The sequence below is a fragment of the Trachinotus anak genome, unplaced genomic scaffold (genome assembly GCF_046630095.1).
Source record: "Trachinotus anak isolate AG129_WGS33_773 ecotype Australia unplaced genomic scaffold, CSIRO_AGI_Tana_v1 ptg000007l, whole genome shotgun sequence".
Lineage (NCBI taxonomy): Eukaryota > Metazoa > Chordata > Actinopteri > Carangiformes > Carangidae > Trachinotus > Trachinotus anak.
Window position 1 is genome coordinate 734,673 of NW_027273858.1, and position 102,804 is coordinate 837,476.

The following is a 102,804-nucleotide window of genomic DNA, read 5'->3' on the forward strand; positions in this document are numbered from 1 at the left end:
CGATGTGTGTATGATGTTTGATTCAAAGCTTACAGGTTTGGGATTTATCTGGTGTGATGCACTGCAAATAAAAAAAACAACCTACATATACAATAACCAACAGGGACAGTTATTATCCCAGTGGATTTAATCTGCAGCTGTCCAAAGAAATAAATGTAGAAACCTCATCTGGGTTCATATGGATCCATTTGTGAATGCACAACACACATTTTTAAAACCTAACTCCATCTTTAATTCATTGCTTCCTCCTGGGTTCATGCATTGTCCTCTTGCAGAGTGCTCCACTGTTCAGGTCAAGATTTGACATGAACACGTCTCAACATCCCGCTCTATCTTTAAAAAATGATTTTGCATCTTTAAATACACTTTCAGGCTTCAATTATGCAGAGAAATATATGGCTGCTCATAAATATCAGTCTCGAGCTGTTGTGTGAATCATCCAACGTGGAAGAACAGACACATTATGCAACATATCTGTTTAGTCTTATGTTGGTTTTCCAAACTTTAAAATAGATAATAAATGATCTTTTCTGTTATTTGATGAATGTATAAATCAAAGTAAACTGACTATTCTGCAACAGAATTGTCAGACGTGCTCTCCTCCCAACCTGCCTTTGGTTCTGAGCTTGGAAAATAGAAATAAAATAAAAAAAATAAAAACTGGCAAAGAACTGATTCACTGAGTCCAAACATTTCATCAGCGACCTGTTCAACCCTGTCAGATATATAATGGCCATTTTGTGCTGTGAAGCAGTACAGAGCAAATTATATCAAGCAGTTAAAACTGAATTAGATAAAGTCTGAGCGAACTTGTGCAGCTCTTTGTTCTCATCACCCTGAGCCCGGCTGTGCCGATTTAAAAAGCAGTAAACTGTTATGTTAAAAGACAGAGGACGACCTCTGCTTCAGTCCACCCATCACCGCCTTTGTGTTCATGATGTCAGGTTCTCACTGTGTGACTACTACACTGGCAGCTACATGGGGTTTGGTGCTGGATGTGGTCTCTTGGACTGATGCCTCAAACTGCAATGAGAACAAATATGTCCACACCAGTGGAAATGACCCCCTTCCTCGTTTGTTTATAGGATTCAGATGATCAGGTGATGGACGTCAGGTGTGGCAGCTGAGGTGAATGTCTCCCTGATTGAACTGGTGCTGAGAACCTCATAATGTCTGTAGGTTTGTGAGGCTTCCTCAGGTATCAAGGTTTCAGGTTTGGCTTCATTATAAAAGTTACATCTTAATTTATTATGTTTTCATCCGTGTCTGTTTCTTTCTCAGCAGGATCAGAAAAAAGCTCTGAGCCGATTTGCACAGAACTCGGTGGAGGGATGGAGCTCGGATCAGGGAAGAAACCATTAGATTTTGAGGCAGATCCGGATCATTTACCTTGGATTTGAATTTTTCTCTCTGAAGTCTGGTGTACACTGTTTGACACTGACCCTGGAGGAGGTCTGTGCTCTCTGAGCACCCTTCTAGTTAATCGAGCATAACACCAGCCAGCTCCAATGAGTCCTCACTCCACCACCAGCTTTATTTATTTGAGAAATATATGAATAAAACTCCTCCTGTGTTCCACTTCCTCATAATGAACAACAATATCCAAAACACTTCGAGTGGCAGATATGACACTTCAAAGGTAATGTTATCACCGTAGACTAATGCCAATTTAGTCATTTAGAAAAATACAATTAACTGCAGTGAGGAAAGAAAATTAATGTGAAACTGAATGTTTGTAAGAAAATATATTAATGTGGATGAGAGACTCTAAATGCATTTAATAGATGAAAACAGAAAACGGGCTTTTTAAGCACAAAGAGATGGACTCAGTCTCATCTTCAGAGAGTCTGTGATTAATGGATGTCCTCTAGAATTGTTATTATGGCATCGCAGATTAGCCAAACATCCTCTGGGTGTGTTCATTCTTCATCAGACTGGCTCAGTATTATCTCAATTTAGGAGTTACAGGCAGCCGAGCATCTAATATTGTCAGTGAAACTGCATTAACCTCATAAATATTCCCTGCAGGCCGGTGGCAGTTTGGGACCATTTAAACCACAGTTATTTCAGAGGGGCCACTTAAATTAACCCTCAATAAAAACGTCTCATTTTAAAAGCATCATGGGGTGAGGAAAAAAAAAAAATCGTGATGAAGCCGAGAAAACAGGACAGAGTCCCAACAAACATCAACGACATGCAGGAGCTGCAGTCCCAGTTCAGAACATGCAGATGTTCATGCAGATGTTCATGCAGATGTTCATGCAGATGTGCAGCAGGTGAAAAAAGTTATCACCTCTGTAAGTTTTCCTCTTGTGCCACCTACAGGCAATGAATTATACATCTGAGCTCTCTTTTTAAATAAAATCAGCTTTTTTAAATAAATGTATATGTTTAACTTGCAAAATGTACCAGCAAGATTTTATTTTCATGTAAATGTATTATTTGCTGAATATTGGTGAGAATGTTCTGCTGTAATACTTTAACACAATATGTAGGAAGAGTTAGGGTTCGGGCTGTCTCTGGATCAGCAGCATAATGAACATGCTCCCCTTCCGGAGAATAACAAAGTCTTATATGGAATATTTCTTAGAATGAACTGAACAAAAAACAAAAAAATCCACGAGTTGAAGGAGCTATTTGGAAGTGTTGTTATTGCAACATGACTAATGTTAGCATTAGCATTAACAGCTGTTACCTTCCCAGTCTGCTGCAGCTGTTTCCAGCAGTGGACAGAAACATGAACTCTTGTGTGTGTCACTTCTTTTCTTCTTCTGAAATTAGCATGCTAACTAGCTAGCTCCAGCCCACTCATTCAATTTCAATCCTGTTATCAAATCTTTCAGGATATCTTAGAGTTGACATGTGCATCTGCTTTATTTTTATAAACCAGACCACACCTGCAAAAAACTGAAAAACAGAAAATCAATAACTGAACTTTTTTTTGTGTGAAGGCATCACAGCATCAGAAAGTTTAGGTAGAAGCAACAAATGAAGCAAAAACTGAAAACTGGTTGTGGCCTTTGCTAAAGTTGAGTTTTCTCTGCTGCGGAAAAAGGTTAAAAACACCTTTAAGTGGCAACAAGATGCTGATGTCATTAATTAACGTGAGGATCAGGTGTCAGCGGGAACCTGTGCGTATGATTTTTCCCGCCGCTGCTGTGCTGCCATCACACCGCAGGAAATGTGAGATGGAAGAAACGGGGGAGGGAGCCCGGGCTGACAGCCATGCTCTGCTCTCTGGCACAGTGTAGGAGGTTAACTATCACTGTGTCTCTCTCTCTCTCTCTCTCTCTCTCTCTCGGGGTAAAGTTGTATAGAAAACCAAGTCTCCAGGGACGACAGCTAAAACTGTGAAAGCAGCGACTGTTCCTCTGATTCTGAGCCTCACTCGACGTCTGCAGCCAAACAAACAAAAAAAAGTTAGTCATGAGCTAAATCTGACTCTGCAGGAGTTTGGCTCCAGCGATCCAACCTGTGGCCCCTACGCCGCTGACCCCTGACGACTGTGCTGTCAGTGTGCACACAGAGGCGGTCCACATCCTGTCAGCGCGGCTTTTTAACAGCACTGGCCGCCTGATGTGGGGTGGGGGGGGGCGGCAGAATCTTGACTGTGGCTCCGCTGCCAGCTGAAAAGTCTTTTAACATCAATAAATCTCACATTCATATTCTGGCTGCATTTGCCTGCATGATTGTGATGGATGCACAGAGCCAGAGGTCTGAGCTGCTGTTTATGATCTTTCGGTGGCTTTAATCAGATCTTTAATCTTTAATCAGAGAGCAGGCGGCTGCTCATCGTCCAGACCACACAGTGTTTCTGAGCCGCCGCCGGTCGGAGCCGGACGCATCAGGTTTTCTGTAATATATCAGTAACGCCTTGAGAGAACTTCTTTAAACTCATTTGGACTAAAGGGAAGTTATTAGATTTTTTGGGGGTCAAAGGCCAAAGGTCAAGGTTGTGGTGACCTAACAAAACATGGGTTTGACCGTGGGAACGCAGCATCTCATCATACCCGATGGGATTTTCTTCAAATCTGGCATAAATGTCCACTGGCACGTAGAGATGAACTGATTGGATTTTGGTGCTCAGAGGTCAAAGGTCGAGGTCAGGCCTGCAGCTTGGCTGATTGGTGGAGACAAACAACTGTGAGGTGGTGATTCTGGTTTTAATTCTTTCACTTTCTTCAAGAAACTTGTGAACCTGGTTTTCTCCTGAGCCACCTCCACCTAGTACTTCAGCTCACTCTCCACCATTCAGTCACTCTCCACCAGGCCCCTCCCCTCATCAGCCTGCCTGGCCCCGCCCATCGCCGCCCTCCTTCACCTCTCCACCCTGCCCTTATTATTCATTAAATCCACCTTGTGTCAGCTTTTCATCACACTTCACATTCATCACGTTTTCATTAGATGCACAGCTTCTCTTTTTTGCTGAACCTTGACGCCTGCACTGACTGAACAGAAGAGGCTGAATGATGTCCACAAACTTTTTAAAGTCTTTTAAAGTCCTTTTAGTCTTTCTGTTGGCCTCTGTCTGCCAGTTTTAACACCTTTATTTAACCAAAACATGTCTGTGCATTAACAGGATGCTTCTATGCTCTGTTTTAGCAAAAAGGTCACAGCCGAAGTGCCTCCTGTTCCTCTGTGGTTCGCTCAAGTGCCATTCTGTTGCGTCCTTGGGGTAAATTGAACCTTAAAATCTTCAGTCCTGCAGAGCTCTTAAATTCCCCTCATGCCTGACCCAGCCTGACTTATTCAGTCCTGAGACCGCCCGGGGCCAAAAAGTTTTTCACACTGAATCTAGGCCAAAGACAATATCTCATTATGAGCTCCCTCTCTCTCACAGAGCGACCTACACCCAGACGCCGGTGCTCTGTTCACAATGTTGCTGCTTTAACTTCACACCATCAGTCATTAAGTAAACTGTGATATGACAACAATCAGAGACAGGGTGAGGAGCTCTGACATCAGCAGGAGCTCAGAGTAGAGCCGTTTGTGTTGACAGGAGTCAGCTGAGGAGGTTCAGACCTCTGCTTCTGATGCTTCCTGGACGCCTTCCTCCGGAGGTCCTCCAGGCGCGTAGGAGGCCTCGGTAGACCCAGAGATGATGGGAGGACCTCAGGGTCCTGCAGCAGGACAGGAAAGTCTGGACAACTTTGCTTGTTCTGCTGCCAACGTGACCTGACCTCAGATAAGCAGAAGGAAATAGATGGATGTATTGAAATCTGTTATTATAGATTCATTATTGACAGTAATATGTTGGGGTAAAATGTAATATTGAGACTATATTTTAGCTCTGATCCAGCTATAACCCGTCCTCATTTATTGGCTCTAATTAAATGTAAATGTAGCTCCTGCTTATGAGCTTCATTCATTTTCATAATGAAAACAACTTCTCAAACCAAATGAAGCTCACGTTTGGTGTCACTTTCCCGTTAAAATCCAACTTTAATAATATCATTTATTGCTGCGCACTGTCTCATGATCCAGGTTTTGTTGTGGGAACATGAAACTCATGTAATTGTCTTCGCTTCAGAGACGTGAGGTGAGGATGATCTCGACTTCTGATCTGAATTGTTTTCCTCTCTGCGCTGCAGCATGTGTCATTACAACACGTCCTCTTGTCGTTCTCCCTAATGAGGTGTTATTAGATGCACGGATGCATCTCCCTCTGTAAATAATACCTGCTGACATCCACCCAGCTGCTGTCATCTGGAGCGTCAGAGAGTGTGTGTGTGTGTGTGTGTGTGTGTGAAGGGGGGCGGATGGCCCATCACATATCAAAGCTGTGTCTGTGTTATGGTTTCAGCTCGGAGAGGCTGGGTGGGCCTTTTGACAGGAATTAGCTTGACATCTCCAGCACCTGAATGCTTCAGGAAGCAGCAGACGGAGAAGTTATCTCCCCTCTGCAGACAGATGCATATTAATGTCCATCAGAACCGCCACACGGTGGAGAACAGACCCATCCACCAGCAGCTCCTAAACTGCTGAACCTTCACAGATGTAAATGTATGATAATTACATTTGTTGTCTCAGCTTCATGTAACAGAGAAATGACTCAGACATTCGGCTTCTAAACCTCGAAGGATGTTGCTTTTTGTAGGAGCTAAAAGGTTTTTACTGACTGAACTCATGGTCATTAATTCAACTCTGCTTTGTACCATTTCACAGAGACTCATAAACAGCTGTTGGAGCCAGAGATAAAAAAAAAATAAAATGTGTATAATAGAACAAAAAGTTAATAACACATTATAAATGTATGATTGTAATTCAGCTAAAAGGAAAAATAAAACCACTCCAGGATTTTATTTTCACTCAACAGAAATTAATCTAACAGCAGATCACTCAAACAGAAGATGTCAGTACTGTGAAGGTCACTGTGTCGCCAGAGGAGAAACCAAACCTCTGTCGCCCAAAACATGAAGCCGACTCCTCCGATCAGTGTTCAGTAAACAGCCCGCTCTGCATGAAGCTGCTCCAGTGTCCTCAGTCTGTGGCTAAACGTCCTGTAGCGCCGGACGCAGGTGGATTTTATTTCTCCTTTTGAATCCACTTCCTCCTTTGTGAGTTTGGCCACTTTCTGTGAAACGCTTTGCTGCAATTTCCATCTTGTTTTACTGCTCTGAACTTTCAGACAAAGACGCGTGCCTTTAAAAGATAAAATGTTTTTCTTGGAACAAAAAGGCTGAAATAATTTGCAGCTGTTTCTGTCTCACTACCAAAACCGGAACCAGGAAAAGGATACAAAGGAAAAAAAATAAAAGCTTAAATTTTCTGAGAAAAGGAGAAATGTCCAGTGTAAATAGATACATTTTGATTTCCTGCAGTTCATTCAATAGGTGGCAAGAGAAAAGAAATTGAATCAGCTGACATGGATATTTGCCTCACTCAATAAAAACAAATAAGGTTTATTATCCATATCGGAAAATGAATTGAAATCATCCCAAACAAAGCTGCTTTAACTTTCCTACCAACTCCATGAAAAATGCAGCAGCTCACGTATTAATTAAAAGATCTCAACAGAACAGAAAAAAACTGATTGATATAAATTCATTATTTTAAGATTTACAACATAAGATATTTACAGTTCATTTCTACTGATAATTTCCACACATTATAAATTCAACACTTTGTTTTTGTGCATCTATGTACAGTCTTTACAAAAATACAACCACACAAACAAAAACAAACAGAACATGTGCGTGTCCTTCTCTGTGCTCCTTCCCGTCTTGTTGCTCAGGCTCAGTTTTTAGCGTAAAGCTCTGAGACTCGACGTGGCGTTGCTGTCTCCGTCTCCGTCTCCGTCCCCTCAGCTCCAACACCTCCAGGTCAGCGGCAGGTCAAACCTCCAGCCTAGATAAAATATTCCTTTTGGCTCTCGCTCGGTCCGTTGTGCGAGCTGCTCTGGCTGCTGAACGGCAGCTCCGGGCTGTCTTCCGGCTGCACCGTTTTTATTTCCTGGCTCTGACACAAGCCTTTCCTCCTGTACAGGAGCCGGGCCGTGATGACTAATGCAGACACAGTCACGAAGATCACCACCGCGATCACACCTGGGAAGCAGAGAAATGGCAAAGGTTACAGCGATGAGAAGCTTTCCTCACTCACACTTCAGATCTGTGTTAGAGAAATCTGCTGTTAAAAGCTAAAACAACTGGTAGAACACACAGTGACTCAGATGTCTCACCTGTGTCTCACCTCTGTGTCTCTGGACACAGTTTATTGTTTTTTTTCACTGACCAACAGATAAAAGACTCTTTCTTCACAGAGAGAAACAAATCTACAAAATTAAGTAAAAACACAAAACACAGTGTTTTCTCCTCCAAGTCAATATTCAGTAGAAGCAGCCATGACAGTAATTACAGCTCTGAGTATCAGCTTCACACATCTGGACACCTTTAAAGCTCTCCCCACTTTCTTCTTTGCAAAACTAATCAAAGTCTGTAATTGTGTTGCTGGTAAATAAAGACTCTGATATTGACTGAAGCAGGTTTCTCTGTTTATTGCTGCATTCACCTGAACTTCAGGTTAAAAGAAAGTTTCAGCTTGAAATTCACACCTTCATGGAGCAAACTGTTCTTCTTCTGATCTTTACTGTACTTTATATTATAGAAATCTTAATATCACAATATGAAGGTAAAATATATCACAACAGGCTATAAATGAATCTTTGAGGTGCTACAGAGACGCCCCCCCCCTACAAATCATTTTCTCCACATGTAAGGGAAATTACAGCATCATCATTTTTTTTTCAGTGCAAGTGATCATCAGTGATCATGTCACAATCACAAATTTTGCATATCTAACAGAACTAACTCTAACCACAGACTGTAAATAAAGATGGGCGGAGCCTCTGTGACATCACCCACAGGTTTGTGAAGCTCAGAGTGAGCTGCTCCACTGTCGCCCTCTTGGCAGTGCCTGACTCTGCCCCCTAACTCCCAGTTAATCCAAAAATGGTCAAAGAGGTGGAGCGTGTGGAGCCAGGACCGGTCCCTCAAAGAGACCACGCCCACAATTCTCCATACCTTTAGTCCTTAATTAAATGTAAACAGGTGAGTTCTGTAAAATTTACCTGCAGGAGGAAATTATCTCTGGAGACCAGAACAGTTTTTGTTCCAGGCTCTAAACATGTTTCTTTCTCAGGACTTCACGCAGCAGTTTTAAGCCTCAGATGCTGACGCTTGACTGTAACACAACAGAAGTCGTGTTTATTTTGAAAAGGCCTCGTGCACCATGTGGTGTTACACCTTCCATCACAGGGAGTGATGCGAGCTCAGGTGTGTGTCAGGTCACAGTGTGTGAATGTATCAGCGAACCTGTAAACTATCACATCAGGAAATGCACAGGTATCTTCTGATGCAGGAGCAGGTTACAAAGCTCTGTGACTTTACGAGCCTTGTTATTTTCTTTAGATTAGAACTGAAGAACCAAACTGATGAGGTAAAACTCCTGCTTAAAAAACAACTTGTAAGAGGCCAAACAGGCATGAGAAAACCTTCGATTGCTTTTGCTCCATCATTAGCGGTGCGGTCTGCTCATTTTCTCCAGGCTCCCAGGGCAGTTTCAGCTATTAGCAGGTCTGTGCACCAACGTGAGCCAATAAAAAGGCACAGACACTCATTGTACATGGAGTATAAAGTCATTTGTATTCTAATTAGTTGTGTTTTACTCTGTGTTCTCAGGCTTTTATTCATACAGCGGGGGTGTAAAAGAAAACCAAAGAGGCCAAGTATTCAAGTATGGTCACCTCTTGTACATCACATCGTCACTACCTGCTTTACAGACAGTTTCTGTCTCCTGATTGATGATAACGGCAGAGCGACAATGACACATGCTGCAGTTACAGTACCTCCAATCAGAGCTGAGTCACTCCTGATGGCGTTGACCAGAGGCTGACCCGTTCCCGCTGATCCAGACTGGCCTGCAGCACCAAGAGACAGAGGAAGGTGAGAGGACACGTGTAGAAGAAAGATCACGGGGGAATAAAAAGAGTGATGAGAAACAAACAGAAGAAATGAAGTCAAACAGAGGAGAATAAAAGAGAAAGAAGAGGAGCAGGAAGGTCATCAGAGACATGAAAAATAGAAATGGAGGCGTGCAGAGAGACGCTGAGCGCAGAGAATGTGGCAGGAAACAGGACTCATCATATACAGTCAGAGCAGATAAGGCATATTGGAAACCACAGGACTCTTCACTGTTATCTGTATGACTGACCACAGGGAAAAGAGAAAGCAGAGGAAACTTCTTCCTGGTCTGAGTCAATTGCTTCATCCAGTGGCCTTTAACCCAGAGTCGTTACATTATTAGGAACCCAGAGGTCCCATCACCGAAGGCGGGACAGCACCAGATACGATCACCTCAATAACATTTATTTATTTTAGCCTCCAGAGAAAATGGGCTCTAATGGTAGCCTACACCTGCAGAATGGGCCTGTAGTGTCTGTGTGGTCTCCCTGTGTGAAGAAACATCATGAAGCCTGGAATTTAGGTTTGTTTTTTCACTGGCCACCATCAGAAAATCCACATTTCTGATGGAATTAGAAGCTGAGTGGAACCGGGTTTAAATCATGATTCATACAGGAGGTTAAAGGTCGTCTGCTTCAGCCCATGAACTACACATCTGTACATTTTACATTCCTGTCAACCATGATTATCTGTGTTTGTCCTTCAGTCCTCCAATGTGATAATTAATGTGCAGAGACTCAAAACCACAGCCACAGTTGGTAATCCATCACAGTGGACTCACATGTTATTTTTTGTCTGTGACATGTTCAGATTTGAAAACATGAAGAGGAAAACTGCTGCATTCAAGAAACCAGTTTAGCTGCTGGAATAAACCAGTAAAACCACTGTTGTGTTTCAAGTGTCTGACGGTCCAGAGCTGAGCCTGACATGTGCTGAACTGTTTTTGTGTGTGTGCAAATATTAACTCTGACGATAGTGGAGCTCCTGAGCGGAGTAAACAGAGGCTTTAAACCTGTGGCTGAACGTTTCCCACAGCAGCAGCTGACTGATGTTTCAGAGACTTTAGTAACAATGCTACTGACAGGACATTGCACATTATAGACTGTGAATGTTGTGTTTTCCATCTTTTCAGCAAGAAAATATAACATGTAAGAAGATCCATCGTACTGTGAACTTCCACTCAGTTGGTGGAAGCTAATACACTAGGCTAGTGACATCTACAGCAATATAAGCTAACTGTTGCTAAACTGTCAAAGTGCAACAGCAACAGGTGCACCCTGAACTTTACCCCAGTTCACCTGTGGGCAGCCTGCAGTCAGGTTTGTGATCCGGCCAATGGAGACGCAGCGTAAACAGCAGTTTATTAAATCACATCTGGTTCTGGTGATGACAACTGTCTCATCCAGAGTCTGAGATGTTGACAGTATCAGTAAAGAAAACATCAGCTTGTCCCTCTGACCTGATTGGTGATGTGTGGTTTCTGCTGCGTAGTGATTGGTTGAAGTGGAGCCACAAACAGATTGGACCAGTGTGCCGGTGACGACGACAGGGCTGGTGTCTGGGTGGAGCAGAGCTGCCTTCAGGGGGCTGATGGAGTTAAAGAGGACAGCGGACAGGCAGCCTGTGAAACCCAGAGAGGCGAGCCGAGCCAGGTCTGGATCCAGCTCACCAGAGTCTGGAGAGAGAGCGACAGAGCATCGTTTACTGGTAGACCTTAAAAAGTTTTCACATGGATATAAAAAATATGCCTCACATGAGACAATTTGTACAATTTGATTTTAGGGGACAGGTGTGACTTTTTATAGTGGGTTTGCAGAGGCAGTGCTACACCTGTGTCAGGAAGTCCCACAGCCTCTCATCTCATTACCAACCTATTTCTTACTCTGTCTCTGAGGCACATTCAAGAACATAACTAGGTCATGACAAAGTAAATTACGGCGCTGCCTCGTCTCTGTTACACGTCTGATCTGTTAAACAGTCACACACTCAGACGACGGCAGCAGATGTGTTTGGGTTCTTCTGACAGGTTGATCTGCACATGGACTCCCTGCTGTAGGTGAAGTTCATTCAGTTTTTATTCTCCTAACAATCTGAAGTATGTTTCTGTCCAGGACAGAAGTTAAACCTCTTTTCTGCACCGTTTCAGGCCGACACTGATAAATTCCTTTAGTTACCAGTAATTTGAAGACAGATTTTTGTTATTATTTAAACTGAGTTGGAGATTTGGGAACAGGACTGAGGGGACACTAGCTGGTTCTCGTTTACTTTATTTCAAGATAAACTTTAAAAAATCTAAGTGCTCAGTGGTGGAGCTGATTTAAATTGAGTGTTTTTTCTTTCACTGTCAGTTGTTTTGATTTTAATTACGATGTTTTCATGGAATTAAGAGCAGTAAAACCTTTGTAGGTTTGCAGGTAAACTGCGACACCAAGTCTGACCAAACTTTATTGTTCAATACTGAAAAACACCCACGTGGAAGCACAAAATCATTGTGAGCTGACGAGATAATGCTGCAGTGCTGACGAAGCGACCATGAGCTCCCAGATACAAGTTCCCTGTGTGGAAAGTTTGTCAAGTTGTTGTTGTGGAACAATCACAGGAGCAAACAACAAAGAGAAAACCTTCTTGCTGAGTTGGCAGAGTTACCAGCAGGGGAATTACTGGCACATTAGACTGTGTGGTAAATACAACAGTACCTGCCGCTTATAATCAGCAACGTTGAACTCCTGTGTTAAGTAGAAGCTTTGTATTTTAAAAGCCTGGTGGAAGTGAAGGACAGTAACACTTGTGTCATTGAACTGAAAACAGGTCAGAGAGCATCATGACCTACCACCTGTTAACTGCGATGATTTGAATAATGTTTGATTTTTGCACTGGGAGTGTTTTTTTTCTGTTCTTTACCTGCTGCATCCTGCACAACAGCATTTCCAAGGATCCAGCCGTCACGATCCAAGTTTCCAATACCTGATCATCTGATGAGGTAGAAAATCTCTGATATGAGTCAGAGAGCTATGCAGGAAGCTGTGTCACTTACTGTGCACTCTGCCGAGGACCAGCGACCTGATGCCGTTGAATTCTGCATCAGATGTCAGGTTGAAGTCCTCTCTGGTGTTCTGGTCAATCTGAGGGAAAACCACTGGTGGGTGAATACTGCAAAACATACAACTGACTACACAACTGACACTGTTAGCAATGTTGCAAAGAACCTTACATGTTGCAAGAGATAGAAATGTAAATGGATGCACCACACTGAGATGAGAGATGTTCTGGCTCGTTTTTCTTCCAGGACCCAAAATGAGAATTAGTTGGATGTTACAGTGTCCAGCGCTCGGATATTTGTTTTTTCAGAAGTCATGAATGAATCAGTTTCATCTGTGATTTTGCTCTTTACAGGGAGTTAGAGGAGCAGCTGTGCATCAGCGTGGGAAGAACAACTTGTGCTTAAACAAAGATTATGTCTGAATCAGGTGCCCCAAGGTTACACTTTAATGTGCGGGGAACCCAACTGAGCCAGCAGAGGAAGTGCTATCATGAGCATATGAGAAAAACTGTGCTGAGAGGTTTGACTGCAGCTCAGACTTTATTATAATCTGTGATTCCTGCAGCTCGTCCCTGTCGTCTCCCTGTTGCTTCTCCTGCTGGTCGCTGAAGTTGACTGATGAAGTGGCTCCTGAGAACACAAGGCTGACTCCTGCTTTAATTCTGACTGAGCAGAGTGGTGCGGTCTCAGGTGTGTGTTTGTGTGTTACCTGCACAGAGACAGCATCTGCCAGTCTGTTGATGGTAACAGTGTGTAGCTGTCCATTGGCGAGGTTCCTCACTTTGCTCCTCAGGATTTCTGCATCTTTGCTGCTGTCCAGTCTGTATCGCACCTCTAGTTTATCTGAACACACAAAAATCAGCAAAACATCACACTATCATTCAAACACAGAAAAAACAGGACTTAAAATGAACAAATAAAGCCTTTAAAATGAAATCTTCCCATGCAGAATTTCTCAAAAGCAACCTCTTAAAGGGTTGTTGGCACACAGCAGCATATTAAAGTACGGCTACCGCTAACAGCCTGGCTCATGTCCAAAGCTAAACAACTGTAACAACCCCAATTTAAAGTGAAACCCTGATCTCAGTGCCACGATCAAGGCAAACACCCAGTCGCATTAACAATAAGTTGGCAACAACAACAACAACAACAACAACAGCAGCAGCAGCAGCAGCAGCAAATGTTAATGCTAAACAACACGACAGGCTGATACTGTGCCAGATGCTTTTTTCCCCCAGTATTTCAGAGAATGAGCTGCGTTCTGACCTGGAGAACAATAAAAACTAAAATGACGGAGGTGAAGACAGAATAATCTTCCACTTCTTCTACTTTCTACACATTTTATGTATTAAATTATATTATACAGAGGGAGTTTTTACAGATCCTTATGACGGTGAATTATTTTCACCACATAAATAATCAACTATCAAGATTCTAGGTAAGAGAAAAAAATGTTTTTCTACTCCACATAGATCATAAACTTTTAAATATAAAAACAACTGTAAACATTATCACTACTTTTATCTAGTTTCTTTTCAGGCATGTCAGCCTGGTCTGATATGGTGGACTCACTGACATCACATCACAACAGGCTGAATCCAGTTGCACTTATACGGAATTTTTCTAGTCTTATGGACCAGTCAAAGTGCTTCACATTCACCCATCCACACTGTGCTATTTTCTACCATACAAACACATTCACAAACCAATTTGGGGCAATTTGGGCTTCAGTATCAAGGACACTTTGAACTGTGTTTTGTTTGTGCAATGGCAGGTTCGCTTCCTTTGCGCTGTAAATCAAGCCTCAGGTTTTCCATGGAGGTTCGTGCTGGGTGGCAGAAAGAAATGCAGAGTGAAAGTGAGGCTCAAAGGAAACTGACCAAGTGCAGATTGTTTCATTCCTCTATAGCCTTTACACTGTACAATCAACATTTACTTCATAGTGACAAGTTAAAACAAAAAAAAAATGTCTATTGTTGCTCTATCAAATGAACAAAACATCATTAGTCTTTTGGAATCTTCATTGAAATAATCTTTTTAAATACTGACTGACTGATTTTTACGTCTACAATAAACATTTCGGTTTTCCCCCCTGCTAAAAAAAAAAAGCCAATTACATGCAGTAAAAACAGAACCACTGAAATTCTGTCCAGATGTTTGCTATGCTAAATCTGTCCTTGTACCCATCATCTTCATTAACAGAAATCTATTTTAGTCAATATTAATATGTATCAAGAGAGGTCTAGATGTTCCAGAGCAACAGCAGTTGAATAATAAACCAAATAGAATTCAATATTTAAAAAATTGGGGCCAATTTAGTGCCAATAATAGAGCACAGAATCAAGTTAAATGACTTTCATGGCGTTGCGTGAAAGAGAGGAACATAAATTCAAACATCAGGCTTTCCCTGGAAGCATATTTTCTTTTGTACTGTGCATATTAAAGCACTGACAATGACGACTAATTCACATGAGCAAATCTTGAATAATAGGTGAGAATGCATGTAATCCTGGAGAGTGTAATCTGAACAGGAGAGAAGAGATTCTCTGTATTCAGGAGGCACAGACAGAGTGAGAGGAAAAGAAAGTTCTCAGATGCATTATTCATATTTTTTCAGCCCTGCTTATTATTTTCTAACACTTAACGTTTACCTTTTGTACCACTCTTATTAGAGGGAACAGACACAGGAAAGTGAGAGGCAGTCTAACAGTGACCACAATTAACGTTACAGGAGGTGACTCCAGAGCCGACGGACTCAGACCACTCCACTGATCCTCAGCGAGTCTGAAGGTGGTGAAAAGTTTTTCGAAGGCTGAATTTTTCACCTTTCAACACTTGTTAACATCAGTTCAACACATGATCCCTGATTTTCCAAATGAAACCTTTCAGTTTCCAGAACAAGAATTACATCCAGTGGGTCTGGAATGGAAAGTGATGCTCTTTCAGTTAAGATAGAGTATAATGTTCAAGTCCAAGCTCCACTCGTGTCTGTTTATAAGATCAGATGATTCACTTTACATTGTGGTCAAATAAAGACAACTCAAAGATTTTGAATTTGCTTTTTTATTGTTGCAGTTTTAGGAAAATAGAATTGTGAGTTTAAATTAATGGCACTTGTTCATATGATCATATCACAATTATTTTGGCAGATATTTTGCGATGAGTCTTTTTGCCTTTTATTTTTCTTGAAAAAATTTAAAATGGTGATGTAATTTTTTTTGTTGGGGCTTATATCAAACAAACATGTTCCCCTACGTGCAGAGAACATGATTTGTAGACCGGAGCATCTCTGTAGCACCACAATGCTTCAGTTATGGTCTGTTGTGACACATTTTACCTTTATCAAAAAAACTGCAGCTCCTGTGATTTGGATATTGTGTTTGTCCATATTATAATTTCAATAATATTTCGATCAATTGTTCAGCCAATTTCTATTAGTGATAATAATGATATATCTTTTTTATAAGCTCAGATGCCCATTGGCCAAAGTTTATGTCGGCCAAACTAAAAGAGCTTTGAAGTTACATTACCGCAGCAGTAACAATGACATAACGAGGACTATACTCTTGTCTTATATTTGACAGCACAACCATGGATCAGTAGCGACTTCACATTTTACCACTACTCAACATGTCAAAGTCTCTGCTGGAGGAGATACTGTAACTATGATTTTTTCTGATTATTTCATATTGTCACACTATAAAAATGTTAAAAATACATCACACACCCATGAGGACAAAAAAATTGGTTAATCTTCTATGTGATATTAGTTATTAACCTTTTTTTTAACATTAGTATGTTTTGTTACATTTTGAGTTGATGTAATTTTATTGTCTGACAGTTAAGAAGCTTCACATTAACCTTTTCCACAAAGTCTCATAACTAAGCAACACAAACTCAGATTAAAAACTAATTTAGAAGTTTTCAAAAAGCAAAACCTGCTTCTTTCATGTAAATCAAAGGATTTCAATAGTGATGCTACACTGGGACATTCAGGGTCATCCAGTGAAGCAGATGAGGGACGAGTTACAGAAGCTGTTTACAACAAGTTTACAAAAGCCTGATGAACCTCATCATGATGCTACAAAGGCTAAACCCAGATGCTTCAATACAACAGATCATGTTCTTCCTCACCACTCTACTCACCTCTGGTACCAGGTACAAGCAATGGAGGATATTGAAGGAAGCCAAACATAAGAACATCTGCACCCCCTCCACTGACTACAGTGTGGTTGTGCAGGTTTCCATACTAAAAGTATAGCATAATAATGAACGGATATATAACAGGCTACAGTGTGCAGAAGTCTGCAGTGTTTTCATGTTACCTTTGGTATCACCTGGCTTTGTACCCCCTGGTGGAGGTGATACCAAAAAGACACCAGGAACCAGCTCCTATCTACAACTGTCTGTCCAATAGTGTAAAAGAGCTGATAGTGATCTGAGAGAAATAAGAATTCCTTGTTAAAAAAGCCAGACAGGTCCGAGGATGTGAGTGCTCACCGTGCTTGTTGAGCAGCAGAGCCAGATACTCTCTGTGGTGGGAGCTGATGTAGAGGAGCAGAGCAGGACTCTGGCCGGTCCTGAAGCTCAGGGAGATGTTCTCTGCTCTCAGGCTCATGTCAGAGTAGAGGGGGGAGGGCAGGGCGCTGCTGCTCCTGTTGGGCTCGTTCACCACCTGCTCCTTGAAGGTGTAGCTGATGGAGGTTCCTGACTTTAAGTTGGCTGAAACCTCTGCAGGGAGGAGATGATGTCAAAATGTTTTTTTTAATTTTTTATTATTACTCTTTTATCCTGACACTTATCATTTCACTTTTTTAAAATCTAATATTTTTAATGTATATTATCCTAGTTTTTTATTGCTGAGTTGACTGGATTCTTGTCTGGTACATTTCATTATTCCGCCTTATACTAACCTGCATATGACAAATAAACTTAACTTGAACTTATGAGAGTATGATTTGCATTTGAATTTACATAGAGTACAGTACAGTAAACCTTCACACTGCATCTAACTAACAGCTAATCTCACAGTGCAACTGCAGCAGCGATTCTTACAGCACCGACGACACCTAATTAGTGAAGTGGTGAATTGGCAGCCACAGAAAAAAACTGCTGACAGGTGAAAAGAAAAACACAGTCGAGACCAGAGTTGTGTGGATGCAGATATGTGGAGCTCCAACAGACAACGCTGCTGCGGCTGTTAATTATTGAATACATATGAGGCTGCATCACTGTGCTGCCATCATGACTCAGTCCTGTGAAGGTGAGGAAACAAGAAGTCTAGGTGTGTGGTCTTTAAGAAAACAAATGTATGCAATGCATTAGAAACAGTCAGATATAAAACCCAACCAGGGCTGGTTTACAGGAAACTTTTTAAGACTCTAAGCAGTTGGGAAAATAACAGCGTCTCCTAAATCAGTCTCTGCACAGATGCTTTAGACCAGCAAAGATCTCAAATCTGATCATGTTTTAAATGCAGTGTTTCTCAAACTGTCTGAGAGCGACCACAAAGCCGAGCAGTGAGTAGTGTATATGTGTAGGTTTTTTAATATTAACTCATGTAAATTCAGACATTATTATTCGAAGTGTCTGTTTCACAGTGTTGTTGGACTTAAAGCAAAGTAACGGACTGTTTTGTGACACTGCCTACTCACATAGCTGCACCAGTTTCTGTTCAATGATTTACATCAAAAATGATCAGTGAGACATTTGAAAGGAAATGTGGATGAAGCTCACAGTTCTCCTGCCCTGGGATTCTAGTAAATTTCAGTAGTTATCAGCCTATTAACTATAAAATATGGACAACAGACAAAATCATCAACCAGTGGTTTAAGATCAGGTCAGTTAAAAGAAAATCAAATGAAAGTATCAGACAGATTATCATATAGTTTAAAAACCCCAAAATATTATTGAAGATATGATTATTGCAGTACATTAACCTTAATGTTCTCCTGCAGTATAGGAAAACAGACTCTTATTTTGTAACTACAGTATGAATTAGGAAGATTTTGACAAACGCTTTAAGTGTCCTGAAAATTATCAGCGAACCACAGACTTTAAAAGTGGCCTCGAGACATAAGTTTCCCACAAGATGAAGATGATTAGCAGCTGTGCAGAATAAGGATCGGGTGTGTCGAGTTCAGTGGCACAGTGTGCACCTTTATTTGTGACCTCCTTTTGGTGTGTATGGTCTCTCTCCGTATCTCAATGTGTGTGTGTGTGTGTGTGTGTGTGTGTTTTTATTTATACACCAATCAGGCGCTGCCCCGTTACAGCAGCTTTGGAGCATCAGTCACTGCTGCTGAATGACTCTGTCACTGTTATTGCTCAGTTCTGTCTCGTGTTTGAATGAGAGCTATTTATGAAACACTTGGTACAGCTCCATAACGCCAGTGTGCTTCATCTACTCAATAAGCTCCTGCAGTATTTAAACCCTGGCTCCTCACTCCACTCCCCACCTGATTCATCTGGTGCAACACTACAACTAAACTCCATGTTTCCTTGTGTTGCTTTTGACTCCAGCCTAACTCTGCCAGAACGCTGCATCACTCAGCTCCTCGCTGTGTCTACAAACCCCAGAGATCCAGCACCCAGCCTGCTCTGTGTTCGCCCTCCAGTCCCCCCAGTCCTCTAATCTGCTGCCCCCCCTGCTCCCCAGTGATCCCAGCCGCAGCCTTAAGTCTCAAATCTACAATAAACAGCCTTTGTTTCATCACTCAACTGTCTCTGTCTGAGTCCTACCTTCCAACAAAAGCTTTATTGAAAACGTAACAAACTGTGGAAATCTTAATAAAATCAAGGCCGAGACAGCTTGAATATTTACGTCTTATGGAATCGAGCAAACATTAAACATCAAATCTTGGGTTTGAATATTTAACTCAGGTTTATCTTAAGTAAAATTTCAGTGAGGAGAAGGAACAATCTGATAAATATCATATTCTGTCAGACAGAGAAACAAGATGATTTCTACCAACCTTCAAGTTACTGAAGGGAACATAAGACTGGGAAAAAATTGATATTAAAGGGTCTATTTGAAAGTTTTCTCTGTCACCAAATGTGGTGTCTTGCTGAGAGCAAGTGGTGGTGACTAGTGCTTTCCTATCATTTCACTGTTTTGAAATTCAATGGTGAGTTAGAAACCATCAAGATTAGAGGATTTAGGGACTCAATAAAAAAAACAAGAAAAACAGTGTGTATGTATTTCACTGAAGCTATAGCTCCATTTTAAAACTGTTATATCAGTTTGTTCAAAAGCTAACAAACAGATCTGAAAAGAGCTCTCCAATGAAAACTCATATGGGTTTGACTAAACAACGAGATACTGATGATACTGAATAATACTCTCTTCAGTCATCTTGTTTCTCATTTAGTCCTTATTTGCATAAAGCTAATTCTGCAGTGTGCCTCCATGATGGCTCCGGGCGCTGGTGGGCGACTGGTGACGGAGCCTGTGTACCTCTGTCGCAGAAGGCTCCAGTGTAAGCAGACAGGCCGCAGTTGCAGGAAAAGCTTGTGGATCTCTCCACACAGCGTCCCTGGTTCTGGCAGAGGGAGCCGTAGCTGCTGCAGTGGCCTGGACATCCCGCCTGAACCCCGGGGGTGATCTTGGCTCTCTCCTCCAGGTCCAGGGTGATGCCATTCAGCTGCAGGGAGCGAATACAACCCCGAAAGCCCTTCTGCCTGGAGGCGGTGCCCCCTGAAGACACACAGAGGAAAAACCTCAGCATTTGGTCTGTTCTTCTTTTTCTCAAAGGCTACACATATGATCTCTAGTTTCGTCTAGTCTGATCTAAAGTTACTGGATTACCTGGTTAATGATGTAGCACATAAAACTGTGAACAAAAATGCGCATCACAATTTTCCAAAACCTGAGGTGACATCTTAAAATTGCTTGACCAATAGTTAAAAACTAAAATATTCACAGATATCAATATAGAACAAATACAAGCAGTAAATCCTCACATCTAAGAAGCTATGAAACTATCATCAGAATGGTTTCAGATTTATTTTCTCTCTGTAAACTGACTGATTAACGGACTAATCATCATCAATCAACAGCTGTGCCGTCTCTTTGATTCACCCTTTTTCCTTGATTTTGACTCCAGAGCATCTCACACATACAAAGAAGTTCAGTTTTTGAAAACTCAAGTTCCAGTTACTGACATTTTGTGCAGCACAGTTTGCCTGTTTACCACCTGTATGCCACTTTATGTTCCTCCCAGAATTTCATTGTTAATTAAGTGGAAAAGAGTTTTGATCTTTGGATGATATAACTATAATCAAACCCTTGCTAATGTTCTTTTAAGTGTGGGTTATAGCATGTGATTATAGGACCAGAGCAGTTACATATTCTTTAATGTATCTCTCCCACAGCTTCCATTCAGCTGAAAACCACATGACAACTTTCATTATGTTGTGTGTCTGTCACAGTGAACACCAGTCAGAATTTATTCTAGAGTTGAATTGCACAGACTGTTCTGAGGCTCTGCACTGCTTTACCTCACAACAGTGACATAACACTATCAAAAATAAATGCAGACATGATCCTCTGTAATCACTGGAGTCTTTTCATACTGAACAGAAATGAATGAAAAGCAAATTATATCATGTCTATGGTCAAACGGGAGAGTGACACTGACTGACATCTGATTTTATTATTCACAGCTGAACAACCTTTGAACCTCCAGAAACTAGGATTTGTCACAACGCTCACACTGAATCTTTTTCAGTGATGAGGTGATGAAACGCAGTGAAACACAAACTGGCAGGTGAGAAATTCAAGGAGCTGACTTTCTACTATCTGTCTGCCAGCCGAGCACCATGCTGATTGTTGATATCTAGAAAGTTGGCGAGCTGTCAGTCTCTCTGACAGGCTGCTTGTCCTGCCCGGCTGCCTGACTGTGACAGGAAAATATATTTTTTCTTCCCTTCTCCAGCAGAATTTAAGCTCAAGAAGTTATTGTTTTCCGACTTCTCGCAGTACAACCTCCAACTGTCCTCAGAGTTCAGGCTCTGCAACATTATAATTGTCTCAGCATGCCAAACTGGCAACCTCAAGACTGTTATGATGAGATAAACAGCTTTCCAGGACTGCAGAGTTGATGAGGTTCATATCTAGTCCCAGAGTTTCATCAGGAGCTGTCAGGAGAGAACTACCTTAAGTAATGGACTGGATTCAAACACTGTCCCAAGGTTACTGCAAGGAAACTGACCAGTACAAATCAACATCTTGAGGAAATTTCTCACAATTTGTGGAGATTTTATCTCAGTCTATTAAGTGTATATGGAATTAGTTCCAAAAACTGGGCCTGAGTAACAAAATCTAGGCTGATTGAAGCAGCTTAGATCTGTCAGTTTCAATAACCAGACTCAGCACTGCAATAAGCTGCCTGTACACTATGGACTGGGATGGGAAGCGGTGCTGTAGAGGGGAGTTTAGATTCTGTGACTCAGCTCACTTCAGGAGGAGTCCCTGGGGTCAGTGAAGATGGTACCGTACCAGCACAGAGTCGTTCTGTATTGTGGTGCGGGTGTGGGAAAGAGAGAGGGATACGAAGTGAGTAAAAAAGATGATGAGAGGAGGGAAAAGACAGAGAGTTTTGTAACTTTGTTCTGGAAGTTAGTGGAAATGTGTCCAGAATATTTCGGAAGGAAAATAATAACTGGAAGGACAAAGACCTTGTCTGAGTTTTGTTTTGGTTTGTCTATGTTGAAAAAAGGCAGCTTTGAATTTCAATTGTGTACAGAGGTCCTGTCTCATACACACACACACACACACACACACACACACATACAGACTGTAAATAAAGATGGATCTAGGCTCTGTGACATCATCACTTTAGTCCTTAATAAAATGTAAACAGGTGAGTTGTATAAATTCAGCCGTACAGTCGTCATGAAGGAGGAAATTATCTCTAGAGACCAGAACAGTTTCTGTACCAGGCTGTAAACATGTTTCTTTCTGCTGTAAAGACATGTGAACATGGGAGTCTGTGGGACTGACTCACTGCTGGAGCCAGACTCTAGTGGTCGTTAGAGGAACTGTTGATGCTTCATGTGTCAGACCTGGAGGTTGGTGCTGGAGACACACTCACCTATGAATAACTGGCTGTTGAGCTGCAGGTGGATGTGCCCGTCAGCAGGAGCCTCCCTGGCGGCGGCGGGGAGCTCGTCGAGGCGAAGTGATGCCTCTTTAACGTTACGCTCGGCTCTGATGCGATGCCACCTGTTGTCGTTCAGCGGGAAGTCGGCCTTCACGCCAACCTCCAACGGGCCGTTACCCACGTCGAAGGAGAACAGGACTTCAGTGGAGGCTGCATCAGCGAGGGAAAAAGGAAATCAAGACTTACTGCAAATACTCAACAACAGCCCTCTGTTACCTCCGTTCACCTCGTCCTCCCTGCAGCCTGCTCTTGACTTGTCCCACCTGGAGACAGGCCAGGTGTTGGCCAATGCTCACACATACAAATACACACACACACAAAGGTGTGCTTGGGCACGTCTGCAGAATGTACATCCCCTGCTGGATTTCATACAGTGTATGATTCAACTGTACATGTTGTTCTCATCATCCCACAGTTCACAAACTGGTTTAATCTGAATTTGTAAAGCACAACCTAAAGCAGAAAAAGAGGAGACCAACATGTAGTCAAGTAAAGTTGCTAATGATGTCCTATCTGCATGACAGAAAATTTAGCCAACAAAGCACGCTGCCCTGTTGAGCTCCTGCTGAACCTGTGAGACTTTCTCATTAATATCCAGACTATAAAGGGCCCTTTATGTTCGCAAACTCTCTCTGGTCGCCTGTTTTTCTCTTGTTAGCCTTTGACCAAGGACCACTCTAAAGCTTATTCCCTGTGAGAGTTTCACCATCTGTGGAGGGAAGAAGATGAAGTGATTTTTAGCGAGGGAGCAGCTGACACATGAGCTTTACTGGAACTTTGAAAAGAAAAACTATATTCAGACTAAAGTAATGTGATGCAAACAAATGACACCGACCAGCTCACAAGGACGTCACACTAAAAGCAGTTGTCATAGCAACCAGATACAATGATTGCTGGACATCTAAATTGTAGTAGATGAATCTCTACTTAAGATGAGAAGACAAAGCTACACTCAGTGTGTTTACGTGGTTAAATAACATCATTACTGTTGGTTTCCTGCAGAACTCTGACCTTGTAATTATGATAGCTATATTTCTGCGATGAATTACACTACATTTACATTTAATCATTTTGTACTTTTATCCAAAGCGACTTACAAGTGAGGGACAACACTAAAGCTTCAGTGCAGCTGGAGACCTTGGTGTAAGTAGCATCTACTAAATCTATTCAATACGGTGAAGTGCAAGGAGATCAGATAACCAAGTGCATAGTTAAGTGCTGGTTAGGCTGTTTTTCAATGAAGAGTAATTATAATTTGACATTTTTTCCCTAAAGATACAAGATCCATACACACACATCTATAAATAAATGCAGGAAACATTTTTTATTCTTTTATATACACAAAAGCAAATCTTATTAGACTAATGAACTGGTTTGTGTTTGTGGACTGAAAATGCTTCTGTGACCACGAAATCGAGACAAATTTTCATACATTTAAAAAAAAGCTTGTTTTTCTTTCTGGCTCATTGCTGTCATGTAAGAATTATTTCTCTCCATATGGAGAACTTCACTTCTCTGTCATGCATATGTTAAACCGGGGTTATGACCAGGTTCTTACACTTGTGCATTCAGAGAGAAGACTTGAGACGGGACAAGTATTGCTGTGGCAGCGGTGTGACAGGAGTAACAGTGTGACTGTCCTCATTTTGGACTGTCAGTCTAAAATCTGCAGCTTCAGACTATATATTACTAACAAAAAAAAAAAAGCTGCCACTGGTTCCAGGGAAGAGATCCAACCTCCAGCTGCAGCGTTAAACCTGATTTTTTTGTATAACCTAGTTTCTAGTGTTGATATATTGTACAGTCTGTCATAAAGAGTTACATGTACTTTTCCATCAAGCTACGATGGTGGATTAATTTTAATAAGTCACAAAAAAGTAATACAACACTTTATCAAGAGCCGAGAGACAGCTACAACAGCACACCCTATGTGAACTACGATGAAGTGTTCCAGCACAATGATATGTCAACAACAGTACAATACAATGATACAGTGAACTATAAACTCTGGTGGTTATAAACAAAATGTGCTGCAGCGGCTGAAACAATGACACTGCAGTGATTTCCCAGAGGAGGAAGAATAAATGGTAGGGGTGCAGGAGAAGCATATATAGGGTTTGTTAGGGTTTAGAGGACCTGAGGAGGAGCTCCAGGCAGGTCCATCACCCCCAGCTGAGCTCAGTCCAGATGAACCTTTAGCTACCAGGATGATCCCTCCTGCTCAGGTTGAACCCAAATTTAAGTGCAGACCGGATTAGACGCAGGACCTGAAAGGCTTAACTTACAGCTGAGTTCGATCCGAATGAAGTCTGTGATGCCCAGGTTTTCCAGGAAGACTCCAGAGGATGAAGTGGTTTTAAAGAGGAAGGAAATGTCCGCGCTCAGCTCTCCGTGGAATGTGGGAAAATGGAGGTACGACGTCTCCTTGTCAAAAAACGCAGCGTTCCAGACATTTTCTGCAAAAAAAAACAAACAAAAAAAAAACCTGTTAGTCATGGTTTTGAAATGGAAAGAAAGAAGACGAGATAGGTTTGCAGTTCAGCTGATGTTTGCCCAGTATTGTACTGAGACATGACACACAACAACCATTCATTTAAAAACACATGTTCAAGGTGGCATTAATGGCTCTGGACTGGACTTACTGTCTCCATGGCAACGGAGGGGTCCTACCCTGTAGGCGCTCTCTGAGCCAGGCCTCTGAACATCAGCCAGCACTAGAGCTCTAACAGGGAGGTCCTCCTTATGGGTCAACAGGCCAGTGTCATTAGCCCTGAATGGTGGGGAGAGGATGGAGGTGGAGGGTCATTATTGGAGGCATTAGAGGAGGAAAAACAGGATGAAGAGGGGAGATGGGGAGCAAAGAGAAAAACAAGTTAAAGTGACAGTGAAACAAAGGGAAGATGCAAAAAACATTATGAATTTACACAAGATCAGTGATATTTTAAATGTCTACAAAGAATCCTGAGCAGGGTAAACATGATCACTGCCTTCTGTTGTCCTGGAAATGAACAGTACCATTCAGCGTGGTCAGCATCACAGTTGCAGTGGTGTTTGGGGTCCACACAGTTCCCCTGAAGTCCGCAGGCGCACTGCCGGCTGCCTGGTGGAGCCCCGCCCCAATAGGTTTGCACCTGTCCCTTACCTGGACCTCCCACCCACCAGCTGAGTGGGGAGCCATCTGAAAGACACACAGACACTCGTAAGGAACTGATGTTCATTCATTGTTGGCTTTTTTCCAACTTTAACCATAAATGCAAAGCGTCAGTTTCCAACAGGTGGATTGTCTCCTGTTTGTCCATCCGTCCCACTGTCGTGGACACGATGTCTCAGTAACACCTTCATCGAATTTCATCAAATCTGGCACAAACATTTACTTAGACTCCAGGATGAACTGATTAGATTTTGGTGGTCAAAGGTCAAAGGTCAAGGCCGTGGTGACCTCACAAAGTCCCTTGACAAAGTCTGATGATTCTAGTTTCTACTTTTGTTTTTTATTTAAAACTGTTGAATTTTGGATTAACTGTGCTTCTATGTGTTGTCACAGAATATCAACACCTCACCAGGTGAGTGGAGAAGACGGGACTTCCTGCAGCGGTAGGTCAGTTCCTGTTCGCAGTGCTCTGATTGGCTGATGATGGCCGCCAGCTGCTCCTCTTCAGATGTGTATTCAAAGTGAGCCGAGTGCTGGTTCTTCCCCAGCAATGGTCGAACTCTGGTGAGATCTGTGTTATTGTGCTGAATCAACATCCACGTCTTGTCCTCTGGTGGAGACAGAGACAGAAAAAAAGACAAAGTGTGTATTTTTAATTTTTAATTTCCATTTGTGTGTGTGTGTCAGAAACTGAGCTTTGGAGCCTCACTCACTGACAGGCAGAGACAGAGGCAGGATGAGAGACAGACGTGTTTTGATGTGTGTGTCAGCTACCTGTCATGTTGCAGTATATTAGCTGTGGTCTGATGGGTCCGCTGCCATCCACATCAATGTAATAATAGCCCGACGTGTTCCCTTTGTGTTTGTATGCCTCACAGGACTGCTCGTATATCGCTGAGGAGAGAGGGACAAACATCATCATCATGAATATCGCAGCCATTTATGTTCACGTTATCTTCACTTTTTTCCTGGAGACGTTTTTATGAGCTGTTTACAGTCGTATACATCCAACCCAACAGGTTAGAGTATTTCTCTCTTTTTTTTTATTAAAGGAGAGATTATAAGACAATAGACACACCCAGCACCTGCACTGCTATTATTTTGTTTTGTTTTTCAGACTGTGATCTCTTTAAGCACTTTGCAGGTCGACCTTTAGTGCAAAGTGATGCTATTTGTTTAAAACTGCATTGGAACTTCAGTATTTTGAATGATTTTCACCACAATATGATCCAGTTATTATACAACATAAAACAGGACACTATACAAAACCCTGAGAGGAAACCTGTAGTGTCGTTCTTTTTTAAAGCAGAGGTATTCTACTGTCAAACATATTTAAATTTTTACTCTCATCTAACTTGTGGCAAGAAATAGAATAATTCTGTTTTCCAAAAATGTTGACTACTAATGTTCCTCTGACGGAGGTCTTTGAGTGTCTCCAGGAGTTTCACTATGAGTCACTGAGGCAGAAGCTCTGGCTCAGTAAAACATCCAAGCTGCTCTGAAGTGCTGAGATTTGCAGTCAGGACCCACATGGCTCCTAAATATTTCTATGACTGATTCTTATCTGTGAATTGTAATTGGAAAATAAGTTAAATGGTTTGGAACACATCACTCTAGACCACAAAAGTGTCTAATAATCCAATTCATCTCCTTCATTGCTCATTGCTTATTGTGGGCACCACTGAGCGACTTATTGATCTTCTTGCTCTGTTTTTGATTAAATTTTGATTAATTTCAGCTTTGACATGCCTGAATATTGTAGTAAATGGTACAAACATCGTCTGTGATTTATAGTTTGGGCAGAGGATTGTAAAAGGAGCATTTCACTGAATCTTTATACAAAATATTTACACTACACTAGAGCACATGGATGTATGAATGGTGAAGAGGCAAAAACCTCAGGCCCTGTTCAGACCTGGTATCAACATGCGTCTTCAGTGATCCAATCACAAGTGGTCAGCTCTGAGCTCATCTGTTCACACCTGCTTTAAAATGTGTCTCAGTGACTTGTGATTGGATCTCACTTACCTGCTTCATATGCAAATTAACAGGTATGTGTTGTTGTTTTTAGCCAATCAGATAGACGGGTCCGTTGTCGATGTGGTTCCGTGTATGTGTGTGTATGTATGTGTGGCCCAGGACACATTTGCATTTACGCTGCTAAAAGCATGAAGCCATATGTGGCCCAGACGTCCTCTGAAGGTCTGAGTGATCCGATCTCACCTGCGTTCTCACCTGAAGCTGTCCTCTTGTGGTCAGATCACCCAGGACAGATGTTAATACCAGGTCTGAACACATTCATCTGAAGAAACTCCATCTTGGCTGAAACTGTACGACTAAAAAAGACCTCTGTGTTCTTTGTTCTCTTTAGCTCTTTTCATCTTCCTCCCTCGCTCCTCCTCCTTCTCCTCTAAGTCCCTCTCTTTGTGCTGATTGGTTTCCCCTGCTCTGACTCCTCAGCACCCACACAATGATGATTGCAGCAAAGGTGTTTGATCTCAGCCTGACCTTCTGCTTCAACAGCGTCTGCAGGGACCTGACATTAAGAGCAGCAGGTTGTCTCATTACAGGAAACAGGTGAACACAACTGCAAACATAAATACACACACATGCGCGCACACACAGACTCCATGTTGTATTTTTGACCTCTGAAGAACAACAATAGCCACAGCGCCGAGCCCTTACAGCTATGACAGGTTGCACCGCTGTAGCTGGTGCTGGAGCAGTTGCAGTGAAAGGTGCTCCATGACTGACTGCAGCTGCCTCCATGTTCACAGTGATTTGGAGAACACCTGAGATATGGAGACAGGAAGGAGAGCCCACGTTTAGACTTCATCCCAATAACCGTTCCCCTTGATGGGTTAGGGTTATGTGCTTTATTTAAATAACTCCACAACAGATATTATTATGCGGGTACTACGTTTGTGACATGTTTTCTTATTTGAAAGAGACGGCAGGACGGAGCAGATACAATCATCAAGAGGAGGGTGAATGAGAAACAGCAGGAGGGTTATTCAGAGATCAGGACACTGCAAAAATCATCACAGATGTTTGTGAAGGCAGCACAAATTCTACAACAGAGAATTACAGGAAAGATTAAATTTGTCCGAAGAATTAGATGAAACGAGCACAAAGCAGACACACCCTCATCGTGTGGATCCTCTGGGTTCACCTGCTGCTCACAGGTGTTCAGGGTAGCCTGAGATTTAAATGTAAGGAGGTGAAACCTTTGTGTTAAGGTCAGGGTAAGGTTTTCCTGATGAACACACAGATCTCTGAAGATAAAAGTAAATGAACAGTAAATGCTTTACCATTCACTATTCCTGTTTACGGCTCTACTACCTCTATTATCAGCTTAATGAAAATACATGAACGCTATGGCAACAACTTGGCACAAAGGCATAAGACAAATCAGACTCTGGCTGGATAGATGGTTTTTTTTCAGTGCTGGTTTTTGTTGATGATAATAAAACAGTAAATGTTGGGGAATCATAAAAACATCTGGACAATTTCTTAACTAACTTAACTCTTCACTAAACACCTCACATGTCTAATTGTGTAGCACAACTGGCTCATTAATGTTGGATTGACTGGAAAAATCTCAACAGGAGGAGTAAATCAGAAATCCTGTTCCTTTCCTCCTCCTTCTACGACAGCTGTCATGATGCGTTGGAGCACAGCACGGAATCCTCATGGGTGCATGTATTTAACTAGATGTGTGTAAAACAAAGTGAAATGCTCAGAAACATTTCCCTAAACTAATAACTGTTGAAGTGAGGTGACTCCACACATGTTCCTGTCATCTGACACATCTTTCTGATGGCACTGACTGGAGCAAAGTCTGTTTTTTTCTTCCCTGTGCAGTTTCCTGTTGATCAGTGGTGTGTTTGTGGAAAATAATTCTGTTGTTATTATTTCATCCTCCAGCCTCATATGACTTTTAGCGTGGATTGTGGTATCAAAAATACTATAAACACAGTGAAACTGCAGCAGCTGACTCGGATTTTTTTTTTTTCTTCTGAATGTCAGCTTTGTGTCAGGATGGAGCTGGTGGTTCCAAGCAAAACAAGAAAGAGAGGAGGAGGAGGAGGAGGGGAGGAGGAAAAAAGAGAGAGTGAGAGAGAAGAGACAAAATGATGGAGCTACTTCAGGGGAGAGGAATCCAGGAAGGGGAATTGAGGTTGAGGTTGAGAGAGGGATTGAAGCAGAGGAAGGAGGGAGGCAACTAAAAAGCGGATGAAGGTTGGGAGGAATGGAGCTCAGTGGCGACTGGGTAAACATATTAGGAAGGGAAAATGAGGTCAGCGACTGCAGGGAGACTGAAGAGAAGGGGAGAGGGAGCACAGTGTGTATGTTTAATCTTTTAGTTGGTGGGAAATTCACTGCTGGAAAAGGCCTTACTCAGCAGGCTTGTCAGAAGGTAAAGTCTGCTTTTTAGCACCAATTTATTTGCCTTCTTTTTCTCTAAAAGTAAGTTAGGATGGAGGCAGGTGCAGCACTTTGTATTTACTCCACTGCTTTGCTCTTCTAAATATATGCCTTATAAATTCTGGCAGTCCTCTGTTGCCTTGTTTACATTTTTTTCTGAGCCACAGAATCCACCGATAAATTCGGTACATGTGATCAGTCAAGCAGCACGGATTTCAGGAAAGTATACTGTAGGTTGGAGGTAAAAGGTTGGAGAGGTGTAAATCAATTTTTCAACCTGACATTTTATTGAAACAAAAGCTGCTTGGTGGATAATGTGTGTGCCATTTACCAATGGGCTCTAATGATTTGGAAAAAGGTCTAATGTCATGTTCTGAGAGCAATGTGTTGTTGCTCGCACACACAACAACATTAAACTGACACAGTGGAGCTTGACTTGACATTTTCTGCATTAGAGAAAGAGAAAAGAGACATATTAGAGGCCATGGTTTCTCCACTGCTTTATGACATGGAAATGTCTAGAATATTGATTGGTTGCAATGGATTTTGCTGTGTACATCACACATACATACATATACACACACAAAGGTATGAGACATCTCTGTATGTATATATAAATATATTGTATAATGAATGTATATATACACCATGCAAAGCTAATTTAAGAACAGCTAAGCCAAAAGAGGCTGTTTGTAAGTTTTCTGTGCAGCTGAACATGGTTTTGATTGTCACCTGACAACAGCTTCAGCCTTTGTTGTGTTTACAAGACAAGAGGTTATAATACAGCAGCTACACCTCAGGGCGGGTTGGAGGCTGCAGTGAGTCGCTATCAGAAATTGAGGAGACGGGCCGGGGCTAGCTGGTTAGCATGCTTTCAGTTTCAGTAGAGGACACAACAACAGCCGTAAATGACAACGCTGGCTATGTAGCAATAACAAAATTTACATATAAGACAACAAGGGTAATTTACTCTGTAATGTGTAGCAAACACTTGTCCACTGACTTTCAGTTTGGCTGAACTGATTGGAGGTCGTCTCTCTGGAAAAGAGAAATGTGTCCAGAACAAAAAAGACAATAACAAAAATAATAAGAGGGAGATAGCACACAAGGCAAATAAGAAATCTTCTTCAAACGTACCAATTTCCTCTGTCCACGGACAATAACTTTGAAACATAACATCCCAGAGTTTTTACAAACCCACACACTGAGACACAGCGCCAGTCAGGGCCGTGCAGATAAAACGCTGGGAACAGAATGGCAACTTGGCAGAGAGAAAAAAATGATTTCTCACTGTGCTCATTTCACTCTGGTCCCTGCTGAACAGTAACTCTAAATGTTGTGTGTGCGTCGCGTATTCTCTTCATAACAGTCCACACAGGATCACTGCTTCTCACAGATAAAAAAACAGAGAGAGTGAAACCACGTCGCAGCCCAGTGAGAAGCAGCTCCACCTCATATGATGCTAAATGACAAATAATAGATTTTTCTAGCGAGGAAACATTTTGGGAAACATTGAGACTGTTGCCATAATTCTCTCTGTATCTAATCCAAGTCTTTCTAATAATCCACATGTAACCCCATTTCACAGGAAACCAGTCACGGAGCCTTCAGAGGGAGATTAACAGGATTTACAAAAGAAGAGTGACAACAAAATCAAACAATTTAACATGATCACACTCTCTTCTGTTAATCCCTTCTAACACACAATCTTCTGGATTAATAAAGGTAAAAACAGATTCAACGTTTGCTTATGTTGGTCTGACCTGTCGATGATGCCACACATGTCGATCTGCAGGTGACTGTAGTTTCCCATCAGCCTCTCCTGCACCTTGATCAAATCCACCTCTTGGTCGTCCACGGTCAGCAGACGCATGCAGCCCTGGAAGGCTTTGAAAGGGTTCATACACTCCTGGCTGCTCGCTTCAGAGGGGCAACCTGCACACCAGAGGAAACAGTAAATGCTCAGTAAATGAAGCCAACCTGAAACACTGATTTCACATCACAGATGACCGCACTGAGAAGATCAGAACTTTGATCCATGCACGTGTTCATCTGTCCGTCCCTCTCTTACCACCAAAGAAAAGTTGACCTGTGGTAATAAGAAATGAGGGACTGGCGTGAGCGGTGGCTCCTTCATCTCCGTCCACTGCGATGGTCAGACGTCCTCGTCTGGAGATCAGAGCTACAGAGTGCCACTGACCGTCATTCAGAACTGAACCTGAGGACACACACACACACACACACACACACACACACACACACACACACACACACACACACATCTTTACCTTGATTTCAATTTAATCCTGTACTTCAGTATCTTCTACATTCTTTATCTAAACCTGCAGTGAATCTGGGTCACAGACTGGAATCGATATGAGCAGATGACGCACTGGCTTTTGTTGGATGTTAGAGGTGAGGATGAGGTTTTAAGTACTACAAACATGATAGCTTATTGATCTCCAGAGAGAAAATTCTCTGTGACTGCTGTTACTCTGCGTGGAGGCCAAAGGTCAGGAGCTCGCAGGCTCTTCTCACAAAGATGTATATATGGCAGCAGAAGGGTTTGAATCCAGATCTACTGGCTGGAGAGTTTCACCAACATTTTTTCTCTGGCTTTTAGAAATTATGGGGCTAACATGCAATTTTATTTCACAGTTTTTTATTTCAGCAAAAACAAAGACCAACTGCATCATTGAAGTTATTCCTGTTAACGCTTGTTTAAATTCCTTAAAGCACAAGTCAGTACAGCGTCGTTGTGAAAGCTCATCTGGACCTCGATCTGATTTAACTGCACACAGGAAGGAGACACTTGGTGAGGGTAGTTTCAAGTCTAGGTTGGAGCTTAGTGGTCAGACTGACCTGCGGTGAGCTCCAGCGGCGCCCTGCCAGGCTTGTGGATCTGTAGATGGAGCATTGCTTTGCTCAGGTAAAGCCAGACCGCACCCCCTTGGTTTGGGAGATCGAAGGTCAGCAGCAACCCCGCCTTGTTCCACGTCCGAAACTGAAGCCCCACTGACATGCCCATTGATGACGGTTCAGTCACCCTTGGCAACCAGAGGAAGCTCTGGGGCCTGGTGAACGTCATGGCAACAAAAATGGGTTCAGCACAGGAAAAGGTCACATTGCCCTGAGATAGAAGGAGGAGAGAAGAGGGGAAAAGATATGGAGAGACAGAAATTATTATAGCCAAAGAGGGAAAACACGATAACGTATGAATATAAATTAATTTCCAAGGCTGTGTGGCGGTGCCCTCATGCACAGAGATCTCATCAGCAAGTCTCCTTAAAGAGCATGGGAGCATTACCATAATGATAATAGCCAGGCTTAGAATAAGCACCAGCAGCTCAAACTGAAGGCACCAATGTCACCCAACAGCTATCTGAGGTCATAGAGGAAGTACAGGGAGGTGGAAAGAGTGACAGATGGAGAAAGTGAGGAGGAGAGAGCGGGAAATAAGACGGTGATGAATAGACTGGGAGCAGTCGGCCTGCATGAGTGGTAACTGCAGTAAGTCCACTGCCTGGGCTGCAGCAGTGATACGTTACATCCCAGGTTGCCTACTGGGAATACTGGGTTTCTATTTTCAGTGGAGTATGCAACACGCAGACACATGATCATATCTAAAAGCTCTTTGTGGGGTAGTTGAAGTGATAAACAGTAATGCAGACTGAAGCGGAGCGTCCCGCAGGGATTCAGCACAGTCCACGAGCGCACTGACAGAGATACATGCCCTCTCAGTATGAGCATTTACAGTCAAAGGGATTTTAGGGAGGAGATATTTTCCTTCAAGGCATTTCACCCTTTATGATATTGCAACAGCAAAGGACAATATTTATTCAGTGTGTCCTCCTGATACACAGAAATAATGGACAAGTAGCAAGAACAGCACGACAGAAGGTGGACACAAGGTGGACCTGTCCTGACTGAGTCCATCTTGTGTCCAGACCCCTCAGACTGTATCACTGTGTGTTTAAATCAGAGACCATTTCCCCCTAGTTTAGCTCATGGTTAGATCAGCTGCACTAAACACTGTCTACTGTCTATAATTATCTGTTAATACAGAAAACACAAGTATTGTTGCTATGGTTACCTGCAATCAATAGAGTACAGTACCTTCAGCAGTCATTTAGACTGTTGACCCAGTGTCTGTGAGGATTGAGAATGAGTGTTTTTCATGGTCAGTGTTGGAAAGCAACAGATGATATCTACTCAAGCACAGTTCTGTGGTATTTGTACTTGAGTATTTGCATTTTATGCTACTTCATATTTCTACTCCAAATATATATTATTTATATATAATAATATACTTCACTGCGTTTATTATTCGATGACTCTGGTAACTGGTAAGTAACTTTGTAGACTGAGATTATTAATACAAAATTAATCAACAAGTAAATTCTGATGTATTTCTAAAGTTGAAGTGACCCAGCGGTTTATGAAGTAATTAAAATTAGACACATTTTCACCTGCGGCAACACTGAAATTATGGTTAAACATTAATACATCAGTACCAATAATGTATATAATCCATGAGAATTATTCTAAAATGGGATATTTTGCATAATTTGTACCTTTACATTTGATACTTACTGGTACTATAATTTGATATTTTGATTCTAATGCATCTGTACTTTTATTTTAATACTAATATTAACCTTAGTATTAGTATACTAATACTACTTTAGAAATACTTTAGTATTTCTACACTCTGTTACTTTGAATTCTGTAAAAGATGTGAGTCATTCCACCACAGCCACAGCGGTTGCTGAATGTTCATTCACATATGTGTTGAAATATCATCTACTGTTGTTGCTAATGGACTCAAGTTGGGCCAACATTTATATGAAGCTCACTTCTGACCACATTGTGACTTGTTCCCTTAATAAGCCCTAAAACAGAGGAGAAGCACCAGTGGATCCATGGTGAGGCAGCGTGACCACAGTGCACATGTGGTAATACACACACACACACACACACACACACACCTGCTTCTCAGTAGCACATTGTGGGTCACTTTACCTTCACAGACACCCGCTGGTCTCTCTGTTTGGCGAGGTCTACCAGGTTTACACCGTTGTATACAAGGTTTTCCAAACAGCCGTAGAAATTTCTGTTTGACCCGACTGACCTCAGAGAGCTGGGGCCCGGCTCTGCTCCCACACTCATCTGCACCAGGAAAACACAAAGACCCACACAGATAAAAAAGAAAAGAAAACAGAATGCAACAAGTTTTTCTGTCACCTAAACACACACACACACACACACACACACATACACACACACACACACCTGGTCATGGTCCCAGTGGGTGAATCTTGGTGGAGTCTGCACCCACAGCGTGCTTTTGTCCACAGTGAGGTTGAGGTGATTGCTGTGATGCTCCACGGCGACCTGGTGCCAGTGTTGGTCGTCTAACAGGCTGCCCAGAGACACCAGACGCCGGCTGTCAGGAGGAGAGCTCCTGCCTGGAGGAAGACGAAGAGATGAAGATGTGGTGATGGTCGATACAGGACAGGATAAGGAGAGTCTGAAAGTTGATATTTTTGAATTTGCTTTTTGAATTCAATAAGATTAAATCAGTTAAGGTGAAGAATTCTGCTCTTGTATCTTTGTATTGAAGGAAACAAAGCGGTGTCACAGTTTTCTGGTGGGGATAACATCTCAGAACCAGAACCAAATCTAAACTGACAAGTGAGAAAGAACCAGAGACGGGAGATGATAACACATAATTAACACTAAAGGGAGTAGAGACAGAGGTAGACAGGCAGAGGAAATGACAGAAGAAATACCGCTGGTGTCTGCACTCCCCAAAGTGTTGGCAGAGCACAGAGGTTTTGCTGAAACAAAGATGTGAAAACTGAGCTAAATGTAGTCGGTCATTAAATATGAATTAGATATTGTTTGAGAAGAGACAACGTTGTCTTCGTGGGAAAAGAGAGAATGAGCGAAAGAGAAAGGTAGACAGACAGAGCCCGAGTCAAATGTGTCCAGTCATCAATCATCATTGATCCATCTGACAGATACTTGGCAGAGCAGAGGAGAGGGAAGGAGACGGAGTGAAGTGTACTCGATCATCATCGATGAGCAGACTGATGTTTGCAGAGAAGTGTGAAGTGTATTTAGTCGTCACTGATGCACAGATTCAACAGCAGTGAATACGTTCTGAAAGACACATAATGCCGTCCACACAGCACTGCACTGTTTGTCACCACGACAAAACATCTTCATGATCATGTTCTGTCTGCTCAGTCTCAAGACGTCAGCAAAAACGTTCCCTGACAGTGTTGGTCACTAGTTTTCCCACATCAGCTCGTAGCAGCTGAAACATTATGAAACTTTCCTCTGACTAAATTTAGATTATTGTCAAGATAGAACGTTTTCACCTCATTAATATTTAAGCCACAAAAGCATAATCTTTTTTAAAGAGAAGCCTTTCACCAAACTACACAGATAAACCAGACAGTAAGTGATGGGCAGCCTAAGGTGAAGTTTCTCCCTGAGGTGAAGTTAAATTATGTGGAGTTTGACTTTGTTGAACTTTGACACACTGTTGGTCGCCTGCAAAGTGTGACAGAGAACTTTGCTTTGCCTTCCAGTTCTTTCCTACTCATCCTACTTTGCGAGACATACATGTGTGAATTTTGCTGCGTCAGTTCCTGGTGCACTAGAAAGAGTCTAACAGTCAAATTAACAGAAAAATGCCTGATGTTTGTAATATTTTCTCTAAACACTCAGCAATGTACAGTCCTGATACACAGTCCTGTTTGAGGCAGCACTGTGTCAAGAAGAAGAAGAAGAAGAAGAAGAAGAAGAAGGAGAAGAAGAAGGAGAAGAAGAAGAAGAAGAAGAAGAAGAAGAAGAAGAAGAAGAAGAAGAGATAATAAGTAACAGGTTGCAATGTGTTGCTGAAACCAACTTTTCAAATGTTTTATTTATTGTTGGACCTCCAGGATATGTACAAAGTGCTTCTGGTGAGAAATTGAAGGTAAACATAACTTTTGTTCATAACAGTGGACCTATACATATTTAGGAAGGACAAGATTGTCAAAACAAGGTGGAAATAATGTATAGATCCTACAGATATACTTTATAGAGGTGTATGTTTTTGTTTAAAATTTCAGTTACCTTGACCCTCCTAGAGGATCCATTATCCATAGTTAATAGGGTTAGTTCATGTCTTCAGTGTTTCTCTGAGATCATCTTAATTTTCTGTCAGTTTCCTCAGGACTTATTCAGCTTTCTTCAAGGAACTTTCTGAACTTCTCCTGCTTTATGACCTGAGGAGCTGCTAAAAGTTCCTCATATCCTTTTCACTTTTTACAGTGTGGGCTGGTGTGTTAGATCATTCCAGACAGCTCCCCGAGGCAATATCACCTAATCATCTTCTGTCTGCCTCTGAATTACAGCTCTTCCCTGCGACTCTAAATCTAATTTTGTCGGAAGACATCGACAGGTCTTATCAGACGACAAACTGCAGTAATTGCGTCAGCATTTTCATTTTATTCTGTTCAGCTTAAATGAGTGAGACGGTGCACACAATCGGTCAACACACGTGTAACATGTAACTTCAAAACCTGCTCACAAGTGTTTCAGGACACTTGTCAAATCTTGTATGTTTGAAGACTTTTAAAAAGTCTGGCGAAAAATAAAGAAGAAAAGTTATTAGATTTAGTTTTTCCTTTTAGACAGAAAGTTAAATTCAAACTTTCTATCATCGTATACAAGTTGTCTAACTGTCAAAAAACCGCTTCTGTGCTGCTGCTAGAAAACAGCTTTCCTGTAATTTTCTTTCCTGTTCATTGACTGTGAATGTCCACAAAGTCCATCAACACAATCAGCAATTTCTAAAACTTCAGCACCAATCAGCACTCTCCAAACATATCCATCACAATAACTCCAGAGGGAAATTAAAATAAAGTTTGATGCGACGTATGTTTGAAGGAGTCACTTAGATTTGTTTGAGATGTAAAACGAGTGGCTCAATGCGAGACCGTTGGAGCCTCACAGGTTACACAGCTAATCAGGTAGTCAATGTGAGTCCAACGTCACCTCTGTGCTCGTGCAGTGAGTCAGCTGTGGGCTGTGAAATTAAGCACGACGTGAGCGTGTTGCTTCTCGGATGAAGGCTAAGCTGTTGATTTACAACCCTGTCAGACTGAACATAACTGAGAGACCTTCCTATAAATCACAGTGGATAGAGGAGAATAACAGGGCAGGTCAATACTGCAGCATTGAACACAGCACATGGCCCAACGTTCACTGTGACAACTGAGCTGACAGACTGTATCCAGAATGAGTCATTGTCTGTGACTCCACTGACAGACGTCTGTTTCCTCAGCTACAGTTGATTTTTCACCTGGAACATTTGATTATTTATATTTGAGTGCTAAAAGGATCTCAGTTCTTTTAATAATGTGCAAGGTTCTTGGTTTTCTACTGAGAAATACCCATCCATCCATTAACTGCACTGCTAATCCTTTGAGGGTCGCCTGGGGTCTGGAGCCAATCCCAGACAACCAATCATGCTGAAACCAGAGTAATCCAGACAGGCACAGGGAGAACAGGGAAACTCCACACAGAGAGGCCGACAGGTTCGGACCCAGAGCCCCCCTGCTGTGAGGCAACAGTGCTAACCACTGCCAACCTTGAGAAATACCTAAAAACCAAAATAAAATAAAACAGAGCGAGACCAGACCAGTACTTCTGACACAGTCAGTTACTACATGATGGAGGCTCCAGCAGGAACTGAGCCTCCAGCCCATGCAGTTTTAATACGACCACAAATCAATCTTCTCCATTTCAACAGCTTCTACATGAAACTCTGAGCTTCACAGGCAGGGCCTATCAGCTCCTCTGGGATCAACCTGAGCCCTTTCCTTCAGGTCATGAGTTAACCTCATGGATAAAGTCAAGTGATCTATGTTTCACATTTTCTCTGCTGCTGTAAACCTGCTCAGAAATGAAAGAGATGACCTCACTGTCCCAAGAGTTCACTTACCTGGTCCGTTTTCTGTGTTTCTTCATTTTGATCCGTCTTGTATGTGTGTATATGTACATGTGTATAAACTGTATTCTGCCTTCTGCAAAGAAATTTCCCATTATTTTTTAATCTTGAAACTGAGCTTAAGCAGAGTGTAACATATGCATGAATGTCAACGAGGCAATGCTACTTCAGCAAACTGCAGTGCAAGGACTTCACCTGCGTGTCATTATACATAATTTATATCTGGACTGCTTTTTTAAAAATCTTATATGAAAAATCCCCTGAGTCTTATCCTGCCTGCCTTTCTGACACCTTCTTCGACTTCACCTTGCATAAGCTCAACCAGCTTATGCTGGTTAATCTTCATAGTGCGCAAGCTCACCTGCCTGAAACAAAGGTGGAGGGGGAGGAAGGCCAATGCCAGGTCTGGGCTGAGATGTTCTGGACACACTGTAGGCAGTTGTTGACTCTTCCACAGGGTCCCAACCAGGAGCCACATTCCATGAAGCCTCACTGGAGGGGCGTGCAGTCAGCCTGGATCTCACAGGACTAGGATTAGTGAAGGCGGCACGAGATTAGTGAATATTGATCCCTGGTATATTTATTTTAGAAAGAAACTGATCTTAATTATGAAGCAGTAAGCTACAAAACTATAACCTGACATTTTGATGAACGCACAGTAAGGAGGAAACTGGATGCTTTTGGAGGCAGTGCATGCATTTTAATAAGTCAGTGTATTCATTCAAACGGTCTGGAAAGCTCCTGGCAAACAGAGGGGAACTAAGTGTCTTCTGTTAAGTGCTGCTGAAGCTGCTTAGTGTACACAAGGGAACAAAACCCTCATAATGGGTTGTTATGGTGGGGGGCCAGACTCGTACACACTAATGAGAATCTAATGCAAGTAAAGGTCCAATCCATTAATTACCTTTGCTTTAAAAGTTAAACTTTTCAAGGTTTAAAGGGGCATAATGGCTGAAATGAGAGAAACTAGTGTTTCATCTTTAGAGCCACAGAGCACTGGAGCAGCAAAACTACTCATTGGATACTACATCAATTCTCACCTTAGAAACAGAAAAACTAAAGTTTGGTTATTCATAAATCAAAAAGAAGCTCAGAGATTGATTCATGCCTTCATTTCAACTGGACTCGATTACTGTAAGGCACATTTCACTGGCCTCCAGAGAGACTTCATCTCATTCAAAACTCTGCAGCTCCACTATTAACCAGAACTAAGAAAAGAGACCACATTAGTCCAGTTTTAGCTGCATGAGCTTCCTGCTACATTTAGATCTTAAAGTCCTGCTCCTTATATAGAAAGGCCTTAATGGGTCAGGACCCTGCTACAAAGTGCTAACTCCTTTGTTAATTTTATACCTCCAAGAACACTGAGATGATCTGCTGCTGGTTTACTGAAGCAGCCTGAGAGAAACAGGAGAAGCAGCCTCTGTCAGTCACAGAGCTATGGAGCACATTCGCTGTAGAAATCAGAGAAGCAGCTCGCTGAGTATTTTTTAATGAAAGCTTAAAACTTATCTCTTCCCGAATCCTCACGCACTGCTTAGCGTTTCTTTTAAATTCTGTTATATATAGTGATGCCTTACTGATTTTATTTCTATGTAATCTATTTTTAATTTCCACTATTTCATTTATTGTATTGTTCTGTTATTATTTTATTATTTTTCTATCTCATTTTACACCAATGCTTTTCATTCTACAATGTTTTTATGTTCCTTTAATGTGTTGTCATGTGATGCACTTCACGCATGTAATTTCTTTATTGTAAAGCACTTTGTGCTGCATTTTTTATTATTATATAGATTATTATTATTAATATTATCATTATTATTACACTGTGGTTGACAGAGCTACGTGTATGTGTAAGAAGGGAGAGGCATCGAAAAATACATGTATCAATTATGTGTGCATGTTGAAGATAAAGTTATATTATCATTTCTTCCCTTTATTTGTAAAATGTATTAATATTAAAACTTGATCATAGTTGACTGTTTCATTGGTTGGTTGTGGTGATAAAACAAACTGCTCTCAAAGAGCTTGATGCAGAAATAGTCCTGCTCCTAACAGTGATCAGTTACAAGTGGTTTGGCATCTTGGACAAATGTAGGACAGACTGATGTTTTTTTTATATGTGCTCTATATGACGGATGAAGCTGAGTAGCTGAACTTGGCACTTCCATACCTCAAATCCATCAGTGTGCAGGGACAAGTTACAGGCTGTGAGAAAATAGATCTGGGAGAAGTTCAGCTTCAGGGTTTTCTGGCAGAACGCCACAAACACTTTTTGGCTGAAGACTGAGGTTCATGTCCCACTTGACTTTTTGACTTTGTTACATTAGTATTTTCAGTTTTTTTATTTTTCTGTATTTTTATTTTCAGTTTTTAGTCACAGTTTGGTTCAGCTTAGGCACCAAACCTCCTTGGTTATGTTTCCTTTCTGTCAGAAAGACCTGAAGACAAACGTCTCCCATGTGCTGAGAAAACACGCAGCAACAAAATCTGATCCAGGCTAGCCTGGCATCCCCAGAACGATTCACATTTACATATGAGTCTGGGACTGGGATAAACCTAGAACCAATCAGAGCAAAGAAACATGTGATGTAGGCCAGAGCAGGGCCGTTTGGGAAACAAACTTTTACCAAATCCAGTCAATATTACAGCAAATAAGTCTTTCTTATCAACAGACGCTCTAAGTGAAGTTGTTTGTTCTTTTAGAGAAAACATAGCATCAGTTTGTTTCATACTGTCATGGTAGCGGCTCCAACACACCTCTCCACCTCGGCATCAGACTGCAAGGGTGGAGTCTAAAAAACAGCTGTCTAACCCTAACTCAGACACATTCTACTTCTCATAGCATCAGTGAGCTCACAACACGCGCCGTGCACAGGAGTTCTGTGGGTTTTTATTCAAGAAAAAATGTGTCAGATTGTTTTATAAAACTTAAACACGCTGTTTAGTCACTCAGACATATGATGCTCTTATCATTTTCAGGCCAGAGACATGTTGACATGAGTCTTTTGACACATGTATATGAGTTTAAGTGTACGGATCAAAAGTCACACATTGAATAGCTGCTTGAACAAAATTTTAAGAGATGTAACAGTTTTTATGTTTATGTCTTTCTGTTCAATGAAAAAAGAAATCTACAGAATAAAAATGTGACCTGCAGGCGCATCACTTCTTTTACTAGAATAAACTCCTGAACTAAACTGTTTTTACAATTTTCTTGCTGGTAATGAAAATAGTGTTGGAGTCCATATTTAAAAAATGAGCTGCCAGAAGGAGGACGTCAAATAAACTGCATCTCCACTGAGAGAGGTAAGCATAGGAGATAACAGATCTGAACTTCTTAGAATAAAAATGGAGAACATGTCATGTGTGTCAGTGAAGCCTTGAGCCAATTAGAGCAAAGCTCTGTTGTCACAGAGGTGGTTCCCAGACGCTGAGGTTTTAAGGCTGTGTGACATGATGATGTTCTGCAGCGCTGGCAAAATTTCTAACCAGCATTCACTGTTTTAAGTCCAGCACACATTACTGCAATAAATCAAATGTCTCAGACGGGACAGATTAGCTGCATTATGAATTCACATGAGCTGAGCAGAGGGCTGTTTCTGCAGAGTCTGATTTCTGTGAGGATGATGCTGCACAATCAACCTTGTTGTCACTCGTCCAAGATGTTGGCATGACTTTCATAACTATCAGTGACAAATTAAAAGTTCAAGCTTTTATCCTTCTACCCTCATGTGTCAGTTTTCAAAGTAAAAACAGAGAAAACTTTAGAAATGGCAAATTTTTCCGTCCATCTGTTTCTTTGAAATATATCCAGACACACACACACACACACACACGCACACACACGCATGCACACACACACACATACTTGTACTTCTATCTTTGTGAGGACACTCATTGACATAATACATTCCCTAGCCCCTTACCCTAACCTTAACCACAACTGAGAGCCTAACCCTAACCCTGACCCTAACCTTAACCTAAACCTAATTCTAACCATAACTCTAAAACCAAGTCTTAACCCTCAACATGTGATTTGAAGGTGTCTCAAAAAGTGAGGACCGGCCAAAATGTCCTCACTTTCCCAAAAATGTCCTCACTCTGTTAGTAAAATACTTTTTTTGGTCCTTACTATGTAGCAAGTCCAAGCACACACACACACACACACACACACACACACACACACACACACACACACACACACACACACACACACACACACACACACACACACAGTACACAAACACTTACCAACGTGTGTTTAACTGCTGGTTTACCTTTTATTGTTTTTCATCAAATTTAAATTCCTAAGGGTCCAACTTTGGCACAAACAAGTTTCTTTAAAAAATGTTCACAAGAACTGAAATAACCCATAGTGGTGGGTGAGCTTGCTAACTTACTGAAACTGTGACATTTTGTTTTCTCTCAGCAGCTGCGTACTGTTGGTGCAGAGAGCTGCATCATGCAGAGACATCTCTGTCAATCATCAACCGTATGTGTTTTATTCATGCTGCAAATTCTTTTATTTCCTCACAGGCGGGCAGTGACATTTACAAAACAGGAAAATAGCTGGTTGAAACGTTGAACATACAATTTGCACAAAGGACAGGCAGATTCATGTGCATGTACCACACACCATGTATTAGTAATTCCTGCTCACAGAAGCACAGTTGTATGCTTTGATGTCTCATGACATGATCTTTCACAATGTGTTCAAGGCAGATACACAGAGCTGAGGGACCATAATGATATAGTTTTTATATTTCCAATTAGAAGAAGGGAGGAAGGTACCATGGGGAGAGGAAGAGAACGAACAAAATAAAGAAAGAAACTCAATCGAGAACCCAGTGGGAGGTAAATAACTCACTTTGTTGATATGAGATTTAAGAAGATCCAGAGAACGAATATTATTCAAAAATAATATTAATAAAGAAAATAAATAAATATAGGGAGAAGGGGAAAGAAAAGGGGAGGAAGGGGGAGAAAGAGGGGAAGATTTAAAAATGTAAAAAAGGGAAGAAAAGTGAGGAATAAAGGGCAGAGAGAGAGAACAAAGGTGAGGAAGGGGAAGAGGAAGGAATAAGTACAACTATATGTCTTAAAATGAGGTAAATCTATTTCAGTTAGTTTTTCTTTTTTCTTTTTTTGTTTGGGGGGGGGTATAGTTGCTATCATAAAGTTTTTATTTCCTTTTGTTCTTTTCTGAGAAATAACTACTGTGAGGGAATGCAATTTAACAAATCAAGAGTATAAAATAGATGAATAAATTAATACATGAATACATAACAAACATAAGAAGAAAGGCCAGAAGAGAACTGTAATGACACATTCACAGGCTGGTGATGAATTAAAAACACAGAGCCATAAAAGCAGAAAGGCAGAAGAAGAATGTGAGAGCAGAGGCCAGAGAGGCAGCGAGAAATGTGGCAAATGCAGCAAATGAGGAAGGGAGAGGACGGCCAAAAAAACAAGAGGAAGGAGGAGAAGAGAGGCCAAACAAAATGAAGTCAGCCAACAGAATATGTACACAGTCGTAGGCTCCAGTAACAAGCTCAGCACAGCAGAGACTGGGGAGTCCCCTACAACCAAGATCCAGATTTCTACTGTGTGGAGCAGGAACTGGGCATCAAGAAGGCTGCTGTCCTGCTGCACACTCCAGACCACAAAGAGAACGTACTGTTAAGTGAAGTGAGAGGAATAAACAGAACCTAATAGAAGGACTAGGCGAGTGGAAGCAGCAGAAACCACAGAGCACAAACTCAGCAGTTTAGATGCAATGAAGAGAAGTAAAACAAGATGAAGCATTACCGCAAAGTAATATTTCTCTAATTCTTATCTGAATGTTAAGTATTTCACCACTGCATTAATCAGCAGCAGGAGAAATATGCAACATCCAGAAGAAGATGAGCTCAGCCAGAAACAGTGATTCAGAATTCACTTCCATAAAGCTGGGAAACTACAGAGCAGTCAGCAGACACCCTGACTTTTAGCCACTAGTATCCATCAACCACCAAAAGCACTGGATCATAAAGTTCCCATAATGCCACTGAATAGTGCCTTTCATTCAGTCCTCCTACATGCCAATGTCCCCATCACGGTTCTTCTGTCAGACTTTAGAAAACTCCCTCCAGAGGTAGAGACACAGCATTCAACTATGTTCAGAGGAGTCACCTGAACTTAATGTGTAAAAGCAGTGGACTGCCCCTTTAATTCACAGCAAATGCAGCACATACAGTAAGTAGATGGCATCAGCATAAGAACATAAACTGGTGGTCAGCAAACACCATGCTACTTAACCATCTACCACTGAATTGCTGGGAGAGCAGTAAAACAGCCACCTCATAGTTTACTGAGACATACTGCAGAGCACACAACCACAGACCATTCAGAGCAGAGAAATGCATGTTACCACAGAAAGTAAGTGCTTGGTCATATTATCCCACAAACACTAAACCATTAAAGAGTCTGTCTGCAGAGATGAGTGTTAATGCTTCTATTCCAACAATGACTAAGTTGTCTGCATCACCAGGAAGTTTTCTCTGATGCAGAACAACCCTGACCACATGTGGAAATAAATGAAGTTCACTTAGCTTGTTTGATTAAAAAGTCTGACCTATTCAATAATGTAATGCAGCACCAGCATGACTTTGAGCCATCATGACATTGAGTGTTTTCCAGCTTTTTACCTTTGCCGAGGACAAGGAGGAGCTTTCCTTTCTCGAGCTCCAGGGTGAGGCTGTGCTCGCTCTGCCCCTCTGCATGAAGCAGCGTCCCAGAGTTCCTCAGGGCTTTAAATTTCAGAGAGATGCTTTCCCTGGTCACCTGCCTCGGCCGGGGACTCAGCCTGTAGACAAGGCTGCTGTGGCCATCGAAGCTCACCACGTCAGAGTCTGAACAAAACAACAAAACCACAAGTTACTCAAACTGTGAACTGACATTATACATAGTAAACAGACTTTAAATCTCCTGATTGTAGATCTTTAAATTGAATGAATATTCCAGATTGCTGTTAGTTTGGTTTATAGCACAGAGGAAAGAAAAGAGTTATTGTATCAAAGAAGAAGAGTTTACTTTTGGTGCAAACAAAGTTGATCTGGTGACAGGAGATATCAAAGACTGACAAAGATCACTTTAAATCTTGTGTACACACATTTGAGCAGGGAATACTGATGGAACAGAAACCATAAGAACACAAGTTTAAAATCTGTCAAGTTTTAGTTTTAAATAATAAACACAATTCAGTTTGCTCCAGTGCTGAGCTCATTGATTTCTAGATACAACTTTTGGACAGAACTTTAACCAACAGATACATTCAGCTGAGTAAAAGCCAAATGTGGATGATGCAGAAGTTCTGAACAGATCGCAGGAGGTCAAGTGGGTTCACCGAAGTTAAGACTCTTCCATGTCCTTGAAGATCTGCAGAGTTATTTTCTCTCAATATCAAAACCTGCCTCCTAATCCGCCTCCCACCAGAGGAGCTGTCAGCATATTGTTCAGAGAGGACTGAGATCCAACGCTCTGATTTCATCATAAATTATTTCTCTGCACCTTCCACTTATAATAAACAAACGAGGACGCCGCTCTAAAAAAAAAGTTAATAAACTGAATAAATCAGGAGTAAGACATGAATCCTTTCATACATACTGTGATTTAAGAGTTTGATTGATTTATGAAAAACCTTTTCTGTGTTTTCACTTATCACCACTAATAATGTTGACCAGAGAACTCAGATTCAGAACATTTAGAACAGAACTAGGATTACCCTCACAAACCATGGATTTTTTCCATTCCTTTATTTGTCCACATCATCATCATCAACTTTGTTATTATGATTATAAAAAATGATCAAACATCTGTGTAGTTTGCAGTTTGGATTTTTATCAAATTTCTGTCCAGAGCCAAGAACCAAATGCAGAAAGTAAAGTGTATGCATTTTATTTATGTCCAATCACTCAGTCTATAGAGCAGCTGGTCTTTAAGCTGGTGTCTGAATATGAGAAGCAGATTACAGACCGTGGAGCATCTTTCATGCCCCTCAAAAAAAAAAAATTTAAAAAAAGGATACACGAGCGTCGCCCATCTTTGTGGTGAGTGTTGCTGTGCTGACACTACAAATCTGCCGCTTACAGTGTCGCTATTGAAGCATCAAATTAGAAATGTCAGATGAGATGCATCAATTATTTCATTCTGAGTGTTTGGACCTCTCGTGTTGACAGTGATGCTGGAAACAGCACAAACCCAAAACTTTAATTATTCAAAACTCATATTCAAAACTCACTCAGACGTTTTTTCCGTCTCTCTTTTTTTTCGTCACCTTTTGGCCGAAACAAGGAAGTGTTGCCAACATCCTCAGAGACAAATAAAATCAACCATTAAATCAAACTGAATCAACACACAAACACACACATTTGTGCCAAGCACTCAGGGGCAATTGATTCTTGCACGAAGGTTATAAAAAATCTATTTTCATAATAATGTTTCATGTATGGGCTTGTTAGTATTTACAAATGTCATAACTTCTGTTTTTCTTTTCAAATGTGAGATATTTTCATTTTGGTTTAATTGAATTGTTTCACCTGTGCAGTGTGTAGTGCCTCGAGTTAAAAAGTAAACACAAAAAAACAAAAAACACTTCCATGTTGATGAATAGAGGATGCAAAAAGTAAATAAATAATAATTGTTTTTTTTAAACAATGATAATATGTTCTCACTGTTACACCCCCTCTCTCCACTCAACCAGGTAATCCAGTAATGTTGCATAACACCCTCCTGTTGTTTGTGTCAGCCATGGTGACAGATAAAAATGCCAAAAGATATGGAAGGATGAGAGAAGACAAATTGATTCATTAAAATAAAGTTATGTAACCTATGGAAATGCCCTGATGTCTCATCAGCAGTGCTTGACTAATTATGTAATCCTGGGAGCATCTAAACTGTTTAACATAAACATAAAACAGTGGAAATTGCTGTGGGACATAGAACAAAACAAAAATATTACTGGAAAAAAAAAAGAGATGAGATGTGCTAATTTAATCTGCCCCAAATAAAACTTTAAAATTACAGAAAACTCAAAACTTCTTTAGATGTTGAATTTAAAAATAAAATCTAAAACTTCTTAAGGTCAAGAAGGTCATCCATAATGGGCTATGGAAAAAAAAAATTAAATCGCTAATTGCTAATGCTAATTGATAAAATGTTAACTAGCCAAAAAAATCTGCATTTTTATAGGCATCCAGTTTGAAGATAAAAAGAAAAGCAAGAACTGACTGTAAGGACATCCATAGGTCTCCAGTCTGAGTCCGATCCGACCATTGGGATTCCAGTCCAGGGGAATGAGGCGGACGTAGCGAGCGATCACTGGATGCTGGAGCTTGTGCTGCACCACACTGTCTGCGTTACTGTTGCCTGGAAAGGCCTGGGAAAAACACACCAGCAGCAGAGAGTTAGCTTGTTCTCTGACTTTCCATCCACGCATCTGTCCATCACCTGCTTGTGAAGTAGCACCACAAAATTAACAGTGAATTCTCTCCCTCTGGATCTTCATTGTAGTCAAGCTTACGACTAAATAAGTGAACAAGTTCTTTCATCTATTCACTGAAGTTGAACTGCAATCCCCAAGGCTTCTGTGGGAAGTGATGCGTTTGGTTTTCCTCTTAATGAAGGGAATATTGTGGAGATAGGGCAACGCTCCCAGTGAATGCTTTCTCAATCAGGTAGAAAATTAGATTTGTGAAGCACTGGGTGTAGTTTTATATGCGCTAAACCTTTTGGTAAACACTTGGTCCATGGAGAACAACATTTATTAACCTCACACACTATGTGTGGTTGGACTTGATCTTAAGCCTTTTGATCAACCTATACTTTCTCTACTTTTAGTCTCTTTTGCTTTCAGGTAGTTCTGCTTCTTTTCACAGTGACATAGAAGTAAACTAGTGTTAGATAAGTCAACAACATTTTGTTTGATTGTGCTTCAATGTCAATCTTGATCTTTCTCGTGACTCATTCTTCCTCCTAAATTCCTAAACTCTTCTCATGTTTCTGTCTCTTTCTTTGCTCTTTAAAACTTTATTCTGTGTGTCAGCTCATTATTACTACAAATTAAAAACAACTGAGATGCAAATAAACTCAACTTACAATTTAAGTGCAGAAATTCAGGATTGTTAGGAATTAAAGGATGGCTTAGTGACTGAGATGCTCCTTTCGGATGTTTATCTACCTACTAGCTCCAGCCTGCTCCACTGTAGCCAACCCTGACCTCTGACCTCTCTACGGAGGTGGGTAAGATAAGTTTCTCTTGAGGATCAACCCTTCGATCTGACACTGGGATCATAAATGAGCATAAAAGATGCATGTAACATGTGAGATTAGTTTTCCTTAGAAGAGGGAACTATTGTTGCATGAGTATAACTCAAGCACATGTGTATTTTTGCATCCCTGACTTATCTGAGCAAAATATAATCATCTGAACTGTACAATTCTGTGTTGCACATAACCTCCACAGATGACCGCTTCCTGCTGTGGAGCCTGAAGAGAGCAGTGCCTCATACAGTTCAGGCTCTGGTGTTTGAAATGCGTCCTGAGTCAAGGTTTAGTCAGAGACTAAAGCAGAACGTCTGAATAATATGACAGAACTCTTTCTTATAGAGCACCAAAGATACAAGAAATATCAGGTTTGTCTTACCTTATCATCTAATTATCGCTCTAAAGGCCTGGACACACCAGGATTTAAAAAACTAAATCTTCAGTTCACTCCAATTGAATCTCCACAATTAGATCAGCTTGAGGAGACAAATGTTCCTCAAAGGTTTAACTTCCATGAACTTTGACAAGTAACCAACAGCAAACTGTCTTGAGTGCTGATCTCTGAGGGAACGGAGAGGCAAAAAGTCCAAAACAGAGGAAGCTGCTGCAGCTTATTAGCACCAATCACTTTCATGAACCTCCTCTGTCAGAGTATGAACTGCTCTACGGAAGAAGAATGGTTAGCAGACAGTTGGGAGACAGGAAAAAACTGTACCAACATGTCTTATACTAAAGAGGGAAAACCAAAATGTGGTGTGACCTTCGCTTAAAGCAATTATCAAATTTAAAGTTTGGACACATCATGTTGTTAATTATTAAGAGTGTAAGAGTCAGAAACTGTTGAGTAATGGCTAAAAGTGATTTGTGAGGTCACACTGACCTTGACCTTTAACCATTGACCACCAAATTCCAATTAGTTCATCCTTGAGTCCAAGTGAACGTTTGTGTCAAATTTGAAGAAGTTGCGTCAAGACGTTACTGAGATATTGTGTCCACAAGAATGGGACAGAGGGACAACCTGGAAACAATATGGCTCCAGCTCTGGCCATCACCGGGGAAGAGGCATAAAAAAAGGGACCAGTAAAGGTATCAGTTATGTATTGCTTCAAACTTCACACCTACACTTTCAACAGCCAGTCCCCTTCTGTTCTCATAGAGCCCACATCTGCATTTCAGGACGATGCTCATTAACAGAATCTATGGCTTCACCTGTACTAGAGGGAAATCTGTGATGTCCCTTTACCTCCATTAACACTAATGATGGTTAGAAGAGTATATATACTTCCAACAACATCTGCCCTTTCACATCCTTTGTAGCAGAAATGAAGAGAGAAAGAGGAGAGTAGATGGGAGAGGGTGAGAAAATTAGCCAATGAGAGAGCATTACTCAGCCTCACTGCCTCTGGCCCCTAAGCTTACAGGAAAGAGAGGTCCTGGAGGAGTTGTGACCGATGAAGCAGCTCAGCAGTCAACTCTGTTCCCCCGAAAGCCATAATAAACTAGGCTGAGTAATATGTGGAGCTTCAGAGGGACTTTTGAGACATGCTGCGGATTTATCCCGATTTATGCTGAGTGTGAAATCAACAAGCTTTTAAGCTGTGAAAAGCCCTTTTCCCTTCTTTCTCTGAAGAAGTCTTAGCCTGACAGTACTTTTACCCTCACTGTGAGACTCTTACATCTCATCAACGTTAAACTGAAGCTGTTTGTCACAGCCTCACTGTAATAGGGAGAATTTTATGTCTATGTCAGGAGCTGTGAGGTAATGGCTCGCTGCCTCTACCTACTATCTATGTGAAATGTGGTTAACACAATGGGTGAGAGGTCCCCATTGGAATAAAATAACATACAAGCAGAACTGTATAGGTGAGAGTGATGCTAATTCCTTTGGATTTGGTACATTTGAATACATCGGAGGGTTTTCCTTGACACACAGCTTGAATTTTGGGCCGAGCCTTCTGCTCAATGTCAGAGGTTGTCTGGAAATTTACCGCAAGATGATTTTTCAGTTAATTCTACTTCTGCACCCACAATGTCACACACGCTGTCATGGCTCACTGGGATGCAGAGACCTCCGCAGGCTAAAGTTATTGTTGTGCTTTTCCTATTAGGACAAGTCAAAATATCCACTGGGGAAAAGGTCTATTGTCTGTGCAGCAGCAGAATCACTGTCCAGCTAAAGCTGATGAATCAGTTACACTGATGTTTACTACACCATCCACACAGCTGTCAGTACGACTTTACACAGTGCACTCACCCCTATGTTGTCCTCCTGCCGATACTGTTTCCAGTTGTGTCCCGTGTCACTGAACATCAGCAGGTAGGCCGTCAGCCAATCAGAGCTGCCATAGCGACCCTGCGTGGCGACAGCAGTGATTTGTGTCCGCCCACCCAGGTCGACCTCCAGCCACTGATACCTGTCTGAACTCAGAGGAGACCAACCACCAGCGCCTGGGCAGGGAGAGAGAAACACCTCTGAGTGATCCCAAGGATGAAGTGCAGACTTTTATTTATCTACATGAAAATCATGTTTGTACACAGATAATAAAATTAATTGTAGGACACTTTTCTCAAGAAAGTTAAGTTTGAGTGCAGGAAAATCAAAGGGGAACAAAAATTAATTAAAACATATGATCTGCTGAATCCTTTAAAATACTATCACTGCATTAACAAGAACGAAAAACTTTTCAGACAAATGCAAATCCATACAGAGTTTTCAGCTGTTTCTTAAAAGAAGGCAAATCTTACTATCTTATGTCTTTCGTCAGACACAAACTTTTCCATAGTTTCAAAGCCCTGAGCACAAAGGCTTTATCAACGTCTTTCTTTGATGTTTAATTTGGAACAGTCAAAAGAGTTTAATCTGTAGCTTTAGGACTGTTCTGCACATCATATAAGCTGCAGCTGAGGCATTTATGACGGACACCGTGAGCCTTATACAATATTAAAAGTTGCCAGCTCATAGCAGACCTTCATATAATCTGAGTACCAGAGCACAGACCCATAAAATGAAGATGTGTTAAATAATTAAAGCACCAAAAGGTGTGTGTATATTTGTGTACATGTCTAACTGCTATACCAAAGTGACATTTTGCTGTAGAACACCATCCTATACACATGCATCACCTCTTCTACTTTTATTATGATCTTTAATGGATTCTCTAAACCCTAAACCTCTTCTTTGATGATCAGCATGTACGGCTCTTATTTTACCTTCCTTCCTGTAATTAATTCCTTCCAACAGTTTCCCACAACTCAGGAGCCTCACCTCAACAGTAGCGTATAATTATTTCTACAAGTGGATCCTTGTTTTGTTTGTGTCGTGCATGAGAACGCACATGCATGTGCACAGGCACGTACGCAGCGTGACTCACATCCTACACTCGACTTCACATTCTTTTGCTGACTGACACTTAATGACGCCAACAAACATAGCAAAGCAGAGGACAGGACACTGACAAAGTCAATATGGATGTGAACAATTGAGGATTTTTTAAATTAAAGGTATTTCATGAAGAAGGAACTCCACCAAATATGTTTGTTACACCTCGAGAACACAAGGAAGGTACGAATTACACTCACTGTAAAGGTAACTTTAGATTTTTTACAAGAAAACTCCACAGGGCATCTTTATTAATCTCCAATCTGCTCTGCAGAATATTCTGAACAGCTTATCCCACTGACAAATGGTTTGGTCTGTCCTGGACCTTAATTCTATTTCAATGCCAAAACCCCAAACATCTTACCCATGAAGCATTTCTTTGCCCTCACCTGCAGCACCACTGGGGGCTTCACATTAGGGCTGCCCACAATAACCTTAACCCTGACACACAAAAAGCCTTGTGAAAGTATGGAAATAGTCATCATAAAGAGCAATATTCATTAGTATTATTTAAATGTATTAGTGTTATTTAAAACATCAAAGTATTATTATTATTATGATACAAATAAGTCATAACAGCTGATAATTCAAACACAGTTGAGATGTGTTTTCAATTTTAGACGCCTGCTCAGTGTTGTATGAGTTTCAAGACATATCTAATGAATAATTACAACCTGTAATCAGGCTCATCCCCTTGTCACTGCAATTCCTTGTTTGGTGACAGCCATAAATAAAATTATACTGATGTCTGTAACAAAGCTCCTTTTAGAAAGAACTCTTGAATCTGGGCTCTCTGCCAGATCAGCCACTTGGTATCAGCAGAGTTAGAGGTTGAGCAAGAGCCTTTGGGATAAAATAAAGAAAAATCACTTGGTGCTTGCATAAGCCTCTGTATCTCCTCATAGGAGCATGAAGTTTCAACATTTCAACCAATAAACACAAGAATCACACCCAATTTCATGTGGAAAAAAGTGAGCCTTTTTTTTTAGTTACTTCACACAGTGATTTCTGGAGCCAGCATCTCGTAGTCATTAGAGGTGTTGTGACTTCTCCCAAGGCAGATATTAGATTATGCAACTTAGATGACTTACAGCAGCAGAGTCAGAACTTCAGAGTTGTACCCAAGAGTCTGTCTGACCAGAATGAAACGTGATGAAACGCCTTCTGCATGTTTTGAACAGAGAGGAGCTGGTAGTTTAGGCGGCTGTTACAGGAGAGGCAAAACTACGGTAAGCCATAAGCATCTAACCAAAGAGCTGGTCAAGCTTCATCACAAGCAACACAAAAGTCCATTCTGCTGTCAGTAATGCTGTTATTCTGACAGACAGTCTGGAAGGAAGATAAACGACAGACTGTCAGCATCACAATATGAACTGTTCAGGGTAAAAAAATTTTAAAAAGCTGACAAATGAAGCTGGAATTTCTCCATATAACATATATAAAACTGAAACGGAAAGATTTTCATTAAGTACTTACAGTATATAATTTTGTAAAAAGGGCATATTGTTAACAGTCCATGGCTTGTGTACGGAGGCTGAGAGAACTCAATACACCACAACTAAAGAAAAACACATACATATAGACAAAACACAAGCAAATTAAGAAAACATTCTCACAGATATGACAACACAGGCCCAGCAAATACAGAAACACACTGCAAGTAGCACAAAGTGTTTCCAAGGGACACAAACAAAGTAATGAACCCTGCGGTGGTCACTTAACAACACTACCGACGAGGAGGAGACTTCAATGAGTTCAAATGTCACAAAGCATTGAGCAACAAGCACGTCCCAGTCAGGTTCATCACTTTTTTGTGTCCCCTGGAAACACACTGATTGTTAACTGTGCTATTTGCAGCATGTTTCCGTAACTGTGTGTGTTGTGAGTGTTTGCCGAGCACATGTTGTCAAACTGATGAAGATGTTTTGTTAATTTACTTGTCTTTTCTTAAATTGCAGTGCACTGACCTCTCTCAGCCACCGTACGTGTGATAAGCACTTATAGGGCAGAGCGCTGTTCATTTAAAGAAGCACCAGGCTTGATTTTCAGTGCGCTCCATGTTTTGGTTCGCTGAATTCACTATATGTCCTCCTGAAAAACCTACAATTTGCACAGAATTACTGGCTTAAATCTCTTTTACATTCTGTGGGCCATTTATTAAATAACCGCCGGCAGTGCTGAAGCAGAGGCAGCAATTTTGATAAAAGGGATTTACATTTTTTAAAGGCACTATGATCACAGTTTATATGTGATTACAGCATTTGTCAAATTAGTCTGACTGCAAAAGGTTTTTATGGAAAAATGCAGCAACGCTGGTGGAGTCTAGGTCGATGCTTTCACTCTGATCCATATCACATTTTAAAATCCTACACATAAGTGTTTTAATCTCTAATTAAAAATAAATAACTTGAGTTATGCCATAAAACGCTCATAAATTGTTTATATATAGCTTTGACAAAAGAAAAACATGCATCTTGTATTTTATAAGCTTTTAATGAGAAATCAATGATTAATCAAGAATGACCCCGACAACCAGTTGGGTAAATTTGCATTCCTATCAATGCTCCCGTAGGTTAATACACAGGCTAATAGTGCAACTAGACTGCAGAGTGCTGGGAGGAAGCTCGGTGTTTCCCTTAAAGGGAGCTGTGTGTTGTGCTGTGCCAGTCTCTGCTCATTTTGCTTGTAAATTGACTCTGAATGAAGCGGCTCCTCAGAGAATCACTGTAGAGGAGGATGAGGAGCATTAGCGGCAGCTGGAGGAGGCGTAAATGAGCAGGGGTTTGATTTCTACAAAGAACAGCTGGGATTCAGGGAGCAAAGCGCTTCTTTTATTTTTACATCAATTAAGCAATTTGTCGTATTGTGGAGCTCTTTGTGAAGTGTGCGTTGCTGTTGTCAAAACTGAATTAGATTTATTGATCACTCCAATTCTAAAGCTCTAAAGCAGAGAATCAATAAGGCATTGTAACCTGCGAGGTGCTATCGTTAGCAAGAAATCATTGCCAAGGCTCAAGATTAGCTCAGGACATAATGAGCTAAAGCCTGACCAATATGAATATATTATATAAATGAGAATTTGTTTCAGGGAACAAGCTCTAACGTTTCCTCTCAAAGCAGGTTGTTGCACTGGCTCTTTATCCTCCCCTGTGCATGTTTAACTTTGCGTGTGGGTCAGCTGCATGTGTGTGCACAGTGGCATGCATGTATGAATCCACACTATGAAATAGCTTTCTATCTACCAAGTGAATAATAAAATGATGCTGGCAGAAGACCAAGTGTGTTACCATCATCTTTTCTTTGTCTGTGTGCCGGAGGAAATATGTACAAAATCAAAGGCACATCTTCAGTTTCCATCTTATTTCATTACTTCCTCTCTTTGCTTCTCTGTTTTTCAGCTGTATCAAAAAAAAGAAAAAAATAACTTATGTTCTGCCATTCAGATGCATCTGATCTTTCTTTAGAAGCATGTGATACTCCTTTATGTGGATCAAACTCAGATCGGTAAACAGACAGAGCGGGATGACTGAAGCGAGGGAACACAGCGGGTGTGTTTGCTCACAGCTTTTGCCATCAAACACACCAAGGAAACAGCAACCTGCTGGCTGTGCTTCCTGCAGTCTCCCAGGTGGTGAAAATCATTCAGATCCTCTGTCGTGTCAAAGACAAAGACATCACAGCGCTTCCATCCGATTCGTGCTTCTGGTATTAGTGGAAACTAGCCAACTCTTCATGCCAGAGCACATGAAAAAAAAGGTGTCTTTTCTCACACCTCCCTGTATCAGCACATAAGTTTTATGTTTTTTTTTAACTACTCATCAACTTACTTGTCAGTTTTTGTGACAAAAGTCAACCTTCTGCTAATATATTCACCTAAAAACAGCACAAAAAGGAGGCAGTAGGCAGTGTACTGTCTGCACAACCAGTAAAAACACTGAAGATAAAAGAAAAGAAAGAGCGAGAAGAAAAGAAGACAAGGATGTGGCAATAATTTATTGATGTTAAACTGCTAAATTTTATATGTGAATACTGGGGAGTATTGCTGAGGCAGACATGGAATAGTTGAAAGATCCCACTGTGGCCTAGCTGACATGTAAGAATGAAGAGTTGTCTGTTTCTTACGAACAGTAACATCCAGTTCTTCGATGATCAGTCAAACTAATTCTTAATATACCTTAAACTTGAAAACCTTTACGTCAGATTATTCTGTTTGAACATATGCAGTATGAGGTGTCTGCATCCTGGGGTTCAGAGGAGGAACAACCTGGGTGAAGGACAGCTATCACTGAGGTGTGTGTGGGAAATTCATGAGCATTACTCACAGCTGCACTGGTGAAGTATCTGCAGTGGGAAGCCATGGTTGTGTGAACACGTGCATCTATATTCCATTAACGTGGAGAGAGTACAGCTGGAGAAAGTCATATTTAAGTTAGGTGAGTGAAAACTGCCTGAGATCTTTTTGTTTGGGCAGAATGACATGACCCTGATATTCACTTATATTATTGCCTGCAAATGGCAACGCTGTTAGCAAACAAGAGCCCTTCTACACACCCAGCCTGTTTTCAGGCTATACTGGCTGTGTGAGCTGCAAAAAGCTGCAGAGTTTTTCATTTATATGGGAAGCATTGCCTGACTTGTGCATGATAATGGTCTTTACAGCAGCAAAAAATGCAACGCTATGTAAATAAGCTACTGCCTCAGCTAAAAATGTATGATATTACATTTTTTTCTTGAATTTTGACAAGTAAAACCATAAACAGTGTGTAAAACGTGGCCCAGTATTAAAAGGATTTGCCATTGTCAGCTAAGACGAACTAATTAACCTTTCCTGGTCAAACAGTTTGGGGCGAGTCCCCTGCTATACTAAATGTGTTGCTTTGTGTTGTACAGCACCCCACCACACAGATTTATGGACCAAGAACAGCCTAGAGCCCACAGCCATGACAAGGGTTTGTGGTAGTTTACTCACCTTCTCTCCGGTTCAGCTTAGCAAAGCCTGGCCCGTGGCTGTTAGACAGCTGCGAGGAGCTCCTGAAGGATGATGGCAGCAGATTCGACACCAGGGGATTGTGACACACCTCTGTGAACCACAGAAGAGGAAGAACAGCTGACTTAAAATCGTGACATAATTTGCAAAAAACAAGATGCTGCTGAAAACTGTGTTCCTTCCCTGGATCTGTTGTCTCACAATAAGAATAAGCTCTTCAGTTTTAGTGCTGAAAATGTGAATGTCCGGAAATAACGGAGCCTGATCCTCAGTTATCAGGCCTTACTTTAACTTGTGTAAACAGCTTTTTTGTCTATAATGAGAGACTGCTGGACAATTAATGCATTGTGTCCGAACTGCCTGAGTAGACACATTAATGAACTGGCCACTGAGAGGATCGGTGACATCAGAGGAGGCTTTTCAAAGCTCATACACTATGAGGGTTAAACTCTTCATAACATCAATGCAGCAAAAACCATAATATGTATTTACCACTTTTTAAAAACTGATGGACACAACTGCATATAAGTAAACATAAACTTCACTCCATCTGACAGTAGATCATTAACTTTGTGTTGGTGAACAATACAAGTGCAAATCATACGTGTAGTCTTCACAAAACTGGGCACATTTATGAGCTTCCATGTTTGATTTGATTGTGATAAACCAGGCTGCAAATTTAAACGCCCCGGTGGAGTCTTCAGCTGAAACCCCCTTTGATAATAGATGTTTCACTCAGAGCTGAGACATCTCTTGGTGTGATTTTATTAATGAAGGAGCTTCATTCTGTCTTTACTTTGTTTGGTTGAGATTTAGTCAGACTTGGCCTCACTGCTTTGATATTCGATTTCTGCACATCGAGGGAACTTACACAGAGAGTTTGACTTTGGTCTCTTTCATGGGACTTTGATTTTATCTGGTTTTTGTTCATTGTTGTGTTCTGATTGCACAATGTTATATGTTAGCGCTACAATAACAGCCATGGACTATTCTCATGGATTAAAACATAATTCATTGAGTCCCCTAAAGACCCTGAATACTAGCAACGTATAAATGATTAAAAAGTGAACATTTGTTATATTTACTTATAGCTTAACCAAGAAATATTTTCTGGTTTTTGAAAGTGACATGGACAGCCCTAATTAATAACTTGATAAGCCAATAGCAAAATGTAACTAAACCTATTGTACTGACAAAAAATGTGCATATTAAGCTTATGAAACTGGAACATGCAAAACTGACACAGCTTGGTACACTGCTGTAATTCAGAGTCTGTAGTGTTAAAATGTTAATATCTTGTTCTGAAAGCTCAAAGTCAACATCTGTGCACTTCATCTCCAAATAAAAACACATACTGATGGCAGCTGGTACAAGGGAACAATCATGGATACTTAAGAAAATATTTGATCATAAAGAGTTGATGCATGAAAGGTTTTCCCCAGCTGTCTGTGTGTGGGGGTGATTTATATTGATTGATTTACAATCTCTGTGCCAATGATAATTATTGTTTCGCAATAAATCTATCATTTGTTCTCATGAGCCAAGGCACCATCTAATACATTATTATCAACCTATAAACATCCAGGTTTCTAATTCTTCTCCAGTCCTTGAGGCTGAAGAACTGCATATCACAATTTTAATATTTTTTTTGTGGGCTTGGGACCAAAAGGTCGCTAGGCCAGGACCAGCAGGAAGAAATGTGGGTAGGGGGGAGTTTATGAGCAGCACTTTCCAATCTCCCAACATTCATGGCTGTCCACTGCCCCTGTGTATGTGTGTGCACATTTTAACTAATTAACTGAACACCATATGAGCTGTGGCGGTAGAGAATGAATGCCAGAACCTAAAGCCCTAATGAACTGAACTTCAAGGGATGAGACTCCATCTCTTCTCAGCAGAAACAAGACAAATTCTCATAGTGAGGTATCATCAAACACACAACATGAGCAATTAAAAGTTTGTGAGATCTTGAAAACAGTACAACATATAATAATATAATTACTGCAAAATGAGTTTGTCCATATTTCAAGATTTTCGAGATATTTTTGTTCAAACTATTTTCTCGACTGTCCGCAGCGAGCAGGCACCAACCCCGGGAAACCAGGACACAACCTGCAGTTACAGTACGGTTCACAGCTCTAAACTGTTGTAACCCAGCTGGCCCAAAACAGGATAAAAGACAAATTAATAAGGTTACAAACTGTTTTACAACTGACTGAAATTTTAATTTTAAGCTGTTGCTTTGGTTTCTGTTAGTGGACGTTAGGGTTAAGCTCGCTTAGTCAAATGTTCTGCCTCATCCAGTCCCACAACTTACTGCATTCAACCTGTTGTTCAGTGCGATTTACGAGCAAGGAGGAGGATCCATGGTCCAGAGAGCTGAGTTTAACAATGTTGAGCTCCACAAAAGGTGAGAAACAGTAGAAGCTAAATGAAATCAGTTATCAGTTATCACAGGTAACGCTTCCCCTGCAGCAGCCAGGAGACCACCGGAAGTAGTAGCACCTGCCTCCTTAGCTAGCTTCTTAGCTCATCTTAGCTAGTTTTGTTGTGTTAGCAACGAAGTCACCTCCATGTAAATCTCATTCTAACAGTGATGGTTCGAGAAAAAGTTCATTTCTTGACACTTCATGTTAACAGAGCGACATCTCCTGGCCAGAATTTAAAATAGGCAAATACAAACGTTTGTATATTATCAGTATAAGAGAAACCACAGTTGTATGTTTATTCGAAGCATACTTTAATGGTGATTACTGTAAAAGCAACCGACATATATCCTTGAAAAAATACAGTTAAATAGACTTAAAGCATCTATAATAATGTTCACTTCATGCTTCATACTTTTACTTCATTAGGAGAAATAAGATCAAAGTGTTGTTAGACTGGAGAAGTGTTTGTCAGCCAGTGTCAGTCAGTGTTAGACACCAAACACTATTTAGTTCATCATTTCTCTCTGAGGTCTCTCAGCTAATGTCGCGGTTGCTCCATATTTCACACCAACACCAGAAGCAGTGACGTGGGACAGACATACTTATGAAATGAAACACATGCTGAGTCAGTGGTTTTACAAAAATATATCTTTATCACTGTGCGCAGCAGAAATTATCTTTGGAGTGGGTGACAAAGACAGAGGAGACAATATGAAAGTCGTCCTCTAATATGCTTCAATAATAAGCTAATGTTAGCCGCTGAGATACACAAAGTTAGCAACTATCTAACTAAGCACAGGAAATTACATGTGTGTTCTCCTAACTGTATATAATCATGGAAACACAAACACTTACTCAACACATAGTCAACTGCTCTTGGTTTCTATTGTTGGTTCCATTTAGCTTTTCCTCCGAGGTATTTTTAAGCACTCTTAACATTTTTGCATTCACAGTTTTACTCTCAACATGCTGCAGGAGCATTTCAGTGCCACGCACAGGACTGAGTGTTATGGTTGCTAATGGAGTGTTAGGCCAACAGCCCTTGGCCTGAACAGAGATATTGTGAATCATTAGTCTTCACCACCTTGTCAATTCTCACATTCAAAGCTCTGCAGGTTTGAGAGCACTCAGTACTCTTAGTACCCTGCACATACATGTCATGTGTTTAAACATTATTCATCCAGCAGAGTGAGCTCCATCAGGAGATTCTCGTTCGTCTTCTCATCCCCCATCCCTCCCTCTATAGCATCCATTTTATCATATCGCTGAAATAGCAGAGTGCCCACTGAATTTATAATTAAATCAAGCTGATGAGCATCGTCCTCCACTTCAATAAACAACAATCAGAAGATTTAGAGGTTCACAGCTCTTTAAGTGTCCTGCACAGTCATAGTTCAGTGCTGCACAATGTGCATCTCTCCCAGTGATGTTACCATTAAACCCTGTTTCACTGAGCACAATGATCACACCGAGGCCTGTCCGTCCCCTCAATCATGAATCATCAGAAACAGAAAATTGCAGTGATCTTTTGCTAAACTGGAAAAACTTTAGTCCACATTTTAAACAAGAAGTACCAGGACTGCTCATTCTAGATTTGTTTGTGACCAACTCTATATATCTATCTATATACATAGTAATGACTTATGTCCTTTTCCATGCTGCTGATGCAGTCATTAAAGTTTGATATATATAAGGATAAAAGGAGAAGGAGGATAAGAGTGAGGGAGCAGCATCAATAGTGCATGCACTGTACATTTATATTACATTTTTGGTATCAGCATGTCATCCAGAGTGACACTGAACAGAAGAAGAAAACTTTCAGATGCTGCTTGCAGAAGTGATGCCAATAATAATAGAACAATCTTAGGATCTGTAATTAAAGCTGTCATGGGTGGAAAAACATTACGGTAACTGGAAAAAATAAGCTGTGAATGTCGCCTCCCACTCCTCGAGACCTTTGTGATCCCAGGAGAGTATATATGTCTTGTGCTGCGGTGTTATGTTTCTTCACACTTGTTTTAAAGCAGATGACTATCAGACCGGTGGCTCGCTCAGCCTCAGATGTCAGTGATATATTTAAGTGATGAAGAGAAAATAAGAGAAAAGAGAGAATTGTTTTCTGCACCACTTTGAGTTCTGACATTAATGGGCCTCTAATTTGATCTGGTGTGATTTATCAAACTTTAGTTTGTCACACTGGTTTGGTTGTTCTGAACAGCCGGCCTTCCTCCCAGCATGCCTCTCTGGCCTGTGAAAGGGCCCTGTTTGTCTAACAGCTCCTGAGCTGTGAGGATTACCACATGGATGCTGAAAAACAATGTTTCCATCACATCGTCTGTCAGTCGTAAATGTGCCTTGCACGCTGATATTTTTTATGTCTTGGCACTGGCGCTGGCTGTAGCCGGAGGCGTTTTGTTATCGTGTTGTCTGTCTGTCTGTCCCAATCTCATGAACACAATATCTCAGTAACACCAGGGGGAGTAAATTCAAAATTGGTGCAAACATTCACTTGGACTCAAGGATGAAGGTATATGATTTTGGTGATCAAAGATCAAAAGTCAAGGTCCCTGTGACCCCACAAAGGGATGACATTTTATATCTAAAGGGTCAAAGATTGACTTCATTGTGACATCATAATGTTCTGCAGAAATACTTGTGGGCATTGTTATGCGCTGTAACTCAGAAACAAAAGGGAAGATTGTGATTATATTTCCTGCAACTTGATTGAGGAGCATGTTAAAATTTTTAGAAATTAATTATACAATTTGGTATTTTTCTAGAAATTGTAGGACATGGTCAAAAACATAGATTCTGGGGACAAAATCAATCAAGTGTTGATTCAAAAGTACATATATTAACACAGGACTGTGTTGGTAAAGTCCCTGGTTACAAACAGGCAAAACACTCAGGAACCTAAGAGAAACAAAAAAAACACTGAAGCTCAGGTTCCTGATTGTGTACAGAGTAAAAATCCACAGGACTTCTGCTCTGAGGAGAAACTCTCTGTGGTCTCCTCCCCTGGTGGGAGGGCCTGACCCTCTGTATGGTGGAGAATTTTAACACTGTGGACGTGTCTGCTCTCCATGCAGGAAATTGTAAGCAACAAGGAAAGCAGAAGTCCTTCCTGTTGGTACTGCTTTTGTGTTGACTGAAACACAACCACCTTTCTATCTTACAGATTCACGTAGAGGTACCTCTCCTCACCATATGCTTCCACCTCTGCTCTTTTGACTAACATTTAAACATCCATCCATTCACTGTGGATTCAAGTCAGCCCCAGAAAGACCTTTTCAAGCTGTTTTCTGACATCAACACATATATTGTGCAGATTATTCTAACATTTTGATCACCAGATCAGAGGTTCTCTCTTGCAAATCCCTTCTACTCAGAATTTGCCAGGTTTAACTTTCATCCCATCTACACAGGCAGAAAACTGAAACCCCCATGGCTGCAGTGCTGGAAAGGTTAATCTGGCCCATAAAGAGAGAAAGTCACAGACTTTAATCACTGACCTGGCAGGAAAAATACAACAGATATTGTGCCCTTGAATGAGGCATTTCAAAACTTTTTCAGAGAACTGATGTTGGAATAAAAGGAAGAAAATGTCTGAAAATCATCAGCGCAATAAAAGTTTGTTGGTCATTGTTCAATATTCATGATCTAAAAGACATTAAAACCATTAAAACACTGAGTCTAATGCATTATTTGTTAGAATGTCTTAAAAACAGCTGGCAGCTACTTTTTTAATGAAATGAACACGAATATGATTTTAAGTCACAGCAGGTGATTTATTCTCCTTTTATATGCATTTTAAGAAAGTCTTCAGACTTTTCCATTAAATCCAACCACAGCATAAAACAGTGTCCAGCCCCTTGGCAAAAAAAAAAAATCATATTTCAAATCTGAGATAGTGAGTTCAAGAAGAGGAGGGAAATTATTTCAAATACACTGCAACGCTGCACCAGCAGTTATTAATGAGACAATAAAAATACAGTGATGACTGCATGTCTTTGTCCGGGCTGTTACCATCCTGAGGCCAGCTGGTCTTTGTACAATCCAGGTTTCGTACAACACCCATCACATGGTCTCATTTAGCTTTCACCAGCACTGCAGCAGCCTAAATTATACATAAACATCAAAGACGAACAGTGTGTGTGTGTGTGTGTGTGTGTGTGTGTGTGTGTGTGTGTGTGTGTGCGTGTGCGTGTGCATGTGCATGTGTGTGTGTGTGTGGTGCAGGTCAGTGACACGTGACCACTTCACTGCCAACACCACTGCTGCAGTCACACTTCATTATGGCTTTGTGTTCCAGCCTCCGCCCCGAGGAGACGTTAAAACACAGTCACCTGTTGGAAAGTTCTGCACTGATCGTACAGACACGTTTGAGGAGCGCCGGTCTGACACGGGAGACTGGACCTGGGCTTCCTGTTTGAAGGACAGACTCCTAAACTCCAACAGCTTCTTCACAGTCCAGTGTCCTCTGCACCAACATGTTCTTAAAAATTAAAACCTGCTTCACTGATTTCCAACCTTAGATAAAATACTGTACAGATGGTGAGTGAAATGAAATTATGCAAATCACCACTGGATGTTTTTTGGGGAATCCACATGTAAAAAAATATACTAATGACCACTTAGTTTATGATGAAATTTATTAGAGATTTTTACACTACTCCAAGAACTGCCTAATATTTTAATTACTGTATAAGCTTTGTTTTAAGAGTCTGGCTGTACTTTGTGTCACAGTTTCTTTGAGCTCAGCATAACATATTTTTAACTATGCAAAGCTCTGCTTGTGCATATTTTACAACATTTCCTTCTTTAACAAGAAATTAACATGGATGTAATAACAGAGACTGGACACGTTTCTAGAAATAGCTACGAAGCATTTGTTCAGACGCTTCACTGATTAAAGTTGTTGAAAAATCTTCTTCATCACATTTAACTTGATCCACATTAGTTTCTAGGAGGGCTGAACGATATGCAAAATAAATATATTGTGATTATTTTGCCAGATATTTGGATTATATTTTGATTGATTGTGCAGCCCCAGTTTCTACTGGGGTCATCATCATAGTTTTTATAATCTTTCTCACTTGCATGATGTGAAGAATTAATCTGTTCTCAGTGACAGATTATAACTGGACTTTTCAATGAACCAGTGTTATCAATATATTCACAATGTGGGGCGTCACAAGGGAAGAGTTTCTGTGACCTTCAGATTTGGGGGTTCAGGGTTCCCACGGGTCCTCTATGTCCTTTAAAGTCTGTGAATTTAAAAATAGACATAAATGGACCTGGCTCATTTAAAGTGTTTAAATTTAAATTATATTCTGTGCAAAGATAGAAAAGTTGTTTTGGTTTTTTTTAATTTAATGTTAGTAAATCGGCTACGTGCTACTGTCTGCATGTGTGCAGGATAACACATTTGCTGCAATAGCTCCTTGAATTTGAGGGAATTGTTCCTGGAAAGTCCTTGAAAAGTCTGGTCAGTGACTCTCTGCCAGCTGCAGGGCTGCTGGTCTGTAACTGACCCTGATCCAAAGTACCATCAAAATCAGGTGAAATGGGAAAGTTTCAGAGATGCTTTGGCAGTGGAGGAAGTGCAGGTGTGTTCTGCACTATCTCTTCCACCTCGTTAACTGAGCCGTTAAATTGCTCGTCAGATACCTTATTTCTGTTGCATCTTAAAGTTTTGGCATCGACTCGGCTTTGTCCTGCAGCGTTCAATGTCAGCAACCGTCTTTCATACCAGTGACATTTCTTATGCACTCACATTTACCAAGCCATTGCATCTGATGTAATTATCCCCTGTGGCAGCTCGGAGAGAGAGAGGGAGCAGCTGGCGATTTACAGCATAAAGAAATGTGAGGCAGCTCCAGTATGTAGATGTTTTGTTAAATTATGCCCAGGACTCCTCCAGCAGCCTCAGAAGTAGATTCTCGCAAATGCAAAATATCACATTAGTTGTCAGCTGAATTCTGAATGTGCCATCTTGGCTCTGCCATTTTGGAAATGTATGTTAGGAACAAGTTTCAACTGTCAGCGGCGTCCATCAGAGCTGCGTTAAGTTCAAGTGTTACTCCCAAGTCGGTGGGAACGAATTACAAGTCACTCACTGAGCCACAATCAGGAGCTGGAAGAGTATAAACAGCTTCATGCAGAGAAGGAGAATGTTCATTCATCAGATGTAGAAATAGTTGTAGCATAAATATACAACTGATTTCACAGAGGTCAGAAACTCTCCTCCTCTTCATCATCATTTATTTCTTCCTCTTCAGCTTCATCATTGTCGTTCTTCTTCTTGCTCTTTTTCCTGGTTCTTATCATCATCTTCCTGTTGTTCTTTATGGTTTCATCAAATTCATCATCTTATTATAATTATATATTCTTCTCTTTTTCTTATCATCATCATCACCATCAACCTGTTTTTCATCTTTTTCTTCATCATCTATCTTTTTATTCGTAATCATCATCATCATCATCATCTTTTTCATCTTTATCATTATCATATTCAACCTGTTCTTCATCTCTTGTCATCCAGATGATATCATCATCATCATCATCATCATCATCATCAGTGGTTGTTGGTCATCATGATCATCATGTTCACATTCAACATCTACTTTATCCATTTATTCTTAATTATCATCATCATCATCGTTTCCTAATCATTATTTTTTTGTCATCTACTCCAACTGCTTCTACATCGTTCTCATCATCATCATCATCATCATCATCATAACCTTCTTTATCATCATCATAAACTTTATCATCTTCCTCCTCTACTTCTTCTTCCTCTTCTTCTTCTTCTTCTTCTTCTTCATTTACAGTAATAACAAACTTCCCTGTGACTTCATTTCAGTGTCAGTTTGATGCCAGTAGCTTCACCTGCCTCCTTCATGAGGTGGACCTGCAGGGATTCTCATGCTTCACTCAGGAAAACCAGTCATGCTTCTCTCCACATCTGGACCTCCAATGAGTGACAGAGTGTCCTGACCTTAGCAGAGTCTGACAGATTCCTGAACCGACTACAAGTCGTCTAAGGTGATGACAGGGCCGTGTGATAAATGAGTGTGTGTTTAGTGAGCCAGAGCTGTAGTGGGACCGGCCTTGAGCACATATCAATGCATCACAAACTCAGATGGATGGACTGCAGGCCCCTGTCAGTTTTATCACTTAACTACTTGTCCCTGGGTTAATAAATCTAGATTCCTGACTGATGGCTCTGAGTTTACCCTGATGGCCGCCGCTGCCATAACGTAGCCTTGACTTCATCAGATTCCATTTATGGCTCCTCTTCTCTGAACACACATTTTCATAAATGACACTAAAGGAGAAATATGAGAAGGACTTTCCCCTCAGCTTCCTCTCACTTTCCTCATCTCGCTGTCACAAACTCCAGTGTCTCATGAATCATAAATGACAGAGGGATTTTGCAGGGAAATGCATGATGCATTTAGACTAATTACATTATATACACATGTTTATCTTTCTCTCAAGACATCATCAAGATCATTGAAAAATAGCATTTTCTGATTTTGTGGCTGAAATTAATAGCATTGTTATTTTTTTCTTCACCTACATCACCAGTTATTTTATTTTATTTTTTTTACAATTTAACATCAAATTTGTTTCCATCATATTTAGAAAATAAATGTGATGTCAAATAATGTGTTAGCTTAAACAATTGTGTTTTTGTAACAATAATAATACAATACACAAAAAAGATAAAACGCTTCCTATAACCACAGACTGTTTATACACATGGACGTAGACTGAAGATGCTGAAGAGCTTTAAACCTTCATTCTATCTACTGACCATCAGAGGGCGACTCCACTGGTTGTAAACATAGTCTGATTGTATTGAAGTCTATGGGAAAAAGTTTCTGATGAGTTTGTCTCAGTCTCTAGTTTCAAGTCTTCTTCAACACAACATGACGTTCATTATTTTTAATTATGGTCCATTTAGAGGAAAATACCATAAAGCAGGGGATGCATTAGGGCGGGGCCACTGTGTGATTGACAGACTGTACTTGTCAATCAGGATAGAGGACAGTGTAGGTCAGATCCACCCCTCACTCCCCCTCAGCTCCACCTTCTCCTCCAAATATGGTCTCTTCTGGTTTAAAAAAAAACCAAGATGGCGACGGCCAAATTGCAAACTCGAGGCTTCAGAACAGCAGCTCACAAACCAGTGGGTGACGTCACAGTGGGTTGCCGCTTGCTTAAAAACCAGTAATGTAAGATACTTCAATTATTTAGGGCTTTGCTGAATAACCAAACATACCGGAGTCTGCAGCACAGCCTTCATCATCAGCCAACAACGCTCACTCCCAACCAGCGGGCTGAAAGAAGACAACACTTCCTCTGCCTCCTCTCTGATGCAGCGCCTCATGACGTGTCAGCTTCAACTTGAGAACCTCTCTCCTCGAAGATCGGTGACTGTGAGTGGTGAGTCATTCGTTATCTGAACTCAACATGTGCACACGAGCACATTATCCACATTAATAGGCATTATGTGCACAGACACACACACACACACACACACACACACACACACACACACTCTGCCGCCATGCTGAATTCCCTCGCCCTCCTCACATCATGCTCACATGTGGCTATTTGCTTCTTATCTGAAGATGCACACACACACACACACACACATACACACACACTCAGGGACATATGCACAGGTTAGGAGAGCAGCAGTACCAGTCACAGTCTGCGATTAGAGCTCCACTGACTCCAAATCAGCTGAGAGAAGAGATAACAATCCTGTGGGGGTCTTATGTAACCACAGAGAGAGAAAATTTACCATCGTTTGCCTCCTTTGTGTCTCCAGCTGTGTGTTTTTTATCTGACAGACACAGCATCCTGGAAGCCCTCTCTGTATGTTAGCTGTGACGAGTGCTCCTGCCTGTTACCTCTGCCAGGAAGGTTATATTTTCACCTGTGTCTATGTGTTTGTCTGCAGGATCATGCAAAAAGTACTGAACCAATTTCCACCAGACTTGGTGGAGGGATGGGGCACGTGTCATGGAAGAGCCCAGTAAATCTGGATCTGGATCATTTACTAGGAATTGGAATTTTTTTCTCCGGTGTATGTTGTTTGACATTTGCATTGGCTGAGGTCTGTGCTCTGCTAGTTTCTTATGCATTTACACAGGGATGCTTATGCATTGTGCATTGTGTAATTGGATAAGATATGACAAGTGCTTGTGTGTTCAGTTAGACTTGGGTTCACAATTGTGAGGGCTAATTACTTGTTGAAAATTGCCTATGAAGAGCAAACGCAAACAGAGTGCATCTGTTAAGAAGGAAAGCTGCGAGAACTAAACTTAAATCTTAAAGAAAAAGAGGACAATCCTGCGAAAAAATGATTAATTTAAAGCCCCTATCATTTTGAATGTCTGACTTTGCTGCCCCCTGATGGTAGGATCATACAGTCAGTGTGGCAAAAACTAAAAACACAGGCTGTCACAATTTAGTGCACTGTAACAGCCTAGTAGTGTCCCCTGCATGAACACTACTTTCTGCTAACAATCCCACAGTGCAACGCATTTTAGAGATAAGTGAATTATGGCAAAATGATGATTATTGAGATTTCCCTGGGATGACCTCATGCAACTCCCAGCATAGCCCCGCCCACCTGCAGCCTGAGATAAGGTCTACTCAGCCAGAATAACTGAAAACATCTGCATGGGTGTGGAGGACATTTAGAGCAGGTAAATTCATAATTAAACAATAACTCAAACATATTTTTGGGGGAAAATCTGATCTGTAATAAGAAGTGGGCACAATTTCTGACTATTTTACAGGATAACAACAATCAGAGAGGACTTGAGGACTTGTGGTTTTGCCCTCATTAAAACTGAACATGAACCTGACTGCCAAATCACTGTAGGCAAATCACTGCACTCTTACGATAAGCAGTGCTGCGTTTACCTCAGTGTTCTAATGAGACATCAACCACATCAGCCATAACAGCACCATCTCCTCCCTCCACCTGCTGCTGGTTCTCTCTCTCACTCCTGCTCAGCTCTCTCTGCTCTGCTGCTCCACAGCCATAACTTCATTAAAACGCACGCTGCATATCATTTCCTGTCTGAGCTTGGTGATCTCAAACAAATCCCACCACTGAACTGCAACTGAGCTCGCCGTCTCACGCAGAATCACCTGAAGGCAGGCGCAGGTGCTGATTGAGCCGCTGCTGTAGTTCGTCAGGAGAAAATGACACAAACACTGTGAACACAAACTGAGGGAACCAAGCAGCACAATTAAGCTAAACATTATAATCAACTGCCTATAAACTGATGTATTAAATGACTCAGAGCGTCATTTTTAGATTGATGATGAAGAAATGAAGTTCAGTAATGTATTGGTAAGCAACATATACAGTGTGTGTAGGAACACATTTCAGTAAATAATGTCCTGTTGAGTTGCAGTAACTGGAGTAACTGTTTCTACGTTTCCATCTATATCTAATTAGCTTCTTAGCTTGCTGACTCTACCCCTCTCCACGTCTGTATCTACTGCAGGGAAATCAACACTTTTTAAAGCTATGTATATGCAAAGTTCTTCTTGTCTGCAGAGTTTTGATCATCTCTAATGACTTGAAAACGGCTTTGCCAGGTGCTGAAAGACGAAATCCAAACCTTTGGAAATCTCCCACTCCCCACCCCCTCCCCACACCTGCAGTATTAATATTGCATGACTTTGCGTTATGATATATTGCCTCCTCTTCAGATGTTTCTGTTGAATATCTGCTCTAATTATCCACTGCAGGCATCTCTAATGTGATTCCTCTGTTCTTAATAAATCAGCCCTTATAGTGAAGAATTGTATATTTACAGATTTTTATTGTAATTTGTTTTAGTTATAACAAAGGTTTTTCATAATTTTACATTTATTTATCATTATTTATTGTTATGATGTGTTTTTTACAACTTCCATCTAATCTTGGTGTGTGAGTCCCTGTAAAAAGATTTGATGTCTGTTTGTGAGGAGCTCTGCAGTTTCAGGCTGCCTGGCACCAACAGTGACGCCACAGTCAGATGTTTGATGTGAACATTAACCAAAGCTCCTGACCTGATTTTATGCATTGCACTGCTGCCACATGATTGGCTGATTGGATAATTGCATGCAGGTACACAGGTGCAGCGAGTACAGATCCTCAGGTGGAGATTTGATCACTGTCATATGGATCTTCAGGAGGTACTTGGCTGAATATTCCCTGAAAGGATTTACATGTTCTCCAAAAACATGGCTGCCACCCACCAAGCAGCATGACTGACTGTTTCTATGTGTAATTTGATGCAAATCACATAATAATTTTCCTAAGCGTCTTCTTTCACGTCACTACAGCCTGAGAGCTTCTCTGGTTGACGCTGTTATTCAGCTCCAAAGGAAGAAACGTTCCTTCCTTTGCCTCCTTGAGGATTCTTCGTGGAGAAACAATGCTGTTGATGGCGGACGTGTCAGCTATGGTTGGGCTCAATCATCCTGTCACAGACTGCTTCACTCTCTCCAACCACTCCACCCACTGCTTCCCCTAAAATAAGCAGGCTGCTGCTGCTCCGGTGCTGAGCAGGGTCACTGCAGCCGGCTGCAGAAACAGAAACACCTGCCCTCGCCTGACTTTTTTTTACCTCCTTTGTTCACTCTGACAAATAGCTGGAGTCAGACCTTGCCTGTAGCACTGACTCAACACAAACACAAAGTCAAATAAAATCTGGAGAGAGGTCTGGGCATCTGAGATCATTAAGTGGATGATGTACTGCAAGTTTGCTCTCTTAAGAGGAGAAAAAGGGTTTTAAGCAATACTTATTGATTTGAGAGAGACAGCAGGATTTTCTTTTCTTGTGGTTATGGTTTCTGATTGACACTCTTCTGAGTCCAAACCATTTTCTTCAGGGCAAAGAAATCTCTTTATCTCCCTTATTTTACTCGTTCAAAGCTCATAATGTCAGTTCATCTCACTCCAGCAGCTATTGTCTGTCAAGGGGAATATAAACCTGATGAGGTAATATCCACCATCTATCTGACCCACTCTGTTCACTCTGAATCCCTCAGTGGCATTTTATTTTCTCAAAAAATCCTTTGTGCCCACAGATGCTGATTTAAAATTCAATTTAACACAGCATCAGTCTCAAGCTAGATAAACATTTATCCTCTGACAACCACTTTATTAGGCTGTGTTCGCAGTATTTCCACTGCTCTGACAGTGTTTGGCACATGCAAACAGCTCCTGTGTGAAGTGATCCCTCTGTTGACATTTCCATCAACACAGTGTACGAGGCAGGAAACCAGTGGGCTTATTATGAGACCAAAGCTTTGCTCTTTATTTTTTCCTTTTTTTTAAAATTTGCAGTTTAAATGATAACATAGCAGTTAGACATATTCCACACTGTGCTGAATCAACACCAATCAGCTGTAAAGTTTATTATGCAGAAAAACTGGGAAAGAGTAAAAAATGAAAATGAAATTAAAAAGAAAACAAAACAAGAAAACAAAAGATTTTGAGGAATCAGGGCAAATCAAGTTGACTAAGAAAAAGATGAAACTGGTGTTTGCCTGTTTGTCTCAAATAAAAAATGAAATATAAATTATGACAGTATGAAACTACACAAAACGTCTCCTGTAAGAGTGATTTCTCTGCTTCACAGTCACATACTTTCTGCAGCTTGTGCAGCTGCACTGGAGCAGGTGGAGTTCGGAACGGAGTCTGTGCAGATAATGGTAAGTTACTGCTGTACATGTTTCCTGCTCTTCAAAAAGGCTCATTTGCATTAGTTAATTCACAACATGCTCAGCTAATCAGTAAATTAATTATTACAACTGACAGACAAATAACCTGCATGAGCTCAGGAACTTTTTTATTAACCATTTTAAAGGAATGTAAAGTGAACAGCAGCAGCTCCACAGATCTCCGCTGTCACTGAATAAAAATCTCACAGCACTCACCTCCTCTTGTTGCCCCATATGAGCTGGAAAGTATCAGGGCAACATGTGTAATAATTCCCAGGACTTTTTTACTCCAGAGATCCATGATGAAGTAGAAGGATGCTGCAGAAAAGCCCACCAAGTGAAGGAGGGAGACAGTGTGCCTCTCCTCTGCTCTTTGCTCCTCCCCACCTCCTCCTCCACACTCTCACACTCCCCAGGTCCCTGATGAATTTTGCTCTTCTGGGTCCGCAGCGCTCAGCAGCATCCGCCTGGTCCACAGCGATGACAGCACAGGCAGGAGGCTGCTTTCTGTTTGGCTGCACTCTGCAGAGTGAAGGGGATAGAGGAGGGGGAGAGAGAGAGAGACGGGGGGGGAGAGAGAGAGAGGGAGGGAGGGAGAGAGAGAGAGAGACACAGGGAGGGCGGCTTTCACTTCTGTCTCTGCTCAAGTAAAAGGTACTTTAGTCATTAAAAGGACTCGATCCCTCAGCTGAAAACCCACTGCAGGCGACTCTGCTGCCCTGTAAATGTTTGAGAAAGAGTCGTCTCAGGTCCCATCAGGCTCCGGCTGCTGCTCACAGTCTGTTTGTCATCATGTAATCCAACAGTTCATGTCCAGTGGTCACGGAAAAGATCCCCAGCACCACAGCTCAGTCACAGCAAATCTACTGAAAAGTAGCCCACAGAGAGAGAGGGGAATTAATGACTGCTTAAAATGACTCTTCAAAATCTAATTCTCTCTAAATCTCTGTCCTGCTGCTGTAGCTCATCTTACATATTAATTTACTTTAAAATTAATAAGATTTCCATCCCATTCCATTAAAGAAATCTAAGGAAACTGGCTCCGTTTCATTTCCTTTTTTATTCATGAAAGATTCAAATCTCTTTTTCAAGAATAAAAGCTGGAATAAAACATTGTAGCTGCAACGAATACTGTACAGCAGAGACAAGATAAACTGTCACAGTCCAAAAACAATCTGCAGCTTCCATGAACATCCAAGAATTTCAATTTTCAAAGACCATCCAGATAAATTGGAAACAAACCACCATTTTAACTTCTTCTGTATCAACTGGAAAGTTCAACATATTTAAAAAGTTTTTCACAGATGTCGTATCAGGAGTCACAGCCGTACTGTTTAAGTTTGAAAATATAAAATAACACTGATGAGGAAGGAGATTTATTATAAGGAAATGTTTAGAAGCCCTAAGTGTAATATAACATTAATGAATATGTGCTGTTTTTGTTGTGAAGCTGCAGTTGAAACAGGCTTCAGCCCTTCAGATAAACTGGGGTGTTGCCCAAATGGTGGATGAGAGCGTCCAGAGTCCAGTATGATCCGTCCTCCAGCCACAGGAAGTTAAAATGTAGGAGTGAAGCCTTGTTCACAGCAGCAGGGGAGCTCTGTCTCCAGAGGGAGCTGGATCAATCGTCCATTTTAAAGTCAAGCAGCTTTATTGGCACAAAAAAGAGAAATCCACAGCCTTAAGTATCACAAACTGACACCAACATGTTGCAGTTAACCTCTGTTGACATCTTTTTCAGTAGTTACGGTCAGATCAATAAATATTCCATTGTGAAGACAGATGGGATGTTGATATTGGATAGGTGTTACAACGCCTCTTCATTGATCTCCTCTGTGATTCCTGCAGCTCCGCCCTCCTCTGGATGTCCCCTCACACTCATTTATGACCCATCCTTCACCATTTAAGTGTCCATCTGTGTAATTATCATTTTCATTGTTGATTAATGTCAGAAAACTGTGAAAAAAAACTTGTTGTAATTTCCCTCAGTCCTCAAATGTCTTGTTTAGTCCAAAACCCAAAGATAATCAGTTTAATGTCACCTTTTATAAAGAAAAGTGTCTCTGCAAATGTTTGGTTCTGCTTAAAAAATGTAACAATCATAAAAATAATAATAATAATAATTTGAAAAAAACTAATTTGATAATCAGAAATAGTTGCTGATAAACTTTCTGTTAATGAAATACACATTATAATAACACTCCAGTATTGACATAAACTTATATAAAGTATATTCAGAAATTTGCTAAAGAAGAAGCGAGAAACTGTGGTTTCAACCAAGTTCAACATCATTTATGGACATTTAAGTGAAAATGTCAGTTATTTGTCACAGATATGGGGGTGGTCATATGAGGGGGTGTACATCAAAGCCTCAACCAGATTTAAAGAGATACAAATGATCAGTGTTTTAATAAAACATCAAAGACAAGTGAAACATGTAAAGACATTTAAAACACAAATTAAAATTAGAAAAGAAATCAAACTGCGGGAAATAACACAAAGAGAAAAGATGTGATGGGAATGTATGTGTGTGTGTGTGTGTGTGTGTGTGTCATCTGTCATTTGAAAACCACCAGACAATGTGAAGGTGAGAGAAGTAATTTCTGTGTCTAATTTGAATGCTGGGTAAATGTCTCAGTTCTGTTGAGTGAAGACGGAGAATGAGCCTCAGTCTTTATCAGTTTTATCTCAGCTAATATTCCTGCTTCGTGTGTCGGTGCTGGTTTTATCTGCCATGATGACTTACCGTACAGCTACGTGGAGATGTTGGGAGGCTTTTCAGAAGCAGAGCTGCTGACAGCATGTTAATGAGGGGGGAGCGGAGATAATCCAGCCTGCGTCGTTCTGGCGCTGGACTTTTTGTTTTAAAACACTTTAGAAAGTGAGAGGGAGAGAAGCAGGGAGGAAAATGTGTGTGTGTGTGTGTGTGTGTGTGTGTGTGTGTGTGTGTGTGTGTGTGTGTGTGTGTGTGTGTGTGTGTTTTGTGCATCTGTTTGTCTGGAAGATGGAGACAAGATAAAGAAAAAATAAGTTTTGATTGTTAAGATTTCAAAAAGGTTTCTTCTCACTAACCTTGGTGGAAGTGATTGTCAGTGCGGCTGCAGATTAAAGCTCGAGCTGCCAGTGAATATTTGCAGGGACAACATTTACTCAGCATTTGTAAATAATTCTGTGTCATCAACCGCTTCACTGTCTAAATACTGATGTGTAACTGAAACCATCCAGCTGACTCATTTCATTTCAGCGCTGCTCTCTATACCATCATGACTAACAGTGCATCTTTGTCCAAGAAGGTTGACAAACAGTTGTTTCTTTGCTACATGATGTTTTTTGCTGTTGGCCCGGCCTCATGGACGACGGTGTCGGTCTGTTGTCGGCAGGTTGACCACGACTGCTGCCTGGATTAGCATGAAATTTGGTGCCAACATTCATGGTCCCCAGAGAATGAATCCCCTGATTTTAATCAGGTACTTTTATGACTAAACACCTGCTAACGACATCAGCCTCAGCTGGGCTTTTTTTTTTTTTAAGTATTGTTGGGTGACGTATCGAATACACTCGATGTATCGCGGCTTGTTCTATGTGGGACGTAGTAAATGACTATAAGTCTTGTTTAAAAATTCATTTGTTGGAGTTATCATGCAAATCACCTGACAGACCTCCTCCTCCTCCTCCTCCTCCTCCTCCTCCTGCTCCTCCTCTTCCTTCTTCTTCTTCTTGTTTTATGGCGGTTGGCATCCAGCTTATTGATGCTTTACACCAATACAAATCAGCATTCACAACACTTTATCCTTCCTCACAGACCTGTTAATAACTACAACATATATCTAACTTGTCTGTGCCTCTTTCTACCAGTCCCCCTCAATATTTGTGATAAGTTGCAAATTTAAAAACTTTCTTGCAGTTTTTCTGAACTAGAAGAATTCTTCCAACTCTCTGACCAGCTGACTGCACATTACACCCTTTACTTCCTGAGATCCACAGAGTTTACTGAAGTCATTCACTCTCTGACTGGAGCATAAAACTGTGGAGCAGGGCAAATATCCCTGGTACTAGGTGTATATTGAGTTGTATTGTTATCCTGTTCTGTTCTATAAATGTCTATATGATATATATATATATATATATATATATATATATATATATGACAAGCTCAAATTTTCATTGTTGCCACAGTTTTGGGAAAGTCACAGTAATTTCAGTCTTGATGTGTTACGGCCACATAAAAGTCAGACGTCTGAGACTCAGTCCTCAGGTAATAAACATTTAGGGTCAAATATTATTAATAATTTCACTTTTATTGTAAACACCTGGCTTCGGTTTATTTCATTCACTTTGACAACTGAACAGCTGATGAACTAATTTTGGCTGAAACTTGACTTTGCTTTGACACTGTGTTGTTTTTTTTTACTTTGTCACTTTGCAGCTGTATTTGAGCCCGTCTGCAGCCTCCTGCCAGGCCTCGTTTTGTATAACTCATTTTTATTTTGCATACCAAATGAGGCCGGCCAGTGACTGATGCACTCCCACTCTACTTTATATTCACAACACCTGCTGCAGGCTGTGTAGGGCTTTAGCTTTGGCCAGAAAACTGTTGGGCAAAAACAGAAAAGACTTAGTTTGTTTAAGAGATGAGTGGGGATGTTTTCAACCTGTTGAAAAGGGGGAAAAGTAAATATGGAGAATTTGTTCTTTTTCCAGCGTAAATGTGGAAGCATTTTGATGAGTGCTTGAATAAAAGCCTGGTTCATTTCTTATTGTGGGAAAACTTGATCCTGTTGTTGATCATCTGTTCACAGGTTGGGCTACAGAGACATGAACAATATGTCACTGTCACTCCTTCCATCCCTGGAGAGCAGATCTTACTGTTTTCATTAAAATTATAAGAACTTATCCTTCTCAGACCAGCACCGTAACGTCTGTTAAACCTGTGACTGTGGATGATCTAAAAGGGTCGACATATGTCATCCAACCATCTCCCACCAAGGCTGAATGTGGGCTGGTCTTTACTTAGCTATGAAGACGAAAATCAAAGTTAATATTTGTTATGTTCATTGACATTCATGAACATTTGCCTCACTAATCCAAAAAACAACAACAACAACAACAAGGAGCGAGTGAGCACAAATGGTTATAGGTAAACCGTGGGGTTATTTCTGTCATGTCATATAATTCTACGTAAATCTGTGATTTAGCAGTGATGTGTGTGGGGCTATAGTCAGACACAGTCTGTGCAGCAGTTTCATATTTATTTATTTAAAATTTCACTCCCATTTTTCATTGGAGGAAATAAAAGACTTTTTCTAATCCACGAAAGGCTTCTCTCTGAGCACTTCTTCTTTCACAGGACCCTCCATCCACCTGACAGGTGTGGCGTATCAACAGGCTGATTACACAGCATGATTACTGCACAGGTGTGCCTTGAGTTGGTCACAATAAAAGGCCACTTTAAAATGAGCTGTTTTATTTTGAAAAAAGACTCTTATTGGGCACTGAACTATGGATTTAACATGACTCAGGCTACAGATGCACATTTTTTGGGAGGAGGGGTGGATCAGTTCTACACTCATCCCTTGCACAGAGTTGCTTCTGGCCTTCATCAGGCATTGAGCCGAATCACAGCTCAATAATCTTGCTGTGTAATCAGCATCTTGATATGCCTCACCTGTCAGGTGGAGGGACTATCTTGGTAAAGGAGAAGTGCTCACTAACGTGGAGTTAAACAAAATTCAAGAGGAATAATCCTTTTGTGTGTACAGAAAAAAAATCTTTGTGCTTATATTTTTGTTCAATATATTTAAAGCTCCATCCAGTCTAAAGGTAGATGTCCATGTGTTTGTGATTCTAAAGCAGGTCTAGGTTCTATATTAATACTGTGAAAGTATCAAAGCCTCAGTCCACAGAGAAATGCACACAGCCTGTATTCAGAAACTGAGCCTTAAAACCAGCCGTCAGGACTTCTGGAACTTTGTGATGTCACAACAAAGCAGTCACTGCCCTCAGCCACGCCCCAAAGCCCCGCCCACCTGGACCCACCATCCAACCTTGCAGGATTTGGTTTCTCTGAGTGTTTACCTGAAATCTGCTATATTTTTATTTTATCACTCAGAAAACAGTCAGCCAATCAGAAGAGAGGCTCAGATCCTCTCTTCTGATTGGCGGACTGACCTGTTGTTACTAGAGCTCCAGAGAGAAGCCTGAGAGAGGAGATGTAAAACTACACTGAGATGGTTTTTGGTTCTTAAACCACAGATATATCTTCTGATGGAGATCAACACTTCAGATAAAACACTTGAGAAGTTTAAAATATGGAGCTTTTGAAGCCGTTTTCTTACCTGATGTCAAAAATATGATTTCTCAGCAAGACTGAAATAATGAAAACCTACAGCATCACTAAATAACCAAGAGACTCTAATGTTTATATGTTGAGAAACATTCAATGTCATTAGAAGAACACTTTTTTATTCTGGGCAATTTAATTAGCTGCTTGTGAAAAAGAAAAATTGTAATTCTTTTAATTCTTATTTTCATTAGTGTTTTTTCATTAGTGTGGTGATTCACATACTTTCAAACATTTCATTTAATTTCTTTTTTCAAAAAGCTAAAAAATAAAGAGGAAATGAGATGCGAGTGTTCACTCCTTGGTCACGTTGAATATGAATGAAAGATTATCCTGCCACATGCAGACTGGCTTGTTTACCTGAGCTCTCTGCACAGCACTGGCTTGCTTTGTTTACTGGGTCGCCTGAAGCATCACCCTCCAGGAAACTGCATCCTCATGCAGAAAGCAAGACTCTCTTTTCTTTTTTTCAATTAAATGCACAACACACACCCTAAAGAATATGACAAACAACAGAGCTCCTCTACATAAAGACTTGTGGTTCATGTGCAGCTTTGCCTTGTTCTGCTCATTTCACAGGAGCGGCTTCGTTTCCATTATCGACGCCAGTTTTGGTTTTTTTCTATTATTGATCCTGAGAAATGTTTGTTTTCTTTGTTCTACAGCCGACCTCCACACAATTACCTTCAATACAATCTGCACATGAATAATGTTAAAAAACATCAATGAGAGGGGGTGATTGTGACTCTCGCTCCCCACATTTTAAAAATCCATCAGTGGAAACACTGTACATGATTCCTGTAGGTGCAACAGTGAATTTCAGTGCATTGCAGGAGAAGTGTTGGAGTTCAGTGTTTGTTTGTGGGAGGGGGGGGCATTTGAGCCCTTTACGTTACCAGAATAGACAGCTGTAGTGTTGTGTCGGCTGAAGTTGATCAAAACAAAGTGAAACCAGAGGCAGTGGATGGATTTCATGCCGACAACAGTTCCCTGGAGATTTGAGCTGTGGCTGTGTTGGGTTCAAGTCTTCTCTGGCTGCTTCCAGTGGAGCTTTTATCTCTGCATCTCTGTGACTTTCAAACATGAATTAGCCTTGTGAAGAAATCTCACTGATTTCTTGACTCAGATCAGCTGATGAGACTCAGGCCTCAGAGTTCCCAAACCGTGGAACTCTCTTTAACAACATCTATAACTTCTGAAAATATGATTATATAACAAAGTCTTTCTGAGTTTTTTATGTTCATCATGGTGTTTTTTCATATTTATAGTCGTAGTTGTAGTGTAGACGGACCTCTGCTCACTTCTGTTGTGGCTCAATGTGTATTTGTGTTGAGGCTTTTTGTTGTGGGGACACAAAACGGTCTCTCAGTTACACAAATCTGTTTTCATGAACGAGTTGCTCAACGAATCACCGTCACAATCTTCTGTGTGGTTTAGTTTTACTGTTTCGAACCTGAGCTCCTGGCGTGCTGGTCACCATTAACTGGGGTGAACAGTTGTTTGTGAAAGTATGTGACACGGATGCAGGAAAACCATTAACTGGACCGTACGAGCTGCGACTCTTTGACTGAGTGACTGCATGACCATCTAAATACCTCTCACACTGACTCACTGCTCTCACGTTTCCCTCCAGACAGATAACAGCTGATTTCTTCTTGGTGGCTTTGACCTAAGTGGGCAGCGGGTTGAATGAATGTGTGTCCTTTGGTGTTCTGGGAGCACTTAGGCTGAGCTTGCCTTTTTCCCTCGTGGTGCTGCGGGGTATTGACGGGGTTGTGGAGCGTGATATTAGGTGCAGGTCTTCGCGCCAGGACGCCTCAGAGCCTTAACGATCTCAAAGCATCGCTGACCCGCCGGCAGTGACTGACAGGAGTCGCTCAGCTGGAAGAAAACGTTGCTTTGAGCTCTCACTTTCACTGGTTGGACAACGGGAGAAGAGTCCGAGGGTGAAGCTGCTGTAAGGACACAGATTACTGAGCAACATGGGACACACAGCACACACACAACCATACACACCGAACTCCCCGTCCCTCACTGTTAGATAATGAAATGAGAACCCAAAGAGGTTTTAGTGGAGTGAAAGGTGGCTGTGGCTCCGGAGGTGGCATGAGTTCGATCCCCAGCTCCTCCAGTCCTCATGTCAACGTGTCCTGAGGTGGTGTCTGAGAGTGTGTGTTAGAAAAAGTGCTGTATGAATATATGTGTGTGTGTGTGTGTGTGTGTGTGTGAATGTGGAGTGTAAAGCACTTTAAGGTTATGCAGCTACATTTGGGTCTTACAGATAAATCTGCTGTGGACATTTGCAGCCAGGAAAAACATAAAATCCACTCAGACCTCAACTCGAGACGCATAAAACATAAGAAAATACATAAAACATGTTTTATAAAAATAAAACACGATAAAAACCAACCACATAATCTCACAGAAATATGCAGACAGTGATATCTTTGTAATATTCTCATCTCAAAAGCAGCATCTAAGATTACAAATTGAAAGGTGTATGTTTATGCATTAGACTCTGGGAGTGGACATGTTGAAGAAACTGATAATTTAATTTATTAGTTTTTCATTCAAACCAGAACAAAATGTTACAACATGTAAAACCGCTGTTCCTTTTACTTTTCATATCTTTTTTTTTTTTTTTTTTTTTTTTTTTAGCTGATTTGTTTTTGCAGAAATTAAAACCCAGAGAAAAATGTGCACAAAATGTCTCAAAGTCTATTTGATATACATGAGATTGATTTGCTGTTTCACAGGCACAGTGATGGATTTCTTTTGCATTTTAAAACAGTTCTGAGGTCTGAAACCCAGGACACTGTCAGCAGCTCAGATGCTTCAGTATTTACCATGTGATATTTCTATTCCAGCTACATCTTAACCGCTCAGTCGTCTTTCCTCTGCTGTGAGTGTCACTGCACATTCTACAAAATACACCTCAGATAGATGTGATTTTTTTTTTCTGCAAACATGTTGCCCAGTGAAACTGGTTTAAAGATTAATGGCGCTCTGTCTGACCAGTATCTCTGTTAACAGGATTACACTGGGTCAGTAAATCAGTCACAGTGGTGACCTCTGACCTCAGCAGTGGTTTTTTTCTGTGTGTAATTATTCTGTGAATTCGACCCCACAGATTTCCTTCGTCTTCCTCCCTTGTTGTCGGGTACAGCAGTACCATAAATACCCCACATCTCCGGCCGTTATTCCATTTCTCTGTGAGTGCTGCTCTGAATTTATGGAGGCAGTAAACATCTCTCTGCGGCTGCTCTGCAGATTTCTCCACACAGCATGTATCTCAGGACGCCGTGATCACGAACAGGGGAATTTATAACAGAGGCAGCGATAACCTCTGCTCTCCAGCCCTCTCACCATCCATATCCAGGCTAACGATTTTCCCTCCGTCTGCCTCGCTCCGTTGTTGTTACCTTTTCTGTCTCTGTTTCTTGGTTGTTTCCCCGACGTCCTTCACCTGTTTCCTCTCAGCCAATCTCCTGCTAACAAGAAAAACATTCATCTGAATAAATGTCCTTTTTTCATCAGAGTTACAATAGAGCAGGTTTTTCTTTTTTTTTGTAACCTTCATTCACACGTTGTGATGGTCAGCTGTCATTTAAGTTCAGTACTAGTTATGGTGAGAGGAAAACCATCATAAAAAACATTTACTGGACATATGAAAATAAATGAATATTTCTACACTTGATTTATTTTTCACTCAGGTTTCAAATGTCATTTTTGAGAGAGTTAAAATTTCAGACCCAATAGAAACACACACAAAAGTTGTAGGGCTGCAGCTAATTAATCAATGAATCTAAAATCACATCCATTATAACCTCAGATCCTATGGTGATCAGCTTGTTTTGTCCAACCAATCAACTGAAACCAAACAGCTTCATCTTAAAGGATAAAAAAAACCCTGAAAAGCAGAAAATCCTCATATTTGAGCTAATGTGACATTTTTCTCTGATTAATGTCTAAACTATTTCTATTCATTGATTCGTTTTCTGTCAGTCAACTTGTTGATTGATTAGCTGTTTCAGCCCTGATATCTAGAAAATCTTGTTAGCCTAACAGTGATGTGGTTGGTCGGTTGGTTGGTTGGTTGGTTGTTTGGTCACCAATCAGTGGAACCAAACATGTCAACAAAAACACAAATACCTCAGGAAAAAGCTCCGTAGTGATCATCATCAGTCTGTTCTGCTCAAACCTCCTGGAGGAGACAACAGGTCTTTATTCTTCTCACTCTCTCATCAGGTTCCTATATAAAATATAAATGTCATGTGAGATTGTCAAATTGATGCTCAGCTGCATTTTTTCAATGTAGCACAATCAAACACCTCAAACTGCCTCCTGTCAGTCAACAACATTTCAAGCTCTCACTTGTTAAATTGACTCCGTGCTGCTCTGAATCATCCTCTGTAACGAGATCTCTCTCAATCACCGAAGATTTCCTCGTTTATTCACTGGGCTGTTTGATTTGCCTGCTGGTGGTAAACAGGCCGAGTGTGGAGGTGACAAATTAATGGGGAGCCTAACAACTGTACAGGATGGTAATGGAGCTCTTTGTGCATCAGTGGCTCCGGGTTCACAGGGTTAATGAGGTATTACGGTGAAGGCAAGTAAGCTGCTACAGATGGCTGAGAGCAATGAAGAAGAAGAAGAAGAAGAAGAAGAAGAAGAAGAAGAAGAAGAAGAAGAAGAAGAAGAAGAAGAAGAAGAAGAAGAAGAAGAGGAGAGAAGTGAAAAGAAGAAGAAACAGAAAGGAATTATCTGTCTTTGTTATGGCACATTAAAAGTTGTCCAAAGTGATGTAAACCTGTCAACAGACAGGATTATTCCTCTCTTTCCTCTTTCTCCTTCCCTCTGTCTCGATGCTGTATAAAAACTCACATAATTAGTTTAATGGATCAGTTAAAACGTCGCTCACTGCAAACAGTGGTTTTCACTGTAATTCAGACATTATTAGTCCTGTGTCTGTGTGATACAGCAAAGTGAATACATTGGTATTTGAATGACACCAAATAATTTCATTGTCCCGTTTTCTTATTATATATGAACTATTATATCTGCACATTACTGGGTTTAAAAGGGAGGCCAGGTGAAGGGGGGCGGGGTATAGGAATGGAAACGTCTTTTTTTATGTCTTTGCTATTGTTATATCTCTTGTAACTGGTAGATACTGGATATGAATTTATGGGGGGGGTTAGAAATAGGAACAGGGTCATGGGTGCTGCTAAATTATTTTATTGTATTGTATATTTCCCTGTTGTAATGTGCTTCTCTTATACTGTTGTCTGTCTTTCATGTGTTCCCACCCTCCCTCTTGTGTCTTGATAATAAGCTAAAATCTGATGCAATAGAACTTTTCTCAACTGAGTTTAATGTCTATTATACATGGTCCCTGACAAATAAAAAACAAAAAACAAATTAAACTTGGCTTTATGACTCTCTACAAACTTGGGAGACATATAGCTTCACAGGGTTCATATTATTCATAGTTATTATGAATTTCATCAGGAACCACACTGGTGAAAACGTTAGAGTCAGTCACCACTGAGTGTATCGGCAGAGCTGTTAGCAGCATTGATGTTTCTGCTCAGCTGCTCATTGTTAATGTTGATCCTCTGTTTCTGTACCCGAAGGCAGGAAGATGATGATGTGCTTCTGCTGGTCAGGTTATAAAAATACACACTGAAGAAAGATGGATGATATCTTTTTCTCTCACATGCACAGTATCACATGTTAAATGGTGAATAATATCTGTTAAGAAGATATGACAGTAAAGAATAAAACTGTATAAATGCAATAAAAAGCTGCACTAAGATTCTTTTGGTCTGGTTGTGGAACAATCACTTTACAGTTGTTATGGTGAAATTGAGTTTCTGCTCACCCAAAGATTATGTCTCCACTCTCTCTCCAGCTTTGGCTCTATGTCCATCAACTCCTGAGGAAATATCTGAAACAGCTAAATGCTCCGTGTTCACAGGCTACTCACAAACCTCTGAGCAGGTGGAGTCAAGTCTGATTTTTTTTAGATTATCTTCTCATAATAAAATTCCTCCATATGATGCTTATTATGACTCATATTGTTAAGTGACTTGTCGCAGTCTACGGGACAACATCATTTATTTTAGTTCCCCAAAACAATTAGTTTCTGTTTAAGTGACAAAGTCCTCCACTGTTCACAGTATCTGTTACAGGAGCAAAGGAGGAAGTCAGGAGACGTAACAGTGGAGCAACACAGAGAGGAGGGTTGGACAGACATCACTGTTTGTTTCCTGTTTCCAACCAACTGTCAGACTTGTTTCTTTTATCTGTGACCACGATCGATAAATAACCTTAACTGTGCCTAATACTGCGGCCATGACACCAAAGGTCCTCAAACCTTAATGAAGTACTTTTAAACCCGAAACAAGATCTTTCCCTAAAACCTTTACCATTATTTTAAACTGTTATCTCTAGACTATAGACGCCCTGTGGGTCATTTCAGAGGGTAACAAACGACTTATCTGGTTTAGGTTGGAGGACTTGTTGCTGAAACATCTGCTGCAGCTGGAAATGACACAGGTGAGAGTGAATGAAGCTGAACACCAACAGCTGTAAAACCAAAACTAAAACACTCAGTAATAAATTGAGCCATTTGTTTTTGTTTGGAGGGATTTGAATGAATGGATTTTGTAAAGCAGTAACACAATATGATCATACAAACACAGCATGATTCCACTGAGCGTTGATATTAGATTATTGTTAAACCCGATCTGGAGCAGATTTATCTTGAACGTGCACAAGATAAACAATGATAACACTCAGGGACAAAGTCATATGTTTAGAAATTCACATGCCAGCTACACAGAGCTTTGTCCACACATCTGTTGTGTGAACAGATCCAAACGCTGCCACATTTAATTCAAGAGATTTGATCCACGAGGTTCAGACCCTCAGCTGCCTCCACTGCTCCCTGCTTTAATTAGATCACTGACTCTGCAGTGTTTTTTGATTTATACACATATAAGGCAGCGTTGCACTTGACTTTTCCTTTCTGGTGTGTTTCTGCTCACTGGTGAACTGACAGTCGTCATGTGGGGCAATTTTTCATCTGTGCTGAAATGAATTTTAGTCGTCTGACTCTGTCTCTCTCTGTTTGGGGGAAGAAGACGATCAATCAGATAACTGAACTTTTCCTTTTGTCTCCAGGGGCAAGACGTGCAGAAATAAGTGACAGTAAAAACTTTATTTTTGCTGGCAATGACACATTTTTTCAAAGGGCTGTTGGTTGTGACTTCTCCCCTGAGGTGCTGTTTGTTTTTTGTTAATCAGACTCGGTGTTAGGATCCTGCTCTGGGTCTTAGAAAGTCCTGGCAAAGGCCATGTTCAGTCCAGAAACTTTACAAATCAGCTTTGAATCCTGATGTTGTTGTAAAATATTTAAGATAAATTATGTAATTTATGATCTGTCACCATCACATTATGGGATAAACAGCAACCTGACGCAGACTTTGCCCTCTTGCTTTTGCACCTGGAGGAATGTAATGAATGGTTTTAATTGTGTGTGTGTGTGTGTGTGTACCTTTCTAACAGTGGACCTGCAGATTCACCTGTAGGGGACATTTTGGAGCCAGGTGGGGACCTGCAGGGTGACTGTTAAAGTTCACCCTGAGCAGCGTCCCCTGGAGCAGACGCATCTATTAATGCATTTATCACTGACTTATTATAACCCACAGTTCTTCGGTCGGTCCAAAATGCAGCTGACAGGAATGATAAAATCTGAACACATGACACGCACTCTGGTACCAGCATTGTCTCCTCTGGTTGGCTGCACTTTTGCTCTTTTCCAGGAAGTCAGAGGGTGGAGCTGAGACCTTGAGGTTCAGAGGTTCAGTGCACCTGAGCAGGCTGTGCTCACAGATCTATAAATCAGTCCTGCAGGTCCTGCTGTGGTTCGTGCTTCACATCCGTTCGCTCACACACTCCACAGCACTCGCACAGACATTAAACATTCCCAACCCGCTCACAGATAGAACCTATTTGTAGTGCATATATTTCATTCAAACATTATTTTTGCATTGCATTATTTAAGAGCTGTGCAGTACTGCACCAGGTTGTCCTCACTTCACTGCTCCCTGTTTCATTCAGGTCAGAACAGAAGCAGCAAACTCCTCTATTCTCTCACCTTGGAAAGAATATGTCTTTACAGAACTGTGTGTGTGTGTGTGTGTGTGTATATATTTGACTGCTTGGCCACACACTCACAGTCACCTGAACCAGCTCTGAACACACACACACAACCAAATAACGTTTAATACACAGTGCTGCGCTGAAAGATTTATAGCCTATAGTAACAAGGTACCGACGCCACTGGCCTGAACAGCTTTAATGAAAAAAAGAAATGAAAAAATAGGGGCATTCTAAAACTTTTGAGTGGTAGTACTAGTACTATATATATATATATATATATATATATATATGAACATATATTTTATATATACTGTAGATATATATTTTTAACAACTAGCTTAAGGTGTCAGAGGAGTCCTTGGAAGTTTTGAGGACGTGGATCCAGTCCCTGTAACGTTCTCTGAATTCTGAAGTCGAACACCTGAAGTCTTTCTAAGAAATAAGTGTCTGACCGGAGGCCTCAGGGCGTCAGAAAACTGTTCTCAAGTTTGAGGTTTCAGGTCCAGTCCATGGTGAATTTTCAAGTCAAGACCAGTGTGTAAGTTTGTGTTGGTGCAAGCTGTGTGTGTGTGTGTGTGTGTGTGTGTGTGTGTGTGTGTGTGTGTGTGTGTGTCTGTGTCTGTGCAAGAGATAATTGTTTGTTTGAGCTTGTATGCATGAGTTTGCATGCCCTGTATTCATGTATACATGTGTGTGTGTGTGTGTGTGTGTGTGTGTATGTGTGTGCGTATATGTGTGTGTGTGTGTGTGTGTGTGTCATGCACTTTAGTTTGTTTCCTGTAGCAGGATTTTTTTCCATCTCTTAACAGTTTTGCCAAAAACCAACTGTACTTGAAACACTTAGGAAGAGACAAACACAAATGACTGAAAATTGGCTCCAAACTGCGCCAACGTTAAAGTATTAAATCATCAACAAACTAAAATTGGGTCCTTCATGTCCATTTAATGATAATCAAGAAGTGGTGGCAAAGCCCGGGCAGATGAAAGCGCTGCATTCAGTCGGGGCCGTGCAGCGAGCAGCCTGTCTAATGTGTTCCTGTCCCTTTGTAAATTTGTCAATTGTTGCATTTCAGTTTGTTGCTTGCGAGCACTGATAAGGGAAATGAAAAAGAGAGGCTTGGAGCTCCTCCAAGTTTTAAAAAATGATTTTTCCCTCTTGTCGTCCTTCGTTCTGGAAGGTCTCACACACTCTAACAATTCAGGGCTTCATCGGAGGCTCTTTAACGGACCATAGTGGCGTTTTGGATGTTTAAGCCCATTAACTACAAATCATGAATATTTGGCAAGACTGCCGAGGATGTTCTAAAGCACATCACAACCTCTGATTAATTACCCAGGAAGCCAGTGTTTTTCTGCCTCGGAGCCGGCGACAGCCAGGCTGGAGGTGTGTTGTTTTTGGGTCTGTGCATCTGTACATCATCTGTTCCTTCACTTGGACTCAAGGAAGAGGCTGTAACAGTCGGACCAGGACTGACTGGTATGAACAGTGACACCGGGCTGGTGGGTCTGTGGATTAAAGCTAAACTTCTGCCCCTGCTATTTTAGTGCTTCAGCAGAAATCCAGATTCATCAGACCAGGTTCCATTTTCCAGTCTTCAACTGTGTCGACTGCAGCCTCAGATTCCTGTTGTTGTCTGACAGGAGAGGAGCCTGATCCACTCTGACCTCTCACATCATTTTGTTTTTGGCACCTTCCCGAATAAACTCCAGAGACATTTGTGTGTGAAAATCCAGGCAGAACAGCAGTTAGAGAAACACTCAAACCCGTCTGACACCAACAATCATGTCACGGTCAAAGATCACGTTTCCTGATGTAACTGAAGCTGCTGACCTGTGTCTGCGTGACTGGATAACTGCAGGAATCAGTTGGTGTAGGTGTGTTTGCCTGCATCACAAGCAAGCTTCAAGCATGACGTTGAAAATGACCAGCAGTGCTGTAAAAACAGAACAAGGCTGGACACAGGAGGGCAGACCACACGAGTTATAACTAAAAAATACGTTTATTGTACACAAGTAAAAAGGAAATTAATCTAAAGAGATCCAAACACAACAGAACCAGCAGGGTGGAGGTCATCCGAGAGAGACTGGCAGCTTAAAGAGCTCAGTCCTCCTGATGACTGAACTCCACCCATCAGGCCTCAAGAGGGTCGTCACAATCCTCAATTATGCAAATATTTTTCTAACCAGATCAAATACTCTTGGACGTAACCTTTAAGAACTTTACCCGACGTCCTCCTCAGCCTCAGACATTTCTGGGATTGCCTCTGGTTTTCAATCAGAAAAAAAAGCCTCTAAATGTTCTTCAAAGCCTTTTTACTTTCAGAGCGCAGCTGCTTCACGCTGCCATTTGGTATTCTGTTTGTGACTGTGGAAACAGAAACTGTGTCATTTTAGCTGCTCTGCACAATCAAAGCCAATCCACGAGCTTTGATTACATTTTAAAAACAGAAATTACTCTTCTTGTCAGGCTGGCAGAGAAACGGATTCAGCTCCTTCGGTTCACTCAAAGGAATCTGTGATTGTGAAGTTTACCTGTCATCACGCGCACACACACACACACACACACACACACACACACACACACACACACCCAGCCAATCAGGATCCAGAGCAGCCGTCTGCACTGCTCCGTTAGTGGACTATGAAATGGAAGTTAACAGATTCATATCATCAAATATGGCCAGCAAAGGCCAAGTGTGACAGGACTGCACGGTAAAAACTGCATCTTCTATCCTCTGTCATGAATAAAAATGAGGTGTTGTCAGGACATAGAAACTGAAATCATCAGCATTTAGAGTAAAAAATTAAAATTTATTCATATCTTATTTCAGTGAGAGTGAAGGAGGCCTGATAACGTAGAGTCCACTGCATTGTCGAGGAACTTGTTTCTCAATGCAGAGTTCGCCACAGGCTCAGCTCACCTGTACCTGACTGAACTGTGACAAAATCACCTGAACTCAAATCTCCACACACAGACATGTAGTAAAATACACACTTCATATCCCATGTGTAATATATATTAAAAATCTAATGACATTTAATATGAACCACACTGCCCCTATTCATTTTTGATTATATATATTTGTTTTTACTGTGACTCCACAGAGGCAGCTGTTGTTAAACTGTTCAGGAAATCGTGACTTTTCAGTTTTGTCCTCTCGAATCAACCAGCAGCAACAAATGTTATATTTAAACTCAGAGACCAGAAGGAAAATGTCATCAGAAATGGGCAGCGAACTGCTGATGCCCATCTGACCCGGCTGGGCGGTCCTCACATCTCCGAAAACACCCGACCAAACTCCCAAACAGGCGTCATTTGGATAAACTGACAATATTCAGATTCTGAAGTGAAGCAAGAGCACCAGTACAGAGAAGAAGGCAGACTGAGAAACAGATATTCTTCACTTAGACTTCCCCAGGAATCCTCCTTTTTTCTAATATTCTAATATTAAAAGTTACATGAATGGAGGCTGTGTCTATTTATACGTGTGTCTCTTATCTGATGAAGGTAAGTCTGTATTTCAGACCTTTGGTGTAAAACATCTGAGTTATACATGTGATTTTTAAGCATCATGTCTCTGAGCCATACACTAATGAAAAGGCTTGAGATGATAAATGATTTAAAAAACCCATCCTCACTAATTAATAAACAGAAAAATCCAAATGGGTAGAGAATATAGATCTGAGTTACTTTAACTTAGGGGTAAAATAACAGAAGTAAAAACTGTGATAAATGTCACTCAAACTTAAATAAGTTAACAAAAATTCAAACTTGGATAAACCCAAAACCTAAACTTTCTGCATTTTAACGTTAAACAGCCGAACTGAAATTATTACTGAGTTTACTCAGCAGTAACTTCACCCGACATGCTCCCATATGTGCTCCGTATCTGCACTAATTTGCTCATTTCTGTTGTATATATTTTAACCTGTGATGAGAAAAGATTAAAGCAATTTAACGGGGGCAGCCTCGTGAACCAGCTGCAGCAGAGACACACTGAGGAACTGTTTTACATTAAGACAATAAATAACATGGCAGTTTTATAAATGCACGGCCTATAGTCATTTCTGTGTACATACAAATGGTTATATCATATGTTCACTAGAGGCAGGAGCTGTTCAAAAACTTCATCATTTTCCTGTATTAAAACTACAGAGTCTGTGTTTGCTGCCTGTTGTCTTCAGCACATCTGCTGCTTTTACAGATGTGCGTCACTTCAGCTTCAGGCTTGATGCTGTTTCGAGGCAGATGACTCATCACAGTGAGTGACAGGAGGGATGAAGGCTGCTGAGGTCAAGTGAAACAGGAGGTTCAATGCAAAGAGCTGCATAAAACTGCTTGAATCATAATAATGTAATTTATCCCAATTTCTCTCTGCACGTCTACATTTCTCCAGGGAGTTTAAAGGACGAGGTCAGAGCATCACCAGAGCTGCAAGAGCTGCAGGTATTTTGCTCAAAGACACTTCAGCAGTGTGTATGTGTGTGTGGCCCTGACTATCCTGTGCTGGATTCCAGCTGAAGCTGGTTGACTTTAAGGTTTGATTTCTTGCTGCTGAATTAATAACTGGATTTTCCCCAGTGCATATTGCAGAACTTTCATCATCCTTTAGATCTATATTCAAAGCTGTTTCACATGAATCGAGTATAGAATAAAGATAAAATGTGATAAAGCCTCTGTTTCAGACGACTCCTGCCTTTTAACACATCTGCGTCATCTGTTTGACTGTGTATTAATTTCATCATAGTAGTTTCTGAGTGGTGGAAATTACAAGTTAAAGTGTAACTGAACGGTTTTCACTAATAACAGACCTGTCATTTTATATTTTAATATTCAGGTTTTCACTAAGTGTGAAAATGAACAGTCACTTATTATTGAGTATAAGGCTCTCAGAGTGACACTGATTTTAACTAGCACATCTGCCTCATATTGTTCCCATCAGTACATTTTGACGACAGCACAGCAGCCACAAGTAACAACAGAAGGTTTTTTTTACTTTTGCAGAGATTCATTTGCTTGTGGGTCGTCATGTTGTAATAATCACTTGTTGATGGCCGGTTCTCAGCCTGTGGGTACTTGAAGGATTGAAGTACTGTGATGAAAAAAATGTAATTACAAGAAGAAAAAAAAAATTGTTTTTAAATTATCTTCAGAAACATTATTATTTTTTCTTGGGACTTTTAAGTTGTCACTGGCCACAACATATTCTTGTTTGCAGGAAAATGACAGGAAGAATTAAAAGGACGGAGACAGATGGTGAATGAACAAGGGCCTGGCCTTTAACTTGTGATTGATGGGCAGCTCCTTGAATCATTTCTGAAATACTGACTGTGGAGCTTCCTACATGTTTCCCTGCTTCCAGTTATGTCCTGAATGTTTAGTCATTATCATTAAAATAGCAAAGTACTCCGAGAAGGCATTACTTGACCTTCACACTGTTCTGGGCTCAGATGTTGGCTGCTGACATTTTTGAGATTTTTAAGTGGAACAGAAGTTGGAAAAGGTTGGAGCCGCTGCTCTGTGGGTTAAAATCTGTTAGTTCATCCTGCTCTTTTAAATCTCTGCGTTCACAATTCTGACATCACCACACCTCACCAATGATCTCTGTTCCTGGGTCCAGTCACTTCCTGGATGCTGTTCTTTAGATCTTTGCAGTTCTGAGCCTGGACTTAATGTAGGTGCTTCACATCAGTTGCCAAAGCTTTTCTCTGTTGTTAACTTCTACATATGTTGTTACTAAATTCCATTTGCTCTCCCGTCTTTGAAATGAGCTTCACTGTCACACAGAGTGGTTTTTACAGCCAGACAAGTGTCATTTGTTGGTTTTCTTTATCTGCGTGTTGTAGTACTCATCTTTATAAAGGCATGTGCAGAAATAAATAAGTCTTTTCCACACCCTGTTCTCACCTGTCATCCTCTCCCCTCTTATCTAAATCAGCTCGCAGATAAACTGTCAGGAGTTTAACTCACTGGTACATGATCCCAGAGACATGCAATAACTTGGTTACTGTTAAAAAATAACAATTTCATCAGTATGACAATCATAATTATCAGTATCAGAATGATTAATTTCCCTGTTATCATATCAGCGTGTGGGCTGTGAGCAGCTGATGGTGATGATTTGATGTCTGCATCTCTGAGCCCTGCAGATCTGCAGCCGTTTAATCAATGATTGGGGAAGAGTTGAGGTGATAAGAGCAGCGCAGGCTGCAGATGTTTGGGTGACGAGTGGAAGAGGAACCAAGCAGGATTTCTTTCCACCTGCTTCTCCTTATGGTCCACATCTTGCTGCGTTTTTACCTCCTTGTCTTTGTCCTGCTTCCTCTGTTTTCCATCTGTCTCCATGTTTCACTCAGTGTACCTCCTACACACACACACACACACATACACACACACACACACACACACACACACACACACACACCTCAAGCAGCAGGAGCAGCGTTAAGAGCTTGGCAGACACTTCACCGTAGAGGATGTGTGGAGAAGAGAGGATTGTTTTGTCTCATTAAAAAGCAGCAGTGGTTCCACTTGTATCAGGACAGTGTCAACAGAGAGCCACAGATGTGATCTGTGAGTCAGCCGGGACGAAGACGCAGCTCCGCACCGTCACAGTAACAGATGTGGGGCTGAATCAGCTGTAGTGGAGCTTATCAGTGTTAGAGAGGCTTCCACTGTTGGAGGTAATAAGTGAGTGTTTCTGGCTGCTGGCTGAATTAATAGCTCACTCTGTTGGTACGTTTACATTGATCTGCTCAGTCTCTACACACATAACTCTGAAGCCTGGATTACAAACACAACACCTGCACACACTTTATCACCATTAAATACCTACACAGATGTTTACACACATATACTGAAGCTAAATGCACATAAATGACTGTAGAGTTGGAGCTGAGATGGATGATGAAACGTTTTTTATTCATGAAGTCGTCTGTTTTCATGTCTCCGTGCTGAGTATTGTCCTTCTGTGAGGAAGTCCTTCCCATTCTCATACACACGATATCTCAGTAACACCGTTGAGGAACTTCTTCAAATTTGGTACGAACATTCATATGGACTCAAGGATGTACTAATTCAGTTTTGATGGTAAAAGGTCAAAGGTCAAGGTCGTGGTGACCTCATGAAGCATAGTTTTGGCCTTGTGAAGAAACTTGGTACAAATCTCCACTTGGACTCAAGGATACACTGATGGTCTGAAGGTCTGAGGTCAAAGGTCAAGATCACAATGACCTCACAAAACATGGTTTTGGCCTGATGAATGTAATATCTCCATAATGCCTTGAGGGAATTTCTTCAAATTCAGTACAAACATTCTCTTGGACTTAAGGATGAACTTTTTAGCCATTAGTAAAGACTTCACACAGCAGAGGTGGTGATTCTAGCTATTTTTCTACAAACCTTTCATAACATTAGAAAATGTGAACACACTCGGTGGTTGAACCGGGATCACAGAGTGTGTGTTTGCTTGGCATATGTCCGCTTCTGATGGATGTCTCTATCCACTGTCCTCTACAGTACTGCAGCGCTGGTCTGTCAGTGAAATATCTCGATCACTATTTTTTCACTATTTATGTTACTCCCATTTTCCCCAACAACAAGCTGGGCTGAAACAAAGACATACAAGAGTGACGCCATAATGACTGGGGACCCATCCAATATGTGCCAGTGCATGCTGGGAGGAAGGCTCCAAGTGGATGAGTAAGTTACACAGCTATATTACCAAATATACTGCGTGCTTCATGACATTACGAAGCAAATTTTAAATGAAGTGAAACACCAGGACAATTATTCACAACAAACACTGCTACAGGAAGCAGTTCACGCAGGATGAAAACAGCCAGGTGCTGCTGGGTGGAGGAGAGGGGGAGACAAACCACAGCGCTGCCAGCTGCAGAGTCACATCAAGAGGAAAAGATGAACCTTACTCTTCAGGTCAGGATCATAAGTTCTTAAAATTCCTGAATTTGCGTGATGTAAATTTGCATCTTTGAAGTAACTGGAGAGCTGATCTTTCTGGTGCTGGGCTGGTTTCTCATTATATTCAATATTTCATATTCTATTCAATTATATGCACAGGAAACGTTTCGCTGAATGTTTCCAGGCTTGTGTGTGTTAGTTACTGTGCCATGTTTCCATTTTAGACTGTACACATGACACATCAGATACTCTCTTACACACAATAAAGTACATACAAACCTAAACCCATAAACGTCCTAATCCCACAGGTGTCAGCCTGGTTGCTGGACACTTTGGCTTGGATCTCTCTCTGCTTTGCCCTCATCTGCCTCTGTGTGTTTGTCTGGCAGTGTGTGAAGAGCAGCCATCTGTTTGGGAGGAGAGCTCGTCCTTTGGCTGGCTCTGTTAGAAATAAATCATCCCCTGTTTTTGTTCTTTTTGTCACCTTTTTTTCTAAATTCTCACTGAAATGTCATGAAAATTCCCCCCATTGTAAATGTAAATAAATAAAAAACATTCAGAGGAATTCTTACAGGTTATGTTATGATTTATGATCAAGGTATGAAACTTTTACGCCACAATATTGCTGTTCCTCTGTTTAAGCAAACAGCTCCAGCTACATGTTTAACATACAGAAGTGAGTGGTAACATGGAGCCAGAAAGCAAATAAGTTAATTTCCTGAAATTTTAATTATTACTTTAAAACACTATAATGATGTCATGGCTTGGTTAGGTGCAGGAAAAGGTGGTGATTCTGGTTAAAATAAGTTCTTCCTCAACATTAGATGATGTCTGTTGTCATGGTTACAATAATAAGAATGAATGGATGGATAATAGAAACAACATAAACTGCTACTGTCACATGGGAATCGAACACCGCTCTCCTGGGTCATATTCATCCATCCACCCCAACCTCCTCCTGACGTGGACTTTGTCGCTCTATAAACTACGTCACCGCACTTTTCCCTTTGCTCCTGTCATCGTTACTACCACCACTAGATGTCGCCTAGCAACAAAACCTAACAACAGGTCATAGTAACCTGCTGACAGACGACCTGTGGGCTGGTTTGCTATGGGACAGTCTCATCAGGAAACAGGAAGCTCCTCTACACTTTGTCCTGCTCCATTCACTGAAAATCAGTTGCATTGTTTTGCAGCACAGAGAAGCAAGAGAACTGCTGCTGCAAGAAGAAAACTTTAGCAAATATGCTAAATCATGTATATTTGTGCTTAAAACCAGCACATTTAGTAACTTTAAGTAACTTAGTAATTTGATGTCCAGCTTCCAAAATCCATTTGATCAAAGTATCACATCGTCTCAGCTCAGACGCTTCCTGCAGGAGAGTCACCATCTTCCAGGCTGAGCAGGGAATTAAGACGCCTGTGTGCACAATAAATCTCCAGTCTTACCTCATTATAAAGATGCTCTGACAATAGCAGTTTAAGGTCGTGAACGCACAATTGATGGTCTCATTATTAATGAAGGCAAATGTGTGTATTAAGCTGGAGAGGAAAAGGCCGCCCTGGTTGGAGCAGCGCTGAGTTTGTTTACAGACGTCCGGATGTGACAGCGCTTCGTACCGCATGAGCACATCTCATCCTCCGCTGCTGTCATCTAGTCACTGTACACAAAAACTTGCATTAAGTTGCTGTGAAAGCACATCAACTTAAAAACAAATTACCAACACAATATGCTGACATTTCATCTTCTGTCCAGATGGCGACAGCCTGTCACATGTCTCTGATCAAAGTAAACTGACCGCAAAGTTTGTGGAGAGATTTTAATGTCTCAGAACTAAAAAAGAACATCGAGTAAAAGCAAGAGCATCTCAGTGAGTAGAGAGTAGAGATTCTTACACACATTTGCTGCAGTTTGTCATGTTACAGTTTATGGTTATGAAAATGTTGGTTTTTCATTTTCAAATATTTTGTTTCTCTGACACGAAGTGGATCCAAGGTTTTATAAGACGTAGAGTCAATGAGCAGAATCCAACTCGAAAACTAAACGATGCTGTACCTGACTCTCATGGGAAGACACAGCATGTACAATCAATATTATCTAGTTCACGCTGCAACATAGCAACATAACCTTCAAATAATTCATGTCCGTCTGAATTTCATTAAATCCTGAATAAAAACCGTGTTGGATTTTCTGTATGTGGACGCTGCTGCTGTGTAAGGGGCTGAGGTTTTAAGGACTTTGCTGCTGCACCCTGAGAACTCCACAAATGTTTAAAATGCAGTGTACACTATTCAGGGTTTAACCGCTGCTGTGGCTTCATTACCTGCCATTAATTTCCTTAATTACAGATTTAACAGGCCCTCTATTATTGCAGCATGTATTTTGCAGAAGTGCCAGGTTTTATCTAATTCTAATAATCTCACCCTCAGTCTGAACAGTTACTCTATAAAAGGTTATTATGATTTGGGTCATTGAAAACCTTTCACAGGGCCCTTAGCGGTAATTATGAATTCTTTATTCTGAGCAGCTTAAAGTCACAAAGGCATGAAGCAGCTCTGTCCTCTGCACTAAGCCTGAGCAGCCTGAATGGAAGCTCTTCAGCCCAGACGATGTTTCTGTTTAAATCCCACTGATCAAGGTGCAGTTTATTAAAAAGGATTTAAAGCTCTGAGGAGCAGAGGAGGCGTCCCCGAGGTCCTCTGAGGTTAGACGGTGATTCTTTGTGGTGAAGTGTTGAACAACTGTCTTTCAGTGAGGCTTCATCAAATAGGGATGGTGGTTTAATCAAAAAACAAAACCTGGTGGGCAACTGGTTGAGATGCATATCATCTAGTCCCAGTTTGTGTCATAACCCTCATGTGGATTCGTGTAGATTGAAAATCCAGGCTCTGACTTTGTCCCTCAACACAAGACAACATGAAGCTACAGGTGGATGTCAGGGTGGAGCTTTGGAACTCCTCCAGATTAAACATTAGAGGTACAACTGTGTGTGATTTGGCCGCAGCCTCTGTGTCCAACCCTCCCGTCGTACTTTTGTGTCGGAGCTGTAGGATGTTTGGTTCCTGCAGCAAGATCGGCTGCAGCTGCCGGAGGCGTCTCCCACTTCCTCGCTGACTGAATCCTGGAACCTGATTGGAGCGTCACCAATCAACCAGATGTCATTTGGGAATATGAGTATAAAAACTTTTCCAGCGAGCCATTTGGTGCAGCTGACACCTGCACTCGCCACCGTACCTCTTGTAGTTGTTGTTGAGCTTCTGTTAAAGTTTGAATTAGCTCATGAAACCTTGTGTGTAAGTGTTGAGATACTTGTTGGACAATCTGAGGACAGGTTTAGGCTTAAAGTAGAGCTGACAACACACATAGAAACAAATACAAGTAAATAACTTTGTTTAACCAACTGCATCTGGTTTTATGTTGCTTCCCTTTTTGGGAAATAAGATGAGACCAGATACAGATGTTTTCTGCTTTAACCTCTTCAACCCAGATTAGATTTCCTCTCAAGAAGCTTTAAAGTTAAATAAAGTGTCTCTGCTGTAAAACACCACCACATACATTCTGACTCAGTTTCCTCCAGCTTTTCAATAAAGCTGTATGATGAGAAATTCTCTGAGATGTTGTAAATGTCTTGTTCAGTCTGAGATTATCTCTTAAACCTGTTTTTAAAGCTCCACTGAAATTTAAAACAGAGTGGCTGCACAGCATGAGCTTGTGCGACGCTCTGACCAGCAGGTTGAGTGGAGTTAAACAGGTTAACTAAGGTGCTGCAGCAACAAGTGCTCTGGGAGGTGTTAGGAAGAAGAGGAAATACTTTCAGGCTCAAAGGTTAATGAAGAATCTCTGTTATTGCATGAAGTTAGAAAGGTGATACATTAGCTCCTCCGCTCCTATTAACAAGCTTAATTATCTGCACTGTGGCAAATGTGAATTTATTGGTGGGAGTTTTTCTTCTACCTAAGTCTTTGCGACTCACATGGCATGAAAGCAAAGACGTGCTCAGATCCCTGAGTTTACTGGTAAAATCTGAAATAATAATCATGCAGTTAACCCACATGCAAATGTAATATATGCAAATATATTGACTTTCCATATAATATATGTGCATATAGAACAGAAACATAGGCTACCTGTAAGAATTCTATATGAAGCCTATTAGAAATTGAAATAATTTCATATATCAACATATATGTCTAGTCCATACAAATATATACGTTAATGTATGTGTGCTAATGTTGAACAGAAGATAAAGATGTTAAGAAGAAAAACATTGATTTCTGAGAATCTCTGTTGTTTTACTAAACCTCCAGATGTAAATCAAATATATACTGTAAACAAATATGGTCACAACATCTTATAACATATAGAAATTCATCACAGAAATATAAACTATAGATATTTCATATGTTATAAAACTATATCTTCATATATCCACAGGATGTGTATATATGATTTAATAAATCATCATGTGTTACATTTCTGTATGAGGGGAACTTCACCCATTAAATGTCAGGAAGAACTACAATCTGCATTGATCAGTGTTTAACAGCAGGACAGATAAGGAAGATATTACAGACGATGCATGAAAGTGCTTCTAAAATATGTCACGAGCGAGTGAGGAGCAGGTTTTTACACTTGTCCTGCTTTACTGTGCTCATCTCATATTTGCATTTAGTATCAGCGACTTATTCCCTGTGATCATCTGAACTAAAGCCAGGCGGGAGAGAGAGAGAGAGAGAGAGAGAGAGAGAGGGCAGATCTGTCTTTTTGTTGATTCTCTCTGTCTGGCTGCTTAAACAGGCTCCAGCAGAGACTTTCTTTCCTCCAGCGTGTTATCAGCAGCAGACAGCAACCAAAGACACACTGTGTAATGAGTCTAATAATCTGAGAATTTACACTGTTTGCATCACAGGTTTTATGTCACTGCGACTATCTCACTCCCCCAAACTCCCTTTCTTCCTGTTTCTTTTTCCGTTTACTAAAGGAGCAGATTAGTTCCAGTTGATTTTCATAATTTTGTGTCCCCACACATCAAAAAGTTGTTTTGTTGTTGTGTGTCCTGCTGTTAGAGGACACCGTTCCTCTCGTGATGACAGCAGACTCCAAAATGCATCCGTAAATATATCCCACATTTTTTGCTTTACTAATCTTTTCAAATCAAATTCCCGGATTCTTTGCAGGGGGGGTGTGGGGGGGGGGATGGGTGAAATGAGATTTACCTAAAATATACACAGTATTCAAACTGTCACAGTCTGCCAGGTGCTCTCTGCTTGGCAGCAGCAGTGGCAGAGCAGAACCAGCTACCCCAAACTAATCCGATCTAAAATAGCTTCACTTTAGCAGCGCTGCCGATCCTCAAAGCCGTTAACATGCCGTACATGGAGCAAATTGATTTTTCCAACCTGATTAAAGTCACCTCGGCTGTGATTGGTGCTGTCGATGGACTGATTCCTCAGACTGATTCTGGTGGCCATGATTGCCAGGGTCTGTTGTGTTGGCAGAGACTTCATTTAAACACAGATTAGTAAAGGGGAGCATGGAGAATACACATCTGTGCTCCCAGTGCAAAGAAAACACACTGATTCCAGTTTACAGGGGACTCGTCTCTGCAGACAACCTCCCTCCATCGTGTTCTTAGCTTTCTATAAACCAACTGATCAATAATTTCCAAAATCTCATGGGAAAAACCACTTTGGGAATCAAACTACATGTGCTTTTCACACGCTCTGTAAACTTGGTCACATTCAGTGCAAACGACTTGCACTAGAAATGAGCGCACACACACACACACACACACACGTACAGACACACTTAGAGGAGAGTGGGAGAGAAGGTGGTGATCATGCAGATGATTATGCAGAAAACACGTCTGCTCTCCTGATGAAATCGACAACGGCTGAGAGAAACTGACATTTGAACAAGTTTGTGTGAGGGTGTAAAATCACAACACACACACACACACACACACACATGTCGTGGGATCAACAGTTTCAACTTTCCAATAAATCACAGCTTTAATTTCTTAGTAAACGAAACTATGTTTTGAGGAAAAATCATCACGAGGAAATCCTGAACGTGAAATCTCAGTGACACAAAGGTCAAAGGCAGACCAAACACTTTTTAGCCTGGATAAACATGTTATCTGAAACGAGGCATCCAACCACGAGACGGTAATTCCAGTTTTTTGTAGATTTGTCTGCAATAACTGCTTTTCTAATAGATTGTGTTTTCAGCTTTGTTTCCTTTCCAAAATGAAACCTCGACCCTCGTAGAAAAGGACCAACTATTGATGACACATTAAACAAATGATTTCAACATTAGTACAGCACAGTTTATAAAGTTATAACACATTTAGACTAGATCAGATTCAGCTGGGTCGTAGGATACACTGGAATACTAAACTGGAGCCGAGGAAAAGTCTTAAAATTCAAATAAACCTTCAGAAGAGCAGGTTTTGTCTCTGAGCTCATTTAGATAAAGCAGCAGTGAATCTCTGCTGTAGTTCTGCTGGTGTGTTATTGGATAATTAGATTCATCCTCCACTGACTGAATGAATATGATTCTGTGTGTTTAATTACATTTATTATAGATGTGATTCATGCAAAACTGATTCTAAATTTACATTTTACTGCGCTATTACAGTTTATAATGTCACCATCACATTAAACACATAATAACAAAACAATGAGAACAATAAGAAAGTGAAGCTTCTCAGTGTGTGTGAAATAGTGCACAAAGTCATTGAAACCTGCGTGTTGACTTTGTGTGGCTCAGGGCTTCTCAGTGTGCGACCCACACTGTTGTTTTGTGGAGAATATGAAATGTGTAGAAACAGCCTGTATGCTAATCTGCTCTAATATCTGATTAGCATTCGTCCTTGGTGGAGACCAGTGAACCCTCAAGCCTGTTGGTTATACAGTGAAAGGATTACTGTACACACACACACACACACACACACACACACAGATTCTGATTACAGAAAACACACAAATGCAGCTCACACAGGCACAAATAAAACCCCACATCTCACACACACCCAGTCATACTTCTGTGCCTCGCCTGTGAGGATCCTCAGTGGATTCTTTCAGTCTCTGACTCATCCAGGCGTCGGGGCTGCTGTGTTAGTCCTGGTTCGTTTTCCCTCCTGGTGCGACTCGTTTGGGCAGGTGTGGAAACACGGATCACACTCAGGTGTGGGACCAAAACAGTCACACCAAGACCCTTATGGGCAGCTGGTCTCGGTCCCAAACGCACTCTGGAGAGGTTTGTCTTTGGT

At 41.0% G+C, this 102,804-nt stretch overlaps 1 protein-coding gene and 1 long non-coding RNA gene across 2 annotated transcripts; one reads left to right on the forward strand and one right to left on the reverse strand.

Annotated features, from left to right (window-relative positions):
- Positions 1 to 1,133: 1,133 nt before the first annotated feature.
- Positions 1,134 to 2,395, forward strand: LOC139622427 (uncharacterized). Its single transcript, XR_011691246.1, has 2 exons — positions 1,134 to 1,639; positions 2,029 to 2,395. It is a non-coding gene; the product is annotated as an uncharacterized lncRNA (long non-coding RNA).
- A 3,711-nt stretch (positions 2,396 to 6,106) lies between these two features.
- On the reverse strand, positions 6,107 to 74,126 carry LOC139622503 (contactin-associated protein-like 4). The gene is made up of 24 exons (XM_071479830.1): positions 73,317 to 74,126; positions 57,904 to 58,014; positions 51,810 to 52,003; positions 48,521 to 48,668; positions 45,940 to 46,143; positions 35,533 to 35,708; positions 35,263 to 35,409; positions 33,103 to 33,370; positions 32,312 to 32,458; positions 32,004 to 32,175; positions 28,498 to 28,604; positions 26,587 to 26,706; positions 26,222 to 26,422; positions 25,677 to 25,839; positions 25,304 to 25,431; positions 24,947 to 25,117; positions 22,593 to 22,811; positions 19,955 to 20,194; positions 16,999 to 17,229; positions 13,208 to 13,341; positions 12,493 to 12,580; positions 10,918 to 11,133; positions 9,344 to 9,415; positions 6,107 to 7,544 (listed from the first exon to the last, which is right to left on the reverse strand). Exons 1-24 carry the CDS (start codon positions 73,399 to 73,401, stop codon positions 7,348 to 7,350), a joined length of 3,939 nt encoding a protein of 1,312 aa, XP_071335931.1. The 5' UTR covers positions 73,402 to 74,126; the 3' UTR covers positions 6,107 to 7,347.
- Between the last annotated feature and the right edge of the window lie 28,678 nt (positions 74,127 to 102,804).

Bases quoted from the DNA above. Each gene is read 5' to 3' on its own strand.
- LOC139622503 (XM_071479830.1), bottom strand. From the start codon at position 73,401: ATGGATCTCTGGAGTAAAAAAGTCCTGGGAATTATTACACATGTTGCC. The intron at 26,707-28,497 runs GTAAGGGCTCGG...CTCTCTCCTCAG, and splicing joins CGGTGCAACCTGTCATAGCT to CGATATACGAGCAGTCCTGT. The intron at 26,423-26,586 runs GTAGCTGACACA...TGTCTCCACCAG, and splicing joins AATATACTGCAACATGACAG to AGGACAAGACGTGGATGTTG.